General features: G+C 35.6%; 4 protein-coding genes, 1 long non-coding RNA gene and 1 pseudogene across 12 annotated transcripts; 4 read left to right on the forward strand and 2 right to left on the reverse strand.

Moving 5' to 3' along the window:
* The first annotated feature begins 2389 nt into the window (after nt 1-2389).
* On the forward strand, nt 2390-52922 carry LOC113706917 (DNA-directed RNA polymerases IV and V subunit 2). Of its 3 annotated transcripts, XM_072062984.1 has the most exons (11): nt 2390-2487; nt 2595-2650; nt 3743-3855; nt 7030-7140; nt 44103-44624; nt 45865-46077; nt 47384-48267; nt 49061-49352; nt 50021-50968; nt 51584-51855; nt 51976-52922. In XM_072062984.1, the coding sequence occupies exons 3-11, from the start codon at nt 3847-3849 to the stop codon at nt 52475-52477; spliced, it is 3753 nt and encodes a 1250-aa protein (XP_071919085.1). In that variant the 5' UTR covers nt 2390-2487; nt 2595-2650; nt 3743-3846; the 3' UTR covers nt 52478-52922. The 3 variants fall into 3 exon arrangements, with proteins under 3 accessions (XP_071919085.1, XP_071919086.1, XP_027084782.1); XM_072062985.1 differs by lacking the exons at nt 2390-2487; nt 2595-2650 and adding an exon at nt 2669-3227; XM_027228981.2 differs by lacking the exons at nt 2390-2487; nt 2595-2650; nt 3743-3855; nt 7030-7140 and adding an exon at nt 43012-43235.
* A 1992-nt stretch (nt 52923-54914) lies between these two features.
* Nucleotides 54915-56276, reverse strand: LOC140013316 (cytosolic sulfotransferase 5-like). Its single transcript, XM_072062555.1, has one exon. It carries the CDS (start codon nt 56090-56092, stop codon nt 55115-55117), a length of 978 nt encoding a protein of 325 aa, XP_071918656.1. The 5' UTR covers nt 56093-56276; the 3' UTR covers nt 54915-55114.
* A 1644-nt stretch (nt 56277-57920) lies between these two features.
* LOC140013261 (uncharacterized) lies at nt 57921-58555 on the forward strand. Its single transcript, XR_011820341.1, has 2 exons — nt 57921-58139; nt 58229-58555. It is a non-coding gene; the product is annotated as an uncharacterized lncRNA (long non-coding RNA).
* Nucleotides 58556-76972: 18417 nt separating this feature from the next.
* On the forward strand, nt 76973-81242 carry LOC113705652 (pentatricopeptide repeat-containing protein At1g31790-like). 5 transcript variants are annotated; one of them, XR_011820586.1, is made up of 3 exons: nt 76974-78795; nt 78881-78933; nt 80183-81242. XR_011820586.1 is itself a non-coding variant. In XM_027227571.2 (2 exons), exons 1-2 carry the CDS (start codon nt 77181-77183, stop codon nt 80208-80210), a joined length of 1317 nt encoding a protein of 438 aa, XP_027083372.1. In that variant the 5' UTR covers nt 76973-77180; the 3' UTR covers nt 80211-81242. The 5 variants fall into 5 exon arrangements, 1 of the variants encoding a protein (XP_027083372.1); XM_027227571.2 differs by lacking the exon at nt 78881-78933 and having other exon boundaries at nt 76973-78469; XR_003451947.2 differs by having other exon boundaries at nt 76974-78933.
* A 7109-nt stretch (nt 81243-88351) lies between these two features.
* Nucleotides 88352-92734, reverse strand: LOC113705741 (isocitrate dehydrogenase [NAD] catalytic subunit 5, mitochondrial-like; annotated as a pseudogene).
* A 217-nt stretch (nt 92735-92951) lies between these two features.
* LOC113706634 (B3 domain-containing protein Os04g0386900) lies at nt 92952-95413 on the forward strand. 2 transcript variants are annotated; one of them, XM_072062468.1, is made up of 6 exons: nt 92952-93093; nt 93450-93498; nt 93592-93643; nt 94453-94665; nt 94788-94843; nt 94938-95072. In XM_072062468.1, the coding sequence occupies exons 3-5, from the start codon at nt 93596-93598 to the stop codon at nt 94812-94814; spliced, it is 288 nt and encodes a 95-aa protein (XP_071918569.1). In that variant the 5' UTR covers nt 92952-93093; nt 93450-93498; nt 93592-93595; the 3' UTR covers nt 94815-94843; nt 94938-95072. The 2 variants fall into 2 exon arrangements, with proteins under 2 accessions (XP_071918569.1, XP_027084365.1); XM_027228564.2 differs by lacking the exon at nt 94788-94843 and having other exon boundaries at nt 94938-95413.
* The last annotated feature ends 17078 nt before the right edge of the window (nt 95414-112491 follow it).

Below are 112491 nucleotides of genomic sequence, written 5' to 3' on the forward strand. Positions count from 1 at the left end.
ATTTTTGAGTATTATTTCAATGATTTAGCGAAAAAAGCTCCTTTAATTTGATTTGATCTTGTGACCTTGAGTGTGGATAACAAGAAGATATTTTCTTATTAGCCTTGGTCGAGTACCTAGGTAATCGTGATTGTGCATATCTCAGGTGGTCACGTGGACGCTGAGGAGCTTGTCTGACCTCTCGCTTTGTTCTTGTTTTGCTCTTGACTTGTGGTCAGTGTCAAGTACATGTTAAATGTTACTATGCTTGAAATGATAATTGTACAAGTGCTATATGACACGTGAACTTGCCGAGGCGAGGGTGTACTTTGCCGCCCTCATCCTCTCTCTCTCTCTTGATCAAATGATACTTGTTACATGAATGTTTGTGACTTGCACTTTTACTCGAAATGTTTTAACTCGTGAGTACGGAGCGGCAGCATGTACCATATCCTATTCAAGTGGGAGGTGCCTCTCATCCTAACTCAGTGCTATGAACGATTCTAAATCGATTGGAGCGTTGTCTTATCGACCAATCATGCTTATGGGGACGCCCCGACCCATTGGCTAACCTTGTAATTCAAACTGGCAAGGGTTTGGTCGAGAAGTTTGGTGAACCTTGGAAAATTATTTAGTTTGATCTTTTGAGATCTCGTTTGGCATACTCGAATAGTATCACCACTACATGAATGTTTGGTTTCGGATCCGAGTGGATGTTATGTTGGATGGAAGAAGTAAGCGGAGCGCTACGGTCATGTTACTACTTGAGTTGACGGAGAGTCAACCTCAAACGGCTGGAATCGGTTTAGACGTGGAAATAGCTCCTTAGAGATCCTGTATCCTTCCATGTGTGTTTAATTCCTACTTGTGCACTCAAATGAAATTTCATGTGAACGTTGCTTTCAAGTATGTTATTTGATTGATTGTTGCTACTTGCTTACTCGCTTGATTTTTTTGGCCTCACTGAACGTTAGCTTATCCCTTTAAATTTGTTTTTCTTAACAGGCTTTGGAGGTGGAAGTTGGAGATTCTAGACTAGCGGGTTTTGGGGGAGGCTAGTATATCTTTTGTATGAAATTGGAGACTCTTAAATTGTAAATTTTATTATGTTGGGAATTGTGGATTGTAATTGTATATGCCAACCTTTGGTGTTTTGGACTTATATATTCGAAGTATTTCTTAATTAAATCGATGGTTGATTTGTGATTCTTTATTAAACTTGAACGAGTGTGTGAGTCCTGACGAGAGTTGGGCAGGCATCCCGCTGATACCCTAGAATTCGTCCTAGGGAGAGGTGGGGGCATCACAACTTTGATATGACCAAATGTCATCTTCAAGAGCAATAAAGTGACCAAAATACCCTCAGAAATCATTCCCTAAAATACTACAAATATGGGGAAAAGTAAAAAAGATAAGCCTTCCAAGTATAATATTTTTATATGTAATCGAGTAACATTAACCTTGGGATATATAATGCTTCTAGTGCCATTTTAGCAATTGTACTACTTGTAAAGAGTAGAAGAAATAGCTCTAGAGAACGGAGAGGATCTGGTAGGGAAGTTAATAAAATCCTTCATCTTGTGAAGGATTAGTGAAAATAGTGACATATTTGCACCATATGAGTTTGATCGAAAGCTATTGAGATGTTAAAGATCTGTGCCAATGCCTTTTGATCTTTGAACTTGTGTTGGATCTTCTCATCTTCAACTGCTCACTTCTTTAGCTTCATTGCCATCAAACCACTCAAAATAGCCACACTTAGAACAACAAAATATAACCTATCAGGATTTCTTTTGCTTTCGAAAATTCTAATTGTTGCTTTGCATACATACACAATTTCTGTTTTTGATCCTCAATGATGTGCCTACATGAAGTGAGCTCTGATGATAATTTGATGAAAACATGTTTCTTCAATGGCTCTGCTTGTGAATGATACTTGTTTAAATATGCCTTTAGTTGCCTTTGTATTCAGTTGAAATTGGCCTCTGTTTTTGGCTCATTCATCAGTATTTATGCTATATGTTTGTCCAAAAAGTACCGTTGCGCTTCCAATGGTGCTTGTAGGACTTTACTATCCAGAATGCTAATTTAACTAATGTTATTTACATGTTCTAAGGGGATCAACTTGGTGCCAATTTTTCTTCCTTTTTTTATTGTCATTTTTCTTACTCAAAATTTTAACTCATTTCTTGGAGGGTCAATGAGGGCAAACTTGAAATATAATTCTTTGACAAGATGATTCATCACTTTTAAGATTACTTTTTGTGACATGGACTTAATTTGTTATCAAATATGTCAATCAAGGGGAGTGTAGTGTAATTTTTGATATTAGAGGGTATTTATGTGTAATTGTTAGAAACTTCAAGTGAGGTTTTTGAAATAATCCCTTTCTTTTTTGTTTTCCCAAGAGTTTTGTTCTCATTCCTCTCCGCCGCTTGATTCTTCTCCGAAGCTCCTTTTTTCTTTTCTTTTCTTTGTTCCTTTCTTGCAATTGTTATTTTTAATTTGGTACTTCCTTTTTCTCTATCTCTCCTTTCCATTTCCCCTCCCTTTTCCCTTTCTTCTCTTTTCTTTTTTGAGTTATATGATTCTAATCGATTTTTTCCCCTTATTAGAATTGGTCTGGATTTGAAGCTACGAAAAGCATGAGACACAGAAATCATCTTGATCAGTATGCTGCAATATTTCCCTAAATCTTTACACTTTCCTTTATTCAAAAAAGAAAGACATTTTTCCTGCTAGGATTTGTTAATCTTTCGATTAATAACCCAAGGGTCTGAAACACTATTCTTCCATCTCTTTCTTTGAGCTTAAAAAAAAAGAAGAAGAAAGCTACAATGAAATCTCCATCTTAACCCATCCAAAAGCACCAAAATTTGGAAGTATTTTTAAACCCAGAGATCTGGTGTTTTTTCTTTTCTTCTTAAGTATGCTTCTGAGTTTGTGTTCGGCCTTCTTCTTTTTTTCTGCTGTAATGCAACATTGCTCCATCATCTGCCATAGGAAACGATTTCAGAATCCTGACCCTAGATTTTAGTGTATACAAGTCTATTTTCTATTTTATCTATGTATGTTCGTAGAGCCGTGAAGTAACATGTGAGTGAGCAATTGTACCAAAAAACTTGTTTATAGAAGTAGCATATATAATGTGAAATTGGGGTTTTGAGAGAAAGAGCCTATCAAGGGAGAGAGGTTGTGAATTGGGTTAAATTATGTTGCTTGGTCACTTGATCACCTTATACATCAAGGTCCAGCTCTAAACACTACTCATGTTTACATTATAGTGAGGTTAAGTTTTGTTTTGATTGCTTTAACATACACTTTTAGAATTTACAATGTGTAGTAAGTCTTTAAGAAGAAGAGTGGTATGTGTGATTTCTTTGACATATAGATTCTTATGCAGATAGTTAAGAAATTGTCGAAATGGACTATATTTCTCTGTTGATTAAACTAATTGTTAATAATCAAATCCTGCTTTTTAAGATTTTTATTCTGCTAGGGGCTTATTGGCCCATCACTATTCTGCTAGGAGATTTTTAAGATTTTATTCTGCTAGGGTCTTACTGGCCCATCACTATTTGGTTTTCATGCAATGATAGTTGATGGTTATTAGCATTTGTTTCCTACTATATCTGTTAGACTAGGGATCAAAGGAATGGATTAGGTTTACCATATTCTAATTTAATTATCCCCTCTTTTAATTAGTAACTAGCTCTCCATATGTTTAGTTTATGATTATGAACCGTTGGTTGCCAAATTTTAGGTTACATGGCAAGAAAATGCTTTCAAGTGTAACCATTTTGCATGATGGACCTCTGGATTCTTGGTCGAGATGGTGGTGTCATTTGAAGATCCATAACCAATACCATGAATAAGGTATAATTTACAGTAAATGTCTGTGACTTTTACTACCTTATAAAGAGAGGTTGCTTTGTTTATTCTAAAATTACTTGGACGGAACTTTATATAAAAAATGAAGCTACTATATACATAGACCAAACTATCAAAGTTGTCTATCAAAAGTGCATTCATCTTATTTTCTCCTCTTGAAGTAGCAAGCATAGAAGTTTCAAGATAAACTGGTATGTTAATTTGCATGTTACTCTTGTCTTAGAAAATCCTCCTTTAAACAAGTTTTGAAAGTTAGTATCTGGCAAAAAATTTGAAAGTCAGTATCTGAAAAAAAATTTGAAAGTCAGTATTTACCAAACCTTCTTCATATACCCATGAACTAAATCTTGGAGTGGAGAACTGTAAATCTCTCTCCAAGCATTCTATTTTCTATCAAGAAAATTTTTTGCTTTTGGTTGAGTTAAAATATATACTTTATAGGAATCATAGAAGTTCAAGCTCGTGTTTTGATATTCTGCAAAACTGATTTTGTCATTTCACCTATTTATTATGAATTCCTTGACTATGGTGACTTTTGATTGATTTTCTAATTTTTTTTCTATTCTTGGCTGATAATAGTTGGAATTTTGGAGTCAATTTATCCTTGACCATGATTTTTACTTTTCCAGGTCTGTTTTTTTTTTTTTTCTCAGAGACCTGGTATTATATAGTTCATGTTATGTTCTGAAAATTTTTTCCCTTAAGCCATTTTTTTTTCAGTTTGATGCAGTCAAGTAAAGAAAATATTAACTAGATTTGGCCATGCAGTATGGGTACTGTATAATTCAACTTTCTCTTTTTATCTTTCTCCTTCACTCTTTCGTACTCTCCTAGAAATTCATCAATCAAAGTCACTGGTTTTGTGCTGTCTATAAACTGTATATAGTACTACTATATTTTTTTCTTCTTTAGAACCCTTTTTTTGGTTCCTAGTGATCCATTTTTCCTGTTTACAAGATGAGGAATTAAGATATACAACCAAGGGATGGTTTTTATGCTGTTTTTTTGGGAGTGGTGCACGATTCACCTCACAAGGTTTTTATGCTGCTTTTTTCTAATTAGTATCAAAAGGAATACCCACAAAAATACATCAAGATATTACCCGAAATACACTAATATGCAAATGCTATCTGGTTGGAAAATAGAAGAAATCAATTCCAAGTGCAGTACATAAGTCTCGATTGGCCTTTATGTGAGGTACTCCATTCCATTCTACTATGACTACTATCGTATCTGCAAGCGCATGATAAACCTCTCCATCATCAGGAATGATGATATTGGACTGGTAAATTTGACTAAACTCAAGCTTTTCTTTTCTTTCATGGTGATTTCTCAGATTAAGAAACTCAATTGTAGATTTAGAAAGCTTTAGTTATATATTGTATGTGAAATTTGGTGAATTTGCAAAACTTTTTCTTATTTAGTCTCTTGTTTGGGGTTTTTATTTCTCATGGCCGTCGGCCTTATAAAATTTGACAATGGCCTGGAAAATGTTAAGATAGTGGTACTAAATTTGTCTTTAAGATTTAATTGTGAGTTGCCATATCTGTCCTTGTAAAAGTTTGGCTGCCATTTATGCCATTGGGTCACATTAGGTCAAATGTAAGTGGGCATTTTTTGGTTGGGAACCACAGTATACACATTTTGTGGAACTATGTTAACAACATGGCACTTCTCACATGTGCAGAAAGATCTCATCAGTGGTTGTTTTCATTAGGTAGAAATCGAAATTTTGATATTTTGGATAGTTAATTTTAGTGTAAATTTTTGTTTCTTTGAATGATGTTATTTTCATCGGCCTTGCTATATTATGTATGGAAGTGGTAATTAGGTTTATGGATCTAGCAAATTCAATGTTTAATTTGTTTTGGTCTCTAATTTGTGGGGAATTTTATTAGATTGATATGCTAACCATGAAGGAAAAAAGCTGCCCTTGTTGTTGCCATCTTTTAGCCCGTAGTGGTCCTTAAGGTATTAGTTTCTTGTGAATTTTTTTGTGGGGGTTAAAAACAAAAAAGCCCCCTGTGATAAACCTAATACACAGAAAAGTCCCCTATGGTTTTAAAATATACAACACGACCCCTCATGCTTTGAACTAAATTGTAAAGGTGACGGAATCCGTTAAACTTAACGGAAATGACTTATTGGAACTTAAAAAAAAATTTTTATACCTAATTTTTATCAAATATACCTATTCTACCCCTTAACTCTCAATTCTCTCTACTTAGAAAATAAAATAAATGATTTTTTTGAGCTGTCTTTTGTTTAATTATATCAGGGTATTTTGGTCATTTTGACCATTTCCGTTAAGTTTAACGGATTCCGTCACCTTTACAATTTAGTTCAAAGCATGAGGGGTCGTGTTGTATATTTTGAAACCATGGGGGGCTTTTCTGTGTATTAGGTTTATCACAGGGGACTTTTTTGTTTTTTACCCTTTTTGTGGTGATTGAATTTTAACTTATTGGCTTAACCTTTATGATTCTTTATTCCATTATATAGGCGAATCAACTCTGGGTATAACTATTACATAACTGATAAAGGATTGAATAATAAATCTTGTATTCCCAAGTATTTTCCACTATTTGGACATCTGGAATGTCATGCTCCTAACGATATAGTAGTTAAAATTTATGTGATATGCTTTAAGAACAAAATCAGGAGTTCATATACATGATGATTAGGTTCTTATGCTTGTTCCATTTAATTTTGGTGTCCCTTTACTTAAGTGAGATCCTTCTTTGTTTTACAATACATTTTCAACATGGTTGATGATGGCTAATTATCAACCTTCTACTTGTCGAGAATTAGAAATCTTTTTGTTTCAATTGACTTTAGGGTCTCTCAATTTTTGAAGATCAACTAATTCTAGCTTTTTATATGGTTAAAACTTTACTACAATGTATGCTTTGTTAATAGCAGCCATCAAGGGCTCTCAATTTTTGAAGATCAACTAATTATAGCCATCAGAGATAGCATGTTCAAGTAATTGCATGTTCTCTTTAATATGTGCTACAGGCACCTATACTATTCAAGAGATTGTTCGCTCCCTAAACATCGAAAATAATTTAGTAATTTAGGCTGCAATTGTCTTTTGCTTCACTTAACTTGATTTTGCTTCAAGATCTATATGCAAATTCATTTTTTTTTAATTTATAGGTTCTGAAGGTGCTTTCAGCCTCTTCTATAGCAGATTCTGCTAATCCGAACTCAAAGCTGTCAAACCCTCCATCTCTTTTCTGGATATGCTATTTCATTAGTTTCAATTCTGTAAGTTTGTTCTTTTCATCTTGTTTAGTAATTTTCAAGATGTATAATCAAAGTGGATTTTGATACTTTGTTTTAAAACTATCTTCAGACTTTATCTGGTTCTGCTATTTAATGTTTGGCAGTGCTTTTCCTTTGGGAATCCCATGTATGTAAATCTCCTCTCACCCTGTGAAGCCTAAAAAGAGATTGTAAAAAACAAAAATAAAATCCTGCTTGTTTCTTTCGAAAGCTTCTTATACTTGCATGTTTAGACTGGTAAAAATCTAACTTTTTACATACTTCAGATTGTTAAGAATAGGTGTGTAGAGACTTGGACATTCAAAGAAGTGGGTGAATCTCTTAATTATCTTCTTCAATTTTTCTTTTGTTCAATTAGCTTGTAGATTGTTTTTCTTAATACACATATCTTTACTTGTTTCGGACTTGAAAACAACTGCTATTGTAAACAAGTTTGAGAAATCTAGTAATGAATGCTTTGTGGTTGAAGTTAGTAAGTGGGTTTTTCATGAAATGGGACATCCTAAAGTCTGTCCCAAAATGCATATCCAAAAACACTCATCTCAAAAACTGGTTGTTGTGATCATAAATAGAGACTAACTATACATAATCAATTGACATTGCAACATGGTAGAAACCATGTTAGGTTTAATTTGCAAAAAAACCCCATTATTGATTAAGACAATTGCAAGGGGCAAAAGTCGGTTAGCTGATTGAACTGTTGTATAGTTTTTTTGTGACAATGTGTAGAATAAATAAGTTAATGTTCTTATGTGGGATACATATCCAACAAAGTTCTTTTGTTTATGTTGAGCACTAAGATCCTTGTATCTTTTACCTGCTTCATGTGAATAGTGTCGTTGTATACTATATACATAATACAACATCTTTTATTCTCAACACCCCTCGCAAAAAAAAAAGTTTATGTATTCCATTTTCCACCTACCTTGTTAGAATTTAGCTAATAAAACATGACGTGAAATTTCCATTTCTTAACGTCTCAAAATGTAATGGATTGCTGACTACCTTGCTACTGCAGGCATTAGTTATGTAGCTTTATTTTGTTATAGATTGCACTTTGCTGGTATCTAAATTTTAACTTCCACATTTTACTGGCCTTACAATATACCACATAAATAAATTGTTAACCTGCTTTACTACTATCCAAATTTTGCACGTTAACTTTTGATCTATGAAAATATCATATATTCAACAGATTAAATATTGTTAATATTTTTTCATCCTTTCCGTTTGGAAAATTATATTACTCATATCGACATATCAACTACAGTAAAATGGCATGCAATATTATACATAAGGGTGGGCACATTTTTTATCCAAAATTTGCACATTAACTTTTTTATATATAAAAGGGCAAAATGTCCCGATGGCTCTCGAAGTTGAATTTTTAACCCTCCAACTATTAAGTGAATGCTTTGGGCCCTCTATGTAATTAAATGGTATATTCGTAGCCTTTTCGTGAGCTAGAGTCATTAAGTCCAACAGAAAGAGAAACACGCGCGAGACACGGGGGATAGGCGAGGGACGTTATCGTCTGAACAAGTCACAAATTATGGTAAAACAATTCACTATCTGGTAAATGACAAGTCAATTACCAAAAAGAACATGTAACACAAGAAGATCACTGATGAAAACCCAAACCCCTCAAAGAGAATTTCAGCTTGTAGTTGCTTGAAGGATTGAAGGTGTTTGCGTGTAGAAGAAATTTTTGGATATGCGTTCATCAATAATGGAGTGAATGATCAGAAGAAGGGATGATTTCATTGAATCGTACACGGTGTATGGTATGTTGATCTTCATGCTCTTACAACTATCTTTCATTTGCAGATCTGTATGGTGGGTTGGGAACAATATAATGTATGGTGTTCATTGTGGGTGGGTTAGGGTTTAGATTTGAAAATATTAATCTGTACGTGTGGTATTAAAAGTGGGGTTTTGTGGTCCTAAAAGTGGGGTTTGTAGTCGACAATGACAAGAAATATGGTCTTGGTGTCTTTATGCAAATGAGCCGAGAAATAGGGTTTAACATAATAGTGTATTCATATATTAGTAGTTGTTGGTTAAAGTAGACATTATTTTAGTCAACAACATTTGTATCTAGTTCATATACAGGGAGTAGTTACTGATAACTAATAAATAATAAACTAATTTGAATTTTAAATTTTTTTTTGCATATTGACTGCAGCACTTGGGTCCGAATGGTTCACTATACGGATACATCACGAGGGTCAAATTAGTTGGGGATAGTACATTAACTATGTTGATGGGGAAGCAGACTATGTGGATATATGCAATGTTGAGAGAATGTCTATTCATGAATTGAACAAAATGGTTGATAAGCTAGGTCATGCTGATGCAACATTGATGTACTATTATGTCAAACTAGACAAAGATCTATCAAATGGATTAAGGGAATTATCTACTTATCAGCATATCAATATGTTTTATAAATGAGCCTACACTTTCAAGGTGATGGAAGTGTATTGTAACCATTTAACATAAGAAGAAATTGTGAAAGTACTGACGCATGAATTAGCTGCTGAGAATGACATGCAAAAGAGAAAATCTAGGGTCTTGATTGAAGAGCTTGATGAGCAAGGCCATGTTATTAGAGAGCCTTATCTTGATTTGGTGACCAGGAGAAACATATTCACTGAATCAGCTGCAAGCTTAAGTGTTAGAGTTCGTAAAGGTCCTTGCAATGATGCCACTGGAACTAGTACTCAACAGGCAGATGGTAATGCTGGTAAAGGAGCAATTCCTAGCAATGCATAGCCTACAGATAGACCAAACTGTGATGCAACAACAACTAGTACTCAATATCCTATTAGTGGTGACCAACAACAGGCCCACTATGAAGAAGTTCACATTGAAGATGTTTTAGACTCACAATTAGGTATAGATTTTGATAGGTTTAGTGGTGGTGCAGAATATTGTGGTGATGAGCAGCTGCTAGAAGATCTACTTGTTGATATGAATTATGCCATTGGAGATGAAAATCAAGGCAAGGGCAATAATTACACCCAAGTTTTAGAGCAGTCAAATAAGCCACTTAGGACATCAGCAAGTTTAAAAACCAGGCAGTAGCAGCAAAGACTTGCAAGCCAACAAGCTGATGCAGATGTCCAGCAAACCTAAGAACAAATGATTGAAAACTAGGCATCTCAGCAGCCTGTAGGTAAGAAAAAATAGGTAAGAAAGAGAAAATCTAGACTTGCAAGCCAACAGCTAGTAGGAGAACAGGTTAAGAGCAATCCATTCAATGAAGATTATATAGTTGATCATCTAAACAGTGATGTTGGATCATCCGAGGAGGAAGATGGGTATCGAGGGAGATATAAGGACTTTTCAATGGAGAAATTCAAGGCTAACCCGAGGTTTGAGTTGGGCATGAAATTTGAATCAAGAGCCCAATTCAAGACTACTGTTAGAGAGTATGGCATTAGATTGGGAGAGCCAATGTGGACCAAAAAGAATGAGCCAAAAAGAGTGAGAACCAAATGCAAAGAACCATGTCAGTAGTTTGTCTTTGCTTCGATTGAGAAGGTACTTGGAACAAATGATCTGGTGGTGAAAACAATGAATGATGCACACGAAAACTGTAATCACGCTTGGAAAAACAAGAATTTGAATGCCAAATGGTTGGCTGATAGGTATGTTGAGAGGATAAGGGTAAACCTTCACATACCAATTAGGGAGTTAAGACAAACAGTGCACGAGGACTACGAAACTGAGGTATCCAGATGAGTAGCTATTAAGGCAAAGGCAATGGTAGTTCAGCTAGTCAGTGGTTTTGCTGAAGCACAATACTAAAAACTCTGGGAGTATTGTGAAGAGATAAAAAAAAAACTCATGCTGGTAGTACTATGGAGGTGATGTTTACTTCATTTAGAACTATTAGTGGGAATTCTAGATTCATGAGATTGTATTGTTGTTTAGGTCTAGTGAAGTGAGGATTTCATGATGGTTGTAGACCAATCATAGGATTGGATGGTTGCCACATTAAGAGCTCCTACCCAGAACAATTGTTGGCTGCAATTAGAGTGGATCCTAATAATGGTTGGTGGCCCATCGCGTGGGGCAGTTGTAAAAAAAAAGCTACTGAGTAGTGGAGGTGGTCCTTGATGCTTTTGAAGGGTGACTTAGAAATTGATAATTAGTTTCACTACACATTTATTTCTAATCAGCAGAAGGTATGGCATTTACTGTATCACAGCATTATTTTATTTCTGATCAACATGAACTTGTACCACACTTAGCTGTCTCTTTGTTCTTGCTACAGGGATTAGATAGAGCACTTTCAGATGTACTCTCTAACTCTGAACATAGATACTGCGTGTAGCATATGCATAGGAACTTCAATAAAAAGCATCCAGGACAAGATTTGAAGGATAGACTTTGGAATATTGCCAGCAGCACGACAGTCCTTCTTTACAATAAAGCCATGGAAGACATGAAAAAGTATGACAAAAAGGCCTTCCAGTGGGTCAAGAATGCTCCACCTCCTAGACACTGGTGCAAAGCTTTCTTTCTTACTCACACTAAATCTAATATGCTTGTAAATAACTTACGTGAGTCATTTAATGCACGTATTTTGGAGGTAAGACAACAATCCATTATATCAATGCTAGAGTCAATTAGAATTATGCTGATGGAAAGGATTCACACAAGAAAGTCAGCAACGAAAAGGTACAAAGGTTTCACAGGCCCACTAATGAGGGAAATTGTAGAAGACAGGTTCAAATTAGCAAGTCAATAGAAGCCAATTTTCAATTCAATTGATAGTTATCAAGTTCATGGCCCACGCGGGGCCCAGTTTGGTATTAATTTGAAAAAAAAAAAGACACTGCACATGCTTGTTATGCACATGCTTGTTATGGGAAGTGAGTGGTATTTCTTGTTGTCATGCCATTGCTTATATTCACATGAACAATGATAGCCCCCACAAAGAGTTAGATAAGTGTTATAGTAAGGAGCTGTTCCTCATGATCTATAATAATGTACTAGAACCTATTAGTAGTCAAGATCATTGGCCCCCTTCATCAATGCCAGTGTTGGACCCACTTTTAACTGTAGCTCAACTCGGGAGCCCTAAGAAAGCTAGAAGAAGGGATGTAACTAAAGGTAAAAATCATGGAAGAAAATTAAGGTGAAGAGTTGTGATACATTGCAGAAAATGTGTAGCAGGATATAATGTAGCAACCTGCAAAAAGGAGGACAATTCAAGGGTGTTTGAGGGAGATCAACAGCATACAGTAGTTAATGAAGGGCAGGAATCAGCAACAAATACATCACAACAGGTCAGGAGCTTTAAACCTTGTTGCATCTTGGTATCAATTTTTTAGACATAATGTATCCATGTAATTTGTAAATGATGATACGTCAAAAAGGCTTAGGGGAAAGCTAGACATCATGTGATAGCATAGCAAACTACCCATGAAGGGTTGCATCAGCAGCCTGCGCAAAACCAATCCAAGCAGTCAGAGATTGCACAGGAGCATTCCTACCATCAATAGGCTGCACATGAGCCATCCCATCAACAAGACGCTACACATGAGCACTCCCAATAGCCATAGCAAGCTGCTCATCAACAACATAACAATCGCCTTAGAAGGATTGCTTCTAAGAGACCCTTAACTGATGCAGATAAGGGAATGATAAATTTGAACTATACTTATTTGGGAAAGGACCCTCCATTCACTATTGGGAATTGGAGAGGGAAGTGGAGTGGGAGGGAAAAACGAGGAAGAGGATCTGAAAGAAGGCAAAAGAATGAAAGACGAGAGGCAACTGCTTCTCCTTTTGTCATTTGGTGATAATTGTAGATGATGTCAACCTGCAAGGCCAGCAACAACTCTCTTTTTGTCAATTGCAATTTTTTGTTCATGGATATGTGTTGATTCTCAATTGTAATTAGTTGGCTAGAAACTTTCTTTTGTTGCAGGGGTTGATTTGTGGTAATTCGATTTGTTGTAGGGGTTGATTTGACTGGAAACTCAGTTTGGTGTAAACTTACTTTTTGTTTATGGGATCAAGACTTTGGTTAATTAATGGGTACAGCTTTGGTTACTAACATGTTTCAAATGAACTCACGCTATCATTAACATTCATGACTGAATTAGTAGCTAATTTACAATAGCAATATCATGCTATTCAATCAACAATAGGGCTTACAAATTTGGTCTAAACATACACCGGCTTCACCAAACTAGCTAAACATTCCACAACAGAGTATTCATGTACATTTGCTATTACACCTAAATAGCCCAAAATAGAGTGTTTATTTGCTACTATACTTAGAGAGTCTAAAACAGAGCCTTCATCTTTCACCTTCAATTTGTCGCATATAGTTTGTATTCCTTCCTTTTTGAACCCAAACAAGCAGTATCACAATGACCCAAGTGATCAAAAGTAGCCTCATGAGAATCTTATTCAACCATTTATGCGATCAGATCTCCTTTTGCAATTCTCTTATTTTCTGATTCTTGCTTTCCAGTTTTCTCTCAAACCTTCTTCTAACATCTTCACTTTCATCTCTTTCTTTTTCGATCTGATTGATTCTCTTGAGAAGACCAGGTATTAACTCTACGGAATGGTGACACATTTTCCCGTTGAGCCAAGACCAGTGCCGGTAGTCACCATCTACAAAAACAGCATACCCCCTTTCGAGATTCTTGTCAGTCCATGAAGGAACCATCTTATAAGCTTTGTCGCATCCGCAATTGGGGATGGAAGGACTTTGATGTGTTTGCATTTTTTCGCTTCGACCGTTTCTTCTTGCAAGCACTTTGGAAATCATGGAAGCAGCCGTGAAAATATGAAGGAGGAGGTTTCCTTTCATGTTTTAACCTAGTAGATATGGTATGCAGACGAAAACGCCCCTCGCTTATGTGACGACCCTATCTCCCCCTAGGGCGTATCCCAGGATTTAGCGGACCGCCTACCCACCTCTCGCCAGGACTCACTCACTCACTCCAACTCAAATAGGGTACAACCTCAATAATAAAGGAAACAACAGTTACCAAGTTTGAAAAGTACAATTACATTCATTTCTATCTCAAACATCCATACAACCCCAATTACATCAAAAGATTTGAGTTCTACATACATTCAACCCTAATCGAGCGACTAGTGCGAGTACAATCACAAAATTCAGAAAAATTAGACTACGCTAGTCTATATAAGTCTCACGTTGCGCTCGTACCCCCTGTAAGAAAAACAAATAGCATGGAATGAACTAAAAGCCTAGTGAGATTCCAAATAGCAAGTTAACCATTATTTAGAAGTGAAAATATCAGAATAGGAAAATAGCGAGCATAACAAGTCAAAAAAATGAGCAATAACACTTCAAATAGCAAATCTCAAGATGAGCGAGTGTAAACTTTTTTTCAAAAGAAACAATAATTCAATAGACAATAATCATTTCAAAGTCTAAGGATACGGATGGCTCTCAGGGGCCAAGTTCCCATTGCTTTACCAGAGCTTGATCAAGTAATAGTTGACACTCCGTCAACTTTCAAGCAAAGTAACCAGTCCAATAGAGCACCACTTAACTACAATCTCCGTCCACCATCCAAATCCCCTATAGGGCCCAAAATCCTCAATAAACATTGGTGGTAATACTCAAGTATACCGATTAGTCGAGGAGATAACACTCCACTCAATAACACTAGATACCCATGGTTCGTTATCTAATCGACCAAACCCTTGTCGGTTCGACTCGATTAACTAGCCAATGGGGTTTGGGTTCCCAAGAATTTGATGAAATAACATCTCCAATCGACTGAATCAAGATAAAAGTACGGAGACGGGAATGATAGGCACCTTCCACTCGGATTGAGTGTAGTACATGCTGCCGCTCCAGCACTTACAAATCAAGCACAAGTATATCAAGTCAATTGTACCAATAAACACATACATATCACATTAGAGCAAGTGCGATAAAGTACACCCTTACCCGACCATACCAATCAAATATCATTCGATCACATTAGTCAAGTATTGAAAACAAGTGTCAAATTCAATCAGGTATTTGGAAGCACTCCCCAAAGATGTAGCGCCTTTATGGGTCACGTTCAGGTATTACTCCATGTTGGGAGTCCAAATATGCGATAAAATAGTGTTTAAGAGTTTTGAAATTCAACTAAGGTTCGACACTTAAACGTTTCGTTTAACGAAATTCAAGTAATTGAAATTCATTTGGAGAATATTCGTATTACTCATGCTCGCGTTTAAAATTTTGAAACTTTGAAGCGATTAAACTTTGAAATCACCATTTGAGTCGAAAAAAACGAGAAAAACGTATTTCTATTAGTCGTTACTTTCATTTTTTCAAGGGTACAAGTTTCGGCCGAATTCTATCTTACATACCTCCATGAAAGAGGACTTGAATAATCTAGATAATTCAAGCTCAATTCAATTCCAACTCTTCACTCAAACTACAAGTGCACATGTCTAGTTCTCGAATGAAAATTTGGGCAGCACACCCTTTGTATTTATCTATTTTTTAATCATTTATGGCTTCATTATTTTTCTTAGATCAGCCCCAAAGTCACATACAAGTAATGTTACCATTATAGCCCTTCAATTAGGCTCTAAAATCATCCAATTATAACACAAATCTAATAATACAACCGGAAATTAGTTTTGAAGACAAAAGGCTAAATAGCAGATTTGACATCTTATAGCATTTTGGTCACAACTGGAGTTAGGTTTATCGGATTGGGATACACTTTATACCGTTTTGAAGCTAAAACAAAGGGTTACAACTTTCATGAAGACAAGTCAACCCAGTTCGCATTTGATCTAGGTCGAATTTGTAAATTACAGAACTAGAATTTAAATGTCAGTTTGGTTGTCAGCACTGGATTTGAATGACAATAACTCAAATTACAAAATTCCGATTGAGGCGTTTTCAGATGCGTTGGAAAGCTGAAACATAGGGGTAAAATTTTCATGTTTTTACCAAATGCTAATTTGATACGGATCAAACTGAAAAATGAAGCCAAAAATGTGAAATCTCAAAGCTGCCCGCGAAAAAAATATTTGGCAGTCAGGGGTATTTTGGTCATTTCATATGCTACAGTGCTCCGCTTGAGCTGAAAATTTATAGGCAGCTATATAACACCATTTCCTATAACTTTTATGTTTTATTCTAAACATAATTTGTGACGCCCCACATCTCCCTAAGGCGGACCAAAGGGTATCCGCGGACGCCTGCCCAACTCTCGCCAGGACTCAAGTAATTCCATTCAATTTGAAACCGAACTAAACACTTCGATGAGAGCAACATGAATACAATAATGCGGAAGCGTTCAAGCTTAACAAGTCACTTAATGTATAACCAGTACATCGGGTAATCATAAAACGACTTAAATTCAAAGTACACGTCAGGGCCCAAACTTTTCAAGTTTACAATTTCCAAAAGTACAACCCAAACCCGGGCCTAGTCAAAATATATAACAGGAGTCTTAACAAAAGTACAACGGATGGTTTCTCCATATTTCTCCAAGATTCGGTCCTGTTAAGGAAAACAAAACTATAGGGTGAGTTAAACGCTCGTGAGGCCAACAACACACATGCAAGCACTTTGTCAAATATCAATCCCAAATTCAATAAATAAAATCACGTCTTTTCGACAATCAATCATTCAAACAGGAAAAGTAATCAGAAACAATTCAAGGATATAGTAGCTCTCAGGAGCTAAATTCCACTCGCTCTGCCGATGACATTCGTATACCTTTCCGCGTTGACCCTCCTGTCAACCAGGTCGGTATTTCCATTTCCGTAGATCACCACTTACTTCCCTCCGTCCACCGTACACCCCAAGGGCCCACAAGTCATTTATTGGGCGATACTCTACGAGTATGCCAAGCAAAACCTCTTATTAGGTCGAGCTTATATGTATCTCATGGCTCGCCCCAGTCCCCGACCAAGCCCATTGCCGGCTCGAGTCTAACGTTGGCCTATGAGTTTGGGCGTCCCCCATTCATTTGAAAGTCGAGGAGGTTCACTCCAACAACACAAGCATTCATGACATAACATTGTATTTCATTTATTCATTCAATACATTTCATTCATTCATTTGAAATTAGAACGAGTGCGATAAAGTACGCACCCGCCCTTTTTTTTAAAACTTCCAACAAATACCACAATAAGCAAGTATCAAAATTCACACACTTGACACTCACCGAGCAATTCAATAAGAATTATTTTCTGGGAGTTCAAGTGTCCATTGTGAGATCCTCTTGAAGGTCTCCTTGTGCGCCTGACAATTAATAGTGGATAATCACACAATTAACCCACTTATCAAGAAGATTGTACACTAGTACAATCTAAGGATTATTTCACAAAAAAGGAACCTCAATTACACGTAAATCGAGGTTCAACTTGCCTTTTATTATGTACAATATTATTTGAGTTTTTATCATGAAAATCGTGAGCAAAACGTTTAAGAATATCAAAAGAATAAAGAGTTCTTGAAAAACTCTATTTCTTTGAAATTGGAAAATTTTCAGTTTTATTATGAATCTTTGAAAAATCGTAACTCGCTCGATATAAGTCGAGAATTGGAAAACTTTATACCGTTGGAAACCTCTTAGAAAGTACTATAAGTTCCTAGAAAACACTTTTCCATGAATCAAAGTGAAAAGTATTCAAAAATGAGCTTGAAGAGGCAGGGTTGGTTTACATGGCAGAATTAAGTTGGATTTCGGCCAACTTTGGAAATTCGGCACGATTTACACGTTGCAAACCGGCCTCTGAAATTTGTAGCTCAATTAGTGTTACAAGTGAGGTTTATAACAAAACAAGCGGATCAAGAATCGGAGTTTCGAGTACCGAGATACGGTAGCCCGAAGTTGGGGAAATTCAAGACTTGGAGAAGAATTTTCCAGATTTGAACCTCCAACACTAGAAATTTAATTAGGTATCGAAACGAACTTGGATTGGCACCAAAATTGGCAGTATTTTACTCCCATATGAAAGGTACCACTCTATCAAATTTCAGGGAAAAATACTTTCGGTAAGATAGTTAATTAGTCAACCAAAGTTCAGGAAAAATTAGAAGGCAATCTGCCTTGAGACTTTCATTACCCATTCCAAAACGTTTAATCAAGCAAACTATCCAATCATGGTTCGTTTGTGAAATAAAGGCCTAAGAAACATCCATAATGCCTTTGGTAAGTGTTTAGCATCAAAGATATCAATTAACAAGTTCACTCCAAGATCTTGTTCCAAACCAGTCCAACATTAGGGTTTTTCCAAAACAGAGCAGTCCACTTGTTTCAGTCACAACTCAGTCAATTTAACTCGAAATCAAGCATGGCTTATGCCGTTGGAAAATAAATTCATAGAGTTAAAATATCACAGAAGAAATCATTTCCAAATTCGTCACCCAACTGGTTCAAAATCGGGCATCAAGTTGCTGCCTGAACACTTCATTCCAGATGAACAGAGCAACAGGACAGCAAACTTAAAACATTTGGTTCGGCTTGCTCACAAAGAATCAGAACGTGCATTATATACCAAATTAAAGCCAGGAATGTCTAGTTTCAAACGCCACCAACGACACATGATTTAAACATCTGAGGACAGAGTTATAGCCAAAATACTACCACTGGTCAGAATCATACGCGAACAGTTTTTCAGATTGCTAGTTCTCAAGAAAAATTCATTTGCTCAATCAAACCTCAATATTTTCCAATGAAATTTTTCACACATCTAATACATCCTATAAACATCCAATTCAAGTTGTTAGACCATTAAAATTTGGCCTCAAAATGGCCGAACATGGCAGGGGCAAAATCGGAAATTTTTGCTTCTTACACCCAATGAAGTTTCTACTAATTACCCACCACTAATGCATCATTATAACCACTAAACCAACAATATAACCACCATCAATCATCACATCAGCAACAACAACCCAAGTGTGGGAATACAAAGAGCCCACAATCACATTTTTACACCATACACAAGCTAACCAAATGCATGCATGAACTTAACAAGGTAAGATAGCTTCCAAACTTCAAGTTTTCAAGAGTGGATCATCACTTACTTTGGGTTGATGTTCAGAGAATTTTCGGCCCTCTATTACCCTAGAAAAACCGTGATTTCCAGCCCTTATTTGCAGCTCAAAATGCTCCTCAAGTATCAAGCTAAGTGTGGTGCAAGTTTGGTTGAATTTGGAGATGATTTGGGGTGGTTTTGAGTGAGATTAGTGAGCAGAAATTTTGAAGTAATGGAGTTAGAGAGAGGAGGGTGTTTGGTCGGCTGTCTTGAGAGGAGGAGAGAGAGTGATCAGACTTTCCTTTAGCTTCCAAGAGAAGGTGAAATAAGTGGTGGAAATTCACCCAAAAGTCAACTCTCATTAGGGGCCGTTTGGTGCGATTACGGCTCGATTTTTCTCGCGCGTTTGGTTCACTAGTGCACTAAACCTCCAAGACATATATATTCATGTAAATATTATTCACTCTTAATTGTCCCGAAATAAAGGTCTAAAGTCCCTCAAATGAAGTCGCGCGTGTGAAAACGCGTACCCTCAAATTTTACGTTATAACACGAAACTTCCGAGAAATTCTTATAACGATTGCACTATTAACTATCACTTGAGTATTTATTCATGAAATTACCTATTTTAGGACCATAGTACAAGTCTCCAATATTCCAAGCTTATTGTGCTATTACCCGGATAAAATCTCCAAGTACTATTCACTATTTTTACTAAACGCGCTCTAGGAAATTAATTTTCGAAACGAATCATTTTAAAAATATAACGAAGTTATATTACCATGTATTTAGGTCTAATAAGACTAGAAAATATTCCTTGGAAATAAAATCCAATTAAATAATTTATTAAGCCATAAATTAGGCATAAAATAATAGTTTTTTTGCGAATCCTCACATCCTCTCCCCCTTAAGAAAATTTCGTTCTCGAAATTTACCTTGGTTGATGAACAAGTCTGGATACTTCTCTCTGATTGTCTCTTCAACTTCCCATGTTGCCTCCTCTACTCCATGGTTCTTCCATAAAACTTTCACTAGTGGTATCTGCTTGTTCCTCAATTCTTTCACCTTTCGATCCAAAAGTTTTACCGGTCTCTCCTCATAGGTCAGGGTTTCATCAATCTCAATATTCTCCGGTTGTAAAACATGAGAGGAGTTTGGATGATATTTCTTAAGCATGGACACATGAAACACGTTATGAATACGAGATAAGCTCGGTGGTAATTCCAGCTTATAGGCTACATTCCCAACTCGCTGAATAATCTTATAAGTCCCTACAAACTTTGGTTGTAGTTTCTTCCCTTTTCCGGACATCAAACTTGCTTTTAAAGGCGTAATCTTGAGAAATACCATATCTCCAACAATGAACTCCAAATCCTTCTTCCGATTGTCGGCATAACTTTTTTGTCTACTCTGAGCGGTTTGAATTCTTTGTCATACCAATTTTACTTTTTCATTAGCCTCCTCAACCCAAGATACAGTTGTCGGGTCTAAAATTTTCCGTTCACCTAGTTCATCCCAACAAATTGGGGATCTACACTTCCGACCATAAAGTGCCTCATACGGAGCCATCTGAATAGAAGAGTGAAAACTATTATTGTAGGCAAATTCTACTAAAGTCAAGAACTTACTCCAATTCTCTCCAAAATCCAGTACACAAGTCTTCAACATGTCCTCAAGAGTTTGAATTGTTCTTTCAGATTGTCCATCAGTCTGGGGATGATAGGTGATGCTAAAGTTTAACTTAGTCCCCAACACTTCTTGCATCTTTTGCCAAAATTTCGAAACAAATCTTAGATCCCTATCTGACACAATACTCACAGGTATACCATGTAGTCTAATGATCTCATCCAAGTACAACCTGGCCAATTTCTCCAATGGATATTTCATATTAATCGGCAGAAAATGAGCCGATTTAGTCAATCTATCCACTATCACCCAAATGGCATCATGGCCTCTCTGTGTCCTTAGTAAGCCTGATACAAAATCCATGGTAATGTTTTCCCATTTCCACTCAGGTATTTCTAGAGGTTGCAAGAGCCCTGATGGTTTCTGATGTTCGGTTTTAACCTGTTGACAAATCAAGCATGTCTGAACAAATTGGGCAATTTCCTTCTTCATATTTTTCCACCAATATAGACTTTTCAAGTCTTGGTACATCTTATTCCCTCCTGGATGTACTGTAAACTTTGATCGGTGTGCCTCTTCCAAAATTTCTTTTCTAAGCCCTTCATCCTTTGGCATAACCACCCGATTTCGAAATCTCAATATTCCATCTGATCCCAAAGTGAAATCGGTCTGGTCTCCCATCTTGACTTTCTCCACCAACTTTTGCATTTCAGGGTTCTTTTCCTGAGATTCCTTAATACGTTCCAATAAAGTGGAGGTTATCACAATGTTTTCCAAAATTACTTTCCTTGGTTCCAACCGAGGATTCCAATAGCTAACTTTCTCCAACAACTGAAATTCCTTAACCATCAACCCAGCCATTTGTACCTGACGGCTCAAAGCATCGGCCATTACATTAGTCTTTCCAGGGTGATACTTAATCGTGCAGTCATAATCTTCCAGAAATTCCATCCATCTACGTTGCCTCAAATTCAGCTCCTTCTGAGAAAATAAGTACTTAAGGCTTTTGTGATCTGTAAAAACCTCAAATGTTACTCCGTACAAATAGTGTCTCCATTTTTTCAAAACAAAGACCACAGCCGCTAACTCCAAATCATGAGTTGGATAATTTCCTTCATGCGGTTTCAATTTTCTAGAGGCATAAGCTATCACTTTATCATTTTGCATCAAAACACATCCCAAACCTTCTTTAGAAGCATCTGTGTAAACCACAAAACTATCCTGTCCATTTGGTAGAGATAGAACAGGCGCTCTAGTCAACCGTCCTTTCAACTCCTGAAAACTTCCTTCACACTTAGGACTCCAAATAAATTTTCCATTTTTCTTGGTCAATTCAGTCATAGGTCCAGCAATTTTCGAAAAATCCTGGATGAATCTCCGATAATACCCTGCCAATCCTATAAAACTCCGAACTTCCGTTGGGTTTTCCGGTCGTTTCCATTTCGAAACAGCTTCCACTTTAACTGGATCCACTTTAATCCCATCCTTAGAAATTATATGCCCTAGGAAAGTCACTTCTATTAGCCAGAATTCACACTTGCTAAACTTAGCATATAACTGATGTTCCCTCAAGATTTGTAAAATAATTCTCAAATGTTTCTCATGATCTTTCACATTCTTAGAATACACCAAAATGTCATCAATGAAGATCACCACAAATTGACCCAAGTAAGGCTTAAAAACCCTATGCATTAAATCCATGAAAGCGGCAGGTGCATTGGTTAACCCAAAAGGCATTACTGCAAACTCGAAGTGCCCATACCTCGAGTTAAAAGCAGTTTTAGGTATGTCCTTCTCCAAAATCCTCAATTGATAGTAACCTTGCCTTAGATCCAACTTTGAAAACACTACCGCCCCTTGCAATTGGTCAAACAGTTCATCAATGTGAGGTAGTGGGTATTTATTTTTAACCGTAACATCATTTAAGCCTCGATAATCTATACATAACCTCAAACTCCTATCTTTTTTCTTTACAAACAAAACTGGGGCTCCCCACGGGGAATCACTCTCTCGTATAAATCCCCGTTCCAACAAATCCTGTAATTGTAACTTCAACTCCTTCAACTCAGCTGGAGCCATCCTGTATGGTGTCCTTGATATAGGTGCAGTTCCCGGAGCAACATCAATTTCAAAAGCTATTTCCCGTTCGGGGGGTAGAAACTCCAATTATTCAGGAAAAACATCAGAAAATTCTTTCACTACTGGTGTGTCCTCCAGATTCACCTTATCGTTAGGGGTATTAATAAGAAAAGTCAAATACCCTTGAGCTCCTTTACTTAACAATTTTCTAACCCGAATTTCCGAAATAAGTGCAGACGAGGCTAACTTACCCCTCACATCCAATTTCAAGGTTGCCTCCCCTGGAATACACAATTCTACAATTTTCGTCCTACAATTTAACTGAGCATTATATCGGGCTAACCAATCCATCCCTAGGATCACATCATATCCTTTAATCGCCAAGCCTATCAAATCGGCCAGCAATTTTCTTTTCTTCACGCAGATTTCACTATTCTTATACACCAGATTAGCAATTAGACTTTTGTCCCCAGAGGGTGTTTTAACCTCCAAGTCATATGGTAACTTAATTGGCTTCAAGTCTATTCCACTCATGAAATCAGGGTTTACAAAAGAGTGCGTTGCACCCGGATCAATTAAAACCCTAGTTAGGCGGTGAAAGATTGGAATTGTACCTTCGATCACTTCGGTCGCCTCTGGAACTTGTGGATAGTCCAATGCGTAGACCCTAGCCGGTACTTTCGGTCGACTCCCTCCGGCACTGGTCTGCTTAGACGTCGATTTTTCAGGCCTCTGCAGGCTTCCCCCTGTCTTCGACGATTTCGGACAATTTGCGATCAGATTCTCAGTGCTCCCACACAGCAAGCATTTTCCAAACTTTCTCAAGCAGTCGTTTTCGGAGTGGTTGGATTTACCACAATACCCACATGTAACTTGAGCGGTCACAGTCGATCCAACAGATGGTGCCCCCCTAACCTGAGTCGTCCCGCTACGACCTCCCCTAGATAGAGCTCCCCTAGAAGCTCCAGCAGTTCTCGTTCCTCCTTCCCCTCTTCCCTTTTTAGAAGGGTGCACAAACTTACTGGTCTGCCCAGTAGTACGACTAGGAAAGTTCCTTTTTCTATTGTGAAAATCCCTCACTTGAGATCTTGCATTCTCAACCCTTTGCGCTTTCTCTAAAGCCTCAGTAAAAGTAGAGATTTGGGCTGCAGCCAGGCCCTCCTGAAGTTCCACATTAAGTCCCTGTATGAACCTTCTAATCCTCCTCCGTTCACCGACTACTAACTCAGGAGCGTATTTGAAAAGTTTAGTGAACTTCCCTTCATACTCTGCTACAGTAAGAGTTCCTTGTTTCAACTTAATAAATTCGTCCTCCCTTTTCTCTTGGATCAAGGGCGGAAGAAACTTTTCATTAAACTCCCTTGTGAAATTCTCCCAAGTCCAAGGGGTTCGAGCTCCTTCCCATTTTCCTTTTATTAAATCCCACCAAGCACGGGTTATTCCCTCAAATTGAAAAGCAGCAAAGTTCACTCGCCTATCCTCAGTGTAGTCTAGTGCGGCGAATATATTGGTCATCCTTTCTAACCAATTCTCCGCTACTTCGGGGTCAGGTTCACCCATAAATTTAGGCGGATTAAACTTTAGGAATCTTTCCAAGGCTCTATTCTCTCATCTATCCTGGCCCCAGGTTGGTTAAATGGTCCAGGACCCTGTCTCTCCGCTAGACGTTCCAAGATATCAGTCATCCTATTGATGGCAGTAGCCACTTGGTTACCCTCAACGTTTTCCTGTCCCTGGGTCGGTCCAGTTGCCGATCCCTGGTCATCCCCCTGAGGTTGAGCCTGTCTAGACGCTCGCCCACGGACTCGACCACTTCTTAGTCATTCCATTAGCCTAAATGTGCCTAGTGCAAGAAATAGATTAACTTAAGCAGAAAGGAAGAAATATATCAAAATTAGAACCAACCAAGAAAGCATTGAAATTAACAATAATTTACATTCATAAGCATGTCAAGTTCGTACAATTAGCAAGTTAGGGACAATTCACAAAAATATAGCACACAGGTGCTCAAAAGTATACTTTTAGTCACAGAAGACTAAAGTAAAAACAAGTGCCAAAAAGTGGCCACACAAGCATGCAAAATACAATGGTCTCAACACTCGCGTCACCCTAACTAGTCCTAACTGTACCAGTCAAAAGTCAAAAGGGGTCAACGACAAAGATCCTAGTCCATAGCAGGGCTATCAGGAGGAACCTCCTCCTCGGGATCCTCCTCCGGATCCTCCTCCTCATCATCAGGAATCACCTCAGCAGCGTCCTCAACCAATCTAGTCGCATCAGCCAGAATCTCGAAAGCCCGAGTACGGACATCCCGTCCTAGCCTAGTAAGTCGAGCCCTAGTATCCCGAAACTCCTCATTAACACTGCAGATGTGGCTACCTCACCCTCCAGCACCTCCTCAAGCTCGGTAATCCGCTCACCCTGAGCGCCAACCATCTGCCTAAGCGCGTCTACCTCAGCCTGTAGATCGCGGTTGGCATCCACCAACTGACGACGCTCGTCGTCCAAAGCAAGCACTAAATGGTTCGGGTAGGCGAAAGTCAACCTACACGAACATCGAGGGTATCTATCGTAAGGTGAGTAGCGTACTCGATCTCCTCCCGCTAGAGTTCGGTAGAAGATAGTCCTAAGAGACTCGTAATGACCATTCGCATGGCCATTCCCGTTAGCTGCCGGGGCTCCGTTTCCATCAGCCATCCCTGCAAAATAATAACAATAATAATATTTTTCAGGTTAGAAACTTAAATCACTACTCAGTTCCAATATCCTGCAATGCATGCCTATCTTAATCGTTGGTTCATCCCATTCGTCACTTGAGGTAGGACTAACTTAATTGCTAGCTCGCCTCAAGTATCACTTAGGGTGGGATTAAGTCATCCCATATCGAGTCTTAAAGGTAGAGTATCTAATATGTCTCCCATATAGATCTCTAACCTAGTGCTCTGATACCAACTGTGACGCCCCACATCTCCCTAAGGCGGACCAAAGGGTATCCGCGGACGCCTGCCCAACTCTCGCCAGGACTCAAGTAATTCCATTCAATTTGAAACCGAACTAAACACTTCGATGAGAGCAACATGAATACAATAATGCGGAAGCGTTCAAGCTTAACAAGTCACTAAATGTATAACCAGTAAATCGGGTAATCATAAAACGACTTAAATTCAAAGTACACGTCAGGGCCCAAACTTTTCAAGTTTACAATTTCCAAAAGTACAACCCAAACTCGGGCCTAGTCAAAATATATAACAGGAGTCTTAACAAAAGTACAACGGATGGTTTCTCCATATTTCTCCAAGATTCGGTCCTGTTAAGGAAAACAAAACTATAGGGTGAGCTAAACGCTCGTGAAGCCAAGAACACACATGCAAGCACTTTGTCAAATATCAATCCCAAATTCAATAAATAAAATCACGTTTTTTCGACAATCAATCATTCAAACAGGAAAAGTAATCAGAAACAATTCAAGAATATAGTAGCTCTCAGGAGCTAAATTCCACTCGCTCTGCCGATGACATTCGTATACCTTCCCGCGTTGACCCTCCTGTCAACCAGGTCGGTATTTCCATTTCCGTAGATCACCACTTACTTCCCTCCGTCCACCGTACACCCCAAGGGCCCACAAGTCATTTATTGGGCGATACTCTACGAGTATGCCAAGCAAGACCTCTTATTAGGTCGAGCTTATATGTATCTCATGACTCGCCCCAGTCCCCGACCAAGCCCATTGCCGGCTCGAGTTTAAGGTTGGCCTATGAGTTTGGGCGTCCCCCATTCATTTGAAAGTCGAGGAGGTTCACTCCAACAACACAAGCATTCATGACATAACATTGCATTTCATTTATTCATTCAATACATTTCATTCATTCATTTGAAATTAGAACGAGTGCGATAAAGTACGCACCCGCCCTTTTTTTTAAAACTTCCAACAAATACCACAATAAGCAAGTATCAAAATTCACACACTTGACACTCACCGAGCAATTCAATAAGAATTATTTTCTAGGAGTTCAAGTGTCCACTGTGAGATCCTCTTGAAGGTCTCCTTGTGCGCCTGACAATTAATAGTGGATAATCACACAATTAACCCACTTATCAAGAAGATTGTACACTAGTACAATCTAAGGATTATTTCACAAAAAAGGAACCTCAATTACACGTAAATCGAGGTTCAACTTGCCTTTTATTATGTACAATATTATTTGAGTTTTTATCATGAAAATCGTGAGCAAAACGTTTAAGAATATCAAAAAAATAAAGAGTTCTTGAAAAACTCTATTTCTTTGAAATTGGAAAATTTTCAGTTTTATTATGAATCTTTGAAAAATCGTAACTCGCTCGGTATAACTCGAGAATTGGAAAACTTTATACCGTTGGAAACCTCTTAGAAAGTACTATAAGTTCCTAGAAGACACTTTTCCATGAATCGAAGTGAAAAGTGTTCAAAAATGAGCTTGAAGAGGCATGGTTGGTTTACATGGCAGAATTAAGTTGGATTTCGGCTAACTTTGGAAATTCGGCACGATTTACACGTTGCAAACCGGCCTCTGAAATTTGCAGCTCAATTAGTGTTACAAGTGAGGTTTATAACAAAACAAGCGGATCAAGAATCGGAGTTTCGAGTACCGAGATACGGTAGCCCGAAGTTGGGGAAATTCAAGACTTGGAGAAGAATTTTCCAGATTTGAACCTCCAACACTAGAAATTTAATTAGGTATCGAAACGAACTTGGATTGGCACCAAAATTGGCTGTATTTTACTCCCATATGAAAGGTACCACTCTATCAAATTTCAGGGAAAAATACTTTCGATAAGATAGTTAATTAGTCAACCAAAGTTCAGGAAAAATTAGAAGGCAATCTGCCTTGAGACTTTCATTACCCATTCCAAAACGTTTAATCAAGCAAACTATCCAATCATGGTTCGTTTGTGAAATAAAGGCATAAGAAACATCCATAATGCCTTTGGTAAGTGTTTAGCATCAAAGACATCAATTAACAAGTTCACTCCAAGATCTTGTTCCAAACCAGTCCAACATTAGGGTTTTTCCAAAACAGAGCAGTCCACTTGTTTCAGTCACAACTCAGTCAATTTAACTCGAAATCAAGCATGTCTTATGCCGTTGGAAAATACATTCATAGGGTTAAAATATCACAGAAGAAATCATTTCCAAATTCGGCACCCAACTGGTTCAAAAATCGGGCATCAAGTTGCTGCATGAACACTTCATTCCAGATGAACAGAGCAACAGGACAGCAAACTTAAAACATTTGGTTCGGCTTGCTCACAAAGAATCAGAACGTGCATTATATACCAAATTAAAGCCAGGAATGTATAGTTTCAAACGCCACCAACGGAACATGATTTCAACAACCGAGGACAGAGTTATAGCCAAAATACTACCACTGGTCAGAATCATACGCGAACAGTTTTCCAGATTGCTAGTTCTCAAGAAAAATTCATTTTCTCAATCAAACCTCAATATTTTCCAATGAAATTTTTCACACATCTAATACATCCTATAAACATCCAATTCAAGCTGTTAGACCATTAAAATTTGGCCTCAAAATGGCCGAACATGGCAGGGGCAAAATCGGAAATTTTTGCTTCTTACACCCAATGAAGTTTCTACTAATTACCCACCACTAATGCATCATTATAACCACTAAACCAACAATATAACCACCATCAATCATCACATCAGCAACAACAACCCAAGTGTGGGAATACAAAGAGCCCACAATCACATTTTTACACCATACACAAGCTAACCAAATGCATGCATGAACTTAACAAGGTAAGATAGCTTCCAAACTTCAAGTTTTCAAGAGTGGATCATCACTTACTTTGGGTTGATGTTCAGCAGAATTTTCGGCCCTCTATTACCCCAGAAAAACCGTGATTTCCAGCCCTTGTTTGCAGCTCAAAATGTTCCTGAAGTATCAAGCTAAGTGTGGTGCAAGTTTGGTTGAATTTGGAGATGATTTGGGGTGGTTTTGAGTGAGATTAGTGAGCAGAAATTTTGAAGTAATGGAGTTAGAGAGAGGAGGGTGTTTGGTCGGCTGTCTTGAGAGGAGGAGAGAGAGTGATCAGACTTTCCTTTAGCTTCCAAGAGAAGGTGAAATAAGTGGTGGAAATTCACCCAAAAGTCAACTCTCATTAGGGGCCGTTTGGTGCGATTACGGCTCGATTTTTCTCGCGTGTTTGGTTCACTAGTGCACTAAACCTCCAAGGCATATATATTCATGTAAATATTATTCACTCTTAATTGTCCCGAAATAAAGGTCTAAAGTCCCTCAAATGAAGTCGCGCGTGTGAAAACGCGTACCCTCAAATTTTACGTTATAACGTGAAACTTCCGAGAAATTCTTATAACGATTGCACTATTAACTATCACTTGAGTATTTATTCATGAAATTACCTATTTTAGGACCATAGTACAAGTCTCCAATATTCCAAGCTTATTGTGCTATTACGCGGATAAAATCTCCAAGTACTATTCACTATTTTTACTAAACGCGCTCTAGAAAATTAATTTTCGAAACGAATCATTTTAAAAATATAACGAAGTTATATTACCATGTATTTAGGTCTAATAAGACTAGAAAATATTCCTTGGAAATAAAATCCAATTAAATAATTTATTAAGCCATAAATTAGGCAAAAAATAATAGTTTTTTTGTGAATCCTCACATAATTCATCTTCTAACATGGACGAATGAAACTGGTCAGAAGCAAGGCAGAATTCTCTAATAAAACTGAAAAATTCTTAATTAGAAACAAAAATGCATATTAAAGTTAGAAATCTTCATATCAGCTCTTTCAAGTCTATAACAAAGTTGGATATAACCATCTCATGGCTGGAAAATGCATATCAAAACTGGAAAATGAAACCCTAAGCTGAAATTCCATCAATCTTCACCAATCTAGGTTATCATCCATAAAACTTCTAAGATTCAAGTCATCTATCCAACAAAATGCAAGATAAGAAAGAGAAGAAGAGCTTCTTAGATTAATACCTTCATACCTTCAAATCTCAAGAAAATACACAAAATCAAGGTTGCCCATGCAAAATTACTCCACTCAAAGCTTCCATGTCACCTTGTTGTAAGTTTAATCCGTTTAGTTTTTGTGATTTCAATTCAAACAAGGTAAAATATAAGATGGAAATTGAAACTCTCACTCTCTTTTTCTCCTCACTAGGTTCGACCAACAAAGGAAGAAAATGGATGAAAATGGAGCCAAGAAGAAGATAAGAAAGAAAGAAAAATGCTTGGTCAAAGTTTCTTATGCTTCCAACAAGTGTCACCACAAGAATAATTCTCATTTTTCTTTCTTTTTCCCCTTTCTTATAGTCAATAAAATCGGCTGATTTGAGGAGATATTTAGGGTTAATTAGCTGAAATAAAATGAGAAGATTAAGGTAATAAAGTAGTGGTCAAGTGGTGTACTCACTCGGTATCAAACGATACACTTCGGTTCACACCGTTTTTCCTTAATTCGAATGTACTAGGGTTTTCACTTGTAATTTACTAACTTATGATTATTGCTTCTAATCATACACTTTTCTCATCTAAACCTCACTCTTAACCACCAAATTTAGTACACACTTCAAACCAGGTAATCACACTACCAAAAGACGTAAAAATTCTAGTTTACCCTAACAATGAAAATAAAGAGAAAACTCTTATTTCTATTCTTTATTCCAACTATTAAGGGCGTAAATAAGTAGAAAATATATTATAAAGTCATTTAATCAAAATAAGAGAGAATTTTAAGAAAATGTGTGTGAATTTTTCAGTCATTACACTCTCTCCTTTTTAAAAGAATTTCGACATCAAAATTCATACGTGTAGTCATAAATAACTCCGGATATTTTCCTTGCATGTCCGTTTCTAACTCCCAAGTTTCACCATAGCCAAAATTTAGTTAAACAATAGAAAACATGAATCGTACATTCTACTACCTTCGATGGTTCAGGTACTGCCTGTTGGTCCAAGGCGTACACTCTAACTGGCACATTTGGTCTAATCCCTCCTACATTGGCTTGTCAAGACTTAGGTGTGATCTATGGAGGTAAGTTGCAAGCTGGTACTCAACACTACCACACCATAAACATTTTCATGCCTTTCGCCAACAATTATCCTCAGTATGATTGGACTTCCCACAATATTCACAAGATAAGTGAGGGGTTGGGGTTTGAGTTACTTGTGAGGCACTTCTTGGAGTAATTTCCTTAGGTGTCCCCAGGATCCGTACACCAGTTCCTCGATTAACCTTAGAGGCTGGCCTACCTAGATCACCATGTAACTGCTCCAACCTATAGCAGGTGCACCCCTCCTTTTTTCATGAAAATCCCTTACTTGTGCCCTAACTATTTCTATCCTCTGGACTTTCTCAAGAATCTCGGTGAAAGTATTAATTTGTGCCGCCGCCAAGGCCTCCTGTATTTCCGCATTGAATCCCTGTACAAATTTCCTAACCCTCCTTTGCTCCGTAGCTATCAATTCGGGAGCAAACTTCGAAAGTTTAGTGAACTGAGTCTCATAATCAGATACACTAAGGGTTCCCTAACGAATCTTAATAAAATCATCTTCCCTTTTCTCCTGGACTATTGGTGAAAGATATTTTTCGTTAAATTCCCACACGAACTTTAACCAGGTCCATGCGGTTCCCTCTCTCTCCCATTTAACTCTAATTACATTCCACCAAATCCTGGCTGGACCCTCAAACTGAAAAATAGCAAATTGCACCTGTCTTTCTTCTGCATAGTTTAAAGCGGCGAAAATGTTGATCATGGTTTCTAACCATTTTTCCGTTACCCCAAGGTCCGGTCTTCCTAGGAATTTAGGAGGAAAAAACTTTTGGAATCTCTCTAGGGCTCTATATTGTCCCATTTCAGGATTCCTAAGTTGATTCACAGGCACTTGACCCTGTTGCTCTACTAAACGAGCAAGACTATTTGTCATCTGTTGAATCGCCGTTGCCACCTTATCCCCCCTTCTGCTCGGGGTCCAAGTTGCGGTTCAACTGGTTCACCTCTCTCTTCTCTCGATTCCCGCACTGGTTCTTGTGCCTGTCTAGCCCTACGGCTACGGCTAGAACCACGTCCTCGAGTAGTTCCACATCTTTGATTTCGCCTATCCTTCATACCTCTTTTACATAATAGCCTATGTAAGTATAAACAAAATAAAATAGCTATAAAGTTTGATAAAAGTATTTCAAATCATAAAATGAAAAATAAGATAACACATGGAAAAGAACATAAAGAATGTCCCTAGGTATTGCTCAAGCACTATATTTAATTAAAACTTGAAGAAGTACAACCAAGTACATACACATGAATAATAAGGATCCCACATCTCACTAATATCTTCAATATATCCCAAGTCCAGATTATTCGCATCCCCTGTGCCTTAATTTTCGCCATCCAAACTTATCTTAAGGTATCACTCTTTGGTATTCGGATACAGGAATCCGAAAATATGATAATTCACCACTCGAGTTAGCTAGACTCAAGAGAAAATCAACCAATTTTGAGATTTTTACCCAACATACATATCTAAGGTCCCCCAATAATAGACATTTGTTCCACACTTAACAAGCCAATACCCACAGTCTAAGAATCCTCTCCCGGCACGAGCTCGATAAGAGCTCTGATACCATCTGTGACGACTCCACCTCTTCCTATGGCGTACCCCAAGGTTTAACAGACCGCATGCCCAACTCTCGTTAGGACTCACTCACTCATTTCGAACAAAATAGTTGACAATCTCAAGAGTAAAAGAAATGCAGTTTTCAAGTTTGGAATGTACAAATACATTCATTTTCGTTTCACTTCCATACAATCCTAAATATATCAAAAGATTTGAGTTCTAAATACATTCAACTCTAATCGAGCGACTAGTGCGAGTACAATTACAAAATTTTCAAAAACTAGACTATGCTAGCCTGTATCAGTCTCACGCCTCGCTCGTACCCCTTGTAAGGAAAACAAATGGCGTGGAATGAGTTAAAAATCCAGTAAGGTTCCAAATAGCAAGTTGACCATTATTTAAAAGTACAAATATCACTGTAGCAAAATAGCGAGTATAACAAGCTCATAAAAGTGAGCAATAACACTTCAAATAGTTAATCTCAAAATGAATAAGTGTAAAATTCTTTATCTAAAAAAAACAATAGCACTACGAATAACAATCAAAGTATAAGGATACTGATGGCTCTCAGGAGCCAAATTCCCGTTATTTCACCAAAACTTGATCTAGTATTAGTTGACACTCCGTCAATTTTCAAGTAAAATAACTAATCCAATAATGCTTCGCTTCACACCAATCCATCAACCATTCAACCCCCTTACCGGACCCGAACACCAACTAAACACTGGTGATAATATTCGAGTATACCGATTAGTCGAGAAGATAACACTCCACTTGATAACACTAGATACCCATGGTTCGTTATCTAATCGACCAAGCCCTTGCCGACTCGACTCGATTACCTAGTCAGTGGGGGTTTGGTTCCCAAGAATTCGATGGGATAACATCTCTGATCGACTGAATCAAGATAAAAATACGGAGACGGGAATGAGAGGTACCTCCCACTCGAATAGAGTGTGGTACATACTGCCGCTCAACACTTACAAGTCAAGCACAAGTACAAATACAAGTACAAGTACAGGTCAATGCAAATCAAGTTACTTGTACAAGCATGAATGAGATATCAAGTATTTAGTTGTGTAAGTGCCCGGTGCAACCCAATGAGTACAAACAAATTCACAATGATGCACAAAGATATATCAAATTTAAGCACAATAAAGAAAATTTAATTAAAGAGAAAAGATAAGAAATGCAAACCAAATATCAATCCAATAGCCTCTTCAATTGATGGCGATGCTAACCAAGATGTACAAGTGAAGACTCACTCCTTCCTCACCCCAAACACACTTTGGTTGAGCCAAGGAGTTTTACAACAATTCTAGTTAACCCTCAACAACCTACACTTGAAAGATCACTCACCCAATTAAGAACTATTTTATACAAATGAGGCAACCTTCACCAAGGTTTTACCACTCCAAGTGATTGGTTCACCTTCACCAAGGTTTTACTACTCCAAGAGAGTAACCTTCACTTGAGCAACCTCACAACCCAACTTCCCCAACCCCTTATACAACCAACAAAGAATCTTTCTACTCAAAAATCTCACTTGTAAGCTTGTATTTTATGTTGGCAAAAGTCTCTAGTCTTCTTGTGCTTTGGGGTTTTTATAGAAGGTGAGAAATGGCTCCAAAAGACTCTCCAACGGTCAAATATTAATTGCTGTCAAAACTAGCCGTTGGCCTGTCGGACGTCCGACAGGTGCCTGTCGGACGTCCGAACCACCTGTCGGACGTCCGAACCCTGCGTCCGAACGTAGGCAGAGAGTCATCAAATCTTTGCGAAATTTCTCGGACGTCCGATGCGATCGATGTGCGTCCGAGGCGTGCGTCCGATCCTTCCGGACGTCCGATGCTTCCTCACGAGCGTCCGACAGAGTTTCCTTCTTGATGTTTTTCATCCTTTCGGACGTCCGATAGCGTCCGACATGAGTGCCCTGTTTTTGCTTCTTCTTTTATGCCACAAGAATCTGTTCTAACAAATTACTCACATAAAAACATTAGCCCAAATCTACATTTTGGTTTGTTAATCATCAAAACCAAGGATTGATCGACCAAGGTCAACAAGTTGAGTTAGGTCAAGTGCGATAAAGTACACACTTGCCCGACCAACCAAATAAATTTTAGCTGATCACGTTGGTAAAGAATTTAATCAAGTATCAAGTTCAATCATGTATCTGGAAGCACTCACCAAAGATTTAGTGCTTGTCAAAAATCACGTTCAGGTGTAACTCTTTGGTTGGAGTCCAAATCTGCGATACAATATCATTTAAAAGCTTGAAATCAACTAGGGTTCGAAACTTAAGAGTTTCGCTTCAAGAAGATCAAGTAAATGAAACTCATTTAGATAGGGTTCATGTTACATATCAAACTATCGAAAATTCATGCTCGCTCTTTTGGTTTTGGCAATGAAATAATTAAAACTTTGGGATTCCCATTGAGTCGAAAAGTCGAGAAAAACGTATTTCTATTGGTCGCTACTTTTATTTTTTCAAGGGTACGAGTTTCGAACAAATTCCAGCTTATATACCTCCACAAAATAAGACTTGAATACCTTAGACAAATTAAGTTCAATTCGTCCTTAAATCTTTGCTCAGTTGCGAGTACACATTCCTAACCCTCGAGTGTGACTTTGGACTGAATTGAGGAAAAATAATGAAGCCATAAATAGCTGGAAAATAGCTAAATACAAAAGGTATGCCGCCCAAATTACTTCATTATTTTTCTCAGATCAGCCCCAAAGTAACACACAAGCAATGTTACCATCATAACCCTTCAATTAGGCTCCAAAATCATCCAATTATAACATAAATCTAATAATACAACGGGAAATCAGTTTTGAAGACAAAAGGCTAAACAGCAGATTTGACATCTTATAGCATTTTGGTCACAACTGAAGCTATGCTTATCGAATTGGAATAACTTTATACCGTTTCGAATCTAAGACAAAGGGTTACAACTCTCATGAAGACAAGTCAACCCAGTTCACATTTGATCTAGGTCGAATTTGCAAATTATAGAACCAGAATTTAAATGTCAGTTTGGTTGTCAGTACTGGATTTGAATGATAATAACTCAAACTACAAAATTCCGATTGAGGTGTTTTCAGATGCGTTGGAAAGTTGAAACACAGGGCGAAAATTTTCATGTTTCGACCAAATACTGATTTGATAAGGGTCAAAATGGAGAAGGAAACCAAAAATGTGAAATCTCAAAACTGCCTGCGGAAAAAAAAAAATTTGGCAGTCAAGGGTATTTCGATTATTTCACATGCTACAGTGATCCCGATTGACCTGAAATTTTACAGGCAGTTATATAACACCATTTCCTACAACTTTAATGTTTTGATCTAAGCCTAATTTGGCCTCTAACATGGACGAGTGAAGCTGGTCAGAAGCAGGGCAGAATTCTCTACTAAAATTGAAAAATTCTTAGTTAGAAGTTAAAAGGCATATTAAAGCTAGAAATCTTCATATTAGCTCTCTCAAGTCTATAATAAAGCTGGATATAACCATCTCATAGTTGGGAAATACATATCAAAGCTGAAAAATGAAACCCTAGGCTGAAATTCCATCAATTTTCACCAATATAGGTTATCATCCATAAAACTTCTAAGATTCAAGTCATCTATCCAATAAAATGCAAAATAAGAGAGAGAAGAAGAGCTTCTTAGTTTAATACCTTCATACCCTCAAACCTCAAGGAAATACACAAAATCAAGGCTGCTCATGCAAAATCACTCCACCCAAAGCTTCCTTGGCACCTTGTGCAAGTTTAATCGGTTTAGTTTTGTAATTTCAATTCAAACAAGGTAAAATATAAGATGGAAATTGAAGCTCTCACTCTCTTTTTCTCCTCACTAGGTTCGGCCAACAAGGGAAGAAAATGGAGGAAAATGGAGCCAAAAAGAAGATAAGAAAGAAAGAAAAATGATTGGTCAAAGTTTCTTATACTTCCAACAAGTGTCACCACAAGAATAATTCTCATTTTTCTTTCTTTTCCCCCTTTCTTATAGTCAATAATTTTGGCTGATTTGAGGACATATTTAGGGTTAATTAGCTGAAATAAAGTGAGAAAATTAAGGTAATAAAGTAGTGGTCAAGTGGTGTACTCACTCGTTATCAAACGGTACACTTCGATTCACACCGTTTTTCCTTAATTCGCACGTACTAGGGTTTTTACTTGTAATTTATTAACTTATAATTATTACTTCTAATCATACACTTTTCTCATTTAAACCTCACTCTTAACCACCAAATTTAGTACACACTCCAAACCAATTAATCACACCACCGAAAGACGTAAAAACCCTAATTTATCCTAACAATGAAAGTAAAGGGGAAACTCTTCATTCTATTCTTTATTTCAACTATTAAGGGAGTAAATAAGTAGTAAATATATTATAAAGTCATTTAATCCAAATAAGAGAGAATTTTAAGAAAATATGTGTGAATTTTCCAGTCGTCACACTTTCTCCCCCTTAAAAGAATCCGTCCTCGAAATTCATGCATGTAGTCATAAATAACTCTGGATATTTTCCTTGCATGTCCGTTTCTAACTCCCAGGTCTCACTATAGCCAAAATTTAGCTAAATAATAGAAAACACGAATCGTGCCTTCCACTACCTTCCACTACCTCCGATGATTCAGGTACTATCTATTGGTCCAAGGCGTACACTTTAGCTGGTACACTTGGTCTAGTCCCTCCTACATTGGCTTGTCAAGGTTTAGGTGTGATCTATTGGGGCAAGTTGCAAGTTGGTGCTCAGCACTACAACACCATAAATATTTTCGTGCCTTTCGCCAATAATTATTCTCAGTATGATTGGTCTTCCCATAATATCCACAAGATAAGTGAGGGGTTGGAGTTTGAGTTACTTGTGAGGCACTTCTCGGAGTAACTTCCTTAGGTGTCCCCAGGATCCGTACACCAGCTCCTCGACTGACCTTAGAAGCTGGCCTACCTAGATCACCATGTAACTGCTTCTGACCTCTAGCAGGTGCACCCCTCTTTTTTGCATGAAAAACTCTTACTTGTGCCATAACTATTTCTATCCTCTAGGCTTTCTCAAGAATTTCAGTGAAAGTTTTAATTTGTGCCGCCATCAAGGTTTCCTGTATTTCTACATTGAGTCCCTGTACAAACCTCCTAACCCTCCTTTGCTCCGTAGCTATCAATTCAGGAGCAAATTTCGAAAGTTTAATGAACTGAGTCTCATACTTAGATACACTTAGGATTCCCTGACAAATTTTAATAAAATCATTTTCTCTTTTTTCTTGGACTATCGGTGGAAGATATTTTTCGTTAAACTCCCGCACGAACTTCAACCAGGTCCATGCGGTTCCCTCTCTCTCCCATTTAGCTCTAATTACATTCCACCAAACCCTAGCTGGACCCTCAAACTGAAAAATAGCAAATTGCATGTGCCTTTCTTCTGCATAGTTTAAAACGGTGAATATGTTGATCATGGTTTCTAATCATTTCTCCGCTACCTCAGGGTCCGGTCCTCCCACGAACTTAGGAGTGGAAAACTTTTGGAATCTCTCTAAGACTTTATCTTGTCCCATTTCAGGATCCCTAAGTTGATTCACAGGCGCTTGACCCTGTTGCTCTACCAAACGAGCAAGAATATTTATCATCTGTTGAATCGCCGTTGCCACATGATCCTCCCCTTCCGCTCGGGGTCCAGGTTGCGGTTCAACTGGTTCACCTCTCTCTTCTCTCGATTCCCATACTAGTTCTTGTGCCTGTTTAGCCCCACGGCCACAGTTAGAACCACGTCCTCGAGTAGTTTCACGTCCTTGACTTCACCTACCCTCCATACCTCTTTTACACAATGACCTATGTAAGTATAAGCAAAATAAAATAACTATAAAGTTCGATAAAAACATTTCAAAATCATAAAATGAAAAATAAGAGAACACATGGAAAAGAACATAAAGAATGTTCCTAGGTATTGTTCAAGCACTATACTTAATCAAAATTTGAAGAAGTACAACCAAGTACGTACACGTGAATAATAAGGATCCTACATCTCACTAATATTTTCAATATATCCCAAGTCCAGATTATTTGCATCCCCCGTGCATTGGCTTTCGCCATCCAAACTTATCCGAAGGTATCATTCTTTGGTACTCGGATACAGGAATCCGAAAATATGATAATTCACTACTCGAGTTAGTTAGGCTTAAGAGGAAATCAACCATTTTTTAGATTCCTACCCAACATACATATCTAAGGTCCCCCAACAATAGACATTTGTTCCACACTTAATAAGTCAATCCCCACAGTCTGAGAATCCTCTCGCGGCACGAGCTCGATAAGAGTTCTGATACCATTTGTGACGACCCACCTCCTCTTAGGGCGTATCCCAGGGTTTAGCGGACCGCCTGCCCAACTCTCGCCAGGACTCACTCACTCACTCCAACTCAAATATGGTACAACCTCAATAATAAAGGAAACAACAGTTACCAAGTTTGGAAAGTACAATTACATTCATTTCTGTCTCAAACATCCATACAACTCCAAATACATCAAAAGATTGGAGTTCTACATACATTCAACTCTAATCGAGCGACTAGTACGAGTACAATTACAAAATTCAGAAAAACTAGACTATGCTAGTCTATACAATTTTCACGCCTCGCTCGTACCCCCTGTAAGGAAAACAAATAATAAGTTGAACTAAAAGTCCAGTAAGGCTCCAAATAGTAAGTTGACCATTATTTAAAAGTGAAAGTATCAGAATAGGAAAATAGCGAGCACAACAAGTCAAGAAAATGAGCAATAACACTTCAAGTAGCAAATCTCAAGATGAGCGAATGTAAAGTTTTTTCAAAAGAAACAATAATCCAATAGACAATAATCATTTAAAAGTCTAAGGATACAGATGGTTCTCAGGAGCCAAGTTCCCATTGCTTCACCAGAGTTTGATGAAGTATTAGTTGACACTTCATCAACTTTCAAGTAAAGTAATCAGTCCAGTAGAGCACCACTTAGCTACAATCTCCGTCCACCATCCAAACCCCCTACTGGGTCCAAAATCCTCAATAAACACTGGTGGTAATACTCAAGTATACCGATTAGTCGAGAAGATAACACTCCACTCGACAACACTAGATACCCATGGTTCGTTATCTAATCGACCAATCCCTTACCGGCTCGACTCGATTAACTAGCCAGTGGGGTTTGGGTTCCCAAGAATTCGATGAGATAACATCTCCAATCGACTGAATCAAGATAAAAGTACGGAGACGGGAATGAGAGGCACCTCCCACTCGGATTGAGTGTGGTACATGCTGCCACTCCAACACTTACAAATCAAGCACAAGTATATCAAGTCAATTGCACCAATAAACAAGTACATATCACATTAAGGTAAGTGCGATAAAGTACATCCTTATCCGACCATACCAACCAAATATCATTCGATCACATTAGTCAAATATTGAAAACAAGTGTCAAATTCAATCAGGTATTTGGAAGCACTCACCAAAGATGTAGTGCTTTTACGGATCACGTTCAGGTATTACTCCTTGTCGGGAGTCCAAATCTGCGATAAAACATTGTTTAAGAGTTTTGAAATTCAACTAAAGTTCGACACTTAAACGTTTTGTTTTACGAAAATCAAGTAATTGAAACTTATTTGGGGAATATTCATATTACTCATGCTCGATTTTAAAACTTTGAAATTTTGAAACGATTAAACTTTGAAATCACCATTTGAGTCGAAGAGACGAAGAAAACGTATTTCTATTAGTCGTTACTTTCATTTTTCCAAGGGTATAAGTTTCGACCGAATTCTAGCTTACATACCTTCATGAAAGAGGATTTGAATAACCTAGACAATTCAAGCTCAATTCAACCCCAACTCTTCGCTCAAACTACAAGTGCACAAGTCTAGTCCTTGAATGAAAATTTGGGCAGCACATCCTTTGTATTTACATATTTTTTAGCCATTTATGGCTTCATTATTTTTCTTAGATCAACCCCAAAGTCACACACAAGCAATGTTACCATCATAGCGCTTCAATTAGGCTCCAAAATCATCCAATTATAATACAAATATAATAATACAACCGGAAATCAGTTTTGAAGACAAAAGGCTAAACAGCAGATTTAATATCTTATAGCATTTTGGTCACAACTGGAGCTACGTTTATCGGATTGGGATACACTTTATACCGTTTCGAAACTAAGATAAAGGATTAAAACTTTCATGAAGACAAGTCAACCCAGTTCACATTTGATCTAGGTCAAATTTGCAAATTATAGAACCAGAATTTAAATATCAGTCTGGTTGTCAGTACTGGATTTGAATGACAATAACTCAAACTACAAAATTTTGATTAAGGCGTTTTCAGTTGCGTTGGAAAGCTGAAACATAGGGCTAAAATTTTTATGTTTTGACCAAATGCTGATTTGATACGAATCAAAGTGGAAAACGAAGCCAAAAATGTGAAATCTCAAAACTGCCCGCGGAAAAAAAAACATTTGGCAGTCAGGGGTATTTCGATCATTTCACATGCTACTGTACTCCCGATTGAGTTGAAATTTTACAGGCAACTATATAACACCATTTCCTACAACTTTCATGTTTTGATCTAAGCCTAATTCGGCCTCTAACATGGACGAATGAAGCTGGTCAGAAGCAGGGCAGAATTCTCTACTACAGCTGAAAAATTCTTAGTTGGAAGCTAAAAGGCATATTAAAGCTAGAAATCTTCATATCAGCTCTTTCAAGTCTATAACAAAGCTGGATATAACCATCTCATGGCTGGAAAATGCATATCAAAGCTGGAAAATGAAACCCTAGGCTGAAATTCCATCAATCTTCATCAATCTAGGTTATCATCCATAAAACTTCTAAGATTCAAGTCATCTATACAATAAAATACAAGATAACAGAGAGAAGAAGAGATTCTTAGCTTAATACCTTCATACCTTCAAACCTCAAGGAAATACACAAAATCAAGGCTCAAAACTGCACGCGGAAAAAAAATATTTTGCAATCAAGGGTATTTCAATCATTTCACATGCTACAGTGCTCCCGATTGAGCTGAAATTTTACAGGCAGCTATATAACACCATTTCCTACAACTTTCATGTTTTGATCTAAGTTTAATTCGGCCTCTAACATGGACGAATAAAGCTGGTCAGAAGCAGAGCAAAATTCTCTACTAAAGCTAGAAAATTCTTAGTTGGAAGTTAAAAGGCATATTAAAGCTAGAAATCTTCATATCAGCTCTCTCAAGTCTATAACAAAGCTGGATATAACCATCTCATGGCTGGGAAATGCATATCAAAGCTGGAAAATAAAACCCTAGGCTGAAATTCCATCAATCTTCACCAATCTAGGTTATCATCCATAAAACTTCTAAGATTCAAGTCGTCTATCCAATAAAACGCAAGATAAGAGAGAGAAGAAGAGCTTTTTAACTTAATACCTTCATACCTTCCAACCTCAAGGAAATACACAAAATCAAGACTGCCCATGCAAAATCACTCCACCAAAAGTTTCCTTGTCACCTTGTTGCAAGTTTAATCGATTTAATTTTTGTGATTTCAATTTAAACAAGGTAAAATATAAGATGGAAATTGAAGCTCTCACTCTCTTTTTCTCCTCACTAGGTTCGGCCAACAAGGGAAGAAAATAGAGGAAAATGGAGTCAAGAAGAAGATAAGAAAGAAAGAAAAATGCTTGGTCAAAGTTTCTTATACTTCCAACAAGTGTCACCACAAGAATAATTCTCATTTTTCTTTCTTTTCCCCCTTTCTTATAGTCAATAATTTCGGCTGATTTGAGGAGATATTTAGAGTTAATTAGCTGAAATAAAGTGAGAAAATTAAGTTAATAAAGTAGTGGTCAAGTGGTGTACTCACTCGGTATCAAACGGTACATTTCGGTTCACACCGTTTTTTCTTAATTCCCACGTACTAGGGTTTTCACTTGTAATTTACTGATGATTATTACTTCTAATCATACACTTTTCTCATCTAAACCTCACTCTTAACTACCAAATTTAGTATACACTCCAAACCGGGTAATCACACTACCGAAAGACGTAAAAACCCTAGTTTACCCTAACGATGAAAGTAAAGGGGAAACTCTTCATTCTATTCTTTATTCCAACTATTAAGGGAGTAAATAAGTAGTAAATATATTATAAAGACATTTAATCAAAATAAGAGAGAATTTTAAGAAAATATTTGCGAATTTTTCAGTCATCACAGCTTATCCCCGTGCCTCGCGCGTGTTGCTCTTTCTGTTGAACTTAGACTACTCTAAGTCTCTAACTCACGGAAAGACCACAAATATACCATTTAATTAGATAGAAGGCCGAAAACATTCATTTAATAGTTGGAGGGTTAAAAATTCAACTTTTAAATAGTTTGAGAGCTATCGAGGCATTTGCCCTATATAAAAATATCTTGTATTGAGCAAGATTAAATACTGCTAATATTTTTTTCGGTCCTTTCCATTTGAAAAATTATATTACTAATATCTACATATCAACTATAGTAAAATAGCATACAATTTTATACAGAAGGGCGGGCACAAATTTCTTGCGCGGCAGGAATCGCCTTGTCTGTTCAAAGCTGTACTCCACTAGTCCACTTCCTCAGTCTTCTTGCAGAAGGCGTGCTTATTTGTTCTCGCTCTATTCATAGTTTCCATCGCCTGAACTTTCATCAAAACTGAAAAGCAAGTGTAAGTTTTCTTCTCATCTTCTCTCTGTCTACATTTTTGAGTTTATAAATTTTCGCCATTTTTTTTTCAAATCACGTTTTCTTTTTGAATGTTTTTGGGCACCAAAAAATGCAGAAGGGTTGGGTACTTCAGTTTGTTATTTAAGACATTCTCTGCCTTTTTTATTTTGTATTTATTTTTCTCTCATTTTTTGGGGAAAGCTTGAAAATGGGGGTGGGTGAGAGAAATTTGAGGAAACCCCTTAATTCTCATGCATGTTGATGGTTTTTTCAGAGGGGTTCTATAGCGTAGGGTTTGTGGTTGTTGGAGTAGATAAAGAGTGAAATCCTTGCAATGTTGCCTTTTCTGGATAGAAAGAGGCTGTTTTTGTTCTTTTATTTTTTCTTGACATTTTAAAGTTTTCTTAGCTTCTTTTTTTCTTTATGATAGTGGAATCTCTGGTAGTTTGGGGCTAAGGAAAAGGCGTTTGATTTTAATATCTTTCTGAGAAAAATGGAGAATGCAAGACCAAGAAAATTAAAAGAAATAAGAAGAAAAAATGAAAATTAGGACCTGGAATTGTTAAAATGTTGTGCTAAAATAAAAAAGTTCTGTTGCAATGTGAATTCTTTGTAATGAATTTTGCTGTTGTTTCCATTCAGAAGGAAATGCTTCTATCCTGGCTGCTGGTGAATAAAATCTGCATCCAATAATCTGATTTTGAACTCTACTCTGTACTTTACCTGTAGAAATGACTGTAATTTGGCTGATTAGGTGGATTCTGGTTCTGGTTGTGACATTAGATATCCATGTCATATATATGTAAGTTCTAGTTCTTGTAGAAGGAAAAATCTGTAGTTACCTGATTTCTCTTTCTTTTGATTATAGGGGAATTTGATACTAATGGATGCATCTGATGCCATAAAAGATTCGGGAATTGGGAGTAGCAAAGATAACTTATTTGATCAATCCTTATCGATGGATATTGATGACATTGACTTTGATGATTTCGATGACATGCTCAACTCTATAACCCTACGGGAGTTGGGTGAAGATTTCTTGAAGAAATTTTGTAAGAAGGCAGCAACTGCCTTTTTTGAACAGTATGGTTTCATTAGTCATCAAATCAATTCTTACAATAATTTCGTCAAGTATCGGATTCAAGAAGTCTTTGACTCTGTTGGTGAGATTGTGGTTGAGCCAGGGTTTGATCCTTCAAAGCGGGGTGATGGAGATTGGAAATACGCATCTATAAAGTTTGGCAAAGTCATTCTTGAGAAGCCAGACATTTGGATAGGTGAGAAGTTATTTGGAGAAGGTAAAAACGAGTATCTAAAAGTGCTTCCTCGTCATGCCCGGCTTCAGAACATGACTTATTCAGCTAGGATAAAAGTGGAGACTCATGTACAGGTATACACATTCATCTGGATTTTATAAATTCTTTAAATCCACTCTTGAAATGGTCTGGAGAGTTCCGTAGCATCTAGTTATGCTCTTTATCTTGCATGTTATTGTGTAGATAGAAGTCGATTCACACATCTTGTTATTCATTTAGAGGAACTATTATCGTATAATTTTTCCAATCATGTGCTTGTTAGATATCATCTCAAGTTTTAAACTGAAGAGTATCATTAACATTTGCTTGCATGAATCTTGTGTCTATTTTGTTGATATTGTGCATGTATCTTCCATGTGCAGGTATACACATTCACCTGGATTTTATATATTCTTTAAATCCACTCTTGAAATGGTCTGGAGAGTTACGTGGCATCTAGTTTTGCTCTTTATCTTCCATGCTATTGTGTAGGTAGAGGTCGATTCACACATCTTGTTATTCATTTATAGGAGCTATTATCGTATAATTTTTCCAATCATGCGCTTGTTAGATATCATCTCATGTTTTAAACTGAAGAGTATCGTTAACGTTTGCTTGCATGAATCTTGAGTCTATTTTGTTGATATTGTGCATGTATCTGATTCCTTATACTAAAAGGAAAATGAATATGATAATGCAACTCTTAATAGAGCTTTCTATGGTAAATGCAGACTACTGTTGCTTTAGTAGTTTCTTTACTGAGTTACTTATCAATGCTTGGAGATTATATACCTAGCTTGTCACACGTCTGTATTAGCTAGAGTTTGAACTGTTAGTGGTTGTATAAAATGTTGACGTATTCATCACAGAAGCTTGCATTTTTTCTCTGGCCTTATTTACTTTGTGATATTATTGACATATTTGTTTGGGTTATTGTTTTTCATTTTTCTCTATTAACATCTGAAAGAAGATGGAATCCCTCTATACTTAATGCGTGAAAAAAAATCGCAAATTTAGGTGAAAGATTATGTGCCGTTAATCTTTACTTGTGTTAGGAAAATTTTTGCAGTAACTCTGCATAATGCATATGAATTATTTTTAAACAGAAATAATTGATTAGCACTTGAAAGATGCTAAATTGATTGTACTAACTTGAGATTTGCTTGTGTTGTCCATTACTACTACAACACAAAATCCCTTTCCCTATGACTTCATCTTCAACAATGATCAAAGTTTTGGGGTAATCATAGTTCCTTTTTCTTCTACCACTTTTGACTTTGATATGTGTCTTCCTTTTGTTTTTGTTTTTGTTTTTATTTTTTTTTTATTTTTAAGGTCTACACCAAGAAGCTTCTAAGAAGTGACAAGGCAAAAACTGGAATGGCAGAGTATGTAGAGAATCATTGTGAAAAGGAGGAGAAGAAGGAGATCATAATTGGGAGGCTCCCTGTTATGGTGAGGTCTGAGTTATGTTGGATGAATGAAGCCGAAAAGGATGATTGCGAATTTGACCATGGTGGATATTTCATTATCAAGGGTGCTGAAAAGGTGATAACCTTGTTTTGTTCTTGTTGAATAAAGTTGTAAGTTTGTTTGTGCTAGTTGTTCAAAGCACAAAAGTTTTCCTCCATTATCAACTATTTGGAATTTAAAATCAACTATTTGGAATTTAAAATCTAGTTTTCCAAATAGTAGAAATGCCAAAATGGATAAATGGTTGTAGTTTTCCTTAAATGTTTGGTGGATAAAAATAATCTAATCCAGTTACAGCCATTTGATAATTGAAATACAAACAACTAGTTTTTGTCCTTTAACAATATTGCCAACCAAAGTTGACATGGACAACAAGCTTCTGTAAACTATCCATGGACACTTTCAGTGTTGTTTATCTCAAGGATGTAATGCTGACAAGGATGACACTCTTTAACTCACCTGGACCAGCTATAAGTCTTTGAGTCTCCAGAACCACTTCCTTGCTGATCATAATCCTGGCCATTCCCAACTCATCAACCTTAAACCACGCTTACTTGATACTAATTTGTCTGACATAATTTTCTTTTCCTCCTTTTCCCTCTTTTCAGTGAGTTGATTCCATTCTATTTTTGATAATTGAATTTTTATAAATGACATGCATAGCCCATCTAAATCGACCAAATTAACTGGGTTTAAATTGTTGCCCATTTAAAGTCATTAAGCGTTTTTAATCATCCAAATCCATTTAAGCTTTGTTTGTGTGGATATGGATTCAAATTGCCTCAATTAAAAAGTCTGAACAAAAGAGTGTATCAAAAGCAAGTGAAAATGGTGAGATGAAGGTAGCTGCTATTTGCAAAAATTAATTATTTAAGCTTGTGAAGGGCTGGACTGAGAATCTGTACTACTGCATGGAATGCAGTCATCCTCATTATTGTGCTTGGGGTTTAAGTAAAACATGCATTCTGGCTGTAGAAAGTATTAAGAGCATGCTAATCTTTGCTTTCTAGTATAAGGCCATCTATTTGTTTTGTTTTTCCTCAACTTTCCCTTCTTCATTTCTTAAACTTATGTACGTTGACAAAAAATTGCACCTACCAATTCCTTGTGTTTCATCCTTGCTTGTGAATTTTGTTTTCTGGCCAAGTAAAAATTCAAGAATTTATATCATTTCTGAGATCCAAAGCTTTTGCCAGGTGTTAGTTCTTTTAGTATAGTCATTAGCTTCTTTTGCATTGTTTATGCTTTCTAAGGACCAAGAATAATCAATTTCCCATAAAACCTTTTCAGTGAGCTTTGATTGATATTTGATTAGTCACAGCAATTTTCAGTAGTTCTTTGTAGCTTTTTCTGCTAGATATCCTGAAATGTTTTACTGCAGACATTTATTGCACAGGAGCAAATCTGCATGATAAGGCTTTGGCTGTCTCGTGTCCCAAACTGGATGGTTTCTTACCGTCCAATTGCTAAAAGGAAAAGAGTGTATCTGAAGCTAGTTAGTAATTCAAAATTTGAGAGTATCATTGGAGGAGAAAAGGTTCTTTCTGTTTATTTTGCTGTTGCTGAAATGCCCGTGTGGATACTGTTTTTTGCCCTTGGTGCATCTTCTGATAGAGAGGTGGTAGATTTGATCAATTTGGACATTGAAGACACCAAAATTGCAAATATACTTACTGAATCGATATATGATGCTGATGATAATTGTACGGACTTCCGCAGAGGTAAGAATGCTCTTGATCACGTTCATAAACTTCTGAAGAACTGTAAATTTCCTCCTGCTGAGCCTGTGGAAGAATGCATCAGAAATCTACTGTTTCCAAATTTAACTGGCTTTAAGCAGAAAGCCCGCTTCCTTGGGTACATGGTGAAGTGTCTATTGGAAGCATATACTGGCCGACGAAAGGTTGACAACCGGGATGATTTCAGAAACAAGAGATTGGAGTTGGCTTCTGAGCTGTTGGAGCGGGAGCTGAAGGTACACCTTAAACATGCTGAGAGGCGTATGGTGAAAGCTATTCAAAAAGATATCTATGGAGATCATGAACTGCGGGGCATTGAAACCTATGTGGATGCATCAATCATTTCGAATGGTCTTTCAAGAGCATTTTCAACTGGAGCATGGTCACATCCGTACAAGAAAATGGAAAGGGTTTCTGGAGTGGTCGCTACCCTTAGGCGGACAAACCCCTTGCAGATGACTGCTGACATGAGGAAAACACGGCAGCAGGTTTCATATACTGGGAGAGTTGGTGATGCTAGATATCCGTGAGAACATTAACTCAGCTAAGCTTGTTTCCTTTTCGCAAATTACTTTCAGCTTGTCATATAGTAATAGAATAGATTCTTGTCATACATTTTCTGAGAATCGGCCATAGTCTGTTGCTAAGACTGGCAAATTTAATCTAGGTGCATAATTGTTGTTGGTATTCTTGTTTATTATTATTAACATGCTATAGCGCTACCTTTATACTTTTTTTTTTGGCAGCCGGGGGGGGGGGGGGGGGGGGAGGGCAGCGACTCTGCCTTTCCACCCTCGTGGCACCTCTTAAGTACTTGCTTTGGTCTGGTGTATTATTTATATTGATGATTAAAATCGTCTTGAGTCTTGCTTTCTAAGAATCAGCCATAGTTTATTGCTGACACTGGCAAATTTAATCTAGGTGCATGATTGTTGTTGGTATTCCTGTTTATTATAATTAACATGCTATAGCACTAGCTTTATACTTTTTTTTTCGGGGTTTTTTTTGGGGGGGAGGGGGGGCGGAGACTCTCTGCCTTTCCACCCTCGTGGCACATCTTGAGTACTTGCTTTGAGTAATTGCTTTCTAAAGATCAGCCATCGTCTGTTGCTGACACTGGCAAATTTAATCTACGTGCGTGATTTTTGTTGGTATTCCTGTTTGTTATTATTAACATGCTATAGTGCTAGCTTTATACTTTTTTTTCCCCGGGGGGGGGGGGGGGGAGACTCTCTGCCTTTCCACCGTCGTGGCACCTCTTGAGTACTTGCTTTGGTCTGATGTATTATTTTGATTGATGATTAAAATTGATGATGCAGGCACCCTTCACACTGGGGAAAGATATGCTTTCTCTCTACTCCAGATGGAGAAAATTGTGGGCTTGTTAAAAACTTAGCCAGCTTGGGACTTGTCAGCACAACAGTATTGGAATCTCTTCTTGACAAATTACTTGATTGTGGTTTAAAATTATTACTAGATGATACTTCATCCTCAACACATGAAGAGCACAAGATTTTTTTGGATGGGGACTGGATTGGGACATGCAAGGATTCTGCATTATTTGTAGCAGAGCTAAAGAATAAGCGTCGGAGCAAGGAGATCCCACAGCAGGTATTTTCAATCATTTAAATTTGTTTCAAAATATTTTGGGATGCTGTTAAAACAATGACTTACATTATGCATCTGATATGCAATTGTTCAATATCATCTTAAGTTGATTTCATGCGACTATCTCAGCAAAAATATGTAGAACCTTTTTACCACGTTTTTTATTATATATCTAATGCTGTTAACTTCTTTTTAAATAACTGAAATATCTATATGTGAATAGATGCTTGAAGGTCTAAGATTTAAATGCTTGAGTTGAATGTATTGATGCAAATACTGCCTTCCCATCCCGTAAAGTTTTTTCTTGTCTAGTGGTGATTGTTGCTCAAGTCAAAGCAAGAGGCGAAAAGAAAATGAACTAACTTGACATAATATACTTGTAGATATTCCAAGTCTTCTTTTTGACACGTTTCTGTGAATCATCTCAATGTAATCAACCATTTTTTGTTATGCAGTGCTACATGTTCCCACCACCCTAGTTTTCTTGTGGTCTTCAGCGTTATGACAGTAATTTTATTTTACTTTTTGAAGTTAAACAGTAATGGAGTGAGCTTCATGTCATCCTTTAAATAAAGCAGGAATGGTTTTATTAGTCTTCTTTAGCCGCTGTTTATATATATCTCTCTCTAATGTTATACTTGTCTGAATTGTTCTGCTGTATTTACTCACAGGTGGAAATAAAGAGAGATGAAAAGCATAGAGAAATCCGTGTATTTTCTGATGCTGGAAGGGTTCTTCGTCCCCTCCTAGTTGTTGAGAATCTGAAAAGGATCAAAGATTTGAAAGGGGAGGACTGTTCTTTCCAATCTCTTTTGGACAGGGGAATCATTGAACTTATTGGACCTGAAGAGGAAGAAGATTGTGTAACTGCTTGGGAAATTGGCTTGTTGTACACAGGCAGCAAAGAGAAGCCTCCCATGAAATATACACATTGTGAACTTGACCAGTCATTCTTATTAGGTTTAAGCTGTGGAATTATCCCATTTGCTAACCATGATCATGCACGAAGGGTCTTGTACCAGTCTGAGAAGCACTCTCAACAGGCTATTGGGTTTTCCACTACAAACCCAAGTATCAGAGTTGATACAAATATCCATCAATTGTATTATCCCCAGAAGCCACTTTTCCGAACCATGCTTTCAGATTCTCTTGGAAAGCCTTCCTATCCTCGTCATAGAGGAATGCTGCCACGACCTGAATATTTTAATGGGCAATGTGCTATAGTGGCAGTTAACGTACATCTTGGTTACAATCAGGAGGATTCCTTGGTAATGAATCGTGCTTCACTAGAGCGTGGCATGTTCCGATCCGAGCATATAAGAAGCTACAAGTCAGATGTAGATGAGACGGAAAACTTGGGGAAGAGGCACAAGCCTGAGGACTTTGTAAAGTTTGGAAAGATGCCGAGTAAAATTGGACGCGTTGACAGCCTTGATGATGATGGTTTTCCATTCATTGGTGCTAGCCTCCAGACTGGTGACATAGTCATAGGTAAATATTCAGAATCAGGGACCGATCATAGTGTGAAACTAAAGCACACTGAAAAAGGCATGGTTCAGAAGGTTGTACTGTCAGCTAATGATGAGGGCAAGAACTTTGCTGTGGTATCTCTGAGGCAGGTATACTTGTTTGATATACAATTTAGGGAGTAGTATGTGGGAGGTGAAAACAATATGATTAAGTGGAATATCATTCAACTTGTGAAGCCACTTAAGTCTTTTTGCTTTTTCCTTCTGTTTTCTTTCTCCTAATAAGTTCTCTCATGATGCTAAAAGTGTAGGGGATAAATTTGCAGGCATCTTAGGGTAAACATAAAGAACTTGGAATAAAACAGAAATTTTCTTTTATCATCGGCAGGAGCTTTCCCTCATTAGCTTGTTCCTCTACTTTATAGATGAGAATATATATGCTCTGACAATAATAAACCAGTGAAAGATTCGTTTTTAACTATTAATTTGTGGTTTCGATTTGGATGTTTGCTAGCTTGTCTACTTGTGCTCAAATTTGAATTTTAGAGGAGCTTGAAATCAAAATTTTCTTTTCTGCTTATATGTTTGAATGGTAGTGGGATATGTCGAGTTGGAAAATAGTGTGTTTTTACTTTTGTTAGCATATGTAATATGGTGTGCTGTTGCTAAAATACTTACAAGTCTTCTTAGTGACCTTTTTAAGATTTTTTTATTATTCTATCTACCTTTATTCTAAGATTTTATTTTTCCAAAAAAAAAAATCAGGTTCGTTCTCCAGGTCTGGGCGACAAGTTTTCAAGCATGCATGGGCAGAAGGGTGTTCTGGGTTTCCTAGAATCTCAGGAGAATTTTCCATTTACAGCACAAGGAATAGTTCCAGATATCGTAATTAATCCACATGCATTTCCTTCACGACAAACTCCTGGGCAACTTTTAGAGGCTGCATTGGCTAAGGGAATTGCTCTAGGAGGTGCACAGAAATATGCCACACCTTTTTCAACCTTATCTGTTGATGCTATAGGAGACCAACTTCAGAGGTGATACATTAGCAATAGCCTATAAAATCATGTTATGCACAATCATTTGTATGATGTCTTTACTTTACCGTTGGTATGCCATGGTCTGTTATAGTTGTTTTAATGGGGTACACATGGCAGGCTTGGATTTTCAAGGTGGGGAAATGAGAGAATGTACAATGGGCGAACAGGTGAAATGATTCATACTATGGTTTTCATGGGTCCGACATTTTATCAACGCCTTACTCATATGGCTGAAGATAAAGTAAAATTTCGGAACACGGGACCAGTCCATCCACTCACTCGTCAGCCAGTGGCAGACAGGAAGCGGTTTGGTGGGATAAAATTTGGTGAGATGGAACGGGATTGCCTTATAGCTCATGGTGCTGCATCAAATTTGCATGAACGCCTCTTCACTCTCAGCGATTCTTCAGAGATGCATATCTGTCGCAAATGCAGGAGTATGGCCAATGTAATCCAGAGGCCAGTGTTCGGTGGCCGCAAGATTCGTGGCCCTTTCTGTCGGTTATGTGAGTCTGCAGAAGACATTGTTAGGGTGAATGTGCCTTATGGTGCCAAGTTGCTCTGTCAAGAGCTTTTCAGCATGGGCATATCTCTGAAGTTTGACACCGAGTTATGCTGAGCTTCAGTCATTTTCTTGGATGTATTGGTTATAATCCTGAATGCTTTATAAATACTTAGTTTCATAACAAGTGCATACAACGATGACATGGATTTTAAGCATTTGAATGAACATGTCTGTGCATAGAATGTTAAAAATAACTTCCAGCTCCCAAGCACAAGCAAGCAGTCAAGTTCTACCGTAGACGGACTGGTGATTTTTTGGAACTAAAGGGTGCACACCTGCTAAGCAATTTCCTTGTGTTATTGCTGGTTTGCAGTCATGTAATCCTATATGACTGGCTTATTGATCAAGCTCTGCCTGGCTATGCGAGGTTTGAGTTTCTGTGCTCCTTTTGCTTGTGAACATGTAAATATGTGGTCGAACTTGCGATGAACCATGTCTGTGCATGCTCTACTGGAGACGTTGCAAATGATTTTTCTTGGCAAAGAACAACTTCTGATCAGTAGTCTTTGCTTATGGTTGTGTTTAGCATCACTTTGGTTAAAATGTTTAAACAATAGCAATTTTGTTACTTGCAAACTTAGAGTGGTTTCTTACTAGGATAATCTCAAAGAACCTTAAGCCATTGAAGAAGCCTTTTTTCTGTTTTTCTTGACCCAGACATGTTTGTAAACGCTAACTAAATGATTCTACCAGTGGGTTTTCGTCCACAACAATTCCAATTTCGGACTCAGAGATATTAGTTTAACATGACAAAAACTGCATTGCTGCTTTTGCATACAAAAATTAACTATCATTTGTTAAATTCTCTATGTTTATATCTATATTAAAAAAAGTTTTTTAAAGTGCCATAAATTGAAACCGGCTCTATACTCTATAGGGGTGTTACCCATTTGAGCTTTGAGCCAAAATGAAAGCTACGAAGGGTTGTTGAAACTAGAGGAAGAATTTTATCAAATCTAATTAATAATATTTTATTATGTCTATTATTTTATAATTTCTTTGTTTTTCTTTTAAAATTCCTCGCCTACAACCTTGATAGATTTTGATAGGATTTTGATCTAATAAAAAGTAGGGGCTTTTCTTAGTTAAGCAAGGATTTTCTTAGTCACTAATAATAAGTTAATCCTTTTCGGGTATGAAAATTATTTCTTAATTTCTTTGGGCATGTTCATATTCAAAATGGTCCTTTTCCTTTAAGTAGTCGATACTCGAATGGGTACTTTTTAATACAGAATGGCTTCAGAAACCTTCCAAAATTTATCTATAATTTTAGCATATGAAATTGGATAAAGTAATTAATAGAAGAATTCTTGGGCAAATTTTTATTATTAGATCCTCTTCTTTCTTAATTTTATACATATTCTTTTGCACATATATTCACGTGCACACGGAACTGTGTGTGTTTATACGTGTTTGTATGTGAAGTTTTTGACAGCATTGAGGCCCCGTTTGGAAGATGAGTTTTTTGGATATTTGTCTAGAATTTTACTGTAACTTACCGTAGAAGTTTTTAAAAAAGTTTTTGAAGTGTATTTTGTTTTGAATATTTTGAAATGTATAGTTTAAAAATTTTGAAAAGTTTTTTGAAGTTACTGTAACTAAAGTTTTTAAAAAACTTGTAACAGATAAACGTGCAAACAAGTCCACCTGAATCGAGTAGCTTACCAGCAGGTTCATTCAAAACTCAAGTTCAAGTTGCGATGATCGAGTTCGAGCAATTCAAAATACCTAACGAATTCCAAGCCTAATATGTAAAACTCGAAAACTCGACGATTGCAATTGATTTTCATATGTATATATATTTGTATAAAATGTCTATTTTATTTCTTGTTTAAAATTATATAAAATATAAATTTATATTTCTTAAACTCGATTAGATTCAATCTCGAGCAAAAATTTTTAAACTCGAATCGAATTCGAGTGGAGTCATTCGAATCAATTGCATCCCCTACTTTTGACCAAATGAGAATGTGTGTGTGTGCGCGCCCTTGTTTGAGTGTTTAGTACTCACTTTAGATGTGCTAGTATATGTACTTGTTCCGTTGATATGCACATACAAAAGGGATAATTTCAGAAACCTCCCTTCAGGCTTTTCATAACTAGAAACCTAAATTACTTAGCTCTTAAAATAACTAAAACACACCAAAAACTAATCAATAAAACACACTAAAAATATGCAAATTTAACACTTATCTCGACTAACTTAGAGCTAGAAATACAGCCCCAAATCTTATTTTCAGCGTGACAATGGCCGTCAACAAGATACACAAACTATGGTACCGTTAGATTTTTAGTAGGCCAACAAATCAAAAGTACCTTTCTCATAATTGGGGGACAGAAAGTTTAGAAATCATTTATTTGAGGATCAAAGTAAGCAAACTTTCTGAATTGCAGCTTTGAGATGGATGAAGACTCAATTTACCTCAAAGCTTGTTTTTAGCTTGAATTCAACAACAAATACTGGTTTTGAGGAGGGTGAAGAATTACTCAATAGAGCGCTAGTACTTGTTAATATCAATAACAAGTATTAATTTTTGATGATATTTGTAATTTACAGTACAAGACATGTGATAACAACAACACACACATGTAAATTTGGAACAACACAACCATGCTTGGATTAAGGAATACCAATACCTAGAGACTCAATCCAGATCCAAACGAATAGGTTTTTGAATCTTTTACACAATCCTATAGACTCAATCCAGATCCGAAGAACTTTTGGGCAGTGATATGATCAATGCGTTCTTCCATCTCACCTGTCAAATAATTTTTCCAATCTCCAACCTTTCCTTTCCGAAAAAACATTTCATTTCCAACAGTCTTGAAGGTCCCGCTCTTGTTCGCTTCTAAATTGCTCAAGTTATCAAAGCTACAAAGCCCCAAAACCTCATCAACAAAACCACATGTCTCTTCCTCGGGTGAAATCGGACACCCCATGAACTCAGCTAAAAGTTTCAGATGAAAACTTGGCTTTTCCTGCAGGGCTTCATACTTCAAAAACAGGACCTTTTCAGGCTTCTCCAAGCTTTCTCTCCAGTAGCCTAAAACATGATCCCAAACTGGTCCAGAAAGGCTCACTCCCTCACAAAACATGTCGAAAAACTCTTCGAGTGAAGCTTCAGCCCCTAACTTCTTGGAGAAGTGCCAATATGAGACGAAAGTATCCTTAATATTTCTGCATAGGTAGACAATCTTGCAACCTGAATTCAGCACCGACTCGGGCAGTAGGGTAAGTGGACAGTGAGTCGAATATAGTCTTCCCAATGGACAAGAAAAGTCAGGGTTCATTTTTTCTGGTGAGCAAAAAAATTCCATGAATGGCACCAGAGAGTGAGGATTTTGCTTGAGCAAAGGATGGTTTTGGTTGATTGGATAAATCTTTCGGTTGGCTAAGGTGAACATAAGGGCCTTCAGCCATGTGGTGCCTGATTTGGGAGTGGTAATTAGTAGGAAATCAGTGTCCCGAGCTTGGAAATGGTTTTGGCATGCAATGAGCCCCGGCATCCCTTTAGGACCGAGCCAAAAGCCATTGTACTTGTACAGATAAGAAGAACCAAACCATCTCTTTCTGGGGAGGGTTGACAACAGGTTCTTGCAGTATTCTTGCATTAGTTCCTCTTGTTTTTGATCTTTTGAGCAAGGGACTAAGGATGCAGTTGTGGACATATTGGCGCTCTTAGAATTTTAACGAATCTACTTGCTCCAAGTCTCATGTCCGTCGGTGCTTTTGTAGACTATTAGATATAGCTTCACGGACTAGTGAACCATGAATGCTACTCTTTCAACATCTATATTGGTAACTACATCTATATTACCACATGCGAAGCACGTTGCATTAGCTGTAATGCACAAAAACAGGGCGGTCTCCTACTGACTTCAAGAAAACTCACTTTAATAAGCAACTCGACAATAAAAAATGGACAACAAACAAAACAAGCTCTCAGCAGGTCTGTGCCTTCTGCCTCAGCTCATGGTCTAGCTGACTCCAGCTATTGAGAATCGTTTGCAGAAAAAACCGAATATGCGGTTGTTGAAAATCTTTTTGATCGCTTCTCTCATGTCCCTTTGGGACTTTTATACACTGTATGTATAGGACTAATCCCAATTCTTTCTTTTTTATTTTTCAAGCAAATGGGAGTTAAGAAGCCAGGGGAGAGAGAGTGGGGGATTTGAACCCAAGCTTCTTCTATTTCTTGATAATTGATATTAATTAATACTAATACGGAAGTATTCAGTAAGAATGCTAAACCAAATCTACTTGATTCCTCTCTTTAACTATATATCACAGTTGTATGGAAGCATGTACAGTCCCTTCATTGATTTCTTGACTTGATCACTTTTTGTATTTAACATCACTTAATTTAACAAGGAGAAAAGTATAAATTTTTTGTTATTTATCCTACAAAAAAGGTGTACTGGTATGGCAGCACAAGCTTCTTAAGCTTTACAGATCAAGCTAATCACAAAAGGGAAAACACAAAGAAATAAAACAAAGTACAAAACAGGATGTAATATTTAAAGATAAGAAATTCAAACAAAAATTCGTGCAAACGTACTAATAGCTATAAGCATACAAACGATAATTCATTGCACTACAAAAATGAAACAAGTAATACATGATAACAGAAAAATTTAGGAATCCATCAAATTAGGCCATCTAAAATTCTAAACTGCAATGCATTCCTTTCACGAAAAAAAAGGATAAAATAAACTAAAATGAGTGGAATGCTTTCTTTATGTGTTTATAAAGCATGATAACAATTATAATAATAGGGATGGCAATGCATAGGTTGAAGTCCGATATCCGTGAGTATTAGATGGTTAATTCAATTAGACAATCGATGGATTGTTCGTCACGCTTTGATATTGACAAAGAGTTATCAACAAGCAATCTAATAGGGTTTGATAAGAGATCCTTAAAAACTCAATGTCCAATACCCAACACCTCATATGTGTGTGTGTATATATGTATGAATATGTATGTATGTACGTGTGTCTACATATATATAGATATATATATATATATATATATATATCTTTGTGTGTATGTCTTCTTAGGTTCCAATTTACTAGTCCGATAACACGTTTCTTAATTTTATGACCTAGTAATATATAACTCTAACCCGATATAAGAATATTGATTTAATCTTTCATTAAATGTTGGATTTTTCCTTTAAGTAGTCTATACTCGAATGGGTACTTTTTAACACAGAATGGATTCAGAAACCTTCCAAAATTTATCTATAATTTTAGCATATGAAATAGGACAAAGTAATTAATAGAAGAATTCTTGGACAAGTTTTTATTATTAGATCATCTTCTTTGTTAACTGGATAACATAAAGTGCAGAATTAAGTATTCAATAAATAGAATATATGACACAATAATGGATAAGGACTTACAATTCATAAAAAATGCCGACTTATGCTAGAAATTTGGGTGGGATTCAAGTACACAAAACACAAAAGAAGAAATACGACTAAAACACAAAAGACTAGAACGAATATTTGGGATTTCTAAAATCTAAGTTGAAGTATCTTAAGATTGGCCTGTAAGAGATCAAAGAGCTAGAGGACAAAGAGTCTATAACTTTTGGGCTTCTGGATTTCTGGAATCAATGCTGAGCCTGATGGCTCCGATGCTGTCTTCCTTTGCGAATGATGCTTGTGGCCTGCTCTCTCTCTCTCCTCTAGGACTTGCCCTTTCATCCTTGGTTTTGGATCCTTTTATAAATACTAGTTGTTTATGTTACTTTTTTGAATTATTGTTTCTTCTTGTTCCTGATAAGATTTTGTATTGCAGGTTGAGTCAGAAATCATCTTGTGAGCGCCAAATGCAATGTCTTTGAACTTTGAAATTTGGATGCTTTGATGTTTCTCCTGCTAAAAGTGGAGCGCAAGCCATTTAATTACTGGTTCCTGCCAAAGGTCAGTTGAAAACTTTGTGGTCTTCTTGGACTTATGGGCCATGCGTGCATTATGTTTCTGTCTCCTGATTGTACTAATGACTAGTGACTAATTAGTCTATTATTTGAAAGGCCAAGATAGATTATTGGTTGGATAATTTTTTGTAGGCTTCAAGCATGTACTATAGATTATACATCTCCTCGTCGCCAATGATGTTTGCTAATCCTTCCCCATCATTATAATCTTCATACAAACCTTGAATTTCTTGATAAATTTGTCTTAGGTGCAATTTTACTAGATCTTCTAACTGGATCTCTGCAAGAATTTTATATCAGCAAACTTCTACTCACAATATATTTTCTGGAAGTCATCTTCTAGGGCAATCGGAGGCCATTAAGAACGAGCTTCATTTTCTTCAATTCTATCATAAGTTAGCTGTTGTTCTCTCTAATGGTCAATTCGCTTTTCTAGAGTGAGATTTTTACAAACCCAAGAATAATTTTCAAAGGGTATGCTTGTTCTACTTCTATGTTCATCCAAAATAATATGATATTAAGTTGGATAGCATACTCCTTGGATAAATTCGGAACCTTTGCTAAATATTGTCGTTTCTACATATTTACACCCGTCTCGAGAAAATAAAGAATTAACTACACATGCTAATTTTCTTCCAAATTGGTTTGTCTGCTCTAAATTAGAAAAGATTGATGTATATACGAATCCATAGTCTTCAGAGTTTTTGTGGGGTAAGATTGATATTTTGTCCTTTTATGTTCTATTCTAATGGCTAATACACATCTAGGCACAAAGACACTCCACAAATGTTATAGGTTAAATGACATTTACAATTTTCTTTTTCCAAAGGAATTACTTAACATAAAGGATCAGTTCTAGGACAAGCATTGAAATTCCCGTAACATAATTCCCAAGTGAACAACATTCCTAACAGATAAAATTTGAATTTTGGGATATCTTGTAAAAATTCCTAAATTATGATCATCTTTTTAATTTCACTATTTTGGGAATTGATATGATCATTTTGAATTTCATAAGAAAGTGTTGCCAAGGTTTTTGTCGAAAGAAGGAAAATCGAACACTCATTTTGTTATTTTCTTCCGGACTAAGAGGTTTTTGAGTTTTTCTATTAATTGGTCTTTTTCTTCCTTTAACTTTCTACATCAATCATTTAACAATTCAAAATTTCTAGACATTGTTTCACAATGGCTACAGAGTTCTAACTTTATTTCTAAATTACTTTCTACGATGTTTCCATCTAGATAATCATTTACACTTCTAGTGACACAAAAATTAATTTCTATATTTTTTTCTACATGCATCTATTGCTTCTTGAAAACTGTAAAAATATTTTATACCAAGGGATTTGAAAATCTTTTGTTTGTTACAAAACTTCTATCCATTGATGATATGTTCCCGGATGATATCCTCGGAATATAGCATAATAGGAAAAGTTTTTCCCTTTTGAAGAATAATGCGTTAATGCATTTATAACTCTTACTACTTTTGATGTATCTCCTTTAGCATTCCACATAGTATCAATCAGATGTTGTTGGTTATCATCTAATGCTACATTTGTTAAAAATGGCTTAAATTTGAGATTAGTTGCTCTAATATAATTGTGAAGAAAGATTTGACCTAAGGTCAAATTCTTGCCTTCCATCTACAAAATCACAACAAACAAAGTTAGCAACTCTTCTAAATAGATAATCCGCTAAACTATTATTTTTGCCTTTTAAGTGTTCAAATGTCTCCTGATAACTATTTTCTGTTATCGTATTTACAAAATCCTGTCATCTTCTACTGCTTAATTTTTCTTATACCAAGAAGAACCTGCATCTTAGAATATATCTCGAAGAACATGATAAGATGAACCGTTAAGGGCAAACACTTAGGTAGACCCTGTTTATGTACACCATATGATCCAAATTTTGCCATACCATCTCACCAACCCAAGAATTGAAATTGTGGAAAAATTTGGGTAACATGATCTACAAGACCAAATCTACCTTAAATTTTTGCCCCATCAAGAGAGAGAAAGTGAATTGCATAGAACTCAATGGACGTAAGGGCAACTTAGGGAATTTGTACAACGTAGAAAATTTTGACATACGACATAAAAGATGATATAGCATTACACTAATCTAAAAGACATAAATCGGGTAGCAGTGGCAATGGTGAAAGGCATAAATCGAATGGAGCAAAGCACCAATTTAGCCTCCGAACTATTTTCTTAAAGTGAAAAACGCACTTTTCGTCCCCTAATATTTGGCGAATTTCTCACAATATTGTTAAAATCAGAAATTCTCACAAAACTGGTGTGATTTGAGGGGTTGTTCTCTATTAAGGGTCGCCGCAATTACGAATAGAGGCTTCCAATAAAAATAGTTTTAATTTCTATTCATTTTGGTGACAGCACTGGCTTTATGATTTCTTTTTTTTTTTTTTTGAAAAGCCTTCGCCCCTCATCTGATGAGTGGTGAAGCATGCAAAACTTTTTCCCAAACGAACACTGCAAATCAAATTTGCGACGTCAATTATCACACCGTTGTTCATGTCGCAATATGTGGCAAATTTTTTTAAAAAAAAAGTGAAACCGCAAAACTCATTTGCGGTGATAGTTTTGGTACCGTCCATCACCACGTGATCAACGGTTGTAGTTCCACCTCTTGTTATTTAAAAAAAAAAAAAACTGACGGCGACAGAACAATGGTATTGGTTGCAGCGTTAGTTTTTGGACCGTTGATCAATGGTTGGTAGAGATTTTCATTTGCCGCAAACGAGAGAAAATTAATTTTTTTAAAAAATGTAGGAGTATTAAAGTAAAACAGGCATTCTGTTTGTAGAAAGTATTAAGAGCATGCTAATCCTTGCTTGCTCGTATAAGGCTATCTGCTTGTTTTGTTTTTGTTAAATAAACTTTGGTAATGTGTTTATTGATTAGAATATGATTTTTCTAGTTTTTAATGCAATCAAGAAATTAAATTCTACGGACGTACTTGAAATTGTTTCTTGCTTAGGGAAATAGTTAACGAACATACCGTAACTATCAAGACGGTAAAAAAAATCTGATTGTCATCGCATGTTTGGTAACTATAACCTGTTTATTAATTAATAAATGAAATAATTATTGCATCGATGAGCAATTGTATGAACCATTTGTAGAGTTATATCTTTAATAGAGTTTGTTTATTCTTGATTTAAATTTAATTTGCTTTTGTTTAATTATTTTTATTTTTGTTGAGTATTTATTTTAATTTTAATCATCCACACCCCCATTTTTAGTTCTTACTTGCAAGGAAACAAAATTTTCTCCTAATCTCTGTGAAGACGATCCTACTTACCATTATATTCATTTATATATTTTCATGAGTAGAAATTTGTTATTGCACAAGCTTAACACCTGTCATTACTTTTATGAATTGGATAAAAAAAAAAAAGTTTAGGCGTATTGACACGAAGAAGTAAACGAAGATGATGCCCAGACCACAAAAGAACAATTTGAGGGTGGCAAAGGAGAAATCAAGGCTATGAAATAAAATGGCTTGGAGATGTACAAGGCTGTGAATGCCTACTTCAATGCAAATCTTGGGGCATACACAACTAAATAATCCTACCACCTATTCTTCATATGGTCAATTCATTGTTGTTGCACAAGGCCGCATGAAGAAACAAATTCTATTGCAACAACAAAATATACATCCTCCAAAATCTTTGAAGTAACTTTGTGATTTTTTTTGAAATGTCCAATTTCCACATTGTGTGAATTTCTTTCAAGCATCAATTGGCCAGGTTGATTTTTCTTTTGAGTTGAGATTGTGTTTCTTCAAGCAGTTTGTTCCTATAATATAAATTTCTTCTTTTAGGAAATTTTCATATTCTTGCAAGCTCATTTTTTTGGCTCCGTCAAGAAGAATAATTTTATGGGATAATTTCAGAAACTTCCCTTTTAGTTTAAAAAATTATACCTACCTCCCCTATTATTAGCATTTAAGTAACAATATAACAATATAGATTCAGTATGCTAAATTTGTCCTTAAAAATCCTCAAATACCCTCTCACGAATTTCTTCCACATTGCAACTATTGCTAACAGCATAACCACCATCATAACGAGATCAATAAGCCACTTCAATTTAATCCCCATATTTTTCACAATTTTGATAGCCCATCATTGCCGTCCCAAAGCTTTCCATGCAAATCAACTATGACAATTGAAGTTTGCATTTAACCTAATTTTTAGCCTCAATTTTTTTTGTTGCCTAAATTCAGTGTTTGAATTGACTAATGTCACTATCCAAACTCAATCTAAAATGGCTGCAACCTTGATGATACTAAAATAATCTAACCTACTAAGAATACCAACACGGATTAACCAAAAGTAACATTAGAGACCACATCCCGTGTCTTTAGGCAAATATGATTGCATTTTTTTATATCCCAAAATTTATTTGCACAGTTGGCATAATAGCGTAACCTTCTTCAATTCATGTTCCTTTTTCAGCTATCACTTTTATTCTTGTCTATACTCTATATCACCACCATCCTTTTCATTTCATTTAGTTTGACAATAAATCTTCCCTGGCAACTTGTCGTTTGGCCATTTCAATTTGATAACACCTACAAAAAAGGAAAACCAAAAATTTTTGATAATACTTACAAAAAAGGAAAACAAAAGAGAGAGAGAGAGAGAGAGAGAGAGAGAGAGAGAGAGAGAGAGAGAGGATCTATTTTCATAATAATGAGTATTCGAAATGTATTAAATGGTTGTATAAATGGCGGCCGTGAAAAAATAGTACTAGTGAATTATGAGATGCAGAAGAAACAATATAGGAGATAGAGTTGGATAAAGAAAATAAGTGTTTGTTTTGTGTGGCAGCCATTGCTTTAGAATGAAATACTAGTTATAGTTGTAAGATTTTTTTTTATTTGTAGGAATTATCTATAAGTGAAAGATATTATAGTCATTTTACTGCATGAAGAGAGGTTAGTACAATTATTCAAACTTGAAGGGAGGTTAGTGAAATTGTCAGAAATCTCAAGGGAGGTTTCGAAAATTATTCCTATATTTATTGCAGATAATTATTTTGGATTGCTTACCTATCCAAGTATGGAAAAATGCATATAACAACAATTACCCGGAGCTCAAAGTTTTAGCATTAGAGTTGAAAATCCTGAATAAAGATCAAAGGCTTCACTGTAGAAAGTTTAATTTTGAGTATGTCTTATGTATTTCTCATTTTCAATCTTCAATAGGGGTGCCTTCTTAGGGACAAACAAACATATTTTATCAATGACAAATATATGTACCTTGGCAAAGAAATGTACACTTGAATCAATGGGCATGTATTTTATTGTTATCCTGTCTGCCCCTATATCATTGTGTTTGTATTTAGTTGTCTTGTAAACTCTAATATGAAACTTACCAAAAGAAAGGAAGGAAAGAGTAGAGGACAAATTGTTGAACTAAAAAGTCCACGGGGTAGAGTGCTTAATTATGTTTCATTGCACTATTTCATATGATTGTGACTACACGCTATAAAATTATGAACTTGTGTAAGCATGTTTACATCTATAATATATGGGTTAAAAACAAAAAAACCCCCTGTGATAAGCCTAATACACAAAAAAGCCCCTCATGGTTTCAAAATATACAACACGACCCCTCATGCTTTGAACTAAATTGTAAAGGTGACGGAATCCGTTAAACTTAACGGAAATGGTCAAAATGACCAAAATACCCTTACATAATTAAACAAAAGACAGCTCAAAAAAATCATTTGTTTTATTTTCTAAGTAGAGAGAATTGAGAGTTAAGGGGTAGAATAGGTATATTTGATAAAAAATTATGTATAAAAAATTTTTTTTAGGTTCCAATAAGTCATTTCCGTTAAGTTTAACGGATTCCGTCACCTTTACAATTTAGTTCAAAGCATGAGGGGTCGTGTTGTATATTTTGAAACCATGGGGGACTTTTCTGTGTATTAGGGTTATCACAGGGGGCTTTTTTGTTTTTAACCCATAATTAATTTGACTCTTTTAAGATGGTTTAGAATGCAATAGTGACCTGTTTAAGTAAGAAATTTTGACATTCTTGACTACCTAGACTCAATGTGGCTGACACTTAACTTTGTATCATTTTTAGTGATAGTACTATTTTATTTTGAATGCTTCTTTTATTTGTTATGCTGGCTTGTTTTTTTTTTTTTTCTCGATTTCTATTACTAGAGAATACTTAACGTTTTGAATGGTTATGCTTAATTTGATGTATTTATAACATCCTAATTTTTTTCACTCAACAATGAAAGATTATGGTTATTTTGAAAGGTATCCTCCAAAAAAGCAAGAGAAATGCTATCACAAATATTCAAATGTTGAGCATGATATTGTTGAAGGTACCACGTTTATTGTTATAGAGTAAGTTATGATAACCACATTTTTTTTTCAAATCCATTATTGGTTTTAGTCGAAATAATATGTTCTTTAGTATGATTCAATCATTTATCATTCAATCATTTATCATTTTTTGGATTAATTGAGGTTTAATCAATACCACGTAGATACCGTTGTTAAGAGAAATAGAAACAGTGAAACATAGTAGCGTTGGCCTTTGCAAAAGAAACAGAAACCTGGCAGGGGTGGATTATCTTATAGGGATAATTTCAAAAACCTCCCTTGAGGTTTCTAACAATTTCACCCAACTCCTCTCAGGTTTAAAAAATTACACTTGCCTCCCTTGATGTTGTAAAATACCTATAATGCCCTCCATTTGGTAGACAATTTTAAATTTAAGACAATAAATTTACAAAATCCAAAAACAAAAATCTATTTTTCCATCTCTTGTCTATTTTCCCCCCCTCTCTTTTTTTAATTCATATAACCTCTTTTTATCATCTTCAATTTTATGGATATTAGCAAATTGAAATTAAAAAATTAACAGAGAGAGTAGATAATGTGCCAAATTAGAAGGAAATGAAGAGACTCATAGTAATAGAGAAATAAATAATGAAATTGATGATTAAAATAGAAAAAAGAACTAAAGATGTGGAATTTGTCATATTTTGTTTGTTGACAAGAAAAACTTATATAAAATGTCAATAATTACATAAGGATTTTTTTCCATTGGATTAGAAATTTTTTATTATTATTTTATTGTGAAGGTAGAATTTATTCTCTACTTTTGAAATATTAATATTTTTAAGGTCATAGGAGGGTTGTAATGGTAGTTCTAAATCAATTAACTGGTATTGAAAAGGTATTTGAACATTGATATTTAATTTTGGGGTATAAAATTGGTTGTCAATAGAGGTTGTGTGTGTTTTTTTTCTTTTTCTTTTGTATGGCAAATATTGACATTGTATATGCAATTTGGGATCTTTTGGATGGTTATTTGATTTTACAACTTATGTTTGGATAATTGTTAGGGATTAGACTTATTGATTTGTACAAGGTGTGGAAGAAAATGATTGAGTATACTATATTTTTCTTTCTTAGTTTTGTACAAAAAGGCAATTTAAGATTTTTGTGAGAAAATCTTTCTTATTGGACCTATATTGTTACTAAATAGTAAAAGTAGGGGAGGTATATGTAATTTTTAAAATTTGAGGGGAACTCTCTGTAATTATTAAAAATCTCAGGGGAGGTTTGTGAAATTATCCCTATCTTATAATCAATTTAATTTTGCTTGAAAGTTGATTCCAAAGCATAGACAAAGGGATGTTGTCATGTGGAGGCTCCATTTTTATTTGATGTATGAATGTGACATTATTAGATAGAGTATTCTTTCTCTCAAGGAATTGATGGAATATTCAAGGTACACAAAAATAGATTTCCATATAAATGAGAAATGTTAACCGCACTCCACTTTTGTTAGTCACAATCTCACCATTTATTTTAGCATATAGCCTAATACTAGGGAAGGAGTGCCCATGCATTGCACGGGTGTTTAGTACCTGTGGTTAGAGAGGATTTTTTATTTGACAAATAATAGTACATTCTTGAAAGAAATAGTCATCAAATATAACAAAACTAATAATAGTACATTTTAATTGCAGCGCACACTTGTACACTTTGTTTTATCAATATTTTTACAATTTTATCATTTCAAAAAGACCCCTACAGATGTCAGTTGAAATCGCCCAAGAGCTGATATAAGTTATTTTAGACAAAGGAGTATCCTGCAACGGTTAGTTATAACAACGTGTTAATTGCACAACGTTTTAATATGTCTTTGTGTTAATTGCAAAATAAAAGCTACACTTCAATTAAATGTGTCTATAACACCATTTCAGTAATTATACCAATACATAAATTTATGTGAGTTGTACTCGATGCAAAAATAATTGCAAAATAATTCCATATTTCAAAATTACCCAGATGTCTCCATAAATCAAAACTTTAAATGTACCAAAATGAGGGTATTTCGGTAAATATACATAAACACATGCTGCCCTCAGTTGTACCAAAAGTTTTTAAAAAAATTACACAACATTCCACATTTCCAAAAAATTCTTATTCATGCGATTGAAATTCAAACCCCCTTTGACTACAACTCATTCTTATATAGTATAAGGAAATGAAAACCATATGATAAAAGTAATAGTGGAAGTGATTAAAAATAAAGGGAGTGCAATTAACAGTCCCATTTTTTTAATTTCATTACAAGTATAGAACGTGTAGTATACATATGTCACCAAGGAATTTAGATAAACATTTTAGTGACTTTTTTTTTTCTCAATTTTAGATCATGTAAGGGCAGCCAATCATGAGCTTATAGAGGAACATATTATTAGGATCTGTTAATGATTTTTCTTTTGATTGATGATATGGTTCCTAAACTAAAATTTAGAAGATTACCTTGATTTAGGTAATGTTGCATACTATCGAATAAACTAAAGAGTAGATAAATCCAAAACTTATAATATAAATGAAAAGATCTAAAATGAACCAAAAAGGCAAGTCATAAAGAAAAGATGAATAAAAATTAAAAACATGGCTTAAAGAAATAAAGTAAATCAGAAAATTGGTATTTATGATAATCGTACATTAGATTTGATGAAATGTAATAATCAAAGAGTTTTTGTGAGATTTTTGCTTCTTATACATCCCAGTTTTTCGTTAAAGAACATGTAAATTTTGTTTTGAGTATTTAATTGTAGTCTTGAGCAAATAAAATATAGTTATGTATCACTTTTCAACAAAACTTGAATCATGTTAGATGAAACATAATTTGGAGCTCTTATAAGAAAGACAGTAGCAGTGATGATTAAATTCTAAATCAGACTGTAAACTATGATAAGCATTGAAAACTAGATCATGTAAGAACAAAAAGAATCGCTGATTCTATAATGAAGAAAATAGAAAAATAATCTATCGAATCATTGAATGTTAAAGATAAAATAATCATGAACTGACTACTACGTTTTTTAATGAAAAAATGAGTACAATTGCTTCTAAAAGTAATTAAATGAGATTATATATTGTCTGTGGCCCAAAGGATAAGTATCACTTTACCTATTAATCACATAAAATTACTAAAAAAATTTCAACATCAGGTAAACCAAAGAAAGAACTCAAAAGCTTAATTTGATTATTTTCTTTGGGAAAATCGCCAATTTAGTCCTCAAACTACTTTACTAAAACCGATTTGGTCCCTAAAAGTTTTATCGCACCAATTAAGTCCCTTAACTAAAATTCTTGTGCCAATTGAGGACTTGTACGGCGTCGCCACCCAAAACTTATGTATCTGTACAGAAAACAACGGCCAGGTAGAGGCCTTTTTGAAAGTTCGCATCCTAATTTGTACGGGAAGCAAGACAGAGCCCATTTTGCATCCGAATTGGGGGAAACCTGTGAAATTATGGTTTTCCAAGACAAAAACCCATTTTGCATGCAAATAGCGGAAGAAATTGGGGGTTTGAAACCGATTCAAAATTCCAGCGAGTTTAAATCTAAAATGTCTTCAAGTTCATCTTTTGAAGTGCAAAACAGATGGAGAAATTTGGATGCGGGATCGCCCAACTCAGTTACAAATCGATCTTCAAGGAAGAAGGAGGCCTATGGAAGTTCACATTTCAGAGGATCTAGCCCAGGAAAAAGTGAATACTACAACGGAGAGGAAATCATGAAGTGTCATTGCCAAGAATCCTGTAGAATAGTGTCTTCTTGGACTGCAGCAAATCCGTCAAGAAGGTTCCATGAATGTCGAAATTACGGTGTAATGAGACCAAGCAAATGCATAAATTTTAATATTCTTCGTAATGGTTAGAGTGTATTTATCTAAGTTTTATTGCTAATGATGTATTAATTTTGAATGCAGACTGCTCATTGTTGCAAATTTTTTTTATGGTACGATCCGCCCTTGCCGGAGTATACAAAAAACACGATTTCTAAATTGTTAAGGAAACTAAGGAAAGCTGAAGGAGACAACAAGGAAATGACGATAGAAATTCAAAGGTTGAGGAAAAAAGTCCAAATGTTGATGTTGGCACTAGTAGGAGGTTGCATCTTATTAATGGCAGTATGGGTTCACACTGGAAAAAGGAAGCATGCGGATCTAGGACTCAAAATGTTGCATTATAAATAGCGTAGTTGCAAGGCCAAGTTGGTATGCAATGTAATGTTGTTGTTTGTAGAGTTCTATCTTTGTTTATTCTTGTTGTTGAGATGGAGAAATGTATCACATATGATCTACTCTGCTTGTTTGCTTCTTCATTGGAATTGGGTTCACCAGCACTTGCAAAAGCTGATGCCTTCAAGTGTTGTAAAAATTTCTAAAACAAATGCTTATCTCATATGCTTATCTACATAGGCACCCCTAATTTTGTTTATCAAAACGATTCAAAAGGAAATTACTATTCATATTTTGATTTTAGCTTGTTGCATTCTAGTTCACTTAATAAATAATAATGCCTTCAAGGAAATACTTAAGGGCAATTGAGAAGTGAATATATCACCTCTTATTCAAAATGAATTGTTATTGACTTTGTGTAGCCGAAATACTCCTGCTTGCATATCCTCCAGGCTCTAGATAAGAAAAAGAAGCTAAAAATTTTAGGAGGCTAAAAATTTATTTTGGGAGGCTAAAAATTTGATCTTGGCCCCGTATCATTGCCATCTTCGATCTTGGCCCCTTAGTTGCTGGATATCATAATACATTGTGTTAAAATTTGAAAAAATTTGGACAGAGTTTTGTCTTAAAAATGAACAATCTCACCTACCAAACAACCAACCATTTTAATACATACACAACCATTTTGACAAAAGCATTCGTTCACTAAAGAAGTCTATTGTAGCTGAACAAAAGCTAAAACACAATTATGGGTTCAACCCATAATAACAAAAGCTATACAAAATGTGATCAGGAATAGCATGACTACAGCCCCACAAATTTCAGTCATGCTGTATCATCTTATATGGGTTGACCCACATCACAAAATTAACAAAAGCTATACAAAATTCACTTGACCCAAAGAACAACAGAACCAATTTTTTAATTCAGTCATGGTCTAAGTAGAGATTCTTCATCGCACATGCATGGCTAGTCAAGTTGTGTTATTCTTGATTGACTAGCATCATCCGGTTCATCTAAGAGTCTATGAGCCTGCGTATAATCAATAGGTACAGGTCAATGCAATGACTTAAGGAGCAAACAAAATAGTTTAAGTTCATATTGATTCTAAAAAGCCTACTTTCTGCTTCCTCCATCGTTTTTTCCAATCGATTCAACGTATGGACCATAAGTATCCATTTTCTCCTTCCTTAGTCTCCAGCCTTGTGCTTGTATAGTTGGACATGTCCTTTTGTTATCCCCTGGAGCTCGACAGAAGGAGCATTTGATTTGCTTCTTTGGTTCAACAACTTCAGTGGAATGTGCACTTGAAACTACAAAGCAAGAAATGAAAAAATTATTCAACTTAAGTATGTCCTCAAATTCGCAGATTAACCATAAGCCATCAAATTTATTTACCATTTTCTTCATGAACAACAGCTTGTATGTCCACTTGTAGCCTTCACCAGGTTGTTGTTCGCCAGCTACAGGTTGTTCATCCATTGATTGTGCTTGTTGATATGGAAAAAATTCAAAAAGTTAGAGAAAATAGCAAAGGTAAATTCAATACTTTAGAAGAATAGTACTGTTGAAAAGTATGTAAAAGAGCATGTATACCAGTCTGGCTATGATCTATGTCAATCCCTACAACATTAGAGTCGCCCTCGGGATGACTAGTTGGACATCTTTTTTGATTGTGACCATACCGTTGACATTTGCTGCATTTGTTGCTGCTGAGAGAAGGCCCCCTTCCAGTGCATTGGCCAACTAAATGCTTAGCTGGTATAACCAACGGACATTTCTTTATCGTATGTCCCTTCCCTCGACATTTTGAGCAGCTTAAAGTACCTCCAGCTCTTGACAGTTTAGTCACTCCATTATCCATTTTCCGAGGTTCATCCGGTTCCCTCCTCCTTGATTTCTTTGGCCTAACAGCAAGTCTCAACTTCTTTGGTGGTAGGATCGGGATCTTACCAGAGTCCCTCCAAGCATTAGGTCCCGATAATGGAGCAATAGCTGGCTCGTACGCGGCCAAATATGTCTCTCTCAAGTAGTAGTTGTGCACGTAGTCCTCCGGTGTGACATTTATTAGTGGAATACAGCAAACTGCATGGCAACAGGGCAATCCCGTGAGCTCCCACTTTCTACACGTGCATGTGCGTCTGTCGACATCAACCACATAGGTTCCACCGTAGATATGTTGCACTTTGAATCTTCTGTCATCTGAGTGTCTAGCACTATTGGCGGCAGCATCAATTTTTGCCTTTTCAAGATTTTTTTGAATCTTTGGACATATTAAATGAGTCATCTTCTTCATCCATTCCCTTTTTATCCGCATCCTGTCCATGAAGTAAATTCTAAGGGTCTCCAACATACCCAGGATTGGTTTTTCTCTAGTTTCCAAGATCACAGCATTGAAACTCTCACAAAGGTTATTCAGAAGAATATCGCACTTAGTTGTCTCTCTAAAATGTGATCTTGACCATTGTCTTGAATTTGTATTGTCCACCAACCACTTATGAGTATTGTAGTCATACTCTTTTAAAGCATCCATCTCACTCTCAAATGTGCGCATGTAAGATGACCTTGCACAAGTCCAAAATCTGGCTTTTATTGATTCACCTGGATGCGACTTCTTCATATTATTATGTAGATGCCTTACACAATGCCGATGCTTCACATCCGGAGTAACTTCATGAATGGCAGACCCCAATCCATGTTAAGAGTTTAACCATCAATTTTTTTTTTAAAAATACGTATTATATTTTCATTAATAGCAACCAATCTAGGTAATCCAAAAAACAAAAGATTGTAATTACCTTTTGTCTATCACTGATGATAGTCCATGTTTTTTGTTCATGAATGCACAAGTCATGTTTCAAGAACTCCATGAACCACTTCCATGAGCTCTTATTCTCAATTTCAACTACTGCGTATGCAATGGGATAGATGCAGTTGTTGGCATCAATTCTAACAGCAGTCAACAATACTCCTGGATGTGGACCCCTTAAGTGGTAACCATCTAAACTAATCAATTGTCGACAACCAGCTTAGAAGCCTTTTTCAATACTTCAAAGCATATGTATATCCTTTGAAATCTCTCCTTACCACTTATATCATCAACAGTTGTCTCCATATGTACCGTTGAGCCAGGATTACAATTTAACAACTCTTCGCAGAGTCCCACAGGTTTGAGTATTGCTGTTTGTAACAGTCATAGATCAAAAGTTTTGCCTTCATGAACGTCTTACTCACTTGGTCTCTTGTGATATTCACATTTAGTTCTAAGTGCACATTCTCCTTAAATCCTGTGACACTCACCCTCTTATTTAATCTAAGAAAATCCATAGAGTGTCTACTTAGGAAACCTAAATTGGCACGTTTGTGATGAAAAGTCCTACCACAATTGCAAGATGGTCCCATGGTTCTAATAACAAAAGCGTCACTATCAACCTCTTTTGAAGCATAAATAAACCAGCTACAATTTGCAGTATTGCATTTAGCCCGCATTCTAGACATGTCATTTTTACCCCACCTAAAATGTTTACCACATTTCACTCCAAAATAGTCAACAGCTCGTTTAAATATCCGTTTATCATCAAACAACAGCCCAACAAAGAATTTTGGATCGGCCATATCAAGTTTAGGTCTAAACCTCACGTATCTTGGCTTTCTCCTCTTACAACTATTTTCATCCGAGACTTCATTATTGCTATTTAACTCTTCAGAATTCATTGACTCTGATTTTTCATGCACTTGAATAGTTTCTCCATCATACAAGTTGAAGTCATCAGTTGTATCATTCCTATTTTGCTGCCTAAATGCTCCTCCAATAACAAGTTTTTTTTGGGAATTTTTTTTGCCTTCATTCTTGCTCTCATCAACAACTGTTTCTGTTGGAATCTCAATTTTTGCTTTTCCAAGCTCTTTATCAGCATCAACAACAGAATTCTTGAAAATCACATCATCTTCATCATCCCTAAAGTCATATTCACTATCGATCAAGCTTTCATTTTCAGTAGACTGTGATTGTGCATCTTCTTCAACCCCGACGCCATTTTCTTCCTCCATTAATTCAATTGGCACCGTGGTTTCTTCAAATGTGGTAAGACCCTCAAACGTGATGTCAACATAAAAAGCATCTTCGTTTGATATACCAGGCTCTCCAATATCTACATTAGGGCTGCCTACTTTACTATCAATACTTATAGGGTAAAATACAAAAAACTCCCTTGTGGTTTCGCAAAAAGACACCGTACCCCCCCATCGTTTAGAAACCTCCACATAAACACCCTAAACTTCATAACTAAAGTGAAAATTACCTTCTGAACCGGCTGAATTACCGACAGGTCGAATACCCCAAATACCCCTGACTGCAAATTCTAATACTTTCACTTCCACACATTCTCTCTCTCTCTCTCTCTCTCTCTCCTCCTTACCATCTCTCGCAGACACATACATACAGAGAGGCTTCGTGAAGAAAGAAGGGAAGAAAAGGCAACGCTGCAGTCTGTTGCTTTTTGTACAGCAATCCCATGGATTATCTCGACGTGCTCCGGATTTTTCGGGTTGTAGAAATCGGTGGTGACCCATTCGTAGCAGACGTACAGGTGTTGGTAGTATTTTCGGACGTGAATGTCAGAAGCTTCCCTGAAAACCCAGATAGAAGTCGTGATCATGGCGGTTAACGACACCTACTTTGTCGACCCAAGCGCCATAAATATTCATACAAATGGGGGTGTCTGGAACCAAGGAAACATTCTTTCTAGTACATTGCCGCGTCTTCAATTGCAATTGGCTATCATCTTCGTCCTTACTCAATCTCTCCATTCGTTGCTCATGCAATTGAATTTACCCCGCACTTGCTCTGAAATCTTGGTACTTTCAAGAAAATTTTGCACTTTTTTTTTATTATTGTTGTTATCAACCATTCAACATACTATCTCTTCTTTTTGTGTTCTGCATTCAGAAGTAAAATATAGAGATGTATATATTAACCCCCAAAAAAATTGGAAAAGGGGCCAGCTTGTTTTTGTGATTATCTCTTCAATTGTTTAACATTTACATTAGTTCTACTTGTTTATGTTGAGGTACAATTGCTCTGTAGATTAAAACAAAATTTAAAAAAAAAACAAAGAGAAGAGAAAAAGAGAACCAATTCCTTTCCACAGTAAACATATTTTCATCTGAGCAGGAATCCTGGCACAAAGAATGAAGAGAAACTGGGTGAAATTGCCAGAGATAGCAGAAGAGAAGATGGTGAGTGGATTGTAGGTCTCACATTTGGTGGCTTTGACCAGGAAGGCAAAGAAAAACATGTTGATGACAGCAAGAGCATGCTTCAAGATCTCACCTTGGACGTCATCCCTTCCAAAGGTCATGATATTGTGCACAAAGATCTTGATCAGCACACTTGACCAAACGCACATGAAGGATATAACGAAATCTGATGCAACCAACGCCAATCTCCTTCCCATCACCCCCATTGATTCCATACTTTTTCCTGAGTCCTCACTCTCTGTTCTTATTCTTGGAAAGAGAAAGAGGGGGTGGGGGAGGGAGGAGGGATTGGGATCTTTTTGACTTTGCTGCCCTTTTATCGTTTTGAAGTCTTGGTGGGTATTTGCTTGCTCTGTTTTCCTGGAGGGGTGGTGGAAGTGAAAGTACCAGAATCTGGCATACTACTATTACTGCCATCTCTTGGGTGTGGAAGTGAAAGTATTAGAACCTTACCCCTACCATCTCTTTCTGATAATTTTCAAGATCTCTTTGAAAAGAATCTCGTATACCCATCGTCACTAGGTCGCACACCTGGTTACAGGTCAATTTCCACTTTAGTTATGAAGTTTAGGATGGTTATGTGGAGGTTTCTAAACGATAGGGGGAAAGGTGCCTTTTCGCGAAACCACAAGGAGGTTCCTTGTATTTTACCCATATTTATAATATGGAATTCCTGCACCAAGTACACCTCAACCATGCCAATTTGTTTCCCAATACAGGCCATGTCTATAACATCATCCTCACTTTCTATATTCTGAAGTTTGACGCTACAATCTCCACCAGGGACTCTATAAAGCAGTTTCACATTTTCTTCATATCCTACAAGAGTGCAAAAGCCATGGAGATGTGACATGTTAACTGTATTTGCAATAACACCTTCAAATGATTCCATACTCACCCCCCCCACATACTTTTCTTGTGGTGGTCCAAAATATACCCCACCGTAATATAGTTTTAGTGTAAAGCAGTCCAACTCATGTCCTGTGATTTTTTTGGGCATAAAAGACAAAAAAAATTTTAATTAGGCATCCACATGCTCGGTCACAATCCTGTAACCCAATTAGGTAGCATGACAACAACAACATAGTGCATTTTTCACAGCAAAGGGACCACCGAAACTAAAATAACAACAGATCCACTACACATTCGCCACATCTTATATCTACCAACATCCTATCATTTAAATTAGAAAAGGGTAAATCTACCAACTGTATTTCAACAACCAACAACATCTATCTGATTCGAGCTTCAACTCATTAGTAAAAAAATTAACTTCAAACATCGCACATGCAGGCCAAGACTTATCGGAAATTCTCGCTGCCATCCCGTCGGAATATTCATCCTCCAGCTTTTCCTTGCTCTGCTCTGTTGCTCGCGAACCAATTTGGAAATTCCGCTCTGTTTTCGTCATCTTATCTCCCTCCATTGCTGGAATTTTGAATCGGTTTCAAACCCCCAATTTCTTCCGCTATTTGCATGCAAAATGGGTTTCTGTCTTGGAAAACCCCTAATTTCACAGGTTTCTCCCAATTCGAATGCAAAATGGGCTCTGTCTTGCTTCCCGTAGAAATTAGGATGCGAACTTCCAAAAAGGCCCCTGCCTGGCCGTTGTTTTCTGTACAGATACATGAGTTTTGGGTGGCGACGCCGTATAAGTCCTCAATTGGCACAAGAATTTTAGTTAAGGGACTTAATTGGTGCGATAAAACTTTTAGGGACCAAATCGGCTTTAGTAAAATAGTTTGAGGACTAAATTGGTGATTTTCCCTATTTTCTTTTTACACATGCAAATGTTGGATAGATAAGGTTGGACAGTTTATGATTAAGATTTCCTAAATAGCTTTTACTACTTAACAGACATGCCATACAAAAAAAAAAAAAAGAGGTAATACAAAAAAAGGCTATAAGATAAAAAGGCTTTTCGATTTTGAAGATGATAAAAGGGATCTTTCTTCTTCAATTTTATTTTTTAAGGCAAACATGACAAAAAGTTAAAGAATCCAGTATTTAGATTCAAGATAAACACATGCACCATACGTGCATATTATTAGTATCTACATTTGAATAAAAAAGGTATTTTGGTACCATAAATTGAACGGGCTCTGTACTATCTATGGTCAAAGTTAAGGATCTCTTGAGTTGAAACTTTGCACACACCTAGAGGCTAGAGGTGCCACAACAAAATCACTATTCAATAAGATATTAAACTCTTAAAATTTCAAAGAAAATTTTGAATCTAAATTCCTAAAATAAGGTTTCTATGCTTAGTCCAAGTTGCTTGATAGTATCTCATGACTGTTCATGCAAAACTTTGAAATTTGAAATTTGATAGGATATAACGATAACATCCAATAATATCCTGCTACATAGTAAGAACCATTCATTAATGACTTAACCGTTCAAACGATATAGAGTTACTCGCTTGATTCAACTAAAATTAACAGCATTTGAACATCTTTCACACAATCCTATTTCCTGATCTTGGTTTCAATTCCAATCACTTTTGTATGACATATTTTGTATACCTGCATCAATCCCGACTTTCACCACATAATTTGTAATTGCATCTCAAAATTGTTATGAATTCTTCAAAATTATTGCTGCATTTTCAAATATCAACCTCTGAAAGATACTCTTTTCTATATTGAGAAACTATCAATCTCAGTGTATATTCACCTGAAACTCTTCCATTAGTCATATTACACCGACATAAAATTCTTTTAATCTCACTCTGTAATATTTTTTTTTTTTTTTTTGGAAATGGCAGAAGTTCTCACTCTGTAATATATTCACATGAAACTCTTCCACAGACCATGAAACAACTACTAAAATTTTCAGCATTTAACCCAGCACTTCATTATAGAGGTCCTCATTCCTATTGCACGCCTTAGTTAGTTATGTCCGGGCAAAAACTGAAGCTGTTCTAGGATGTAGCAGGCACAGGACATGACTGCCTCCTCGGCCTGCCTATATTTCAGTTATCAAACCTGGCCTGTTAGTAAAGAATGGAAGTCAAGATACCCCATCTAACTCCAACGCCTCAACAAAGAATTCTGACACCTCCCAAAAGAATTCGCTTTCCACCCAACAAACCAACCTTTAAAAAAATTGTCACAGTGCCGACTTCTTCTCCATCCAATTCCTCAATTCAAATTCATCTTCCTCTTCGACGACCCCAACACAAACCCATCCAGAAAACCCACAAAAATTCCAATGATTGTAAACCCAGCAATCGTTCTACAGTGTCAGACGTTTTAGGCTTGTTGGACTGTCTTAAAATCCCCGTTTCTCTCGACCTTTATACTTCATTTATCGATGAATGTACAAAAAGTGGTGACCCCTTACTAGCAATTGAACTCCATAACCATATTAAGACGAGTTGTCTACGCCCTTCGTTGTCGATATTTAATCGCCTGCTGTTGATGTATGTTTCGTGTAACTTGATTGGATATGCACGGGAACTGTTTGATAAAATGACTGTGAGAAGTTCTTGTACTTGGGCTGTAATGGTTGCTGGGTATTTCGAAAATGGTGATTATGGGGAGGTTATTGATCTGTTTTTGGAAATGCGGTGTTCGGAGCGAGCTAAAGTTGATGGTGATATGGATGACATAGTGGCTTCTGCTATAGTTGTGTGTGTTCTTAAGGCTTGTGCTAAAACAGTGAATGTGGAACTTGGCAAACAGGTACACGCTTGGGTTGTGAAGATGGGTTATGGCGAGAATCTGGTTTTCAGTGGCTGTTTAATGAGCTTTTATGGGAAAGCAGGGTGTCTAGAAGGTTCTGACCAGGTTTTTGATCAGGTTCCATATCGGAATAAGGTGATATGGACAACTAAGATTGTTAATCATTGCTACGAGGAGCAGTTTGATGAGGCATTTGATGTGTTCAAACAAATGGGGAGGGAGGGTGTAAAGAAGAATAGTTATACTTTTTCAAGTGTTCTCAAAGCATGTGCGAGTATGAGGGATGGCAGATGTTGTGGTCAACAAATACATGCAAATGTTGTCAAGTTAGGACTGGAGCTTAATGAGCATGTACAGTGTGGGTTGGTTAACATGTACGGTAAAGGCGGGTTAATAAAGGACGCGCAGAAAGTTTTCAAGATTTGTGGAAACAATAGAAATGTTGCTTGCTGGAATGCAATGCTTACTGGTTATATACAACAAGGGTTTGGCATTGAAGCCTTTAGAATCATATGTGATATGAAGGCAGCCGGCTTGCAACCCCAAGAATCATTACTCAATGAAGTGAGGTTCATTTGTGGGAGTACTTTGATTGAGAATACAAAAAGGTAGATATGATTACTGGAGTGATGATTGCTATTGGTTTTTGAAAGCAGATTAGAATCCTGCTTTGCACATATTTATATCAAGCTAATGACATTATTGTGGCATATCATAGCCGGACTATTGATGGAAGATGTTTTCTGATTCCTACTGATATTCTTTGAAGAGGATTTGAATATTATCTCCCTGAAAGAGTTCCCATGCAACTAGCACAAACATGTGCTGACTGTCTTGCCTAACTTTCGTCGACTTTAGAGGGACGTGAATCCGCTTATTTACATGTAGATATATGGAAATTTCTGTCCAAGTACCATAGTCATTTCCTTTATGGGTTAGTTTACAGACACATCATCACTGTAGAGACTGATGTAGTGATTGGATCAAAGCAATGAACTACTCAATTTTGACTGATGCAGGGTCTAGAAGCTTCTGTATCAGCCAGTAAAATGGTGTGGGCTGCCACACTTGGGTAGCTTTCTTTTTTTCCTTTAAGCACCTTTGATATATAGACTGGCAAAATTACTTGGTGTAAAATTTGTTTGTACATGGTTGTGGTAGTTGTGCTGCTAAAACATAATAATGATGCTGGAGTTTAGTTATCTTTGTTGGTTGTGCTCCTGTACCCCAATTCAACCACTTTCTATGTGCAAAGCAATAGTCAGCAAATGCTCACTCAATGTGCTTCCTCTATAAAAGTGCTCTCTAAGTGGCTATGCCGCTCTTCTTATTTGTCAAGAATTTTTGGTCTACAAGTATCTAGATCAATTAGGATCAGGCCAAGGTAGTTGATCCAGATGCTTTTAAAATTCCTCCATGACTATTTCCGCCCTTCAGATTGCTGCATAAGAACAGTTTACCAATATTTAGATGTGGCAGGATCTACAAAATAGCTTATTAGTGAGAATAAAGCTACAGTCTGGGTATTTGAATGTCTGTCCAGATCTATTGTGTAACTTTTTTAAGTAACATTTATACCTTCATTGATTTTCCCTTTCGTTTCTACACATGGCACTGGTATGCTTTTTTCCTGAATTTGGAGATGAATTAAGCAGCCCAATCATTCAGCAACTTCGTTTCTGAGTGTTTCTGCATTCAGTAAGAATGATAAGAAAATTCACCAGAGCGCTACCAAGCTAGTTGAATCTTCCTTATTTTTTGAGCATGTTTGCATCATTCTGCATTTATTTAATGTTGAGTGTAGCCTGTCTGTCTTTGTTGGTCGGTCTTTCTGCAAGGGAAGGCCTTGTTCTTACAATTAAAAGGACAGTTCTAAGTACTTTGATTTTGAAATCTGGTTGATTAGCCAAGGTACTGGCATTTGCATTTTAGTAGTTTTTTTTTTCCCTGTAGCATATTGGTGAGTTTACATTGCGACTTCAGGATCCAGTGTAAGTATATGCTATGCTACAGCCCATATCCATACTGTTCAACTGGAGAAAAAGAGGATAACCACGAGGAAAGCAGATAGAATTGCTAACTAAATTAAGGTGACTAATCTTGGGTATTTTGAAAGGAAGTAAGGAACCAAGCAGAAAAGCTGTTTAAGAGTTCCTTGTGCTCTTTATTGGAAAAGAACTCACACACTTGTGTTTTATTTGATCTTTCCACTATTAGATTTAGTGAAATATGAAATTACATCCTAGCAACTTGTATTTATTCCTGTGTTCTTCTTGGGAATATCTTATTTTCTCTAAATGGTATTTGGTCAAATATTGCAGACGCCTTTATGATCTGTACCAGTTATGATGGTCAAGTATTTCTGCTCTTAAACAATTAGCAGCTTCTGATGCTGTACTCTGTCTATAGCAGTGACTTTAGCAACTTTCATGAGTAGCATCTATCAGTCTTGCTTTTAGAGAGCCTAGCTGCAGGAGCATATCGGGGCCTTGCCCACCTGGGAACCCATCAACACTGTTGGTAAGCAACTTGTTGGCTGTTCAACAAGCTGCTGCAAGGAATACTGCAATTCCTGAACAAAATTCAACAGAGACTATGACTTCCAACTTGGTAGGACTGCAAACTACTGCTCATGCTACCCTGAGAGCTGAAATATCTTCATCCAACTTGCTGGTGCCCACGCCAACATCTCAACCTTCTGCAATGCTGGTTATTGCCCATTCTTCAGCTATCTCGTGAACTGGGACCACTGCAGCATATTCCCCATCTTCACGGAAACTAACAATGACCGGTTCCTCTGAGACCCTATCAGGACCTTACCATCCATCAATGCTTTCAACCAGTCATTGGAGGCCACACCATCCCAAACATCTGTTTGTCAGAAAACTTCTATGTGTGACATGGAGTAAGGGCACCTGCTGCACATGTACGACACAATATATGCTTCAGTAGTTGTACATCCAAAGTCCAGCCCCAGATGCGCGTAACTTCAGTTATCAATATACCATTCAGTGTGCAGGTGACATGATTTGAGCTCAATTCAGTGTGCAGGTGACCTGCTGCACACCATTCAGTGTGCAGGTGACATGATTTGTGCTCAATATACCCCAGGATTGCTGAAATGCTATATCTGAACCACCTGGTAGGATTATCTATTGGTGAGTACTGGTGGGTTGTCCGATGGATGGTGAATCCTTCATGGATTTAGGTTAAGATTTGTAGAGATTCTTTTATAAGATAATCTCTGTTGTCTGTGCTTTCTTTTTCGGCACCAGATTAATTTATTGCTTCTCTAGGTGGGTGGTAATTGATGTCTTGCTCACTGAAAAGAATATAAGGAAGGAAACGCAACGCAATTTACTTTTGTTGTTGCTTATCTAATTCCTTGTTTATCTGCATTGCTCGCCGGTTTGGAATATTCATGGAAAGACAAGTCAAAACAAGCATTCCAGAACAGTTGTCCATCGCCTGGAAAACCTGATATTTTATGATGCTTAATCCTTAAGGTGCTTATTGGTTAAGGACTAATATTCCTGCTGATTGCCAACTTATGGCTTAAGCTCCTTGGCGACGTGGAGGCAACAACAATCAATTGCCATACAGAATATAAGAAGGTTGCAGATAGAAGCTTAGAATCCCACTTTTGGTATTTATAAGTAGTGGTATAATTCCCTTCAAATGGGTTAGGGTAAATTATATTTTATCCTCCAGTGATTTTTGCAAAAATCACATGACCCTCCTATGATTCTAAAAACTATATATAAATTTCCTGTATTTTGGGTTGAAGTGTCAAACAGACAGAAAGCATTCATCGTGTGACGATTCGTGGCTTAAACGCACTTGTACTATTGGTAGCAGTAAGAAATATTTTTATATTACCCCTAACCACTTTAACACATCTAATAAAGCTCAGATCTATGCTCCTTATCTCTTTCCATGAACCGAAAGTACTTTGTAGCTAACTTTCTATTGAATCTTGGTGAAGGCAATACATATATTGAAGAAATCAAACCCAGATTTAGAAAGAAGGAAATCTCAAGGTAAGTTATAACATCAAGGTGCAGTCTTTTCCTTTCTCCTAAAACATAACTTGAATGGATTATTAATTTTTTTTCAATAAACTCTAGATGTCATTCTCAAGCAGTGCTGGTGGAAGTACTCAAGATCTAAGGTACCAATACCTGCATTGTTCATGTGGGAGAAAAGCAGTGGTAAAAATTGTTGAATCCGACAAACCTTCAAAAGGAAAGCTATATTTTGTTTGTGCGACAAGAACTTGTGAATTTTTCTCATGGTGCAATCCAACAAGGAGAATAAGACAAAATTACACCAGTGATTTGAATGTTACAAGCAAAGATATATTTAGTGGAGAATCAAGTATTGGTAGTTCAGATTTGGAAGGCTTGCACATTGATGGTGGTTTATATTTGAGGAAAATGAAAAACATTGAAGAAAGCTTAGGAGTCATAAAGATTTGCATGGGTGCTTGTTTTGCTATATCTGTGCTATCATTTCTCGTTTTGATGTTCAAGTGAAAATATATCAGATGAATTGTGGCTTTGATATAAATGGGCAAACAGTCAATTGATATAAATGGGCAAACACGATTTCCAGTTGGTATGGATCTACTTTGGTGCTCACAGGTTGAACTTTGGATTCATTTGACAATATAGCTATCCAGAAGTTCACAAAAATCTAGTAATACATCAACCAGTTTTTACAAAACAAAATAAGGTACATAAGTATCTAATCAAAAAGTCCAGCAGACACCAAGATTCAACAAAAAGTCTAGCAACAAACTATTAACAAAAAGAATTGAAGACAAATAACTTAGTTGAATTTCAGCTCCTTAACCAATGGTAATCAAACATGTTTAGCTCTCTTAGCCCTCAAATTTTCCAACACACTTGCAGCTATTGGTACAAGTTTTCTGACTCTAGTTGATCTTCTAGTATCCAAAATAGCTTCAACAGCAGAAGTTGATCTTCTAGTAGCCAAAACTGGTTCAGCAGCAGAAGTTGCACAAGGCTGCATAAATAGATAGATTTAAGTCAGTAAATTGCAGTTAACAAAGTAATAACCAACATCATTAATAGTACCTGTGACACTGAACCCTGTTGTGAGATAGATCCAATACTTGTTGCATTTCTAGCAATATCCGTTTCATTTGCAACATCATTCCTTGCATTTCCAGCATTTGCAACATCATACTTGCATTTCCAGCATTCTTCATTGCACTTAAACTCCAGTACATTTTTTCAAATGTCCCAACCTCATTGTCATCCAGTGTAGCCACTTGCAGGACAATATGGCTGCCAGGATTCCGGATTAACAAGGTAGCAGCATAATCTCTGATGACATGATACTATCTCATATCATTCCCTTGTAGCGCCTCTCTTGCCAACCTTTTTAGCTCTATAAGTCTGTCTAATGCTTATGTCAACCATAATCCCTCCTCACAGTTTTAACAAATCCTTCAATAGAAGAATTTGGTTCATCCCTGAATCTGTCTAAATAGTTTTTGCTCAAATATCTTGCATTTGCATGATGGTTGCTATATTCTCTTCCACACACATACACTCCCTTTATTGATTTGATCTGAAAAGTGCTTTCTTTTTTTAATTGGACTTACCTGTATCCTCCAGGAACAACCATTTTTGTACATGGCAATAACTTTTGCTTTTTCATTTTTTTTTTTGCACTTGATGGTGTAGTCTTCCCTGACATTCCATTCCATAAGTGCTCCTCTAAAGGTCCGTAAGTTCTTGAATTTATCCCCAACTTGCAAGTCAAAATTTGATTTTGTGAATTCAACTGCAGCATTAAATTCTCGATAACCATTATCTTTCCCATTTCTTTCATCATCTCCCTACATAATGTCAAGCAGTTCTTCATCATCAATAGCAAATGCATTCCACTCTTCATTAATTTTAGAACTCTCCCCTTTTTCAAAAGTGTTCTTATCATATCCCGGTGGTGGCAGATCCTCTATTGTATATGTCTGCTTTGTTGTTGTTGGTTCTTTAGTTGTGCCTTTTGGCTGTTGCTGATTTTCTATTTCATTAGCCTTTGCTCTGTTTGCAAAAATATCCTCATCTTCTGGTCATTCTAATCGCTCTTTCGAACACTCAGGCTCTTCTAAACTATCAGATCTAGCATCACCATCATCATCTTCACCTGTAGGCTATTTTCCAACTTTATCTTGTTTCTCTATAGCTTTTGCACTTTTTTCCTTTGTTGATTTTGTGACTGCTTTGCTGTGCTTTTTGTTTCCAACTTCTTTGGTAGGTCTTATCATTGACTTCTTGACTATTTGTTTCCCCTTTTTGTTTGCTAACTTTTTAGGAGTATTTTTATCAGATGTCACATTTTGTGCTTCACTGTTCTCTCGCATGTTCTTGCTTACCAGGTTGTTTCTTTCATCATCATGACAGCTCACAAAATATGGGGCATCAGTTGTGGCACTTTTAATATGACTTTTTACTCCAACAAAAGCAACTTGACTAGGCATTTCATCATGCAATTTAGCATATATGTTGATAACATCTATGCCTTCATGCGCAGTTAACATTAACTCTATTTCTTTATTTCCTTTGATTTCAACTGCTCCAACATACAACCCACAATTTGGTATTTCAAAATATAGGTTCACATTTGAGGCATTACCATACCTACCATACAATTTACACAACATATCCCTAGATAATGTCCTTGTCTCACAATTTTTAAATATGGCAACATTGTTACCAGTATAGACAGTTTCTGGTTCCCATATGAATATACCACCAAAATGCAATTTTATAGTAATTCTTTTTAAAGTTGTCATTTTTTTGAAAGCCTGCATTAGAAATAGTAAAACACATGATAAGAAAAAAAAACACAATCTGATTAAGAAAAGGACATATAATATATTACACACTTCAATGAAAACACATGACAGGAAAAAAAATATAATCTGATTAAGAAAAGGACATATAGCATGTCACATACTTTAATGGACCACATGATGGCCAACAAACCGACAAGCAAAAATTAGTCAATGTCCAAATCGCCAAAACTTTATTAGCAACCAAATCACTCTATATTATAGACAATCAAGCCACCCAAATCTGACCCAAATCTGACATTAATCAACATTTTTCAAACTAACAAAACCATATTTTATCCATATTTAGCTGAAATTCCAGTGATTTTAGAACTCCCGAATGCAATTTTTTTTACCCTAATCTTAATGCATAAGTTCAATTCTAGTCAATAAAATACTCTATGCTTAAATATGATAATACAGGTTGTCCCAAAACAGCAAAATTTTAAATTAATCAATGCTTAAGCATTATGATCACTGATTTATCAAATTTCCAACGCTCGATACTTTCTTTTCAAAATGCTCAAGTGCATCTTACGTGCTAAACTGATGTCAAAAAACATACCAGACACAGCAATAGCTTTCGTAATACTTTTTCACAGCTACTTTTTTATCTTTAATGGTAGATTTAGGGTTTTAATTTTGTGGGTTAAAATTTTCTTTCCTTCATTCGTCGGTGGTCTTTTTCTCTCTCTTTCTCACGACAAAAACTAGAGCAAGAGAAAATCTGATTTCATCTGCTTCCTTTTTTGTATTTATATTAGGGTAATTTGGACATTTTGCTCACGAATCGTTACGATATGTGCTTTCTGTCTGTTTGACACTTCAACCCAAATCACAGGAGATTTATGTATAGCTTTTAAAATCATGGGGAAGTTATGTGATTTTTGCGAAAATCACAAAAGGTAAAATATAATTTGCCCAATGGGTTAACCTACAATGCAGCCATTCTGTGCTTTTTGAATAAAATTCACAGGTCGAAAACAAGGAACCCATCTAACCCAAAACAAAATGGAACAAGATTAGCTGTTTTTGGGGTTGTTTTTCAAAAACACCATTGTAGCATTTCGAATCTGAAAAACAAGTCCGTTTGGATTAGTTGTTTTTGGGGTTGTTTTTCAAAAACTATATGAAAAACTTTTACTGTAGATTTTTTTGGATTATTTTTAGAGGTATTTTTGAAACATATTTTTGAGTATTTTTAGAATATTATAATTTTTATATTTTTATATAAATATACATTTATGCATTTATAATACATTTATATTTACAAATGTATAAATGTATATTATTATAAATTATAAATTATAAATGAATATTATATAAATGTATAAATTATAAATTATAATTTTTATATAAATATACATTTATGCATTTATAATACATTTATAAATAAATATATTTATATATTCATATAAAAATATATAAATGTAGTATATTCTATATAATACATAATATAAATATATTTATAAATGTATAAGTGTATATTATTATAAATGTATAAATTATAAATGAATATTATAAATATATTATAAATTATAAGTGTATATTATTATAAATGTATAAATTAATATATTATAAATATATATTAATATTATGTAAAAATGTATTTATATAATTAATATAAATGTATATATGCATTAATATTATGTATAAATGTAAAATTAATATTATGTATATTAATATAAATGTATAAATGTGTTATATTATATATAATACATAATATAAATGCATATTTAAATGTATAAGTGTATGTTATTAAAAATGTATAAATTATAAATGAATATTATATAAATGTATAAATTAATATATTATAAATATGTTTTAATATTATGTTGAAATGTATTAATATAATTAATATAAATGTATACATGTATTAATATTATGTATAAATGTAAAATTAATATTATGTATATTAATATAAATGTATAAATGTATTATATTATATATAATATATAATATAAATGTATATTATAAATATACATAATATTTATATATTATGTATAAATGTACATTTATATAAATGTATAATAAATTATATATTATATTATATATAATTTATATAACATATAATATTTATGTAAATATATTATCAATATATAAAAATATATTTTAAATAAAATAAAATATTTATGATATGTATACGTAAATATATAATATTAGAAATGTATAATATATATAATATACATTAATATTAATATAATTTATATATAATATACATAATTGAAATATACATATTAATATATTTTATAAAACAAAATTGCATAAATATATTTATAAATTTATATATAAATAAATGTATTTATATAAATATATAATATTTATTTCAATTGACATAATATATATAATATTATACATAATTGAAATAAATATATTTATATTAATATAATATATATATATAATATACATAATTGAATATACATATTAAAATACATAATTGAAATATACATATTAAAATATATAATTAAAATATAATTGAAATATACATATAAAATACATAATTAAAATATACAAATTGAAATATACCTATTAAAATATACAAATTAAATATGCATAATTAAAATATATTTGGAGTTGTTTTTGATATATTGTTTGGATTGGTGTTTTTGAAGTTGTTTTTGAAATACACATTTACTGTAGCATTTGGAATGTGAAAAACAGTTTTTCAAAAACAGGCTTAAAAACACCAATCCAAACGTACCCTTAGATTTCTATAAATCTATAAAGATGAATGTGTGGGATTCCCGAATTATCTTTGTCAGGAAAGCACTTGGGGTTGTCAGAAAAGCATTTGGGTGAACATCCTCGAGTGAGAGGACAAAACTGCATTGTGACAGGTTTCACTTGATTCGTTCCCATCCTACCCATTTACTTTAAGGCCAGAACAATGAAAGGGAAAAACGCACTACATTCAACAAACCAGATGTTAATCATTTTCAAGAAACAGCTCATGCAGTTCATTATAATAAACCCTAGCAATAATCCACCGATATAGAGTTTCATTATAACAGAGCTGGTTCCATTACTATGGCCATCAATAATAAACATAAATTTGTGCAGGCAGAATAAACACATAGCACCTTGGAGGGCGAATTTCTCGAAATATTGTTAAAATAAAAAAATATCACAAAAGTGATATAAGTTGAGAGTGGTTTCTACATTAAGGGTCGCCACAAATCGGGTTACAGGTTTCATTAAAAAATTGTTTTAAATTTCATTTTTCTTTTGGAGAACGAAATTAAGGTAGCGCAATTTTTTTTTTTTTTGGAAAAAGCTTCGCCGCTCCTCAAATGAGCGACGAAGGCGAAATTTTTACAGGCAGAATAAAAACATAGGGCCTTGGAGCCCTCCTTTTGACGGAAAAGAAATATTAAAAAAGTATAACAAAAAACACGAAAAAAAAAGGATATTAAACAACAGATATTTACTTACCATAGACCGTACATACCAGCAGTAAGTGTCAAATTAAACTTCATTGTCACAAGATCAGCATGACAGTTGAATTTAAGCTCAATTTCTCCTTTTAATAGGCCATACATACCATTGCAAAAGATCGTGAAAGAACCACATCAAGAACTTCTGTTTCAGAGGTAAAGAATAACCTGCCATAGCCCGGGAATACAGATTGTAGAAGCTGTTCTCTCTGTTGCAGTCCATTTGAACATACTATTGCCACCCATTGTGAAGTTTTACAAGGAACTAAATGCCTATTATGACAGGCACAGCCATGTATTTCCCCATTCAACTGAGCTTCTGTGCATGGAAATACATAACTGGACAACCAATCTTCTTTAATGTGGTCTGGTTCTTCAAAAAGTAATAGCCGTTAATCATCCTTCTTTAACAAAAATACACCACAAGGAATAACAATTTGTTGGATTAGGGCAAAAATCAAATACAAATGTGAAGCCACTGTTTAGAGATGGTCACATATTGCTTTGGTAAAATCGGTTGTCGACGAGCTACCACCAAGGTCGACAGTTCAGTCCTTGCCTTCTGCAATAGTATTCAGGAAGGCGTCCTGGATACGCTCTGCTTTATCATGTAGCTTCAGATGTCACAGCATTGTGACAGCACTTAAAAGCAAAGCAGTTGGATTCGCAAAATTCTACAAATGATGAATCAAGAAAAAATGGCAGTAAGCAGCTAAGATACAATAGACTAATTATGTTGATCAGAACCAGACAGATACGTCAGTTAATAGTCAAGGAAATGAAAGAATTAGATATATCCTCCAAATGTCCTAAAGAGATGCTTAAATTAAGAAGCTAAATAACCATTTCCTAAAATACAGGCTTCAGAATCTTGATCATGATAGTAATTGCAACTTAAATCGGATAACAACAGTGCTAATATATATCATGAAACCACAAAAAAAAAAAGCAAAGAGAATTCAAAGTTGGATCAGAACTTGTTCAAGTTTGTCATGTCGTTGATCAATGGACTGCAGAGAAGCAAAAAATCAAGCAATTTTTCATGCCAGTTGTAGTGAATGATGCTACCACAAGGTCGCTGTAAAATATTTCTTTTAGTAATACAGAAATGTCAAAGTAGGAGATCCAACGTCAGGCGATCCCACTGCTGGAAGTGGTCAAACCTTACCACAGCATATAAGACAAGTTCATTCTTTCAAGCCACAATAGATCAATCTTGCATCAAATTAAGCACCATCAGTCTAGACAAATTTGGAAGACTAAAAAGAAAAAGATTAAATAGAAACCAAAAATCAGAAACAAGCTGCATTATCAAATTTAACTATCAAGCACAAAAGAATATGGAGAAAATTTAGGAACCTTTCCAGCAATATCTGGCGCTTTGCGCTGAACCATGTACAGCCTCAGCAAGAGCAACACCTCCCTCACCGATATTACAGCTGTATAGGACATCAAATTTCAAATGGTATTGTTGTGTAAACTTCTTGTCTAAAGCAACAGAAGAATAATATGAAAATCTTAGCATGCCAGATTTAGTAACTCACAAATAAAAAATGTACCTTGGTGTTAAGCCCAAGCCTCCAATCAAAGCAGCACAAAGGTCACTAATTATGTCTCCATAAAGATTAGGCATCACCCAGACATCAAAAAGTGCTGGATTCTTCACAAGCTGAGCAAGAAAGAAACAGTTGGTTAGTCCGCATATTAACAACTTCCTTATTCAAGATGACTTCAGTGCAGTTGTAACACTCTCCAATGCATGATGATAAAAAAGAAAAAAGAAAAAATAAAGTATTGCTTCATGTTAAGATCATATGAATGTCCTTCACACAACCATCCGATTGCACAAAGAGACAATCTAGATGACAGAAGTAATTTGCACCATCAGAGAGGAATTTTCAATAATAACAACTTCCTCATATGCAATCTCAGGTTACTTCTCTCCAACCTCGTGACAAGACTGGAAGGCAAAGAGAAAACATCAGCACAAGGGTGCATTAGTAAGTAAACTGTGACAAGAATCGAGTATAACACTTGCTTAAGGAAGTGGCCGTCAGTTTTCTGCATGATATTGGCTTTGTGAATGGCAGATACTCTCTGCCTTCCATGGTTCTTGGCATAGAGGAAAGCATACTCAGCTACTCTCAAACTCACTTGCCGTGTGACAATTTTGAGGCTTTCAACGACACCCTTCACCACCTAACACCCACCAGATGCAAAAGACTCACATCAGCATCACAAATATTATATATAAACTAATTTTTTGTAGGCATGCAAAGAGAGTGGTGAAACAAACTCACTTGATGCTCCAGACCACTGTACCCACATCATCATACCGAATCTTTTAGCGAGGCAGAGTGTAACAAGGGTTGCTAACATTGGCATTTAAATTCAGCTCTTTCCTCAACGTAAGGTTGAGGGAACGATGACCTTTTCCAATGGGAGTAGCCTTTGGCCCTTTCAAACCAACCTTATTTCGACACACAGATTCAAGACTTTCCGACGTCAGAAAACTCTGAGTTCTAGGTTCCATCTCCCGCCCTACATAATGTTCTTCCCATTCAATTGGTACTTCAGCAGCTCTAAATACCTACATTAACAACCATTTTCAACATTCCAACAATCAAACCAAAAGATCATAGAGCAAGAAATTGGCGCCAAACTCTGTTCATACCAAGGACATTATAGTCAAATAAATGAAAGAAATAAAAAATCCAACAATGGCAGCAAATTGTTATAGTTGATAGGTTATCAAGAAAATCCAATTATGCAAACAATTATTTCAAAGAAACAATTGAGAAAAAAAAACGGCGTTAATACGCGCAGGAAATAAGAAGATATAAATACAGGGGAAGAAATGCAGAGAGACGGATGAGGTGGGGGGAAGGAAGCTTACCTCTTTGACGGAATCTGCAATCTCAGGAGGCCGATGCCATCGCCGGGGAAGAGAGTTGCACGAATGAGATTGGACTCTGAGGCATAGTCGCCGGAGAAATTGGGATAAAAAACGCTGCAGAAGCAGATGGGTTTAGGAAAGATATGGTTGCGGCTGGCGGAGCTCCGAAGGAGTTGTCCCGACGTTCTGCGAAGCCATTCTTCCTACGGTATTTCCCGCGTTTTCTTTTTTTTTTTTTTTTTCATTTTGGATGTTTGTTTGGACAGTTGAATATTTAGTCAAATATATTTGCTGACATCATCGTTATTATTTTTAATATAACTCTTTATGTTTTTAATTATTTTTTTATCTCACATACGTGACATTACAAAAAGTGCTACAGTAAAAATATTTCAAATTATTTACAATTCAAACACACCTATATCAACCACTAGCGTTCTAACACGTGCTATTGCAAGGAATTTTTTTTATTAGTTATTCAACTTGGACAAACATGAATGATTCCTTAAAAATATATTAAAAAAAGGTATTCCTACTTTTTAATTAACATATATTTTAGAAAATTAATATGTATTCTAGGTGTTAACTTATCCAAGCAATACTTAGAAACTTCAATAAACATTTATTATAATGAAATAAAATTCAATAAATACTCCAAGGTACAGCGAAAGATTAATGGATTTTTTAAAGATAGTTATTAAATTTTTACAATGATTATAAATCTAGAATTATATATTTGTGCTCAATCAAGAATGCGTTCATCATGAACCAATATTCAATTTCCGGCAAGGATAATGAATTAATGATGTGACAAAAAAGATTAAAAAAAGATAAAATTTTTCAAAAGAGAGAGAAACTATTTAAAATTAGTTAAAGAACACTTGAATACAAAATGAGCGAAACCCAAATATCCAAATAACCTGCTAATTCTTTTCAATTAGATATGCTACCTAAAAAAGCAAAAAGAGTAGTTGAATCAAATACTTTCACACAAACACCCACACACGTGCACACATGTGTATTTCTCAAAATTCTTTTTTTGGGTTTTCTTTTTCTGGGGAGGGGTATTGGAATTTATTTACAAAATTTGACACTAACATTTTACTTGTTTCTATATTTTTATTGTTATGATTCTTAGTATTACATCTAACGCAATTTCGATTTATTTCGCAACTCATTTCATTTTAAAACCTTCAATATCACTATTTGAAACTAAAAAGGATTATGATGGCACAAACTCCGAACATTGGGAACCAAAAATGTGAAGTCAAAATTATAGACTACCAACCATTAATATTAGTTTGGTTTATTAGGCATTATAGGATTCTTGTCCTCAACTTACGTCAATATAATCCAATTATCCTAAATTTATCTAACACTTAAGGTTGTGTTTGGATTGCATTTTTCGTCATTTTTCATGAAAAAATCACTGTAGCGATTTGATATATGTGAGGGAAAAAGATGATAGAAAAATGTGATCACAAAAAATGATAATATTTTCCGATAAAAACAAGCAATCCAAGCATGGCCTAAAATTTTAGACATTTTACATTTGTTTTGGTCGAAAGTCGAAAATATTATGAACCACTTTAACACAAATGCGAAGCAATGGCACGTAAAACTGCATATCACGCTTCCCATGTCCAAATGCAATTGGACTCAAAAGTACTTTTGTCATTTCAAACGAAAAGTTGATTTGGAAATGATAATATATTATTTGCATAAATTTATTTATTTATATTATTAACATATTTTTTAATTATTTTTTTTAATTTTTTATATATATTATATAAAAAAGCATTATAAAATTTTTTAAAAAAAATTTATTCCAGGTAATCTACCAGCCAAACACTACACTCATTGGTCATTGCCATTAGTTGCACAAAAGAATTTAATGCAGAACTCGAATGATCGGTCCGTCATGTGTGATTCTGTAGTACTCTTGGTTTTGTAAATTTTCTTTCATTTCGCAGTGTTCTTCTACACCAAAACACACACTACACACACTCCTCGTCTTTTTAAAGCCTCGAGTATAAGGTAAGATCCTCTTTCTTTTTCTCCATCTTCCAAAGTTCGAATTTTTGCTCTCTCTCTCTCTCTCTCTCTCAAAGCTACATGTTTACTGTTTAAATTTACCCTTTTTAACCCAATAAACCCCCTTAGTGGTAGGGTCAAGCATAGACACATTTTACCACACAGTAGTATAAATTTGTGATCCATTTTTTTGGAATGAAATAGTCCATAGGGCAAATTTATGGAAAATTGTGTCATACTATGACCCAGTAATTTTGCATTTTGACTCGATGGTTTTTTTTTTTTTTTTTGGGTGGGGTTTGGATATTATTGGATGGAAGATCAGTTCTTAACCTTTTTTTTTTAACTTTTGGATTTAGGAATTGGTCTTTCTGGGCTCATTCTACAACCAGTTTCAGGAGCAAAGAGGTAATATTTCAGTGTATTTTTTGCCCCCTCAATATCATTTTGCTATTATAGCATTTTTTTCTTCCCTGTCTTTTACTACAAAAGTTTTTTTAGGCAAATGCCTGGCACTTCGGTTCAACCACTTCATGGCATTGTCAAGGAAGAGGTACTCTAGACTTTTCCATCCTTGATTTGTTATGCACTTTTGTTAACTTTAAATGAAGAAAAAAAAAAGACATTGGATTTCTTTTGTCTCTCTCTCTCTCTTTTTTTGCGGGGTATTGGGTATTTATTAAAGGGTTTTTTTAATGGGCGTTTAATGTGCATTCATTAACACACTTAAATTTCACACGAATAATTAATAACTTCGATTGCATTCACTTACTTTATCAAATTAACTTTACCTTCCAAAAAAAAAAATCTAAGGTACATTTTAACAAATACTTGATGGATATCCGTTAGATGGATCCTTATTAAAGATTTGGATGACTTAAAGTACATACAGAAAATATATGGTCATTAATATTTATATTTCATGTTGGTTTCCAAAAACAATGGTTAAGCAAAATAGAATACGGAAAGGAGAATTTATGGGGCCAAATAACTATATTAAGGAACAAAATTTGTTAATAAATTATACTACTAGATATCTCAAATCATTTGATGTAAGAATGATAACCATATATAGTTATTTGTTGTTGGATGCTTCAAGGTCAGCGAAAAAGAAAATATAGCTCTTGTTATTAGGTGCAAAGAAAACAGGTGAGGTCAAGTTGAACACTGAAAGGAGTCCAAAGGAATTGAGAGTAAAAGAAAACATTGTTTGATGGACTCAAAACATAGTAGAACACTGTGTCATCAGAAATGTAATGTAGATCAATTATCCCACCAGCAATCTTGTCATATATACTCAATCTATCTTCTCTACTGAATTGATTTCTGTAACTAATTTAAAAATGGTCTTATTTCTATCAGCCCTTTAGCATACTTCCGTATATTGATGAGAAGCCATGTTTGGACGCGATGAACACAAACTTTGTTTCCAATAGACAAAGATCAAAGTTTCAACCTGGATCCAGCAATGGAACGGCTGAAGTGGATGATATTGAATATTACACAATCTCTGGGATGAAGCCGTATTTTGATCTGATTCTAGCAAAGACACATGTCAATCATCCATTTCGAGTGGTAATGGCTTTCTTAGTTTATGTTGTTTTTAGTGAGATGGTTACAGAAATTGGTTAGCAAACTATCTATTCATCCATGAGGAGATGACTAGATGATTAGCTGAAGTTTTGATGATTTCTCAGTTTCCTGTGGTGTTAGTGACTGAATGATAGTTGACATCTTGTAAATAGTCAATCAGGTAATGCAAATGTAAGATAGTTTTTCATCAAAAGCGTATCCAGGAATTGTAAAGAAGATAAACTGATCAAGAATTTGTAATTTCTTGCTTTCAGAACCTCCCAAGCAGGATGGTGCCTGAGCTTCCTTTTGAATTGGTCCCTATGGTTCTCATTTCTTGTGGCAAGAGATGGGAGACGTTTTACCATGGAGACGGCTCAGCAAAAAGATTTGGCTGGAAAAGATTTGTAATGGATAATGATCTGAAAAAAGGAGACTGCTGTTTCTTTGAGCTCATGGAGTGCAGCAAAACGAACATCGTATTTAAGGTTATTATCCTTAGAGGTTCCCTGCCTTTTGGTGGAGGACCTGAAGATGGTGACACTCCAGAGACAGCAATCTTTATTGAATAGATCAATTCATTAGATTATACTTGGAGTTTCTATTTACTGATCAGCATCCTATCTTGATGCCAAACATTTCAGGCATAACTTTGTAGAAGGACTTGATGAATTAACTTGTTTTTGTTGTCTGTTTATACTAAATCATCTGAGAACAGTTGACACTTGCTAAGTCATGTTGGTTTGCTAAATCAGGGGTTCTTACTTCTTATATTGCAAGTGCCTTAGGTTGCTAATTATTCAGCAAAAGAATTCCCAACTCATGATTTAAAGGGCTCTATGTCTGATAACTTTGTTTTAGCTTCTTGTAGCTTCATAACAGGGGAAACAAAAAGGCACAGGCAATTGTGCTAACAAGATGATGACTGCTATTCTACATTGGCATGTTTTCTGAAATAGAATACTAATGTGCCTTGAATGTTGCCTTCGGAAATACATGTGTGAAGAAGTTGTTCTGAATGTATCAAGTACGTAATTTTCAAGGAGGTTATCTACTTATCTACGGATTATGGACCTCTCAAGTTGAATTTTATTATGTTGGATGGGAATGATGTAATTTTTGCAACTTTTGGTGCAAATTTGAATAAGTTAAGTGTAATCATGAGTTTTGCACTAGTTAAGTTGTATGAGTGAAAAAATTCACATTTATACCAAAATTGTACCAATTTACTCCAAATATTACATGGATTTCATAACTGGACAGAACTGGAACTGGAGAGGCCTCAATTTGGTCTGTCTACACTGATTGGGAAACATTTTTGCAGATAGGTTCCTCTCTTCGCCCCCTTCAAATACTTATTTACTATTCAATTCTTCGACTTTTTGGTTGTTATGTATGATTAAAATCTTCATCATTCTGAATATTTTCATCATTCCTGCAATGGATAGATGCTTATGTGACGTTTGGATGCAAGCCATATGATTTTTGAAATCCTGGGAACACCACCATTAATTGCTCACGATGATTGCATCAAATTGCTCCTGAAAATTGCAAAGGATCCTTCAAGCCGGGAATGATATCATCAGTGCTGCAGCTTCAATAATTTATATGCAAGAAAGAATGTCATATAATATAATTCAGGTACAAATTGCGATCAACTTTCAAATACTTTGAACTTAATGAATTCTATGTCCAATACTTTATTTTATTTTAACTGAATTACTTGGTTGATCTAACACTATTTGTTACCTCATCCCTAAATTTTAAGAAAATATACCCTGTTGTTGGCAATCATCTAAAATTTCATTTGGACAGTGAAAATTTAAGGCACCTAGATTAATTTCTGTGGGGGCAGTGGCTTTTCAATTGCTAGATTTTGATACTCCTCTCATTGAAACTTAGAAATGCTGACAAAAAGGGTTTATTTATCTATGGTCAGACAAGGGCTCTAAGAGTCTTTCCTACTATTAGATTTAATATTCGAATCTTGTGTCTGATAGGTCACAGTGGGAAGAGTACGAAGAGGGATAAGAAGGTGAAAAAAAAGTTATTTATCTGAATATTAAGATTTTTATCTTTCTCAGGAAGCATTGCTTTTATTTCCTTGCATGCAAAATGCGGACTTCGTTTTGTACTTTGGAGTAAGGATAGAGTTGGACATTTGAAAGCTTTTTAATGTTTGAGTCAGTATTTCCTGAACATTTCAAGACAAAATTTTAACCACTTTCAACTTCCGAGGTGGCGGCAGAGTAATCTAACTACATTGATGCAACACAAGTTTGCAATTTTATAATATCAGAGCTAGTTTTGTACCCGTTCGTTAAACGGGAATCGTCGAAAAATAATAAACTTTAGTCAATTTATAAAAATGTCGATATAAAATACATATTTAATGTATAATCTATTATAACTTGTCTTAAATATATTACTATGTGCGCATTGTAATATAAAGTATTCTTATAATATAAATTTGTACATCTAATTCAGTGAATAATAATTCAAAAATAGAAAAAATAACATTCAACAATACCATAACATTCAAAAACTTGAAAATAAATAAAAAGTGCAATAAATAGTATCAAATAATATTCTACTATTCAGAAATTTGTTTTGTTTTTTTCTATTTGAACATTCTCCTCGATTTGTTCGTGCAAATTAGCATTTATTGATTTTTTATTATCACTGCATGATAACAAAGTAAAACAACTAAATATAAAAAAAAATAAATGATTTATCGCATTCAAGTTTGTGTATAACAATACGTAAAGATTATAATTAAATAAATGGCCAGAGTCTTTTAATTAACTAATGAATTTACAGATATATCTAATAGAGATATTTCTGTCTCTTGTATTTATATCGCATTACTTTCCAGTGCCTTTTGTTTTTTGTTGTTTTTCCTGAAGGCAAATTAACAAATATCGTAGTATATGATCACAAAAATCAATTAACAAACATGTTAGAAAAAATCCTACAAAAATAACGATGAAAGTACTTGTTTAAATCATATGTCTTCATACAAAACAAATAGAAAATAAAACAAAATTCAAGATATGTTACTAAGTTCTTACAATTGAAGATCAACATGCATTTTTAAAAAAAAAAAATATATATATATATATATGTGTGTGTGTATCAAAAGAAGATGTACCTGATAATCAAGAAGAATGGAAATCCAAAATCGATACTTTAATATGCCAACCGCTTGCACTGGAAATACCTAACCATGAATTTGGTGCTTGAAATCAATATATTAGAGGCTATATGTAGTGTAGACATATGAAATAACAATTGATAAGAATACAAAGAGATATTGATAAGAATATTAAAAGTATATTTATCTTAATTTAAGTTGCTTAAAGTACGTAAGTTTGGATAGGAAATAAGAATCCTATAATAGTAAGAATTCTTATAAGAAATAAAACCATAATCGTCCAAATGACTTTGGGTAGAAAATAAGACCTTATATGACCCGCACTATGCACGTATATAAATCTGTACGTAATAAATTTATAAATGCGTTATCAAGATAGATTTTACCGACCTTAAAAGACCACCTCCACTATATCGAGTCCTTTAAGTGCATGGACTCCTATGATGTGGGTTCACACACGAAATACTCCCCACCATCTGGGCAGAGATGTATTGTGATTAAGGAATTATTAGCAGAAATATATTAAAAAAAAAGCCGGGCGGAGGACACTACGGACGGAGGCCTTTCTCTTGGATTGGAGGATACTACGGACGGAGGGTCGGGTAGGGGCCTTCGGGGTGCAAAACTTCAACAAATATATAATGTTTTATCTTATCTTTCTTTAGCTATGATAATGGGATTTTATTTCTTTAGTTGATGACACTCCATTTTCTTTATGGACTTTTCCAGAATTTTTCAATCAGATGAAGTGCCATTTCTCTTTGTACATCAATTATGCATGGGGACTGCGAGTCTTGTAAAAACTTTCTCGAGCTAACTTTCTTTAATTTCCATGTCTAGATTGTTTGTATGTTGTTGTATATATGGGTAGATTATCTTAAAATAAAAAGGATCTATAATGAAGCTGTTAAAAAAAAAAAGAATAGGACACTATAAAAAAATATATTATCATTTATTCCTATATATCTAATAGAGGAGATTTATGTCTCTTTTTTTTATATCGCATTACTTTCCAATTCCTTTTTTGGGTAGGAAATAAGAATCATATAATATTAAGAATTTTTATAGGAAATAAGAATTGATATATATCCAAAAAAAAGGAGCAAGCCATGTAGGAAACTACTTGCCGTCTCGTTAAGCCACGTAGGAAAGAGAAAATATGAAGGAATAAGTATAAAAATACGACTTTATTATATATATATATATATATATATATATATATGATAATTGCATGTGCACGTAGAGAAATAAAAAAAATGTATAACCTTTTCTTATTTTAAACTTTGTGCACATCCAAATGAATGCGTATAAACATCTTTGTTATTGATTATACTTTTTTTTAAATTTTCTAAAATTTTTTTAGTATAAATGCGATGACTCAAACTTGGAATCTCTCTTTTACACACTTTCCTCTCGAATCACCCAATCCATCCCTCCCCTTAATGGACAATTATTTATTTATATGTAGGTGTGCATGTGAATTTAGCAAATTGGCTTAAATAATTTTGTGTGCCCACACACCCAATCTCGCATAATATGGCATTTCATACCTTTCAAGCTCCAAACTCTCTTTTACATTAATTAGAAGAGCATCAAAATCTAGATTCCCAAGTCTTATCCGACAAAAAATTAGATGTTCAGAGTATGCCATATTATTATGTAGCATATCAAAATAAATCACTATTTCATTAAATCAATAGTATAAGTAAGAGTTTATCTAAACTTTGTTTTTTTTTAAAAAAAAATTGGTTTTGACCTGACGTACACAATCAGTACGACAAGCATAGATATAGAAAAGCTCCAATTAGACCCGTATTTGCACCATTTTTTTTACCGGTTTCTTCTTAAATGAAAAAACAATGTATTCTACTAATGTCGAAAACCAACATAAAGGTGACAAATAGATAGTGGTGAGCCAGATGAGCCAACCAAGCAAACTTTTTAACCAGTTGAGACGAGGGGTATGTTACCGGCAAAATAATCCGTTGTGGGACCTCTTGGAATTAATAATATCTTCAGTAAGACCTTCTGTTGGCGCCAAAGAAATGCAATGGCGCGAAAAGTAAGACCATCTAACAATTAAGATCTTTCCAAATTTCCCGCATGCCAATGGTTAGGAGAGAGATTTGTTATCAAACCTTGGGCGTTATTTGATAGCTTTTGGATGCCTAAAAGGCATGCTCTGCCATTTTGACAGATGGCGTGCTTTAACTTTTGTCATAACTACACGCTTTTAAGTTATTACAAGATTAATTGATGTATATGAGATCATATTAATAACTTTAATCAACTATGTTCAACTTAGTTGACCATGAATAATCATATAAATAGTTCTAATTAACAGCTGTATAAATAGGCTTGAGTAGTTATAATCATTGGAATCCACTATTTGATTAATCGCTATTATGAGTTATTATCATCTTAGTCCAACAACAAATTGAGAGAATTCATAACGAGATGATCCATATCTACCACCATCTTATGAGCTAGCACCAAGGAATCAACAATTAGATTAGACCCTTAATTAGTTATAATAGTCGGAATTGACTACCCAATATAATTGTTATAATAAGTTGTTATCATCTTAGTCCAACAACAAATTAGGGAATTCATCACAAGATGATCCATATCTACAACCATCTACTTATGAGTTAGCACCAAGGAATGTACAATCAAATTAGACGCTTAATTAGTTATAATCATCGGAATCGACTATCTGATTAATCGCTATAATTAGCTATTATCGTCATAGTCTTACAATGCATTGGGAAATTCATAATGAAATGATCCATATCTACTACCATTTACTTATGAGCTAGCACCAAAGAATTGACTATCGGATTAAACACATAATTAATTATAATCGTCGGAATCGACTATCCAATTAAGTACTATAATGACTTGTTATGATCTTAGTGCAATGATGAATTGGGGAATTCATAAGGAGATGGATTATCATCTTAGGAGGTTTAATCTTTATTACCTTATTTTCTTTCATCTTAGGAGTTTTAATCTTTATTACCTTATTTTCTTTACATGTACATTAGTACCGGTATTCGTTTCATTGAATGTGAATTAGCACTAGTACTAGTGCTAGTTTTCATTACACGTGTACCATGTACTAGATTTAGCATTGTTACAAACTAGTATACCATTACACGTGTATTATATATTAACTTTGGTTTACATGTGTATAAAAGCAACTACTTATATCCATATATTGGTATCTCAAGACCAATCATTAAACACGAATTACAGAGCATGCTTGAACAAAAAATACATATTAAAAGTCAGTGTTAATGACGACAATTACTCTGCATGCATGCAAAAATTGCAAATTAAATAAGTTTTAGTAACAGTGCATAACTGTCACGATGGCATAACAGATTATCTTTATTTAAACATGGCACGTGGCAATAGATCCTTTTCAAGGACCACACAAATTGGCATGCAAGACAATCTTCCACCACCATAGCTAGCATTCTTTGGCCCACAAACATGAATTTATGTGTAGCAACATATTCTAGATAGAGGTTCGGTTTACCAGCTTTGATAACTTATCTACTCCAGTCGTAGTTGCCATAACCACTGCCAAAGCTCCATGCATAAGGAATTGCAGTGCTACTACCCACCTATACACAATGTTATCCATTCCATTATTAGTGTTTTTGTACATTCTTTTGGAATGCGCAGAATATTATTCACAGTAGTGCAATGAGTTCAACAAGGAGGTAATTCATGTACCTTAGCCGAAAACCGTGGAGTAAGGGAATGATTACCAGCATCATAGAAAGTTGGTGTTTCTGAGCTAAAATCACCAGTCATTGGCTACAATGACAGTACAATGTGTTCATAGAATAAACTTACAGTAGTAGGCAACAACGCATCAGAAATTGAAGTTAAATAAGGATTGATTCTACCTGCATTTCCACATTCATCCTACCACCATCTGTAAAAGTAGACATATGAGTGGATACCTGCATAGACCATCGACTCATTGATGATTGATTATAATCACTTGTATGCATGATTCCATCACAAGCTTGCAGTCTAGATACATCATTTAAACTTGTCTGCCTATTGCTGCTGCTTCCTCCAAATGTTGATTGGTGGTAGTGCACTTCATCAAATTCTTCATCACTACCAGGTTCATCTGCTTCCTCATAAGAGCAGTTATCATCTAAATTGTTGGTGTTCAAAGGGCACTTCCTTTTGTTATGGCCATCACGTTTCCTACCAAAAATAAGAGTTTATACAAGAATTTGGTAAGAGTAAAAAATAATATTTCATGACTGATGTCTATTGTAGTTCACTCACCCACATTTTCCACACGAATAGCAATTGACCTTCTCCTAGGTTCTTGTCTTCGGCTGCCTTTTGATCTTGCTCGTTCTGGGTCTTTAACTCCATACATACATTGGGATTGACCTGATGTAGGTTCGGCAGGTCTTCTATTTTCGCTCAATTGTCTCACTTCAGGTGTTTCTCTTTCAATAAAGCTCAATATGCGCTCATATCCAACATACATCTTGGAGGCATAGAAACACATTGGCTTGCAACCAGCCATCAATCTCCCATACCTAGTAAGCTCAGTCACATTATCTACTATATTTTGTACTACTATAGCCCCTCGCTGAAATTCTTCCCTTGCCTTTCGTGTCCACCTCTTCATTATGAGGCAATCTGGGATTCTTTCTATCCGTTCAAGTAGCATAATTCTAAACATATATGTGCATGGAAGGCCAAAGGTTTTAAACATCATACAGGAGCATGCAAGCATCCCATTTATGATGGTTTGCTAGACCCTGAACCTACCATTCTCCCGTGAGTGTTCAACACTATGTATTTTGTGTACCCAATCATCAATGAAGTCAGATCTATTATACATGCCTTAACCTTTAATAGTATTTTGGGCCATCAAAAATATACTTCTAGTGTATATTTCTGCTGCATACTCTTCTATCCAAGGCATATCAATGGTCGGAAGGAGACTTGTTTGTTCAGTCTCGACAATTAGCCTATTTTCCTCGTGTCGTATAGCGACAACTCCCAAATCGAATGCCCGCATGAACTCAAATAATTTCAGCTCCCTTGTCAAATGAATCTTTAGAACATCATTCATCTTCTCACATCTTTGGGTACTTTTCATCCCTGCAAAGAAATATTCTCGGAGATATGCCACAACCCATTTATCACATTTTTTTGTAAATTGATTTCACCCAATCACTGTCTTTCATGTCGCAGTCAATAATGGCTTTTTCCCATTCTCGCTCAAATCTCTGGCGCAGACCAATTATTATGCATGCATGAGGAGAAACGCTTCATGAAAGCTTTGTTTGCATTATACTTTGCATTTTGCTTAAGATGGCAGCAACAAAGCCTATGCCTGGCCTCAGGTATTATATTCTTTATGACTTTTTTCATAGCTGAGTCTCCATTTGTACAACAAAAATTGGTTTTTTTTTTCACCATTTGCATCGACTAATGTTTGAAGAACCCAGTCAAATGCACCCTCATCTTCATTGGATACTAAACAACACGCAAATATACATATTAAGAAATCATTATTTACTCCACATAACACCATCAAGGGCTAGTTGTAGTCATTTGTTCTGTATGTAGAGTCAAAGACTAGGACATCACCAAAGCAATTGTAATCGTATAAGGACTATGAATCTGCCCAGAAGAGCCGCATTAGTCTATTTCCTGAATCTGTATGATACTTGTAATAGAAGTCATTATCCAAGTCTTTTTTCCCTTGTAGGTATGCAATTGCACCCTCAACATCACCATATATAATTTCATTCTTACGCTCCCTTTCTATTTTATTATACAGATATTTATTCTAAAAATTAACTTTGTTATAGCCGCCTGCCTCTAGTGCAACGAGCTTCATAATCTAGCTTGTTCTTGTCCCGACCCTTCGCAATGCATATGCATGAGTATAGTCTGTATCAGAAACATTTCAATGTGCTCTCAGAAAAATGACAGTTGAGAGCGTTGCCAATGGATGATTGTGCTCCCCTAAAAATTCAGTAACTGCAAATTTTTCGCTGGGAATGTCATACTTGATTCGAAAGCAAGCTTTGTATTTCACCCTGGTCACAACTTTTGGTTCTCTCACTCGATTTTCCATCGTTTTCCACTTTTCCTCATGTTCACCCTTCTTACAACATAGCTATTTTCTATAACATGTTTTTCCATCATCGTAATATTTCCGATCACTTCTTCTTATGCCAAAACCCATTGCTCTAGCATACATGAAATAAAATAGCTCTGCATCTTCTACTGAGTCAAATGTCATGTTCATAACTTGATCATATTCTAGGTCATCTACGTAACAAGTTTGAACATTATTGGACATCACAATTTCTTACATTCCTCCTTCTCCAACTTCTTCTAGCATTCCTCTTCGTTCTCCAATTCCCTCTTTGGAGTTTGTCATCCGTTCTCCTTCTAATTCTTCATTTTCATACTCCATCCAAGATGGTTCGTGCCTACTCATTTTGCTTCCTTGACTGGTTTCTACTCCTCGCCTTTTGAACACTAAACAATCTGTTGCATATGAATATTTTATTCCTGAATGTTTTACTATACTTGATCTACTTCTATTTTGCATGTTACCTTAGAAATTAATTCTCAAAAAAGTGCCATTACATTTTTTAAGCCAATAATAATAATATTTTGTATGAATAATTTTTCAAGGGATTTCTATTCAAATAATAATTCATTGTTTTCTTTCACACAATAGGTTTTTCATTATCTGTCCATTTCTGGACCACTAAAAACATCCACCATTTCAAAAGACAAATTTAGAGACAAAACCCAATTTATTTATTCGTTGTTTTCATATACGACACATAAATCTCAATAAAAAATTTATCGGCCATTCATAGATCTAAAATTTATATTTATTTTAAATAGGATAAGATTACCTGGCATAGTAGAAACCTTGTTCTCCTATTTTTGGTTTGTTCTTGTTCAAATTCCCCTTTGTGAATATCTGAGGCCAACTTTTCTATGTGCTATTTGACATTATTTAAGGGCCTTTGTAATTTTTTTGTCCAATTTTTTATTTAATTTTATTTGCATTGGTTGTTGGTAGTAATAACCACCCCTATTTAGTTTTCACGCTAAATCCCCAATCATATATCTGGTCTGGCATTCAACTCTGATTTTCTGTCCCACGTTTGAGGTTTTATTTGATTTGATTTGGATGCCAACTACCTCGTTGCATAATTTAAGATTGTGTCAGTTGAAATGCAAGCTATGTAGTTCATGTTTAATGAGTTGGTCAAAGATACAAGTTGCTACTTTTACACGATGTTTTGAAACTCGAACTGTTGATTGAATCGGTGAAATGTTCGGGTCGAGATTCAATTAGTCGGGCCGGTTCAACCCTGGTTCAATAAAATAAATTATAATTATAACTAATTAAGTTCTATTAGTTGTCGTTATAACTAATTAAGTTTTATTAGCAAATAATCAGATAATCGGTTCCTATGATTATAACTAATTAAGTATCTAATCCGATAGGCGACTCTTTGGTGCTAGCTCATCAGTAGACCATGATAGATATGAATCATCTCGATACAAATTTCTCAATACGTTATAAGATATGATAATAATAGCTAATTATAACAATTAATCAGATAATCGATTTTGACGATTATAACCAATTAAGGCTATTTATAAGATTGTTCATGGTCAATTAAGTTAGACATATTTGATTAAAGCTACTAATGTGATCTCATATGCTTCAATCAATAGTAATTACTTAAAAACATGTAATTATGACAAAAGTAAAAGGACGCCATTGCTCTAAGTGGTAGAGCACGCCTTAAGACATCCATTAGCTGTCAAATAACGCCTGAATTTCAATGTCAAACCTCCCACCTAAACATTGGCACGCAATTCATTTAGAAATCATTCTACCCACTCCTACTTTTGGTTTCTATTTCGGATTTGTGGACAAAATATAAATCTCCCGCCTATATTTTCATTCTAATGATTCCAATTTGTAGGATTTGTGTATAAATTCAAAATTCCCTCTCAATATTAGGTAATGAAATTAGACTACAATTCAAGAACACTGGCTATTATTTCATCTCCCACCCATATCTGGAATATATTTCAAGAATACTTCCATGCATTATATAAGTCCCACCCATAAGTAGGTCTTATATCTCTTGAATGTATTTCTATTTATTCTTATTGTAGCTATAGACGAGCTGTGGGTGATTGAACTCCTTAGTAGCAGATGATACTTTCCCAAGTGTTTTGGCTTATAAGTTGCTTGCAAAATGAAGAAGAAGAAAAATAATGCTGGAATATCAACTCAGTCTCAAACGTAAGTCTTTTTTCCTGACATTCTGATGATTCCAATTTATAGGAGGTGTGTATAAATTCCAGAATTCATGAACCATGTCCGCTAGCAAATAACTTTGTTTCGTGTATTTGTGTACAAGCTTATTCTTATATGCAGAAGCCAGTTAAGAGCAATGGCAGTGGTGAAACATTTAACTGGAGAATATATCTTGGAAGTTCAGAGAAAATGCTTGCAATTCAACAAATATATGCACGTCTCAATTTCCAATTCAATTGTTGATATTTTGTGCCTTCAATGAAGACTAATGGGGGTCTATACATAGCCAATATTATTTTCTAGCAATCAGCAGTTGAGCAATTAATGATACAATGGAACAGAAATAATTATTGCCAGCTGCGAATGTTGTTCATATGTCTACTAATGGTCGATAATTCTTTTATAAATCAACTTCAAACCTTTTAAGTATTACAACAAATCCAAGATAAAAGATTAAAATCAAGTCAAAGCATCCCATACTTTCTAAGCATTACAAGAAAAGCTGATAAAAGATGGTCTTATAGCAGATCAACAACATAAAGCGTAAACAAAGAACCAGAAACATTGATAATAGCTAATTTTTGCTTCTCTACTAAAAAATACCCAAAAACTGGTCTTACAGATGATTGGACTCCATATTTTAGACCTTAGCTAACAAAATAAGGTATAGACACATAACTAGAAATACAGAATACTTCACCATAGTTTGTGAAGCAACTACTTCTTTCATCATTGCCCTAATCTTCACGATTTCAGCTCTTGTTCGCATGACCTCATCCCGAATTTGGCCTTGCAATTTGTCAATCGTCGGTGCAGTAAGGTGATCGTCGGATTTCACTATCTCCAGGGCATTTGCATATTTATACCCCATCCTATCCATGATCGGCAACGCTAGATAGCTAAACTTAGTCAGTATGACCAAAAAGGTGGATGGTTTTTTAACATTAATTTTCTATAAACTCTTTTTCTTAATAGATTGACCTTACCATTTCACCCGAGCATACATAGTAGTGCCTCCCTCAATTTGCCTCTAACTTTCCCACCACCATAATTCGGCAGAAGCCAATCTTGTACTCACATAAGCGGTCTAGATATTTTGCAAATGATGATGCTGAATTTGAAGAGCTATTGGCCATTATTTTTTTCGAGCTACACTATGCAAGTTGGAATAGTGTGAGAGAGTTAGGCCCAACAACACTATATGTAGACATTAATGGTGTCCAGTAATTTTTTTTTAATTCATCATGAGGATTGCAGGTGCACTTGCATTTATGCCATTGTGGGCAACCAACGCTTCATCCAATTCGGTCTTATCGAAGTCACTAGAGTATGTCAGACTTAATAGATGGTAGTTGCAGTTCACGTGGAATATGAAAATAAACAAATTATGATAACCAATTACATAAACATGTAGTACTTGTAGTCATAGTTTTCCATTTCGTCTAACCTATACTTGGATTAATTTGAATCTTTTCACAATTATTTTCACATAAAAACACATTACTTGTAGTCATTTATTCTTCCATTTTGTCTAACTTGTACTGTGATTAATTTGAATGTTGTCACAATTATTTTCCATTTTTTTTGCCATGACCAGTTATATAGACATTAATGTTGTCACAAAACAAAATGTCGAATTTCAATTTGGATTTCAAAAACATCACTAGACTTACTACATTGCTAATAACCCCTATCATTAACCCGCTTACAATGTTTTGGGGTTCAAAAGGAAAACACATGACAAACTCATACTAGATAATCACATCATTGTCTTCTAAGGATAACTCCTAACTAATTCAACTTCACAAAAGTAGGAGATGACTCCCAACCAATTGAGCTTCACAAAAATTCCCACTTCCACTAAAGTTACCACATATTCATGCCTGTCAAAGCTCTTGACTTTCAATTTCATCACCAAAAAGAAAACTATCAGAAGGAAGCCAATTTGGATGCACTATGGCTGAAATATCTCTTGAAGGCCTTCAAATTCATCAATGCAAGTTTGTCTAGCTTCATTGGATGCATTCACAAATAGTTCAATTGCTCGGCTTCTCCTAGCTTGATTGGATATTATCTGAGTCAATGCAAAGGCAAAAATCTCATTTAAACAAAAAAAATCGAATGCACACACATGAAAATTCGAGATAGTTAATGAATGAGTGAACTACCTACCTCAATTTTGATCCCCTCCTTCATTTCATCGCATACTTCCATGTATTTCATCACGAACATAGCAGAGTCCTACCTACCAATGTTCGTGTGCAGCCAAAAAAGGTTATATAACAATTCACAGATTGAAAAACCAGGTCTTAAACTATTCAGCCAAACATAAACATAAACAAATTACTTGTTGATTTGCCTTGGGCACCAGCTAGGACTCGAGTACTCAAAGTCATTAAAGTCATATTTGAATTTTTCCCCATATCCCGCATATAGTGCACCACTAATTTTTGAACACTACAAAAGATGACAATACCAATAGCTCCAAATCAATTCAAACTCTTCATTCTACACACATCAAATATGATACATTGATGAAATATGTCATGTAAGAGTTTTCATTTCTTATCACCACCTTTGCATTCATCAACCGCAATTCATTGAAATCTTCGTCAGGGTATGGGTCAAATATCATAACCTTATTCTCCTTCAAGTAAATGACTGCAAAATGCTAGTGTTTTCCATCCCAATTCAGTGGTATACAAATCTGTAGATATCAGCAGTGAATGAAATTACTAATCCCATATTTTTTAATACATCACATTCATTAATAACTAATGAGATTTGTTACTTTCTCACACTCTATAATCAAGCCACCAAATTTGTCCTCAGTTAGGTAATAGATATACAGCTCATCCAGTGTCAACTCATTTTTTGTCACCATTTCCTTCAACAAACAATTGCAAATATCAGCCCAAATCCAAAATCACATAAGGTGCTGACACCTTCTACCAAGCAATGAACCCTATAGAAATGATTGTTGAGTTCAATTTATGTTCTTAAGAGACTTACCGCTGACCAACTCGGCATGTGCCACACGCGATATGATGCATTCCCAGAATTTCTCCTTGCACGTGCCATGAGCAAAGCGGAGTAACAATTAACAATCTAGAGGAACACATTGTCAGTATACTAATTTTTCACAATTAATGTTTTGTGATAGAAATACTTAATTATGTGCGATTTGCCTCAGCTTCGACACACATATAAGGCAACAGACAAAGGATATGCTCTCGGTTAGCTATTTGGCCTCTAATTGTAACGACAGTCTGCCTGCACGTGTTTTTTTTTTTAGTCAGATATCTATGTATGCATATCAACACCATAAGGGCAATGTATTTCTAAATATAATTTTCGGCAACTTTCACTTACTCCAGCGGCAATGTCATATACATGAGAAAATCATGAACCACAACACTAGCAGTTTTGCAATTATCAACTCTCTCTCCCCTTATTGTCTAGAAAGCTCAAAATGGAGGTTAATGTTTGCATATTAGTGCCTCATTTTACTATTATGGATGAGCAATTTAATTCACATTATTCAATATCAAGTTTCTTACCTCTAAAGCTCCTTCTGCTCTTCTCCGTGCTTCATTCCTTCTTTGGGTCTATACTGATACCCTTCCTGCTAGTCCTTTTGGTTTTCTTTCATGTGCCCAGCTTGGTGTTTGTTTCTTGACCGTGTATTCATTTGTCGAGTTTGATGACATCTCCGAATCTAGTTCACCAATTTCAGGTGATTTTTTTGAGATCTTTCTTTTGGGTTCATTCTCCTGGACACTAACAGCCCCTACTTTGTCTTCCAAGAGTTGTACTCTTTAGTTGAGAAGGCCATAAGGTCACCAAAGTTGTTACCTTTTTCAACGCCGATAACCATATGACTCTCTCTTCTTCCCCTATTCTTAACCATCATTTGCTTCATGGATTGTACTGGTGTGCTAGGAATGTGATTATTTTTTTTCAACATAGTAAAATCATATCCCATTTTTATTTCCTGCTCGCTTTCCGCTCAGCATCCTCTGCTTTACAGTGAATCACCTTCATACGACAACCGTCACAGTAGCCCACACTAATTCTTCGTAGCTCTTTCATTATCCCAGACTCTAGATGATTCAGGGACTTGGATAAACCCACTACAACGTCCATAAGTTGTTTTTGACTTTCCTTTATCTCAATTGTGCATCTTTCAAAATAGTTGAGTTAATCCTCCATCTCCTCATAATTTTCAGCTTCCTCTTGGATTTCCATCTCTCTACTACTGCTGTTGTCGCCGCCCTTACGCTTACCTGATGGATAGTTTTCTCCACAACCTCTTTTGCTAGATGAACTCAAGTAGATGCTGTTGGATTGCCTCACTCGCCGCACCATTATCACAAGACTTCTATGTCAGCAAGTCATAAGACTAATAAGACTTGGTGTCAGTAACCCTATGTGTTCTTATATGTTAGATTCATTTTTTACCCTTCAAACAATTTATATTTTTTGCTTGTTTGGTCAAATGAAGGCTTTTACTTCTATAACTGGTATCCAATAACTACATATTAAATCGTCCCACTTCTTGTAAGTACGATCCAATGGCCAAATCACACACATGTTCACTTTATGCTTCAGATTAAATTTCTACCACAACAAACATCAGAATTATTTCTACGTTGTAAACGCGTCCTTTTTTACCTATATTCTAAGAAATTAGCATTTTCTTTCATTCACTGATTTACGGGCTTTGTCAATTGTCCCTACCCCAAAATCCCAATTGTCACATCAACAATTTGACTCCATGTGATTTAACATACACACGTTAATGCACCTCAGTTGCATGGTTGGTTACAAGTTGTATTTTGAAGAGGAGGATAGGCTGGAAAACATGTATTAAAACATGTGATAAGTTTTGGAAATGGTTAGCTCTACCTTATACTCTTAGTTAATTCTTATATCTTTGACTTAAGTTCCTGCAGAAAAAAATAGTATAAAATACACGAAATTCCCTTGTTGTATATTGAAAGACACAAAATTCCCTTATTCTTTAAAAATTCCCACATAAGCACCTTATATTTTAAATTAAAATCAAAAGGTAAAATCTGACCTGTTATCGTCATATCTTTGTTTTTTCTTTTTTTATTCAGAAAATTTATTTCTTTATTTCCTCCCAAATACAGCCCTTCTTTTTTATCTTTTTCCTTTTTTTCATTTTCCTTTCTTTTTCTTTTTCTTTTTTTCTTCCCCCTCCGTTACCACCTCTCTTGTAAAACTCACATTTTTTTTGTTATATTCACTTTTTTTAAAAAAATTTTTGGTCATTAACTAAGTGGTAATTTTCTATGGGTAAAAAGTAAAAAGATTCGTAGAGAATGTTAAAGGGTAATTGGGGGTTAACGAGAAGATAAGATATGATAAACGAAAATCCTAAACACGTAACCACTATATAGTGGGTGGTTATTGGGGTTTTAAAACACTTATCAAAATAATTAAAAGTAATAACATCGTTCCTAAATCTCATTATCTGCCTTCTCTTAGAAAAAGAACCATCTAGGAATAGAGAAGAAAAAGAAGATGTCGTCGTCGAACAAGCAGGCAACTAAGCATCTAGATCTAAACGACACAAGTTTAAAAGATTTAAGGTAATCCCACTCGAACAGTCAGATAAAAGTGGGTGGCACTTACCCTTCTGAAATTTTAAAAGTTCAAAGTGAAATTTTTATTGCTAATCCTATTTTGATGTGTCAATTTGAAATTTATTTGATTAAATAATTTACTTGAATATTTATGTAAGTTCTATTTTTGCTATATAAAGATGGATCATGTGAATTATTTGAAACATTTTGATATGTTATTATATGCAAAATAAGTGGTATCTTTTGTGAAATCAAAGAACTATACAAGTGACGTGTGAAATAAATTTATGCCGAGTAAATCTCAAAACAGTCATGTAATAAACGGTAAGGGCTATAATCCTATCTAATGATTATGATAGTCTGGTATAGAATCTGGCCGATTGACAAACTCATGGTAGTTCGGTATAAAATCTGATCGATTGACGATTATGGTAGTTCGGTATAGAGGCCAACTGATTGACCTATGTATGTAATGAGACAAATCGCTAGTCATGAAACCTATTGGTCGCCCACCTGGAAGAGATTTAATCTCTAAACTGAGTATTCAGAAGTCGGTTATTGCATGTACTTGTTATGAGCTGTTATGAAATGATTTATGACTCTTTGACATTCATGTACAGTTATGAATGAGATGTTTACAAATTGCTATGTCGCCGATTATTACTTATTGTTTAACGAATAATGTTATTTTCAATAAT

Source organism: Coffea arabica, chromosome 8c (assembly GCF_036785885.1).
Source record: "Coffea arabica cultivar ET-39 chromosome 8c, Coffea Arabica ET-39 HiFi, whole genome shotgun sequence".
Lineage (NCBI taxonomy): Eukaryota > Viridiplantae > Streptophyta > Magnoliopsida > Gentianales > Rubiaceae > Coffea > Coffea arabica.

Excerpts from the sequence above, each read along its gene's own strand:
- LOC113706917 (XM_072062984.1), top strand. Across the intron at positions 7,141-44,102 it reads ATTTCATTAGTTTCAATTCT|GGGAATTTGATACTAATGGA; the intron begins GTAAGTTTGTTC and ends TTTTGATTATAG. Across the intron at positions 49,353-50,020 it reads GCAAGGAGATCCCACAGCAG|GTGGAAATAAAGAGAGATGA; the intron begins GTATTTTCAATC and ends ATTTACTCACAG.
- LOC140013316 (XM_072062555.1), bottom strand. The coding sequence starts at position 56,092 with ATGTCCACAACTGCATCCTTAGTCCCTTGCTCAAAAGATCAAAAACAA.
- LOC113705652 (XM_027227571.2), top strand. The coding sequence starts at position 77,181 with ATGGAAGTCAAGATACCCCATCTAACTCCAACGCCTCAACAAAGAATT. Across the intron at positions 78,470-80,182 it reads TTGATTGAGAATACAAAAAG|ACGCCTTTATGATCTGTACC; the intron begins GTAGATATGATT and ends CAAATATTGCAG.
- LOC113706634 (XM_027228564.2), top strand. The coding sequence starts at position 93,596 with ATGCCTGGCACTTCGGTTCAACCACTTCATGGCATTGTCAAGGAAGAG. Across the intron at positions 93,644-94,452 it reads ATGGCATTGTCAAGGAAGAG|CCCTTTAGCATACTTCCGTA; the intron begins GTACTCTAGACT and ends TATTTCTATCAG. Across the intron at positions 94,666-94,937 it reads TCAATCATCCATTTCGAGTG|AACCTCCCAAGCAGGATGGT; the intron begins GTAATGGCTTTC and ends TCTTGCTTTCAG.